This window comes from Gouania willdenowi, chromosome 24 (assembly GCF_900634775.1).
Source record: "Gouania willdenowi chromosome 24, fGouWil2.1, whole genome shotgun sequence".
NCBI lineage: Eukaryota > Metazoa > Chordata > Actinopteri > Blenniiformes > Gobiesocidae > Gouania > Gouania willdenowi.
The window spans coordinates 23,760,342-23,904,520 of NC_041066.1; the positions used below are offsets into that span (position 1 = coordinate 23,760,342).

The window sequence follows — 144,179 nt, forward strand, 5'->3', positions numbered from 1 at the left end:
AAAAATATGCCTTGCTATAGCCTTACTTTTTATTTTGTTGATTTTAGTTTTTTGTTGTTTTTTGTGCCTTACTGCTTTCTTAGCCCTGTTTAAGTATGTGCATTGTATTTGCAGTAGTTTTTAGGGTCTAATGATGGTCCTAACTCAATTTTTATTTTTTTGAAATTTTTGAGAAAATATGCCTTTTATAGCCTTACTTTTGATTTTGGGTGATTTTAGTTTTTTGTCATTTTTTGTGCCTTACTGCTTTCTTAGCCCTGTTTAAGTATGTGCATTGTATTTGCAGTAGTTTTTAGGGTCTAATGATGGTCCTAACTCAATTTTTATTTTTTTGAAATTTTTGAGAAAATATGCCTTGCTATAGCCTTACTTTTGATTTTGGGTGATTTTAGTTTTTTGTCATTTTTTATGCCTTACTGCTTTCTTAGCCCTGTTTAAGTATGTGCATTATATTTGCAGTAGTTTTTAGGGTCTAATGATGGTCCTAACTCAATTTTTATTTATTTATTTTTTTTAAAAAATATGCCTTGCTATAGCCTTACTTTTGATTTTGGTGATTTTAGTTTTTTGTTGTTTTTTGTGCCTTACTGCTTTCTTAGCCCTGTTTAAGTATGTGCATTGTATTTGCAGTAGTTTTTAGGGTCTAATGATGGTCCTAACTCAATTTTTATTTTTTTGAAATTTTTGAAAAAATATGCCTTGCATATTACTTTTGATTTTGGGTGATTTTGATTTTTTTTGTCATTTTTTGTGCCTTACTGCTTTCTTAGCCCTGTTTAAGTATGTGCATTATATTTGCAGTAGTTTTTAGGGTCTAATGATGGTCCTAACTCAATTTTTATTTTTTTGAAATTTTTGAGAAAATATGCCTTTCTATAGCCTTACTTTTGATTTTGGGTGATTTAAATTTTTTTGTCATTTTTTGTGCCTTATTGCTTTCTTAGCCCTGTTTAAGTATGTGCATTATATTTGCAGTAGTTTTTAGGGTCTAATGATGGTCCTAACTCAATTTTTATTTTTTTGAAATTTTTGAAAAATATGCCTTGCAATAGCCTTACTTTTGATTTTGGGTGATTTTAGTTTTTTGTTGTTTTTTGTGCCTTACCCCTTTCTTAGCCCTGTTTAAGTATGTGCATTATATTTGCAGTAGTTTTTAGGGTCTAATGATGGTCCTAACTCAATTTTTTTTTTTTTGAAATTTTTGAAAAAATATGCCTTGCATATTACTTTTGATTTTGGGTGATTTTAATTTTTTTGTCATTTTTTGTGCCTTACTGCTTTCTTAGCCCTGTTTAAGTATGTGCATTATATTTGCAGTAGTTTTTAGGGTCTAATGATGGTCCTAACTCAATTTTTATTTTTTTGAAATTTTTGAAAAAATATGCCTTGTTATAGCCTTACTTTTGATTTTGGGTGATTTTAGTTTTTTGTCATTTTTTGTGCCTTATTGCTTTCTTAGCCCTGTTTAAGTATGTGCATTGTATTTGCAGTAGTTTTTAGGGTCTAATGATGGTCCTAACTCAATTTTAATTTTTTTGAAATTTTTGAGAAAATATGCCTTGTTATAGCCTTACTTTTTATTTTGTTGATTTTAGTTTTTTGTTGTTTTTTGTGCCTTACTGCTTTCTTAGCCCTGTTTAAGTATGTGCATTGTATTTGCAGTAGTTTTTATGGTCTAATATTGGTCCTAACTCAATTCTTTTTTCTTTTTTTTTAATTTTTGTAAAATATGCCTTGTTATATCCTTATTTCTGGATTTGGGTGACTTTTTATTTTTGTCATTTTTTGTCCCTTACTGCATTTTTAGCCCATTTTAAATATATGCATTATATTTGCAGTAGTTCTTAGAGTCTAATAATGATCGTAACTCAATTTTTTTTTTTTTTTTTAATTTTTTGCAAAATATGCCTTATTTCTGATTTTGGTTGATTTTAAATTCTTCTCATTTTTTGTCCCTTACTGCATTCTAAGCCCATTTTAAGTATTTGGATCAAATTTGCAGTAGTTTTTAGGGTCTAATGATGGTCTTAACTCAATTTTTTTGAAATTTTTGAAAATATGCCTTACGAAAGCCTTATTTCTGATTTTGAGTGATTTTTTTATTTTTGTCATTTTTTGTCCCTTACTGCATTCTTAGCCTTTTTAAAGTATTGCATTATATTTTCAGTAGTTTTTATGGTCTAATAATGGTCCTAACTCAATTTTTAATTTTTTTTAAATTTTTGAAAAATATGCCTGACTAAAGCCTTATTTCCGATTTTGAGTGATTTTTTATATTTGTCATTTTTTTGTACCTTACTGCCCTCTGAGTCCATTTTAAGTATGTGGATCATATTTGCAGTAGTTTTTATGGTCTAATGATGGTCCTAACTTTGTTTGAAAATATGCCTTACTAAAACCTCTCCTATGATTTTGTGTGATTTTTTATTCTCGTCTTGTTTTGTTTCTTACTGCTTTTCTAGCCCATTTCCGAGCTCTTTTAAAAACTTTTGGGAGCAGCTCCGGAGCAGTATGGAAGCAAAGGCAGTCCTTCTGTTTCCACACAGGTGACCCCTGGTGGATGAAAATACCGACTACTTGTGTCTCCAACGCAATATTCTGCGGCTGCAGACGCAGAATTTCGCCTCCGGCAAGTTTACACCCCTTTTGTGGGTTTTTTTTACACTGTAACTTTGCAGCTGCACTTTTGTGAGCCGAATTATTTATTTATTTTTTGTCAGGGCAAAATCCAAACAAAACGCTATGATCCAAATGCTCAGGTTTCTAAAGTTTCACAAAATAGGCAATAAATAAATCAAATGCTTTTTTAAATGTTCTATTTAATGGCGTTTTTTTGACAAAACAGCCTTAAATAGGCTACAATGAAAATGATGAAATGAAACGGTTATTATTATTATTATTATTATTATTATTATTATTATTATTATTATTATTATTATTATTATTATTATTATTATTATTGTTATCATCATATTTAAACCCATTAACGTATGGTGCTTTTTAATGACCCCCCCCCCCCCCCCTTTTTTAAAAGAAAATTAAAGAAAATGTAAAACAATACATACTGTATACAATACATATTAACACGTTTTTTTAAAAACCATGTTAAATGTTGGTCTTAACTGCGTCAAAAAGCAGATAAGCTAGCTTCTATTGTGAGGAATACAGATGTTTTTTGTTTTTTTTTTAAAAACCGAAATAGAGAACAGATATAAAAGAAAGGGGCATTTCTGTTCAGGGTGTCGGAATATGAAACATTCTGAATGATGACATCAATTATTAAGCTCCCTTAAATACACAGACAACTTGACTCAAATAAATTCTCAAAAAACTCATAAAAATAGCAACAAAACACTGAAAATAACTCCAAAAACACGTAAAAACCACATAAACAGACAAATTGACTGAAAATTTAAAGCAATACATACTGTATATAATACATATTAACACATTTTTAACCAAATTATTGCTTAACTACGTCAAAAAGCATGTAAGTTAGCTGTTTACACTAATCATTAATACGTTGGGGAAAAAACTATTTATGGAACTACATAAACATATATTGTATATACACATACATATGACGGTGTACTGTATAAATATTGTCAATCAATGCAGGTATTATTGACAAATGATCTAAATCCCAGTCATGTAACTCGGAATCAATGGATTCGAATGTCCCGACACTGACTTCCGGGAACAAATTCAGTCTTACATGAATCACGTGACGGTCAAGCATTTTTGGACTTCCGCTGTCACAACTCTCTCTCTCTATACGGCTCTGCCACCAGGGGTCGCCTGTATTGAAACAGGAGGACTATCCTTGCTTCGATACTGCTGCTGAGCTGCTCCCATCGGTTTTTAAAAGTAACATTAGTGGAAAACCTGGTCACCTCCTCGAGTCTGAATATGTGTAATATTAATAATATAAACACTCGCATGCGCACTTCTAAAGTGTGAAGAGGCTTATTTTTAAAACTGACATTTCACGAATTTAATGCACGTTTTACTGGTATTAAAAATTGTGTTTTCACTTACGTGTTTTTATTATTCATTAGTAACGGAATGTCACAATGATTTATCAAAAGATTTAAATGTAAGAAATATAAAAAAATTTCCTCCTTCGAGCCGGATTCGAACCAGCGACCTAAGGATGTCAGTGTTTCCGCTACAGTCCTCCGCTCTACCAACTGAGCTATCGAAGGGGACGAATGATCTCAGAACATTTTCATTCTTAAACATGATCGAGTACATTTAATTGGACCAAACGCAGTCACATGATTCCGTGACTGCGTTTGGTCTCGTCTGTACGGCAACTGGCGGCCCGGGGGCCACATTCGGCCCTCGGTGTAATTTTAAGCGCCCCCCAAAGTAAATGTACAAAATGACAGAAAAGTTCACAAAACAAGAATAAGAATACATAAAAAAAAAAAAAAAAAAACACACACACACACAAAGAATTAAAAAAATGCAGGAAAATACACTAAAACAGTAAAACAAGAAATTACACATAAAATGATTCTGTAACTGTACTAACAAGCAAAACGACAACAGAAATACACAAAAATCAATCCAAAAAACATCGCACAAATACACAACTGACTCCAAAAAAACATATTTTACAGGATAAATACACAAAAGAAAAACAGAAATGCATAAGAGAAAAACACAATTACTATAAAAACTCTGTTCTTTCCTGTATCAATGCTCAGATCTATGTTTATTTTAAATGCCAACATGAATGTTGATCATGTGACTCTCTGAACAAACATTTCTGTGGCACCGCTGTGATAAAAGTTGCCTACCTCACGCTGTACGGACTGACGGCCATTAATTGTTAAATCTAGCCGTAACATTTTAAATCTAGAGATTAAATACTAAATATTTCGCTAATATGCAAATTCACTGAAAGTACCAAAATAAAAGCTCATCGATGCCAACGAACGCCATCTGCGGTCTGGACTGTTTGACGCCTCCTCACTGTGCACTCATGTTTTCTGTCAGTGTGTCCTGTTTTCTGTTTGTACAATTAATTACATGTTAACGAATAATATTAACAAATCCATTAATATGTTCTACTGATGAATTCATTTCTCTGGGATTATGGGTGGAAAAAAACCAAAAACAATGCAACATTTCCAACTCTTCACAGGTTCACGTGTGACTGACATACAACACATGGGTATAAGGTTTTTATTTTAATTTATTATAGACCTTTTTTTTTTTACATTTCAAAAAACACATTTGTTTGCTGACATTTCCATCCAAACATGACGAGGAGGAGCAGGATGGTGAAGGTTTGGTGGTGATGATCATAACTTCCTAGATTAGAGGAAAGTCATCAATTATGATCACCTTTTATTATAAGATGCTTGTTGATGCACACAGAAAAACACAAACACACACACAAAGACACAATCATCTCATCAACCTTCAAGTACGATCAGACGAACATCTGTCCAACATCTGTCGTGACTTCACATGAAATGAGAGAACTTTCACTGGCTGGAAAAAAGGTTTTTGGTCGTTTTTTTTGCTTTTTTTTTTTCTCTCCCACCAATGTTTTCATAACACTTTTAGTTTCACATCATTTTTTTTGTTTTTTTTAAATAAAAACTATTTAGAAATCATCTACAAACCTACACTTTTTTTTTCTTCTATAAATTACAGATTCCCAGGCATTAAATCCACAGCTGGGATTTTATGTCATTATAGAAAACTCAACATCTGGATCCAACAGTGACAAAAACATTAGTAGAAAAAGAAAAATCAACATGTGTATTTGAGCACAGAGTGAACCAGGCTCACACTGCACGTGTGTGTGTGTGTGTGTGTGTGTGCGTGTGTGTGTGCGCTATCCAGCTGGAGTCAGCAGCTCCTGAGCCCACGTTTTAATGGCCAAGGTAGTGTGCTGGAGCATCTGCCATGTGGAGTTGGTGAAGGCGAGGGCGTGGCCCCGCAGGCACGACACGGACACCTCACCACTGCAACAAACAAACAACCAATCACAGTGTGAGTTTTCTTTTAATTTGTGGATTTTCGTTGTCATTTTGTGTGTGTTTGTTGTAAATTTGTCAGTTTAATTGGTTGTTTTGTTCATCTCCTGTAAATGATTTGTGTTTTTGGAGACATTTTGTGCATTCTTTCCATTTTGGGTATTATTCTGTAACTTTCTGAATTAATGTTGTCAATGTGTGTGGTTCTAGAGTCATTTTCTGTATGTTTGTTGTTGTTTTGTAAATTTTTTGTAATTTGTTACGCATTTAGGGTGTTTTTGTTATCATTTTGTGTATTTTCCTGTCATTTCCTGAACTTTAGATGTCAATTTGTGCATTTTCTGAGTAACATCCTTTATTTTTATTGTTTCAGGTATTTTTCTGTCATCTTGTGTGTTTTTCGAATCATGAAAAACATTTTTGTTATTATTTTGTGCATTCTCGTTGTCATTTTGTATATTTTGCTGTGATTTCCTGAATTTTTGTTGTCCATTTGTGCATTTTTGGAGTAACTTTCTGTATGTCTTTTGTTGTTTTCTGTATTTTCCTGTCATTTTGTGTATTGTTCTGTCATTTTGTGTATTGTTCTGTCATTCTGGTAGGAATTGTGTCTGTTTAATTGGTTGTTTTGTTTGTTTTTGGAGTCATTTTGTGTCTTTGTTGTAACTTTGTGTAATTTTGTTGACATTTTGTGCCTTTTAAAAAAATATTTTGCATTTTGCTGTATTACGTTGGGCTTCATATTCCTTCTAACTTCTTGAATTATAATTTTTGTGGGATTTGTTTTGGGGGCCACCTACAGACTCGTGTGACACTCACTTGCAGGACTCTTGTAGGCTGGTCCAGGCTCGCTGCAAGAGCTCCAACACGTAAGCCAGCGCTGGCAGGACGTAGTTGTGATGGAGGAAGATGAGGAACTCCTTTAAATAAGCCAAGGCGTCAAACACGCTGTCGGGTGTGTTGGTGTAGACCTAACCAGAGACACGGACAGTCAAACTTTTGCTGCCATTTATACTCATGTCAGAGGCACAATTGTCTGCTCACCCAGTCGATAACCAGCGGTGTGGTTTCTTTCACCCAAACAATGAACTGTGTGGTTTTCTCTGACATGAACACGGCCGCCGCTTTCATCTTCTCTAAAACTTGTTCTAATATTGGTCCCAGAACACGCACACACTCAGAGTAATAATAAGGCGTGTTCAACTCCAACCAGCTGCAAAAGGAACAAACAGGAGCAGAGAATAAAATGACGTCCATTCGCTCACAGTTTGAGGCGAGATCAAATCGTACCTGAAGCCCTGCTTAGAGTACATGGTTATTTTGCTCCAGGCCTGCTGGGAAACGCTCGTGAGGCCTGAGGTTTGCAGATACTTGACTGTGGTCGACTCTGAAACACCACAAATAACACAAGCAACAATAAAAATCTATTTTCATTCCAAAGACACACAAAATGGCAGACAATTTGACAAAACCACAGCATAAATACTCAAAATACACCAAATTTCTGGCAAAAACACACAAGAAACTAAAAACACACAAAGAGAAAAATATACAACGTTACTACAAAAAAACACACTAAATAAGATAAAAATATACAAGGTAACACTAAAAATGGTAAAATTATTTGTAAAACACAAAATGGCAGAAAAATATCAAAACAACAGCATAAATACACAAAATGACAGGAAAATATCCAAGACGACAACAAAAATACTATAGAAGTGACTCCAAAAACGCAAACAACAAAAATGCACCAAATTTCTGACAAAACACACAACAAGACAACCAAAAATAAGCACAAAATGAGAAAAATATATGTTACTACAAAAAACACACAAAATAAAATAAAAATATACAAAGCAACAATAAAAATCAGTAAAATTACCTTAAAAAAATGGCAGAAAAATTACAAAACAACAGCATAAATACACAAAATCACAGGAAAACACCCAAAATGACCCACAAAATAACAGAAAAATATACAAAGAAAAAATTTAAATCCGTAAAACAATTTAAAAATGACAAAACTGCATAAACACACGAAATGACTGGAAAATATACAAGACAACAAAAATACAAAAGAAATGACTACAAAGACAACAAAAGTGCACACATTTTTCACAAAACACACAACCAGTCAACTAAAATCACACATAAAATGAGAAAAATATACAAAGGAACAATAAAAATCTGTAAAATGACTCCAAAAAGACAATAAAAAATTAGAAAAATATGCAAAATGAATCCAAAAACAACCACAAACGCAAATAAAATGAGAACAAACTATGAAAAATGAAAACAAAAATGATATTTTTTCCATCATTTAACTCCACTAAACAACAAATTAGAGACTGAACACGCCCGACCTGCAACGGAGCCGTGAGATCTGAGGTCGTGAGCGACGAAGCCTGCGATGAACACGAGGAGGACCAGGAGGAGTTTGGACCAGGGAAAACCACGACCGCGCATCTTTACCTGCAGGTTCTACAGGTACAATAAAGCACTGTTACATTTCCATGCTTGAAATTCACATCTATAACTAAATGAATATGTATGAATATATAATGAGGGTGTGACCTGGCACAGGGCGGCACACTCCTGGAGGTCCTGAGATCCCACAGCGTCGCCCATCTCCTCATTGGTCACTCGAAAAGACTGAATTGTTTCCTTTAGATTTTTCCTCAGCTGGAATATTAAAACAAGGATTTAAATTAAAAACAGAAAAGAAATGAAAACCACAGGTGGCAAAAGTACTGAAATAAAAAATGACTCTGGTAAAAGTAAAAGTATTGAAGTTTCTCCCTTACTTGACTAAAAGGAAAAAAGTACACACTACGAAATGTACTTAAGTAAAAAAGCAAAAAGTAAAACAAATGTCCCTTGGATAATAAAACAGGTATAAACATATCTTTTATTTTTATAAGAACTTGTAGAAAACTAGTACATGGAAATAAATTAAATCTGTTACCTTTGAACACATGGAGAATTTAGCACTAATTATAGAAAACATTTGTAAATAAAATGTTTTAAGAAAAATAAATGCAAACTCTCAATTAAACCCAGAGTTTAACATGTTTAAAAAACAAGCTAATTTTTAAAATATAAGGAGTAGAAAGTACACACACATATATATATATATATATATATATATATATACACATATACATATACATATACACATATACACACATATATATATATATTTTAAAAGTAAGGAGTAAAAGTAAAAAGTCTCCAATAAAAATAAATACTCCAGTAAAGTACAGATACCAGGAAAAAACTACCTAAGTACAGTAAAAGTATTTGTAGTTTGTTATTGTGCTGAAAATAAACAAATATAAGATTTAATACAGGGGTCCTCAACAACTGGGTCAGGGACCAGTACCGGTCCGGGGACCATTTGGTACCAACTGCTTAAAAAAAATGTATATTCTTTTATTTTTATGTATGTATTTTATTTTTGAAAGAACGTCAGTTCTGCTCACATCTAATTCACTGATTAGACTCAGTGGTTCTCAAACTTCTTTGGGATATTTTTTTCCAAGCCCCACCTGCGCCCAAACACATTTTAAAATGTATTGAATTAACAGGGAACAAGAAACATCCTTTTTCATAATAAATCAAAACTCCAAAACTAAATAGTCATTCTTGTCATTTTGGTTTTATTCTCTAGTTTTCAGAATTTTTGTAGTCAATTTGTGGAATCGCACTCATTATTTTTGTTGCTTTGTGTATTTTTATGTCATTTTGTGTGTTTTTCAAGTCATTTTATATAATGTAATGATTCACTCAACTCCCGATACGATTCGATTCACGATACGATTCTCTCACGATTTATTTTACAAAATGAGACTGTAGACAAATGACTGAAAAATATTCCTTTATTTTTTGGGGGTAAAAAACTAGAAAATACTGCACTATTTTCCTTTTATTTTTCATTGTCAAAAGAATCCCTTGATAAACTATTCAAAACAATGCAATTGAACTAAAAATAAATCTTGAATAATAAATAAAGAAATAATACAAATGAAGAAGAAGCCTATTAATTTAAATTCTGGTTCTATAGTAAACAATGCAAAACTGCATAATAGTTCTTTTTCTTTTTAAAAGTGCAACTGAAAATGTATTTTGTGCCTTAACAATTGGACTTTAAAAAAAAACAAAACAAAAAAAAAAAACAGTCATTGCCCTGTATTTACGTCAGATATTTGTTTGGACCAGCAGAGGGCGCTGGTAACCCAGTGGTCGGTGGCATGCAGATATTCTGTGCAGTGAAGAAGAGATGCTATGCTAGCAGACAGAGCTAATAGAAAAACATGACTTTTACAGATATTCATGTAATATTACAGATATTCTTTATTTTGTGCAAAAGGGGTAAGGAATAATTTATGAACATGTTTAAGGGTAGAAGGCAGCCAGAAAGAGTGTAGTAGCAGATTCCACCCGCCGCCTCAGTATTTGTACAAGAGGATAAATATATAGTGCCCTCTGCTGTTTTAAAAAAGGACTGCGATTAAATTTTCAGAAAATCGATATCAACCATGATACCTATGAATCGATTTTTAACTGCCTTACGATTAATCATTACGTCCCTATTTAATGCTCTTTTAATTTCTGCTACATTTTTAGGGACTCATGATTGCTTTCTTTGTGTGTAGGCGTTTTATTTGTCAGAGAAGAATCAGTCGTACCTTTGGAGGGAGGACGCTCCATGACTTCAGTAAGTGGTCTAACAGCAGGCTGAGGAGGAAAACCAGGAGAAGCATCAATAATCCACTCAAGACATTGTGTGTATGATTCTTTCTAGAATAAATCTGTGGATTGAATTTTAAAAAACTCACCCAGACTGGACTAAGTGTTTGGTGTAAAGCTGCCTCCACACGCCCAGACTTTGAGCATCCACACACAAGCACTCGGTCATACTGTTGAGTAGCTTCAAAAGAAGACAGAAAAACAACATTCTAGGTTTTTCAGCCCAGGAGTGTTTTTATTAACCAACAAAGAATCATAAACACTGCTGTTAAACCAAATTGAAAGTTGAGTTTGGCTTCGATTTAAAGATATCTGTTTTTCTTTGATTTTTTTTTATTACAGCTCGGGGTAAATTTTAACATTTTACACAATATGAACAAGACATGGGGAAGTCCAATTTAAGTTAATGCAAAAAATTATTCCAAAAACACAAAATGAAAGAAAAAAATGACAAAACAACAGCACGAATACACAAAATAGCAGGATAATACATAAATAACAAAAATTTAAAAAAATTACTCCAAAAACACAAAGGCAACAAAAATGCACCAAGTTTCTCACAAAACACACAAGACAACTAAAAACACACAAAATCAGAAAAAAAACACAATGACTACCAAAAAAATGTAAAAATGTACAAAGTAACAATAGAAATCAGTAAGACTGCAAAAACACACAAAATGATGAGAAAAATACAGAAAACGGATTAAAAAAAAAAAATTGAAAAATCACAACAAAAAACATATAAACTGAACAATACGTCGTTGGTAATGTGGAGTAATGATCAATCATATAACTTCACTAAACAATAAAAATAGTCAGTCAGGAGCCATCCTGTGCCTGTGTGTCTCACCTCTCTCTTCATATCATCGGGACAGTTGGGCGTGGCTCTGGACAGAAAAGACGGCAGGTACGTGTGTAACGTGTTCTCTGGCTTTGCTCCGAACGCCAGAACCTTGAGTCGAGGATAGAGACGCCTCAGCTGCTCCTGCAAACTGTGACCACGACGAAACAAGTGTAAGAATTAAAATGCTTAACGTAATATTAGATTTAGTATTTCATCATGGTTACCTTGGTGACAGCGCGTTCTTTGGCATGAAGGCAAAGTCTAGCAGCGGGAAAAACTCTTTGGGACCCATGATGCCAAATCCTTTAGTCAAGTTTGCATGAAGTCTGAGAAAAAAATTAAAACAACTTCAGATTGACGGTTTAATAAAATCACATCATAGCAAACGCTGTATTTTTTAGGGATGCACTAATCAATCGATGCCAATTTCCCTGATTTTGGGGGATCGGCAATCGGCTGATCGTTGCATATGAAACATCTTTTCCACCTCCGTAAAGGTCTTAAAGTCAGCCACTGTCTCCTTCTGCTGTGAGATGACTGACAGGCCCCGTCCACCAGCTCATGTGCACGTGCGCATGTGTCTGCTACACGGGTTAACAACAACAACAGTGGAGCACGGTCAACCTAGCATGTTGCTAGTTCAGCAGTATTACACAAAGAAAAGAGCAAAGGATCGCAATTTGTAATTTGTGTAAAGCGGAAATAAGTCTTCGTGGGGTTGCAAACAAAACGCTACTTCATTCACCATTTAGGAAACCACCACACCGCTGAGTATGCAGCATTTGAAGCTAGCAATCAAGCTAAAGCTAAAGCTAGTGGAAGCAAAGAGCCAGTGGTCCGCTGCCACTAATGTACAAGTGACTGAAATAAGTCTTGTCCTGTAAATGTGAAAAATGAAAGACTAAAAGAAGTGATATAATTTAGTATTTTGGACAGCAATGCTCTAAACCTTTCGTTTATATTTAAGACAACTACCTCATGTACAGTTAAAACAAGTTTGTATTTATTCATGGGTACTGTTTAATGTTTTACAATACAATAAGATTGAAACATTCAAGGTTTAGCTGTCAGTTATATAAATATATTAAAAAAATTGGGAACACCCAAAATCGGAATCGGCAGTTCAGGCTTGTAAAGATCAGTGATCGGCCAGAAAATTGCGTACACCTCGGTACACCTCTAGTATTGTGTCTTGATTGCATTACTCAGGAGGAGGAACACTGTGCAGATTTAATTTGACCCATTTCTCGCTCAAACTTACAGCAGCAGCCGCTCCAGGTAGGCAATGGCATACGACGACAGAGACTTCACTCCAAGCACAGGAAGCATGATGCCCAGCCACACTGGAACACAAACAAATGTTTATGCGTTGTTTAAATTAATCCAGTGCACAAGTTTTACTGTTTTATGTACAATTATCTCAGTAGAAAGCTGTACGTTGAAAACGGAAGTTCTCAGAATAAGAAGAATCTGGTGCAAACAACAGCATAAATACACAAAAGGACAGGAAAATATCCAAAAAGATGACAATACAAAAAATTATTTCAAAAACACAATGAAAACCAAACTGTGCAAAATTTCTCACGAAAGACAACTAAAAACACAGAAAATTAAAGAAAACTATACAAGATGCAAAAAATTGAATTAGTAAAATGACTTCAAAAACATTAAATGGCAGAATTTTGTTTTACAAAACAGCATAAATACACAAAATGAAACGAAAAAAACCCAAAATGACAAAAATATTTTAAAAATGACTAAAAAAGACAATGACAACAAAAATGCGCCAAACACACAGGAGCTAAAAACACAAAATGAGAGAAAAATGTACAAAATAACACCAAGAAACACACGAAATAACAGAAAAATATACAAAAAATAAAAATTGGTAAAATAACTCCAAAAACACACAAAATGGCAAAAAAAATTATAAAACAACAGCATACTTACACAAAATGACAGGAATATATCCAAAAGAACAACAAAAATACAAATAAATGACTAAACTCACAATGACAACCAAACTTCTGGTGCTTTTCTAGCTACATTTTCAACACAAGCACATGAACTAAGAACACTGGGGGGAAAAAAAGATAACTTAGAATGTAATGAATATTTAGGTTATGGGAAAACAATGCAGCTTTGTTGGAGGAGCTCAACAAACACTGAATAACTTTATTTTTGCAGCAGGAGGCTGTTATGTAACATTCCAGGAACACGTGTCCTCCTTTGCCCACGTACTGTGATGCCGACAGAGAAAGACCTGAAGCAGCAGCAGCAGCAGCTGACTGCTCTGCTTTCACTGAACCCCCCCACGCACACGCACACGCACAGATAATCTGTGTAGTCATAGTGTTGTGCGAGAAAGGGACGTGTTTAAGGTTTACCTTTGAGGCCCTGACTGAGGTCATAGAACCCAGCTTGTCCCAGAGCCCACATGATGGTCAAACACTTCACAGGTCGGTTCTGAACTGATCGCAGTAGCTCCAGATACTGCGGAAGAAGAAAGAAGAACAAAGTTTTGTTAAAATGTGTTTCTGTGGATTTCCAAAAGTTACTTCACTGGATTTGTTTTATATGTGATTCAGAAACATACACATGCTGTAAGTTTAGAAACAGAACAAATTTGGAATGTTGAAAGCCCTAGAAAGTATGCTTTACACCATCAGGATTTTTATTTACCTGTGAATGAAGGCCCGAGTCGCTCGACCACTGTGTGGAGTGAGGGAGCGTGTGTGAACGGAGCAGGTGGATTATAAACTGTATGCGTTTTTATTATATTGGATATTGACGCCGTTGTCTTGTGTTTAGTTGTTCAGCGTTCACATTCACTGAATAATATTTGCTGACTTTGCTCATTCCTCACTTGCTGTTGGAGCGCAGGGAACAAATATGATGGTGCTTCAGGTCTGCGCTCCACGCACGGACCGCCCGGTCTGGTCTGCATACTGTAACGGACTGGGTTCTATGTTCTGGTTATGCTACACTTGTGTGTATTCAGTGGTTAACTGATGCTGAGATTTCCCATAGCCTTGAAGGCATCATTGTTACTGCAGCTTTCTCTGCCAATGTGTGTCTTTGTTTACATGTGTTCTGAGTGTTGATTGGCTGGGAGGCTGGGGAAAGGGCGGGCATAAGCGGCTAAAAGACTAGTGAACAATTCTGTTCCCACGGTAGTGTGAGTGTATGACGGTGTGAGATGGTTCTTTGTGTGTTTGATTGTTTATTTTTAGCGTGTTACTACGACCTCCATTAAATCCTGTAAAACTGTGATAACGGCTCGAGTCACGTCATTAAAATACCTTTTGTGCAGAGCTGCTGTGTGTGTGCGCACACACAACAGACTATGTAGTAACCTAGTATATATTTTTTTTTCTGTCAATGTTACTTACTAAATTACTTCTGTCATTTATTCAAAGTGTCAACACATCATTTAGTGTGACTTTCTGGTTATGACTGCTATTTTGAAAAAATATTTAAAATGACTAAATCTATTCAAATTTACTTTTTGTCCTATTTTAGTTCTATTATAGTCCTGTATAAAATTTCAATGTATTTCTATTTCCATCATAATATTTATGCAAACCTTGAACAATAATACCCATTTTATGAAATATCATGCGGCGAAATCCATATGTCATTGAAGGTGTGTTTGTATGAAAAAAAATGTTTTGGTATAATATTGGTTTTCTTGATTTTTTCGGATTATTTGAAAATGTGGAACTGAAGAATGCATCAGTTCCCAATAAAAATTGAAATTACAAAACAAAGACATGTCACTGCAGCAGAAAATACACACACAGATTATTCCATCCCTCACCTCAGGCAGATTCTGGGTTGCTATTCTGGATTTGTCCTGTAGAATTGCCTGAATGCAAACTCTGTATCCATGTAGAGGTTCTCCTGTGAAGGTAAAAAACACAGCAGGAGGTTTTAAGGTTTATTATCATCAAACAACAAATCAGGACAAGGAATAAGAATCCGTGTATCATTAGCTCATTGGTTTTTCATTGTGTAACAAAAACATGAAAACAAAAAAACACTCATTATTTGATATTTGTTTCCAAAACCAAAATGAAAAAACGGAAAACGCCTTGTTTTTCAAATTCAAGCTCTTTTGCTTTGGTACAGAAAATGAAAAACGAACACCTTTATTCATTTTCTCCGTTACCGATTTGCAAAAGTATGTGCTTTAAGAATAAATAAAAGAAGAAAAGAAAAATTGCTGAACATGTTTCATAGAAATAAATCAATAAAATTAATAAAATAAGTCATGACTACAGTACAGGCAAATCAACGTAACTCTGGGCTTTTTGACACAATGGTGCATTTAAAAAAAAAAAAATAGAAAAAAGACCAAAATATTGGTATAGTTGGTAATAGAGACAAATGAAGGCCAAAGTGTGGTATCTTCACCTGACTGTCTGTCCAGCTCCCTGAGCATGGTGTAAATGCAGTAGTCAAAAAAATCAGGCAGAACGTTGCTGCAGCGTCCAATCAGGCCTTTGATGACACCCTTCAGCTCTTTTCCTGTAAGGCAGTATGGGTAATCTGGGAACATCAGGAACAAAAAAACACCAGTTAATGATTGAGGTCCAGGAGTATGATCGATCATGTGTCATCGAGTCAAACGAACCGTGAGCGTAGCTGCTGAGCGTGGGCTCCGTCTCTGGTGCGGTCAGATGGAGGTTGAGGTACCCGGCCAAGTCTTTGACCCACACCGACGGGTTTTCTGGGAACAGAGATTGACTGCGAGCCAGTTGCTGCTTCAGGTCACTAATGTCCAGCTGAAATCAGAGAAAAGAGAAGCCACGTCAGGGTTTTGTTCTCATTAACTACTGCTTTGATTTTTAATGACCTCGGAAAGCAGACGGAAAATACGAAATTCTATTGCTCCAATGAAAATGGCAATAATATTTTAGTTTTTTTTTTAATTACTCTTTTAAAACATTAAGCAAAAATTGCAATATGAACCTGAATGTAGCCTCAAAATGCATGTTTTGGGAGAATATCGCGAATTGCACAAAATTTGTGTTGTTAAACGGGTGGTCATGAGAGACGGAAATGTTCATTCTTGCACAAAATCTTAGATAATATGAGGCAATAAGACAGACTTGAAATGGAAATATAGTTTAGTCTGCTACATGACACAAACTAAACTCTTACTGACACACTCTGGGACATTATCATCATATTTTTCACTTTAAAACTGGTAGTGTGACGCTTTAGTAAAAAAAGGTGCCAAAAAAAAAAAATCGCGATTCTTATTAATTAAGATTCTGAATCAAGTCAAAAAATGAGAATCAGTTTGAATCTATAATAGGTTTGAATCGATAATAGGTTTGAATTGATAATAGGTTTGAATTGATAATACTGTAGGTTTGAATCGAGAATCGGTTCTGAATCAAATCGTGAGTTGTTTGAAGATTCACATTAGTAAGTGTAGCAAACCATTAGACGTCAAATCTCACGTCAAACCCTGCGTGATCTCATCACGTTCTCATTTTCTCGCATTTCTGCTGCGTATAAATATTAAACTAATAACATTAACTGCATTAAATATGTTTGGCTGGTTTTGGGGAGGGTTAATAGGCTGTAATTAATGGACTGTGGTGACGCAGACATGACACAGAAACAGGGGAAAATGAGGCTCTACGTCAGTCAGGAATAAGATCTGCTGCAGCATGTGACGCTGCCTGTGGTGTAGCCGTTACAAGGTCACTTTTGTTTGTGTGACTGAAATCAAGACTTTTCAAACAGAGACGCTGAGGACGATAAATGTAAAGCAGAAAAGCTGAGGCACTCACAGATTTAAAGGCTTCCTCCAGCGTCTTGCGAGGAGGAGGAGGGCTGGGCGTGTTGTTGCTGGAATGGGATTTCTTGGAAGGTTTACTGCTCGAGGCTTTCTTGTTGGAGGACTCGGCCGCTGGCGGCACCTGCTCTTTGTTCTGCTTCTTCGTCATCTTCTCGAAGCCTTCAAACAGCGTCTCTGACATCTTCAGCGGAGCTGCAGGGAAACAAAGGAGGACATCTCAGCTGTTAGAAACTTTCTCCTGATCGTATGTAGAAACGGAACATTTCTGTGCTCACACTGAGGGTCTTACTGCTGCTACCCCCTCCCTCACTGCTTACATAACACAGCCTGGTATTATATTCATGGTTCATGCAATGCTCACAACAAAACACAGACAAGATGAATTGTGAGCACCTATTCATTCTTTTTGGTATTATTCTGTTTTACAATATATTGGACTGTTTTTATTAAGTGTCCTTGGATGGCCTGAAAAACACTTTTAAATCAAATTAATTATTATTACTCACACATAAAGAGAGGATTACCATCAATAAAGCAACTAAAACAACCAATGTTTACATGTGAAGCAGTGAATTAATGCTCTCTTTTGTTTCTCTTTCTAAAACTTATCAAACTGTGGAATTTTGTGGAATTTGAAAAATCCAAACATGGCTTTTTAAATTATTATAAAATACAACAAAAATATATTTCATTTCAGAAATAGATTTTGTATCTTTAATTAATGTTTATTATAGTTTTTATATTTTTGTCAATGACTACGTTTGAGTTTTAAAGTGACGCGGGGTTGACAGTTTTGTATGTTATTTGACTTTTATAGTTTGTTTTTATGTCTTCTCTTCACACACACGCACACACACACACACGAGCAGCTGCTGACAGAGGTCACCAGTTGTCCACTGATCATTGAAGTGTACGTGCTGCTGAGACGCCGAAATCTATATGTGGTCAGAGAGTACGGACACACACATGGACACACACACATGGACACTTCTATGTCATCACAGAATGTCGTGAGATCAGAATACTTGATTAGTCAGAACAAGTGACATCATTTTAAGGCTTTTTTTCTCAACTTCAGTGCTTGTGTTGTTATTTAAAAAAAAGAAAGAGCTCACGTCAAACTGCTTAGTCAGCATTAATGTTTCCTTTATCTTCTCTCCTTCCTGTTTTGTATTTCTGTATTTTTATCCATCTATTGCAGCAGTTCTCAACCTTTTCAGCCCGTGACCCCCAAAATAAAGGTTCCAGAGAGTGGGGACCCCCACTGTACCCAAACATGAACATTGAAGAACAGTCATGTAGAGACAGGACCATCTATAAGGGGGAATAAAGGGGAGAGATTTTTGGGGTCCATCCATAAAGTCAGTAAAATGATGGTCCATTGTTCTATGAATCTGTGATAACCACATTTATATATTCATCTGAATAATATCCACTGGTATCCATGAAGTTTACTATTATTATAGTCATCTTAAAGATGGAAATCCTGGTTTTAATCAGAAATAAAATGGGTTAAAACTAAAGTGACCAAAAATGGTGGAAAATAGGATTTTAAAACTACAGAAATTGATTAAAAGACAAATACAGACAGAAAAAGTGGTAAAAAAAAAGTTCAAGTGTCAATATTGGCTTAAAAGTGGCAGAAATAGGGGTAATGTAATTGAAAAAGTAGGAACAATTAGCTTAAACTGGCAAATAATTGGAATTACAAATGGTGAATGTGGTTAAATTGGCAAAAATAAGCATGAAATGTGGTGAAACAACGTTAAAAGTGACATTAATGAGTCAAAATATGTGACAGTAGGTGGAAAAGGCATTGAAATGTGATGGAGAAGTGGCAGAAATGGGAGTAATGTAGCAAAAATGCATTAAAAGGAATAAAAATATGGCAATAATAATAGGTTAAAATATGGTGAGTTTGGTGGAGTTGCAGAAAAGGGTAAAAAATGTGCTCAAATTGTTCAAAAAAATATTCTTAGTTTCTTGAATGCATCTGGGTAATGAGTCTAATCCTTTACAGTTACAGCTTTGTTAAATATTAAAAGTGATCAAAGGCTAATAAAAATGTGTGACTGTCATACTTGACCCTAGGCAAAACAAGTAGAAACGCATCATGTTGGTCTCATAACTTTATCATACAAGCAGCATGAAATATTTTAATCAGTGTTTCACTGCATTTTCACTTTGTCAGATACAGAAAGCAGAGGTTGATTTTAAATTTACCAGAACCACAAACTGCACCGTGACAGTCTTATGATCGAGTTCTGAGAGAAAAATCATCAGTGCAGCAACGCCTATTGTCTAGACCCTAAGTTACATGATCGAAAGTGGAATTCTGAATGTGGGATTATTGTGGTCAGTTTAGAGTTTAAATCTACCAACATTGTGGAATGATGGGTTATATATTTTTATTAGTATATGGGGCTGTTGTGTTTTTCTTTCAGATAATTGATCGGCTGTGCCTTCGCTGCTGAGACGACGCGTCAGTCACTGTGATTAGGCAGACTTTGAACCACCTGACCATCCACTGATAAAACAGCACAAGCAGAGGGAAATCTTTCTTTAAGATGTGTTTATGATCTTTAGAACCAGTAAAGGAAACTACAGGCAGAGATTTGTCAAAAAAATATTCACAAATAACAGTAGATCTACAATTTTCACGTGTTTTTCAGTTTTTCATGTGTTTTTTAGATTTCCACGTGTTTTTACATGTATTTTTCAGATTTTCACTAGTGTTTTTTAGATTTTCACGTGTTTTTCAGATTTTCACTAGTGTTTTTTTTTTTTTTTTGATTTTCACAAGTGTTTTTTTTTAAATCATAAACCATTGGAAAAGCCTGTTCTTTTTTTAATTTTTTTTTAAGGAATGTGAATTTGTGGGAAAAAATGTGTGTTCCCGCCCATGAAACGTTTGCCAAATCCTCTATTTTTTGGCTTATCCTAAATAACTTTTTTGCGATTCATTCCGATTTTCTAACTGGAAAAATTAGGTTAGCCATCAGTTGCAGACAGATATCTAGATTAAATACGATAACGATAAGTTTATAATCAAAAACACAAGAATAATCAACATTAGCAGTGTATGTCTGCTTAAAAAAACAAACAAAATTAACAATAAAGCTATTTCTAATTCATTTATTTGGTTGGTCACACATTTCCTCCTTAGACAGTTCCTCCCTTTGTGCATGAAAAAGGAAAGAAACTGCTCTTAAAGTTCAAATTTGTTGAAATAACCAAAGTATCTTGTAAAAAGTTTACAATGTAGAGTGTTTACAAGGAAATGGTTGTTTTTCCAAAGCAAACAACTGCCTTCAAACGTCAAAGCTTATGTTAATTAATGGACTTGACTGATGTTTAATCACAGTTTTGTTGGAATTTACACTGTGACAAAGCTTTTTAAATGTATTTGTGTTTTGAAAAATCCTTCACTATGTCTACAGCAGAGATGGGAAACTTATCACAGCGGGGGCCACAAATATGTGACTGTATCTGATTCGAGCTCCACATTATCAAAATTCATGTCTGCATTTAGAATAATGACCAATCTGCATTAACACAGTAAAGAATAAAGGTTTCGTGTATTTTTCTGGTAATTTGGTCATTTAATTTATTTAGCATTCATTTTGTGCGTTCCTGTTGTTGTTTTCAGCATTTTAGTCTTTTTGTGTATTGTTGTCATTTTGTGTGCGTTAGGAGTCATTCTGTATATTTTTCCTCTGGTTTCATTTATTTTTCTCTTGTTTCATGTGTTTTTGTTGTTGTTTTCAGCATTTCAGAGTCCCTTTGTGTGTTGTTATTATCATTTTGTGTGTGCTCGGAGTCATTTTGTATGTTTTTAGCATTTCAGTCTATTTGTGTATTGTCGTCATTTTATGTGCGTTTGGAGTAATTTTGTATATTTTTTTATCTGATTTTATTTATTTTTCTCTTAATTTATGTGTTTTTGGTGTTGTTTTCAGCATTGCAGAGTCTATTTGTGTATTGTTGTTGTCATTTTGGTGTAGTTTTGTACATTTTCTTGTAATATTTGTGTATTTTTGAAGTAGTCTTGTGCATTTTTGTTGCACGGTTGTGTATTTCAGTGTAATTTTGGGTATTTTTGGAGTCCATTTATGCAGTTGTGTTGGGGGACCACAGAAAATTAGACCTCAGTTACCCATGCCTGGTCTAAAGCAACAATAACTGGTTAAAAAAAAAAATCAAAAAAAAAATCATCATAATCATTTATTCTCTACATATTAAAAGGGCGTTTTGAATGACTCGAAAGCGCATGTCATCAACTACAAAGGGATGAGTAATGTTTCTATATGCCTCGACATGTCTTGGAGTCAAATAAGGACTTGTGAAAGTATTTAAAGGGCGGCTGAGAATAAACTTTCAAACTCACAAAAACTATAAAACCCGCTCCACTGCATTTAATTGAGTTTTAGCATAAAAACCTACAGTGAAGTTAGATTAAAAGTATGATCTGTACACACATCAGAGATGACGTAGCCTTTGTTGACACTGCTTGAAACGATGCTAATTAGCTAATGCTCGCTAAGAGCTTTCAGTAGTGTGAGAGGGATAGAAAAGGGGTTTAATCTAACAGGAAATGCACTAATGTGACAAAAATATAAAACGGAGTCTTGCTGTGAAATGTTACAACAAAGTTACTGTTACTTTAAACAGTAAAGGCTGCGTTAGCTACGGGAGGGAGCTAGCTAGTGTAGTAAAAACACTGGTATACCTGGTAAGTAGTGATCGAAATCCGACTGCAAAACTGAAGGGCAGATGTAGAAAAAACCCCACACATGTTTAGATTTACCCACAAACACGGTTTTAAATGTGTTAATCATAAAGTAGATTCGTATTTGTTTGTAAATAATGTGAAACAAAATAAGTCACAAAAACGTAACAATAATCTGAATTTAAAAAAAAAAAAAAAAAGAACATTTCATTGCGTTCAAATATAGCAGCATGAAGTTAATTTTACTATATATTTCAACATTTTTAAATTAAAAAAAACCAAACATAATACATGCATTTTGGTTCCTTGAAAGCCCAAAAGTCATCAGGTGAAACGGTCACCAGGTGAACCACAACACGAGTAAGTCCCGATGACAGCTGTGAGGTGCTACAGTGTAAAATGCTAATTGATGCTATTCTCATTATAGTAATAAATCAGAGGCCTTCGGTCAGACCGGGGCCTGTCGGTGCCCACCGGGGCCGGGACTCACTTACGTCTGGACGGTTGATTGGATTCGCCCAAAGCCTTGCGAGCTCCGCCGCCGTTTTTCTTCTCCGCCGCGTTACTTTTCTTCCCTTTCTTCACCACCTCCCATTTACCGACCGAGCCGTTGTTTGACGCCATGTTTCCCGGTGCCAGGTGAGTTTTCTCTTCAAAAAAAAAAAAGAAAAAAGAAACCTCGTTTGGTCTCGTTCCTTCTTCCGCCCGTCTGAATGGTGAGCCCACGCGCATGCGCTGTCAAGGGCTACGTAGGGTCGCCGCGTGCCACGTCTCGCTGTCAGCCTGACGTAATAACTGTTAAAAATTAAAATATGATCTAAACTCTTAAATTAAACGTTTTTAACTATAAAACATGTTATTTCTGATGTTTATATTATAAAACAAACCTGACTGTTCATAAAATACACAATTTAACAATTATTTATTGTAGTAATAATTTATAGACCCTGACAAAGTTGTTTTAATTATAAAGTGAAATCATTTTTCTGTTTCAAAAACCTAATTGTAAATGTGCAGAAGCTTATTGCATTCACTGATGAAATAAAACTTTAGGATTTTCTGAATTTACGAGATAAAAATAAGTAACTGAAGAATTTTGCTGTTTCTTTTTTATATGAATATTTTCCAGTTTTTCAGAATTTCCAATAAAATCCTATCTCATCAATTCAGAAAAACAGAACCTATAAAAACAGGGACCAAATTTTTTTATTTTATCTTTTATCTCATCAATTCAGAAAAACTGAAAGCTAGAAAAAACAGAAGAAAAAAAAATTGGTGAAAAAACAGGAAAAAAATAGCCCAAAAAACAAACCAAAAAAATTAATTATTCAGAAAAAACTGATTAAGAAGACAGAGTTTACAGTAAAATTGTATTATTATAAGACAAACTGAGTTGTGGAAGTGTTTATTTTTGTTGCTTTAACTTCAGTTTTACTTGCTTCAAACTGACATGAACCATGTGTAATAGCAGCCATGTTTAAATCCAATAAAATCTTAAATACAACACATGCTGATTTGTGCAAAAAAAATAAGCATCAGCGAAAAGAAAGACAAGACAAAGAAAATGTTATTTTCTTAAACCTCAGAGCTTTATTTCATTGCAGCAAAAACTCTAAATGATGCAAGTTGATCAGATGGTTGCCATAGCAACATGATAAGAGTCCCAATACTTTTAATGGTCCATTAAAGTCAAGCACACGCCATCGATAAACAGTGAGCAAGCTGCTGGTTACCGTCATGACCTTTTTGATGCTACGCAACATTAAAAAAAACATAAACAAATTAAATACAGTAAATAAAGAACAATGATAGCAGCTAAAATGTTTCACTCAATTAAAGAGGGTCAAACATTAGTACTTGGTAGTGCTTGTCTGTCTGTCTGTCTGTAGTTTTAGCTTTTTCTGATGAATAAGTGCACACACGCTCCTCTATTTGGCCACAGAGGAATATTAAATCAATCAATCAATTAAAACCATCTTAAACAAATCTACAAAAGATAAAAATTGCATCTTCTCGTATCTTCCACATCACTGCATGTTGTCAGTTTGGACCGTCTCGTTTGCTACATATTAGTGCAAGACTTTCAGTTTTCTCCAAATCCACAACTGTCTGAGTGTTTTTTTTTTCTTTTCTTTTTTCCAAAAACTGTAAAAAGCATGTGAAAAATATCAATAAATAAAAACATAATAAACGCGCCATGCTGAAGAGCTCGATGAGCAAAACCCTGTGCTGATGGATGGTGGACGGTGGCTTTACATAGATGCGTGTGATGATCCGTTCTGCGATACATAATCGAAGGGATAAATGTTGAATGCTAGCGTACGCTAGTTAAAAATACATCTGTGCGGCGCTTCTATAATCTCATCTTGTAAAATTTCCTGCCAAAACGTCTCGTTACTTATCAGAAAGGTGCCGGTTTCACACTTGAGCGCTGCAGCTTATTGGGTGGCCTCCAATCAGAGTGCATGATGGGAGAAAGGCTCCTTTAGTGCAGCAGTGTCTCCAGTCCATACAGGTCTGTGTTAAGAGTCCTTTTTAATAGTTTGACTTTGGGAAGCAAGTGTGACAAAAGTGGACAGATGGGGAAAAAATAAAGGAGAGTTTTGTAGAAAGACGAATAAGGACAGAAAAAGAGTTAAAAATGACACATTTGTTCAGATTCAGGAATGAAAGGTGAAAGGAGGAGGAATTCAAAACTCCTCTGCGTCTCTGCGCGCTGCTTCGTCGGCCTCGTCCTCTTCTGGAGGAGCGAATCCCTCCTGTGAGAACAGCAGAAGTTAAAGTTTTTAACAGTGAATAATATCAACTGTTATCCAGGAAGTTTACTATTATTTTCGCCATAGTATATAGTTATTTTAAAAATGTAAATCCTTGTTTTAATTGGAAATAAAATGGGTTAAAAGTGACCAAAAATAGTGGAAAAGGTGGTGAAATAGGATTGAAAGTGTCAATATTGGCTGTAAAGTGGTAGAAATAGGGGAAGAGGGGGTTAGGGTATTGTCATTTAAAAGCAGGAGCAAATTGTTTAAACTGGGCATGACAAAATTATGAATGTGGTTAAATTAGCAAAAATAAGCATTAAGTATGGTGAAAAGAGGTTAAAAGTGACAATAATTGTGAAAAAAGGTGGTGAAATAAGATTTTAAACCTGAGAAATTGGTTAAAGGTTCAAATTGTGGGTAAAAATGAAGGGAAAATAAGTTTAAACTGACAAATAATGGGCATGACCAAAGGTGAATGTGGTTATATTGGCAAAAATAAGCATGAAATATGGTGAAAAGAGGTTAAAAGTGACAATAATGGGTCAACACATGTGACATTAGGTGGAAAAATAGTGGAAAATATTTATTAGTTAGTTAGTGCTGAAAGTGTCTTCAAGTGGAAAAAATGTGCAGAAAAGACATTGAAATGTGATGGAGAAGTGTCAGAAATGGGAGAAATGTAGCAAAAATACATTAAAAGAAGCAAAAATATGTCAAGAAAAAGTGATGAAAATAGGTTAAAATATGGTGAGTTTGGTGGAGTTGCAGAAAAAGGGTAAAAATTGGCTCCAATTGTTCAAGAAATATTCTTAGTTTCTTTAGCATCTGGCGACCCCCTCCCAGTGTCTCGCGACCCCAAGGTTGAGAATACATACTCTAATGCAGGGCTTCAAAAGCCTATTTCCAGCGGAATTTAATACGGCAACATACACTGCTTTTATTAAAAAGGGAATTATTTTTCTTTCTTTTCACAATAATTTCAAAAACGTTCTCTCTTTTTAGGAAAACACTTTAAATTGTGAAACATTAAATCCTGGCGTTTTCAAGTGTGTGTGTGTGTGTGTGTGTGTGTGTGTGTGTGTGTGTGTGTGTGTGTGTGTGTGTGTGTGTGTGTGTGTGTGTGTGTGTGTGTGTGTGTGTGTGTGTGTGTGTGTGTGTGTGTGTGTGCGTGCGCGTGTGTGTGTGTGCATGTGTGTGTGCATGTGTGTGTGTGTGTGCACTGTATTCACCTCCGTGGCATAGAGCACGTCTATGATCTTGCTGAGGACGGGGCCACTTTCATTTTCGTTCTCCTGGCAGATGAGCTCGATGTCCCTCAGCTTTCCAAAGTAAAAGTCTCTCTCCTTCTCCAGTCCGTCCACGGTCAGCCTCAGATCCTGCAGCTACGGAAAGAAGGGAAGAAAGTGATCGGTCTGACGTTTAATGGAGTAAAGAAGAAAGAAATCAGTTGAATCAGACAGCAGTTGAACTAGATGTATATATATATATATATATTACAAAGGGAAAGTATAGAAATACAGTTGATTAAGATTGTGTGCTGTTTTAAGTATTATTTTTGAAATAATAATCATTAAAATATTTTAAAAATCTATTAAATTTCAGGAGTCGTAATTTTTCAAAATATTTCAAGCGACCCCACATGGGGTACTGACCCCAAGGTTTAAAAACACTGATTTAGTGGCTCCTGAATAGATATATTTTTTATAGTTTTTATGATTTCTACTAATCACACGCCTGGGGTGGAAGCAAGACTGACACTTTATATGTTCATTTTCTACTCTAGTACCCCCTGTAGTGCCATTGCGTACCCCCAATGGAGAAGAACTGTGTTACGTGATGCTAATCTTTATTCACTGTGTGAGCCTGATCACGTTTGGGTAGTACTGTAGATGTTACCTGCTGGTGGAGCTCCAGCATCTCCAGGTCTCCTCCGTTACGTGTCACTGGGTTGGTTCTGCGGGTGGCGATCTGCCTCTGAGGGGTCGGGACGCTCTTCGGCGCTGTGGGAGATGTCCTCATTGGACCTGATGACAGAGTCACACAGTCATCAAAGCTTAACCCATTACGTTTTATCACGAAGATTACTAGAAAACACCCTGGCGGAGGTCCCTCATTAATATCTAAGCAGTAGTGTGATGTAGTGACCAACTGTACCCTGAAGGTGGCAGCAGCACACCTTTGGACAGGGGTGCCCAATCCTGGTCCTCAAGAGCCCCAGCATGTTTTAGATGTTTCCCTCTTCCAACACACCTGATAGAAATTACCAGGATTGTTATCAGGCTTCTGCAGAGCTTGATGATGAGTTAATCATTTGAATCAGGTGTGTTGGAAGAGGGAAACATCTAAAACATGCTGGATAGGGGCCCTTGAGGACCAGGATTGGGGACCCTTGCCTTTGCATGAGAGATTAGCCACTGATGCTACCATTAGCTAAGGAGGAAGAAGCAAGGACGAGGGAGAGTATGGCGCTATGAAGTGATATTGTGAAGTGCAGCAGCTCACAGCTCACAGCACCACATACTAACAAACAACATGTGTGGACCTGAGTGGTTTATTCATAATGTCGCAATCGTGAGATAAAACTATCAACTAACCAGGCCAAACGGGTTATCTCTGTGTCGGGAGGAAGAGGAAGTTACGTCTGTGTGATTGACGGGGGGGGGGGGCAGATACAAAATACAGTAAGCAAAATATTCAACTGTGAGTCAGATAGTTAAATAATAATAATAATTTTGCCATCAAAAGCCTTGTCTCAGTGTTGTTGTTTTTTTTAGAAGGAAACCAATGTTCAGATGTTATAGTTTTCAATAAAAGCAAAAAAATTTGCTGTCACTGACAGATTTTTTTTTTTTTTTAGAAAAAGCCTGTTTTCTTAGCTTATTGCTCTGAAACGAGTGACTCGTGAAACTAACCTCTTATCTCCATTTCAATCTGGCTTTAGAAAACACTTCTCTACGACATCTGCTTTATTAAAATTTACCAATGATATTTTTTCTGGCTTTGACAATAATCTGCTTACTGATGCTTTATTTATAGATCTCACCAAAGCGTTTGATATGGTCGATCACTATTTGCTTTTAGACAAGCTTCATTCTATAGGCCTGGATAGGTCTTCGCTCCTCTGGTTCAATTCTTACCTTCATCATCGGCAACAGTGTGTGTTTTACAATGGCAGCTACTCTGAATTTTTATTTATTGAGAAAGGTGTTCCGCAGGGTTCTTCTCTTGGCCCACTTTTATTTTCAATATTTATTAATGATCTCCCTCTTGCATGCAATGACTCTAACATCCAACTTTATGCTGATGACACCGTGATTTATTCTGCAAAATCTAATATCTCAGATATTAATCACTCTATTCAGCATGACTTCAATGCAGTTCAATCCTGGCTACAATATAATAAACTATCACTCAATAACTCTAAATCAAATTTTATGTTGTTCCAGAAGCGGATTCGCCCAGTCTCAGCCAATGAGATTAAACTTACTTTTTCTGATTTGTCACCAGTCCCAATTGTTGATCAGTTTAAATATCTTGGTTTATGGCTAGACTCCACACTGTCATTTAAAACTCATATACAAACTATTACAAACAAAATTTCTTATCGCTTAAAATTGCTTTATCAATCAGTTAATTGTTTTAGTTACTCAGTTAGAAAAAGGATAATTTTACCAATTGATTCTTCCCATTATTGATTACAGTGATATTATTTATCAAAACACCACTGCCACGATTCTCCAACCACTTAATGTCACTTACAATAGTCTGTGTAGATTTATCCTCCACTGTCCCTTTAGAACTCACCACTGCCAAATGTATGAACATTTGTCATGGCTCTCTCTGGCATCTAGATGACAGCTTCACTGGCTTTTATTTATATTTAAATGTATTAATTTAAGTTTTCCTGATTATTTAAAACAATATATAATTCCTTTCAGATCGTCATACAGTTTGCGTCATGCTGATCAACCATATCTAGTAGTCCCTAGAGTCAAAAAAGTAGTCGGTAAATTTTCATTCAAATATAAAGCTCCATTTGACTGGAACATTCTCCCATTACCGATCCGCTCTCTAACCTCTGTGTCTCTGTTTAAAAATGCTCTTGTCCTCCATCTCCAGAATATCTGTCAGTGTTTTTGATTATAGGCTATGTAACCTAAACCTTTTTTATTCATTTAATCTAATGAAAGTTTTTACTATCATTAGATAGCTACTATTAATGATATCACTATTATTACTTATTTATTTTTGTATAAAATATTTACTGTTTTGATCAACTGTTAAATGTATACTGTGTGTGTGTGTGTGTATGTCTATCTATATTTTGTATATTTATTATTTTTGAAATATTGAATTCTTGTATTGTCTGCTCTGCTGTATCTGTCATTTTATGTAAGTTGAGGACCCCCTCGAAAACGAGATGTTCCATCTCAAGGGGCATATCCTCCAATAAATAAATAAATTAGTGAGAGTGGTGATCTAAACTAAAACTAAAGTGTCGATGAGCAAAGTGAGGAATAATCAGTAAATCTTTTTAGATTTAAAAGTGAATAAAAACGATTAAATTTGCAAGCGGCAGAGCTAAGATGATGGATGTGTTAACGGAGCACACAAGTGACCCCTGGTGGTGAGATGGCGTGTGCGTTACCTGGTGCAGGTGGCGGCGGCGTTCCTTCCTGTCCTTGTCTCATCAGAACGGGGTCGTACTCTTTACCATCGTAGTTGGCATCGAAGAACTTCTTAAACCACTGAAGGAACTCAAAGTTGTCCTGGAACTTTCCCTTCACCAGCCGCTCCACCGGGATGATCTGAGACACACAGAGAGAGAGGACGGGTGATGCAAACAGCAACGAGAAAAAAAGATGATAAAACAAAAAGCAGCTGAGCACGTTTTATTCTAATGGACATTAAGAGCATTAATGATTAATAAATAACCCTGCACACAGGTCATCAGTGTGTGAGAAAACCTTGTGACGTCTTCCAGCCAATCAGCAGAGACCAAAGTTCCATAAAACCAACTCAGAGGAAATGCGATTTAATAAGACTTTTAATCATCTCACAAATGCCTGCTTGGTTTAATTTGAAGCGTCTTTGTATGACAATGGATGAAAAACTGCATTAACTGGCTTTATTACATCGTCTGAATCAGGAATGTCAAACTCATTTAAGTCCAGGTGCCAAATATGGACCAGTTTGAGCTTAAGAGGGCCACAGGTATTAGGTGCAAATTCAACAATAATGTGCCGTATAAATGATAAAGTATGCAAGTATATCTGTCCCTGCAGGATCTTCACTTAAAATTCCCTAATTTTGGGAATTTGTGGAAATTTTGTGGAGTAACTTGAAGAAAATTTGCCAGATTTTGAAAAAATTGAGAGTTCTTTCAAAAAATGACTGCCATCATGTGATATAAAACTGGAAATTTTGTGAATTTTAATTGAGGTTCTGTATTTGGAGGGGCTGAGATATCTACAACTTTGTGTTTTTTCTCTCACTTTTACTTTCTCCTTGAGTATTTGCTTTCCTGAAACCACGTGTAAAAACCAAGGCCTGGGGTCCCAAATCCAACCCTTTAGAGAATCCAATTCAGTTTACAAGAGAAAATAAAAGTTACATCCACATCCAAATACACAAATTCAACAAAACTCCTCAATATTTACAGACCTCACAGTTTTTCTATGATTATATCACATGACTAATGACTAATCACAATTTGTTCAAAGAACTCTTAGTTTTTTTCAAAATCCTGCAATTTTCCTCAACTTATCCCACAAAAAATCCCTAAATTTAATAAAAATTGGTTTTAAAATGAAGGAAATTTAAAATGAATATGCTAAAGATATTGCTTGAATACAGTTGGTGTTTTATATGCTTTACATGTCATTTATAAGTGGAAGAGCAAACTAGGGCACAATAATATTGAAATGTACTGTATTTTCTGCCTAAAATCTTCATCACACCTGAGATCAAACTGATCCATCCCCTGAACTAAAATAAGTCTGAAAGCCGTTGCTTTAAACCGTGCGTCGTTCCCACCTTGTCCACGTTCATCCTCTTGAACGCCGCCTGGAGGACTTTGAAGTTGTGGATGTACTCGTGCTCCAGTTTGGCGTTGAACTTGACTTTCTTCAGCAGAATGCAGCCTGGAAACAGCATGTCCATGAACTGGCAGAGGGCCGCGCCTGCAGAGAGACGCATCATCACTCAAAATGTACAATGAGCTCTTTAAGATGTCACACACGCACACACACACATTGTAATTGAGATCAGATAATTGACTTTGTAATTGCAATTGCCAAGAAAATTCTATAAAAATTGTCAATTATAATTTAACGCAAAACTGGGGAACCATGTTACAGTTCTACACATAGGCGAGGCAAATTTATTTGTATAGTGCATTTCATGCACAAGGCAACTCAATATGCTTTACATGATTAAAAAGTGCAACAGAAAACATTTAACAGCTTAAAAATCAATAAGAACATTAAAATCAGCAGTAAAAACATTTCAAATCATCAACAAACACATTATATCAATAACAACATGACCAAAAATCTCCCTCTCAATCATACACAGTAGAGAAGAAAAATGCCTTTAACTTTAAAAATGTTCACATTGGATACATATGAAGTTAATAAGTATTACAATATGTTTTATATCAAGCTTTCACACATTTTACCATTTGAAAAAATTCAAAATTTTAATCTCAGAGTATACTGACACAAAAAAGGCTCAGACGCCCACACCAAAAATATTAAAACCCAAAATGTTCATTAATTATGAAGCGTAACAAGGAAACAAATAGATTGGAAATAAATTAGATGACAGATATTTGTTATTAGTGTATTTTACAGCTGATTTAGGACCCGTTAGCATTAGAGATGCTAACAGAAAGCTAACACAAGAGGAAGGTTCCCTTTTATTAGGTTATTTATTTCAAGCTCAGTAATTGTGATTAATTTTAATTGACCGTTAGTAATTGAGAATGTAATTGTAATTGACTTTCTGAGGATAAAAAAACTATTGTAATTGAAAAAAAATGCTGCTAACTGTAACTGCAACTGAATTGTAATTGAACATGGATAATTGAAGGCATAATTGTAACTTCAAAATGTAATTGTACGCAGCCCTGGGTGTGGATTACCTGTGCACAGCTGCTCTATCTTAGTGTAGGAGAGCTGCAGCGAGTCGTTGACCCACGCAAGCATGTCGTGGCGACTCAGGTTGTCTACGGACGTAGAGGTGGAGTAGACATTCACCGCCATCCTCCTGCTACACACACACACACAGTAGATGTCAGTTACAACATTATGTCGGGCCCTATAATTTCTACGTTAATGGAATCACAAAAAGAGCTCATCCCAGATTTACAAAATACTGACTTCCTCAGATCTAACAACAACAATCAGGGCTGGGGTCAATTATAATCGCGTAAATTATCATTACAATTATGATATAATTATAATTATAATTGTAACTGGAAAAATGTGTTGCTGTTGTAAATCATAATTTAATTGTAATTGAGTACAGATAATTTACTCAGATCCAGTAAACCATTGCTCCCTGAGGGGCAATTAGATAACATTAATGCTGCTCTCATACATCTTTATATGACATATTATGAATAATTAAAAAGGAGCAGTCAGAATAACACGTGTCAGTGCAACTTAGATCTACTTTTGAATTGTAGCTTACACAGGGTTTTGAATTACATTTTTATTTTGTTCAATTATGTTTTTTAAATTTTTTTTTTTCTCACAGGAGTTGTAAACCAATATTTTCTGAAAAAATGATAAAATATCTCTATTAAAAAAATGTATATGTTAAACACAAAATTCAGAAAAAACTAAATGGAATTTATAGGGCCCTAATTATGACTTTGTAAAAACAAAAGGCAAAAGTTTATTTCCATTTCTTTTTTCTTTTTTAAAGTTTTGTTTGTCCTAACCTGTGAGGATTTTGTACAGAAACAGGAAATAATCAAAATATTTAAAGATGATTCAGATTTTAAAAAGTCAAAAAACTTTCCATATGGAAAATGTTGAAGAAATCAATCCTTACAGTTTTCTTTTCTTTAAAGCAGCACGGTTGCATCATTAGCTAAATGAATATGTCTCCACATGTTAAATACACACAAACATGAAAGACGTGATTGCACAATGGAGCCACACTCACCTGTTCTGGGTGTGTGTAGGTGTGTACTGCTGATTGCTGGGCTGTGGTTGACCACACTATAGAAAAGACCTGAAAACAAAACAAACACATGGTGTATGTGTATCATTGGTAGTTACACTGAAAAGAGTTCAAAGTGTTATATGATCACATCGCTTTGCAACTGTTGCTTTCCCACAGTTATTCCCTCTCTTTAAAGATGCTTAGTTCAAGGAAAAAAAAAAAAAAAAGGAAAAACAGCTGCTTTTATTTTGAAAGATGCTATTTAATCACACTTTGAACACTGGGAAACAAAAATTTGAACTCCAAGCAGTGTTTTTAGGAGAAAAGTCATTTATGTACATTTTCTATTTCTTAAAAGTTTCACTTTAGGTTTGATTCGTAATGAGTTTTGTGCATTTCTACAGATCACTGTTAGCTAACAAACTATTAGCTGACTAACTATTAGCTAACAAACTATTAGCTGACTAACTATTAGCTGACTAACTATTAGCTGACTAACTATTAGCTAACAAACTATTAGCTAACAAACTATTAGCTAACAAACTATTAGCTAACAAACTAGTAGCTGACAAACTATTAGCTAACAAACTATTAGCTAACAAACTATTAGCTAACAAACTAGTAGCTGACAAACTATTAGCTAACAAACTATTAGCTAACAAACTATTAGCTAACAAACTATTAGCTAACAAACTAGTAGCTAACAAACTAGTAGCTCACAAACTGTTAGCTGACAAACTATTAACTAACAAACTATTAGCTGACAAAATATTAGCTAACAAACTAGTAGCTAACAAACTAGTAGCTAACAAACTAGTAGCTAACAAACTAGTAGCTAACAAACTGTTAGCTGACTAACTATTAGCTGACAAACTATTAGCTAACAAACTGTTAGCTAACAAACTATTAGCTAACAAACTGTTAGCTAGTAAACCCCATCACTTGAGCCTTTGAAAGTACTTTATTAGTAGAAGAAAAAGTCAAGCTTCATATTCATGTGTAAAGACACTGTAAAGTGTGAATGTTTACATTGGCGTATTAGGGCCACATTAATATAAAATAAAAAATCTGGTCACTACCAGATTAAAGTCGTAATATTTTAGGATTAAAGTTGTAATATTTCATGATTGAAGTCATAATATTTTGAGAATAAAGTTGTAATTAAATGAGAATAAAATCATATCTTATTAAATCGTAATTTAATGAGATTAAAGTCACAATATTTCAAGAATAAAGTTGTATCTTAATAAAGCCGGCTATCGGTGTTAGATGCGTTCACTTCAACAGAGAATTCTGAGCGTTTTATCATTACGAGATTTTTAAGACACAACTTTATTCTCATAAAATTATGACTTTATTCTCAAAATATTATGAGTTTAATGTAATAAAATCACAATTTTATTAAGATGTCCCTTTATTCAAATAAAATTACAATTTTATTCTCAAAATATTACGACTTTGATCTAATAAAATTATGATTTTATTCAGATACGACTTCATTCACATAAAATTACTACTTTATTATCAAAATATTACGACTTTAACCTAAAAATATTACAACTTTAACCAACAAATATTATGACTTTAATCTAATAAAATTAATAAAAAAAACTTTTTTTTAAATAATTATAACTTTATTCAGGAAATATTGTGACTTTCATCTCGTAGTGCTCAGATTTCTTTATTTTTGTTTTAATGTGGCCCTAATACACCGTGTGTGTGTTTTTTTTAGGATATTAGACCCACCCTCTGCAAAGCTGCATTTAAGACAATTTTATAAAATCATTTATGAACAGAATCATTGCAGTCCAAACAAATCCAATGTTGCACACCCTTGAACCAAGCAGCGGCCATGTTGGAAGTCTCAGGTCAATCTGGGCCTGATTCGCAGAGATATTTGAGGAAAACACACACACACACACACACACACACACACACACACACACACACACACACACACACACACACACACACACACACACAGAGGGATCCTTGCTTTTATAGAATATTATATTAAATGCACAAAAATGTTACATTTTCAATTTGGGTCATAGCAACGTATAAATCAAAGAAAAATATTTTTTTAAATCCGACCTTATTTTGAATGTGTGGTATTGATAAAATAAAATGATATCTATGCATTAACAGTCAACAAACAAACACAACTGTACTTAAACACATCATTGTACTTTAAACCAGCTACTAGGACTAATTCACCTCCGCGGTGTCACTAATTTGGGCCTTAGTTAATCTTGTTAGTTCTGGTTAAAGATGCTACAGATCACTGTAAAACACACACACTTGCGCACACCCCTCAGGGCTTTTCTGTGATGATCAGATGATATGTAAAACACACTCACAGTACATGCTAACGGCAACGTTAGCATCACTTACACTCATTTATACTGCAGCAATTCTCAGTTTAACAAAAGGGAATTTGTAATAAATGTCATAGTAAACCACAATAAAAAGGAATGGGCAAAGATTGTATTACTGTGTTAATTTAAAAAAAAAAGATGAAGACAAAATAAAGATTGTTGGAGGCTATAAAGAATATGCGTGGTTAAAAAGTCGTTTTTAGTGTGTGTTTTGTCATAACTGCGCCAGGAATTGGTGTCAATGGTGTTATTTCTCTGAGTAACCATTAAATTGAACGTTTGTGGCTCCTAATTATAACAAATTATGACCCCTCCTGATTTAAAATATATAGTAAAAAAAATGTGTCGTTTGGCTAAAGAACAAAAACCTATGCTTTACTTTGACGTGTCGTGTATTAACAATAGAAGTGAAAAAGTATGTAAATTTAGGGTGTTTTTGGTAACTTTTAGAACAATTAATCAATGTTTTAAGAAAAACCCCAAGACATAAACTTAAAGCATTAACCAAACAAATAAAATTAATAAAACCAGTTTTGTTTCAACTGTTTGCTGGACTGACGTAATGTTTAGAGGTTAAATTCATGCTCTTATCAGCTCCAGAACAATTTATTCATCACTGCAATGCATTTTTCTTTTCAGACTTTGTCAATCTTCTATTTCTTAACTTTAACTTGTTACACAAAATTCACTATCTTTCAGAGATTTTTCCCCATCTACGTTTACTCGGCCAGCTTCTTTGAGATATCCAGAAGTTTTGGTGCAAATATTGAACTGTTCATTCTTAAAAATAAATAAATTACATTCTTACTTTTTAAATCAACAATTTAAAAAAAAACTTTTTATTTTGAAAAGCACCACACAGTTAATGGCATCTCGCTGAATTTCCTGTCATTTGATTGATTTATATGTTTTTAGGATTATTCTGATTAACACTGTATTACTGTTTTTGTAAATTAGTATTTTTAATATCATGCATAATAAAGAACCCTTTAGCACAATATTGAGAATAAAAACAATATGGAAAACATTAATATGATCACAAATCTAGCTATGTGAGTGTAACTTAGTTAATAACAACGTTATATCGCTTAGTTACATTAAAAATTTCAAAAATATTTAGTCATATATAAGAACAAATAGAATAATTATGAACATTTAACAATGAAATCTCTCACCAATATATATATATATATATATATATTATTTACAGATCGTCTCTAACTGACATACAATTATGTAAGAATTGTATTGGTATGTATTATTATATTGTCAGTGGTGACCGTGAGGTGCCACAGCTCAGCCCGGCCCCCGGTTCCCGTTTCCCGGGGTGCCCGTAAACGGTGCACCGCTGCCGCCGTGACTGTGCAGCTAGCAGTCGGCTAACTACTTTTGTGGCTCTCTTGTGTTCGCCTGCCTCAAATTATGAATTAAAAGTGTATTTATTGAATTAAATGTGTAGTACAGTGATTTACCAGCCCGAACCAAACACCGGGGTGAGGAATGAAAACGTCCGTAGTTTAAAGACCCTCTGCGGGCCTTACAGATAACACACAACGGTCTGTCACCGACGGGACGGGGTTAACCAGAGGCCACATTTTAGGATAAATATTTAAACTCGAGCTCCCTCCAAATTAGGTGTTTAGTTGGGTTTAAATGATTAATACTCACAGAGACCGAGCTCGTCCGGTTCACCGGTTCCGACAGACCTCTCGTCAGTTATTTTGAGACGAACCGTCTGCGTCTGGTGCTGCGCCCACCTAAGCCGCTCTAGCAATGCGCATGCGCCATGCAGCTGCGGACATGGAAACTGCGACCCATGAGGCGCCATGATGGGGATCGTTAAAAAATAAATTAATTAAAAAACACCAACAAAGATCTTGCTCTATATGCTCTTATAAATATATAAAAATAATTTCATTAAAACATTTTTTTATTTCACTTCCTCTACATATCTAACACATTTTACTTAATTTCTTAGATATGTATTTTTATTTATTTTTTTGTATTGTTCTGATTAATTTTTTTTTATGGAATCTTAGTTGTTCTTTAGCTGGCGGAAATGGGTTTCCATAATTTTTGATAAGATATTGCTCTCATGAATAAATATAAATAATTTAATTAGAAATTATTCTTTATTTCACTACCTCTACATACACTAAAGTTCTTATAATTTATATATTTATTTATTGTATTGTTTTGATTATTTTTTTTATGGAAGCATAGTTTTTCTTTAACTGGCGGAAATGGGATTTTCTGTCATTTTTGCACAAGGTAATCAGTTGCTCTGTATACATTTTTCACATACACAAAAAAGTGTAATTAAGCTAATATCAGTACAGCTCCTACATGAACAGCTACAATTTTACAAAGTAAATAGTACAATTTACAAAGAAAAATTACTTTTAAAAACGTCTAAAGTGGGTATAATATCCTAAATTTTAAAAAAAAATCACCCCTTACATATTGACCAGCAGGTGTCCTCAGTGAACGACGTTTGTAACTAAGGTAATAATAATGATAATAAATAATAAAATAAAAATAGGCTGTCACTTTATATATGTAGCCTATATTACAGTGCTCGATATTATGCTCTGCACAGTTAATTTAGTTGACTAGCTACACGCACGCACACATACTTCCTACGTGCACTGCACTAGTAATATAAAAAATAAATATTCAGATATATATTGAGATGATAATATTGCAAAGGTATTCTGTAATAACATCCATTTTTATTATCATCACCTAGTGTTGTGGTGGTCAAGACCGGTCTTGGTCTCGAGACCAAATTTTAAAGGTCTTGGTCTTGTCTCGGACTCTGAAGCATTTGGTCTCGGTCTTGTCCCGGACTCGGGATTTTCCGTCAAGACCGTTCGAGACCAGCACTAATTCCTGCTATTTTTAAACTTTTTTATAATTTGATAATAACACGGAGAAGAACGGGATAAAACAATCCTTTATTCATTATTTAATCCACCGCATATAATGACCACAACCTTCCTTAATGTGACTGAGTGACGTGTGTGGCTACGTGTCAGTTTGGACCGCGGAGCGCAAGGGAGAAATGAACTAATCACCGGTAAAAATCCCAGTAAAACTCCAGAAAACAATCACCAGTAATAAATATTATCTCCCTGGTAAAGACAGTAGCTCTAACAACTGGTAAAATGATAAACTGATGATATTACAGCCTGTGAAGGATGGATAGGGGACGCACTTACTCTGCTTCTGGGTCCTAGTGCCAGCCGGCCGGTGAAGCCTGTTCCGTTTACCGTGTTTCCTGAGGTCCGTGTGTGTTTAATAAGTCTGTGTGTGTTTAATAAGTCTGTGTGTGTTTAATAAGTCTGTGTGTGTTTAGTAAGTCTGTGTGTGTTTAGTAAGTCTGTGTGTTTAATAAGTCTGTGTGTGTTTAATAAGTCTGTGTGTGTTTAATAAGTCTGTGTGTTTAATAAGTCCGTGTGTGTCCGTGTGAAAGTCTGCATGTTTATAACCCTGTCCATCCACTCTTTTCATTATATCCATGTCTTTTAAGGCTTTTATTACATAGTGTCAGCTGTAGTCCGGGCCGCCGCCATCTTGGTTTATGTCGTCACCAGCGCGTCATCGCCGCAGAGTTGCACGAGCATAGAATGAGTCAAATAACTGTAAAGAGGTCTTATATTAGTCTAGTCTAAGTGGTGTTTTTTGTGTCTTTAGACTCCAATTACATTTATGTATATAATATGTTCCCCACAATATAAACAGGTTCACAATATAATTATTTTTTATAGTCTCTGTTTCCACTGTATCCAGAATAATAATAATAATTCTCAACAAGAACTATTGATTGATTTGTCACATGACTGTTCCAGTGTTTGTTTTATTTAGTTTCACATCTACCTGTAGCTCTTTGTTTTTTACACTGATGACAACTTGTAGTTTTATTTCAGAAAGTTTCACTTTTACAGTTACAGTTGGAAACCTTTGTTAATTGAATATCCTAGTTACATTACAGCAACCAAATTAAACTATATAAACTAAGTGAATTAATAAAAATAACCTGTGTAAAGGCTTTTTCAAACTAAAAAAATATCTTGTGAACTCTGTGACCTGTTGACCTGCACAACTCAAAGAATCAGAATCGAGAATCATTATTTCTTGGCAGAAATGCTTTTAAACACTTGCTGTACATTCAGCTGACATAAAAATCTTGTTTTCAAATATGTAGAATAATTGTGAATTTATCAGTAGCAGTAGTAGTTTTAATATTTTAGTTAATTTTTTGCAGGCACCTTTTTTGTCTGTCAAATGTATTTATAATAAACTAAAATTAAAGAGAGATGTTATTTAACTGTTAAACCTTGCCATAATTTTATTTATTTATATATTTTTTTAAATTGAAAAAAAATGTTTATGGTCTTGGTCTCGGCTTGTCTCGGTCTTGGTCTTGACTCGGTCTCGGCTCCCGAAAGTCTTGGTCTTGTCTTGGTCTCGGTGCATTCTGGTCTCGGGCAAGTCTTGGTCTCGGATAGTGTGGTCTTGAACACAACACTATCATCACCATCCATCCATCCATTTTCCTGACCCGCTTGTATTATAATCACTTTTTATTTATTCATTTACATGCTTTTTCCATCTTGCTGCAGTTATAATAACCCAGATTTCTCTCATTTTTTATATATGTATGGTATTACAATAAACACATACAATAAAGTAGTAAAGTTAATGTCATGTAATCAGTCATTGAGGGCTACAGTCCTGCATAATTTACTTTCCCAATCCAGACATATCGACACACTGTTTACCTGTAAAATATGTGAGGAGAAACCACCAAAAACTGGTACTTTAACCCAATATTTCTCAGTTAATGATTCCCAAATCAATCCCACATTGTAGAATCCATGTTTACTGAGTAAACCCATTTCCAGAAATGTCATGGTTCCACTTTAAAAAAAAACAACACTCAGAAACAAAGCAGGTACATTTTGTCTTCTCTTGCTTTATTCGCTCATAGTAAGAAACAAGCAGACACAGATTCAGCTTCACTTTGTAACACAACATGAACGTACAAACACACACACACACACACATAGACGGACACGAGCCAGTCACTGTGCCTTCAAAACAACGATAATAATAAAAGAACACAGTGTCGTCTTAGAAAAGCAGCACCAGACTGTGAGGACCTGTGGCGTTAGTTTGGCACAGGTTGTGTACGTTGGCACTTTTTTTCTTTCACCAATAATATAAAACAAACAAATGTACTAAATATATCAAGTGCAGGGACGAGTGAGAGGTAACAGAATATGTGTGGGGTTTTTTTCCAGCCTGTGCAGCTCAATCTTCCTACTTTGTGGAGACAACATGCTTCTTCTTCTTCTGTGGTTAAATGGATCCTCCACTGTTTTTACAAATTTGTCCAAACATCTTTAAAATGTACTTTTTAGAAGATTTATGTCTAACAAAATGCATTATTATGCACCATATTAGTTTTATTAACTTTTAAAATTGGGACTACTTTGTTCCTCCACCTTGAAATCACATGATTGATGATGTCACACGGCCCCACTGCCTGTAAACATTACATTTAGTAGCTTTTTAGATAAGGATAAAGATGTCGATGTAAACCTCTTTTGTTTACCAAAAAAGGATCAAAACAGTTGTGACTCGAAAAACAATCTATAACCACAGGAGGCGAGAGTTCCAACTCTGTGATTTGGTAGTAGACGATGAAGGAGAGAAGAAGAGCCCTCCTAAGGGACCTTTACTCTCCCTTAAACAGTGTGCTGACAAGCTCTGGTGGCTGATGTTAGCGAGTAAATGTGGGATTGTTGAAACCCTCAGGATAGAAGGACTTTGGGGTGCGAGTCCTTCAACAGTTTTTGATTTACTCACTAACTTTAGCCACCAGAGCGTGTCAGCGCACTGTTTAAGGCAGAGTAAAGGCCCCTTACGAGAGCTCTTCTTCTCTGCTTCATTGTCTACTACAAAACTAAGGAGTTGGAACTGTCGCCCCCAGTGGTAGCAGTTGTTTTTATCCTCTTTCCGTAAACAAGAGACTTTTACATCAACATCTTTAACTTTCTTGATTATTTAGAGCAACCAAAGGTAGAAAATAGAAATCAATGGGATGTTTACAGGCAGTGGGGCCGTGTGACATCATCAATCACGTGATCTTTAAAAGTTAATAAAACAAATATTGTGCATAATAATGTATTTTATTAGACATAGATCTAATAATAAGGACATTTTAAAGATTTTAGGCCAAACTTGTAAAAACAGTGGAGGATCCCTTTAATAAAGGTTGGTTACAAACAGATTCATGGGTTTATGATGCATTCTTTAAGGATGCTGCAGTGTCAGAGGCAGTGACAGTTTGTAGGTTGATGATATCATGTCTCACAAATTGCACATGTTTTTTGAAGCAGTTTGACTTCATCACCACACGGCTCGGATTGTCCAGGAGAAACAAAGAAACGGTCACACATACATATTACTCTAAAGCTATGGTGTCTACAGTGCACTGCATGTTTGTGTTTGTGTGATGGGTGGTAATTATAGATACTTCACTTAATAAACTGGCTCTACTGATATTTCTTATATATCACTTGGTCAACATCACTTCAGTTAAAACCATTCAAACTGTACTGGTTTTAAATTTCCAGATGAGTTTCCTCAAAAACTGACGAGCTTTAATTTTGGAACAATTCAACATCGCAGGTCAGATTTGTAACTTTTGTCCTCAGTTAATACGTCGTTTAATAATCAGTGCAGTTTTTCCTGGTTAATTGGAAACATGTGGAACAACAAACGCCGTGAGGAATGGAATGGAAGCCCCAGCAGCTGATTTACCAAATCCCACTGGAGCGGCCACCAGGGGGCGCCAGGATCCGAGCGGAGGACCTCTTCGGGATGTGGTCGTCGACCTGAGAGCCTGTGAGAGAGGACACGCAGTGTACAACACTCACATGTGTCTGATGTGCGGTCACAGAACAACAATCCAATGCGCTGCTGACGCTGGGCTGAATTTCTCTGCTACCTGAGAGGCTAAACGAGGACTCGTGCAGGTCTCGGACTCCCAGTTGGACGCGGTTTACACATTTATTGGCCGGGTCTCCATCGATGGGGCTCAGACCCAGTTCTTTCTTCATGGTATTTGCAACCTTGGCCACGTCACCGGAGTAGGGGTCTCTGTCCACGCGTTTGTAGGCCTGAGTCTGACACACGTGGAGAACAGAGTTACACTCACACACACAACATTTTCATGCGTTTCATCAGGACTTTGGTTCAGATCTTTCCTACAGGATGTAAGTTCAGGACTCACCAACAACACAAGCTGGGACTAAAATCAAGGAAAGTTTTTAATAGCAACAAAGAGGCACAAACAGGACTATTATATCACTGTTTGTCACATACTGTACGTAGCCTTTGAAATGATATTTAAAACCTCAAAACCACCTTTTTTCTACTAAAAACCAAAGTATTTGGGTATTAAGTCGTGTTTTATTTTGATTCTTGTCCAAAATACTTGAATTTGTCAGAGTGACTGCCCTCTATGGGTTGAAACCCGGCTATTACAATTTAATTTTGCGATCGGCTGAGAATGGTGGTTTGTGACGTTTTGGTAGCTTCGTACATCACTGTTGGCTCCGCCCCCTCCTATAAAAACTATCACCTGTGGACTCTACACTCTGTGCGAGTATGTTGGATTGAGATAATTGAGACCAGAGAGCTATCGTGAGTATTGAGTAGCTAGTTAACTTAGCCAATCATCACTACATTGTTCATTTTAAGGACTTCAAAAACACTTTGCAGACGTTTGCATTTGTTTCGATCAAAGAACCAGATTTGGAGCAAATAGCCTCTTTAGTGGAGGAGGAAGTGGACGACTTCAGGGCTATCGGGAATTCTGAGCACTCTACCTTAATGAGTTTTTAAAAAGGAGCTATATTCTCATAAAATGATGACACTATTCTCCAAATATTAAAACATTCCATTGATAAAATTACCACTTAATTCTGAAAATATTACAACTTTAATCACGTAGTGCTCAGATCTGATTTTATTTTCATGCGTCCCTAATCTGCTGTCCTACAAAAAAAATGACACATCAAAGAGAAACGTTTATGTATGAAATTAGCACTTAAGTTAGAACTGAAAAGCTTTGAAGAACTCTAAGGTACCAGAACACTGCCTCCTGTTTGAAGCAGGAATCGATGCACTGGTTTAAACATACATACAGTACATAAATAAATAAATAAATACCACATTAAATCAGAAGACTCAGTGAATCTGGAGCTCTGAGGTTAATCAAAGTGTCTGATGTAAAGAATGAAATCATAATAAAGGGGAAAGTAATCAGGGAAATGGTGTTAAAATATTGTGAAATGTAAACTGAAATATTAAAATACAAAATACAAACTCAGGACAAAAGCGTTGTTTGATTTGTTTGAATCCAAAGAGAGAAATGAACTGGTACGCGTACCTTCTCCCTCTGGACCATCTTCTTGTAGAGGAAGTCGGGGAACGTGCGCTGTGGGTAGAACTTTCCAGAACCCTCGGCACACATGAACACGCCGTTCTCACACACCAACCGCCCCCGGCTAATGGTTACTAGGGGAACGCCGTGGCAACGCAGTCCCTCGTACAGGTTGAAGTCTCCGCCCTGCACCTGAGTGCTCACAGAGATGGTCCTACACGCACACGCATGCACGCACACACACACACACACACACACACACACACACACACACACACACACACACACACACACACACACACTCTAAAGATAAGTCCTGTGACATCCCCGATGGTTAGAAACAAGGTTGGGGTCAATTGTAACTATAATCGTGTAATTGATAATTAATTACAATTATGGCGTAATTGTAATTTTAAAAACCTGTTTTTAATTGAGTTTAGATAATTGACTTTGTAATTGTAATTGCCATTAAAATTCCATAAAAAATATTAATTATAATTCAACACTAAACTGTGGAACCATGTTACAGTTCTATGTACAGTTCAACACATATGTAGTTAAAAATTATTAAAAGATGTTTCATATCAAGCTTTCCCACATTTTATCATTTAAAAAAAATTAAATCGAAGGGTATACTGACACAAAAAAACTCAGACGCCCACACCAAAAATATTAAAACCCAATATTTTAATTGATTATGAAGCCTAACAAGGTAATCAATAGATAGGACAAAAATAAGATGATAGATATGAGTTTTTAGTGTATTTTACAGCTGATTAAGAGCTGTTAACTTTTATTAGGTTATTTATTTCAGGCTCAGTAATTGATGACTTTAGTAATTGAGAATGTAATTGAAATTGATTTTGTGAGGACACAAATTAATTGTAATTTAATTGTAATTGGACAAAACGCTGGTCACTGTATTCATAATTGAGTTATAATTGAACAAGTGTGATAAAAAACATAATTGTAGCTGAAAAATGTAATTGACCCCCAACCCTGGTTAGAACACCTACTGACCTGGTTGCGTCGGGATCCCAGACGACCAGGTCGGCGTCGGCTCCGGGGATGATGCGACCTTTGCGAGGATACAGGTTGTAGATCTTGGCCGCGTTGGAGCTGGTCACCGCCACAAAACGGTTCTCATCCATTTTTCCTGAAACCTGCAAACACAGTGAGTAAAAAAACAGCTTTAAAGTCACAAAGGTGAGGACAATCGTAACCGGGCGTGTTTGAAAAAGTGTTTACAGGGTTCCCACACTTCATTCACAATGATTTATCAAAACTTTTCCAGAACTTTTACAAAATATTTTACCAAATTTCCATGACTTAGAAAGAACTTTGTGAGAGAATCTGGGAAGAAGCCGTGGGAAATATACACTCTTCTTCCATTTGTTTAAGACACGCCATGATCAAATTCAAGGTTATGCATCGCCTCTACTGGTCCATAATCAAACTATCTAAAATGTTTCCTGGTATTGATCCCTTGTATGAGCTTTTCAGGCAAGCACCAGGCACACGTTTAAGGTCCTGCTCAAAACTAGACGGGTTTTGGAAACTGATATACTCAACATTTACAGATGTCTTAAAAATGTCATAAAAACCCATTCCTATAACAGCAACTTTTGGGGTCTGAACACCTGAGTTACATCTCAGTCGTTGGGCAAAAACTATGGTTGGAAGGATAAAGATCCCCCAACTTTTAAATCATGGCTAAATGATATTGTTCAAAATACGATACAGCACAAGAGGCAATGCCTAGAAATGTAACACCATCTGGCAACCTTTTATAACTTTAAATATGAAGGAATGGAAGCTGTAAATCATGTGTATGCATGCATATATATGAGCAAATATCTATGTATGTGTTTTTGTTTGTGTACGTATGCATATATCTATTTTGCATATCTCATAAACCTACTATAATTTGCCCTTTCACAGCATGTTTGAACTTTGTTATTGATGATGAAAAAAGAGCTATGGGGTGGGGGAGGGGGAGATTTCACTGTTAATTAAAACATCATTGATGTTTTTGTTTGTATGTATAATTGAAAAAGAAACAATAAAAAGACAACCTCTAGTGTAACAGAGGTCTGACAGCGTTTCACGGTCAGTAGCAACAATGTGGCACAGGGAATGCAAGTTGTGTCCACAACTTATCTATTATATAGTATCGTATAATGGCAGAATTATCTTTGACACCCATTTTGCAATATTTTGTAAATAATAATGCATCAGCTATTGAAAGTAACAACTAAGTGCTACCATGTTTAATTATAAGATTATGAGATTACAATTTTAATTAGCAGACACATTTATTATTATCAGGGTTAAAGGACTCGCTTAACGTCCCATAGTAACAGCGAAAGTTGGATTTTAAACATTAAAATAAAATAGGCTATATTTCCAAAACTTTTCCAAAACAGTTAAATTATTCCATGACTTTTTAACATTGGAAACATCGTTTTTTCAAATTCCAGGAATTTTTCCAGGAATTTCATGACCGTGGGGACCCTGGCGTTTATAGAATGAGTTTATTTCATTGAGTTTCTCTGTGTACCCACCACTCCCCTCTCCCAGATCACACTCATGCGGTCCTGGACTCCGGGGACTCCGTGTGGGATTTTGGTGAAATCCTCCTTGCCCAGCGCTCTCTGCTTGGTGCTGAACGGGCGGTGCTCAGACGCCACCACACTCAGAGTGTCACTGGGAGAAAAAAGAAAAAGAGTTTCACAGGTGCACCACTTTAGTGTTTGACTAACATCGTATTTCTACTGTATGTTTGCTCTACTCTCCAACCTGTTTCTATAGATTGTCCAACCTTGTTATAAATACATAACACACCAGTGTTTGATTACCTTTTCGTTTGTTAGCAGGATTATGTTAAAATTACTCAACAGATTTTTTGAAATTTTAACTAAAGATAGACCATATGCCACATGTATCAAACTCATGGCCTCGGGGCCAAATCCGGCCCTTCTGAGCATCTAATTCGGACCGCAGTAGAAAGCAAAAATGACAGAGAAAACATGAATCATTGTGTAAATGAAACTCAACATTATTTACAGGGGCTCACAGTTTTTACAGTGTTTATATATAATGATTGCTGTCATTTTTCATGTTGAAAAAACTGAAAATTCTTACATCCTTTAATTTTCCTAAAGATATGATGTAATATTTCCCTTAATTAAATAGAAATTGGTCATCTAGGAAATTTAAAGTGAAATAATGGAATTGAATAATTATAATTGAATGAATTACATTTGAACACTTCAATCTATTTTTTGATTGAATAATAAAGACACAAATGAACTAATCATAATATGGCCCAAATACAAAAAAGATGACCACTCAAAGAAAAAAAGTGTTCAAATGCAATTATTTGGGTCTCAAATATTTTTTTGAATTTTTGAACACTTTTTTTCTTTAATTGAAAATGTTATCTACCTCTATACACTACTGACTTCATACTGTGAAATTTCATATTTCTGTTGTAATTTTAGTTCATACTGTGCAATAATTATATTTCATATTACTGCAATAGTTTTTACATTTTATACTGTGCAATGTTTATATTTTTATTTTTCTGCAATATCTATACACAATTTACTATGCTGCTACCTGTAAAGAACTCCTACCACATCATACCTTACCTTACCATCATAGAGTTACTATTTATATTATTCTTCTGTTGTTTTTTTTCTACTTCTTTTTAGCTGTGTGCACTTTAAGGTGAAGCCAATAAATCTCGTTGTACAATTGTATAATGACAATAAAGGCACTGAACTGAACTACATGAATATGTTTTAAGTTTTGATTTGAAGAGGCCCAGGTCACAAATATGAATAAATTAAATTGGGTCTGTTGGCTCTGAAAGTGTTTCTGTGACATCATCAGTGACATGTTTTAATGGTTCTCATGTTTCTCTTACTTTCCCAGCAGACCCATCAGGGCACCGGGAGTGTTGGAGTCGAGCCGGAGGGGCGGGACCAGGACGTGGGCGGCGGCGTGAACCCAATCCTGGTGGTAATAATTCATCCCGTTCAGCACTGCGTGGGCTACGGTGGTCTCTGCGTGGACCACCTTACCTGGAGAGATGAGACGTGATGTTCACATGCACATTTCACACTTTCTCACTCCTTTAGCTTTAGCTTGAGTTGCTCACCCTGCATCTTAGCAGCAGCGATCATGTCCCCAGCAGATATACTAGACACGTTCACCAGGTAGATGGGGCAGCGAGCCTGAAACCACAAACGCACTCTTTTAAGTCGTAACTCAGAAATAAATCTGATCAGAAATTATCGCTGATGAGAATCCAGTGTTTGTTACCCTGTTAGCGATGGTGACGGCTCGGTGAGTGGCCTCAGACTCCAGCTGCAGCAGAACAACAGGAGTCAGAACATGATCAAATATTTAAAAAAAAACAAAAAAACACACAAATCACACTCTGTTTCCTAATCAGAAAATACTTGTGGTACATTCAAAAAACCCTATTTAGATCAATTAATCAATTGGATTTTATATATACATGAGTTTTTATACTTTCGCATTATAGCACAAAGTGGTTAACAATTTTTTCTATAGAATAGAGCGATCTACCTTGTGTTTTGTATTATTTTTTGTATTTTTGTTTCTGTCCGGACCACAAAATATTAGGTGTTGTTTTTTTCTTAGTCCAAAGTTTAAAAAATAAAAAAAATTAAATACAATAAAAATAAAAATTCAAATTAAATGAAAAAAAAAAAAAAAACAATTATATAAAATACCAAAAACCAAAATAGGTACAGAAATGTAATTGTTTTTATTTAAATGACAAAAATTCAAATATAAATTGATCAATACATTGAATAAATGTCAAAAATACATTTAAAGAAATGTTTAACTTAACACAAAATAAATACAAATATTACACTTTGAATTAATAAATAATGTAATACAAAGCCTAAATAAATCAATGATTCATAATATAATTTGTGTGATGGATGCAGTAACAGCCTGCAGTTGTGTTTCTCATCAGTCACTTACCTCCTCTGGTCGGCTGATCTCTATCCCTTCAGGTCCAGTGATGCCCAAATCCAAAGCCTCTTTGGCGCCCTAACCACACAAACACATCATTAGTTTAATCTCCAATTTGCAAATATTTTAAAACACACACAGAACTTTATTTTGCGGTTGCATCACTGTCACCTCAGCGACCAGCTCTCCGTTCTCCGCATGCACGCGTGCAATGGCTCCGATATCTTTACACGTCTGCAGCGTCTGATAGAGCTCGGAGTCGCGCAGCATCATCATGTCTTTGTAGGCCATGAACATCTGGAAGGAGTTCACCCCGTGTTCCCTCACCAGGGTCTCCATCTCACTGTGCACCTGAGGGGGTGGGGGGGTTGATAAACATTCAGCGGGGCAACTCTGGTCATGTGTGTGTTTGTTTTATGAGCCATGAAATGTGCTTGGAAAGCATCCAGAATGTTGGAACCTTTTAAACACTTACGTACATTGTGGGAAAATATGTATAAATTATCCAGTTTAAATTCTATTATATTGTCTCCTTACAGCTCATAACTGTCACATTGTACCTTTATTTGTTGAATTTTTTTCTTTCTTAAACTGTATAAAAACTGTTGCTGTCAATCTTCTTAAGCGCTTTCAACTTAAATATTCTGAAAACAGTAAAATAAAACATTTAACTACATATTTACACCCAGAATGTTATAATAATTGAAGGCTTTATTGCAGCTAATAATATTTTGAAATAAAAAATGAAAATGTTTACCTCTTCTTTGTATATAGTTATAATATGTCTAATTACATTACACTATGTGTCAAAAATAATTTGCTTTGGTGTTTTAAGCAGAAAACAGTGACATAAATAAGTATTTAAATTGGTAAATTACACTGACATCAGCCTGTTTTATGATGATAATAACTGTGGAATGAAGTCATGTGATGATGAAAGCCTGAGGCTGGATGAAGCAGGTTGACTCACTAACGTGCTCACTAAGCATGTGTGCGTTAACCCACTTCACGATGGATGCTTCCATCTAGGTCACCTCACAATAATTCACCCCCTCGTATAAAAAGCAAACAGCTGCTTTCTGTTTCATTCAGAAAGGATTGTCTGGGTGTTTCATTTTCAGGTCCAGTTTCTCACCTTGGGCCCCCACCAGGTCACCCCCACATGCAGAGCGTAGTCACAGCACGTCTTGGCGTCGGCCAGCGCTCTGCACTGCTCGTAGGCGTCCAACAGAGAGCAGTGCTGTTCAGGCAGCACCAGGGCCATCACCATGGTGGTGCCACCCATCAGGGCCGCCTGGGGAGCACACAGGGAGGGGTGGCGGGTTAGACATAGACGGGAGGTGGAGACAGTGCGTCCACTGTTTAGACACAAAGACATTCTTCATGAAACCTTGTTTGTTGCAGCAGAAGTCGGATAGATTTGGAGCTGTTCTCGATCCGTCTATTTTATATTTAGGATGTTTCATACACTGTAAATACATTCATTTACTACCAATTGTCCATTTTATTCCTGAAGACTCCCAGCAGTGACTGGTTCCTTCCCAGTCCAAAACATTTCAGATTTTGTGTCTGTATGTTAGTCCTGTACGTGAAACAGACTAGAGACTTGCCATAAGACAGCAGTGATTGACTAAAGGGAAAAATAAAAAAATGGATACGTGAACATTTGATGTTCTAATCTAAAACTGTAGAAACAACAGTCTATACTCCTCCTGTACTACGGAGCTGGATAAGTATATCCGAGATATCTCTCCGTTAGCGGGGTTCACCTAACCAAACATTCTCCATCAGAGAGCAGCTGTACTACGAAGCAGGATATAAACACGTTCACTTAAGACAGGTGATTTCAGCCCGGCTACGTGCACGCTCCTGTGACAGGGGTAGATTGCAGTGTCAGACCAATCACAATCACAGATAAACTGTGTAGAACAACTTACAACACAAATGAGGAATAATTCTTTAAAAATATGAAGAGGATGAAAGGAAATGAATGAAAAGATTAATTTATTAATTAATAATCTTTCTTTCCTAAACTCAGCTGTCCGATCTGCACAAGAGAACTGATTGGTCAGGAGGCAGGGCTTTTGTACTCACTCAGATCTGATCCAGAACAAAACCTACTCCGGACCAGGTTAGGTGTTCAGCCTAAGGTACCATGGTGATTTAGCCCGGTAAGACATTAGCCAGCGTCGTACTACAGCACACACCAATTAAATCTTCTAAGTTAGTGCGATAAGAGGAAATCCAGCTTCGTAGTACACGCCCTCCATGTTCTAACAGTCTGTACTCCTTGTGTTTGCTGAGAAATCTCCAGGTTAATAAAAAGGAAAAGCAGATGGATGAAAGTTTGGCAGCATTAAAACTCCTCTCAGTCCATTGGCTGAAGCAAGCTCCATTATAATCAAGTAGACCAGATTAGAACATTTATATTCATTATTTTAGAACTTTACTACATACAGGTAATGAGTTTATGAGGTTTTTTTCTATAGAATAGAATAGAGTTTATTGCCATATGTACAAGTTAAAAAGAACAGGTACAATGGAATTATTCTTCTGGAATTCTAGAATTCCAAAAAGTGAAACTTGTTATTAACAAAATATCTGTAATTCAATGTTAGGTGAGTAAGGTGGAGTAAGAGTAAGAGTTAGGTGAATGTAAGGTGGAGGATCCTGTGATAGATGACCAATCTAAATTCACATCATAGCGTAACCATGACAACAGATACTTCTGTCGTACATCCCCGCCCTTCTCCTCTGCCCGAGTGTGCATCCACTGCTGCACCTGAATCTAATAGATTGAGCACGAAAAAAAGAGGAAAAATGCACGAAAAACATGAAAAAACATCACCAACCACTGAGCTCTTAAGACTACCGTAACCATAGAAACCAGTCCAGATACTTTGCAGCATCACAGTCCCTGTGTGAATGTGTATTTGTAAAAAAAAAATGGAGAGCAGCGGGGCCATCGATCACTGTCAGTGTGTGTGTGTGTGTGTGTGTGTTAAATCAGGGATCGTGGACACACAGCGGGGGATTGGGGATTTGGGTTGACAGTCAGTGTGACATGAATTACAGTTCACTGGCTTCTTAATAAATAGGAAAGGATGAGGAACAGGAAGGATAAAGGAATCCATCAACATGCTGCTCTGATAGAATCATTTGAATATTCAAATAAGATGCTCTTGGTGCTACAGAGATCTAAAAAATAGCAAATAAGCTCTGATGAGTTATGTTCAACTTTTTATCACAGCAGAAAAATGTGATTATATATGATCTGAGAGCGACATTTTAAACATTCATGTCAGCATTTAGAATAATGATCAATCTGTGCATTAATACAAAAGAAATTAAAAGTTGTTTTATTATTTATTATTATTGTTATTTTGTATGGTTTTCAGTTTAATTTTGTGTGTTTCTGTTGTCATTCTGTTTGTTTTTGCAGTTTTTTACATGTGTTACGAGTCATTTTGTGTATTTTGTTGTTCTTTTGCACATTTTATTGTAACGTCGTATGAAGTTGGAGTCATTTTTTGTTTTTATTTCTCTGTTTGTGTAGTCGTTTCGAGTGTTCTTCAGTCTATATTTGTGAGTTTTTGTTGTCTTTTTTTGTGTGTTTCCGAGTCATTTGGTGTGCTTTTTGTGTGTCATTTTGTGGATTTTTCAATTTTGTGTGTTTTTCTATTTTTCCCAAGTGTTTCGGATGTCATTTTAGGATTTATATTGTGTATTTTTGCTGTTTTGTGTGTGTAATGAGTCACATCATTTTGTATATATATATTTTTGTTGTTCTTTTGTGTATTTTATTGTAATTTTATACATTTTTGAGTCATTTTGTGCGAACAAATTTGTTCCGAGAACCGCATGTGGCCCCCGGCCCAAATAGTTGCCCATGTGAGACATATATGGTCGTCCATATTGGATCTGTTTGCCATCAGGACTAATCTGGGGCACAAAATGTGTTCAGTCGGATTGGATACACAAAAACCATCATATAAGCATTAATCTAAAAGCTGTGCATGCTGTGCACTGATCCACAGCAGGTATAACTGACCGCAAGGAGCAAAGCTTAAATCAGGAGTGTCACATAAAACACAAACAATCCCTCCCACTCCATCCCTGCTGTGAGGATAATCTGGAGAGAAAGTAAAACAGCTAAAGCAGGGAGACGGAGAGTGGGGGAGGAGGGAAGAGAAGGGCTATGTTGTGTGTTAGCACGGCAGCTATGCTAACCTAAGGACAGGATGAAAACAAATGTATTTGTTATGGAGTATTGTTATTGATTTATTTTTCAAAGTATTTCAATTTGACATATTTTGATATAAAAATGTCAGTGACTGCCTCGGCATTCAGCGATTGGCTGAGAATGGTGGTTTGACACATTTTAAATTGGATTGACACAATTTTTAACTTTATGAGACACATTTTAAAATGCAGACAGAGACAAGTTAAAAAATTGTGACACAGGTTTTCAGACTACATCAAAACATGAAGTTCAAAATCTAAAATGTCCAAAACATCAGAGATAGATGAATAAAGAGTTTAAATCTGAGGTCCAGGAAAAAGAAAAAATGCACAAAATTCACATTCATTAAGAGATACACATGATGATAGCTCTAAAGTTCTAAACTTGTTATGGGTGAATAGTAAATACCGTACTGTATATGAATATATATATATATATACAGATGTTATATTTATTTACTTATGTCTTTTTATACTGTATATACAGTTTTGTCGATGTAACGTCTTTTTTTGGACAAGTTAACTTTCACTCCTTTATCTCCTCTGTTCCATCATCAGAGCATTTTGGTCTCCTTTTTTTTTTTTACCAGTTTTTGTTGTTGTTACTTGTGAAATAATAAACAAATTAAAAAATAAATAATGAAATAAAAATAAGAGACACTTGTGGTGTGACAAAAAGAATAAATGCTACATGTTACAAAAAAGGTTGGGAAACAATGAAATGTTCTTTGAACTCTTTAATGAAGTAAAAAAAAGGGTAATAATGACTGATACTGGATACAAATTGCTTACGTATTTGTGTCAAACTGACTACATTATTATTATTCCAAAGTTGTTGTTTTCTGAGTACGTCCTTATCCTTTCTTGTCAAATCATAAACATCCCCAAGTTATTTAAAGAAAGTCAAATTCATACCATAGTAAAAAAACAACAACCAGGGGGATTAGTAAGAATGTTATCTTAAAATCTTAAAATAGAATGATAAATGGATATCAGTGAATGAGTAGGATGGATGGATGCCATAGCAAAAGTTAACAAAAATCTGATCAAACGTAAATATGAGGAATAAACTATGTTCCTGAGTTGAGAATAAATATCTGATAAGAAGAATATTTTCTTAAACACATTATATGTTATTATTGTTTTGTTTTTGTTCTTTTTTTCTGGAGGGAAGCATCTGCATCAAACCTTTTGTTCATTGTCATATTGTTTCTTGAATTATTGCATTTGTTCAAAAATAAAAACAGTATATACTGTATTTATAACTGCTGCAGTTTAACAGAGGCAATCACCATCACTCATTTAAAAAGTCAGCATAATTCATTCATTCAGTTCAATTAAGACGTTGTGTATATAAATATATATAAATAAATATAAATATTAAAGTCTAAATACTAGGTTTTTAAAGAATCCATACGTCAAGAGGAGAGAAGGAGAACCACAGGTTGAGAGAAATAGTTTTTGGGGGTTTTGTGAATGTGAGGCGTTGCCATGGTAACACACAATACTAGCACGGCTGTGCGTTCCTACACGCTCATACGTTTCCACAATAGAGGTGGGGGTTAGTTGCTATGGCAACGAGGCCAGTGGGGGGGTGCAGCACAGATGATTAGATCGTCCCTAAATTCCTCTCCACATTTTTACAGAGCTACAGCAGAGGCCAAATACGTAGCAGTTCAATCTTAAGTTTGCACTTCTACGTATAAATAAAATACAAAATATGTAAGAAACCGACAATATTAAAGATTAAGATTAAAGATTAAATCGGGGCTTTCGCCTTTAATTGGCCATGTAATGTTATTACATTAATGGAATTCGTCCTCTGCATTTAACCCATCCCTGAGGAGCAGTGGGCAGCCATTTTGCGGCGCCTGGGGAGCAGTTCGGGGTTGAGGGACTTGCTCAATATTCAAGCAATAAGTGACAGATATCAGTCCAAATACGGTCTTCACTTTAAATTTCCTATATTTGGGACCAGATTCTATCTAATTAAGGGAATGTTATGTAATAATTTGAGGAAAAGTTCAAAGAATTGTAAGAAGTTTGAGTTTTTTCAACAGTTTACCATAAAAAATTACTGCAATCATAGGGTTAGGGTTATTGGGATATAAACAGGGCGCACGGTGGCTTAGTGGTTAGCACGTCTGCCCCACAGCAAGAAGGTCCTGGGTTCAAGCCCTGGGGTGGACTTGTGTCCTTTCTGTGTGGAGTTTGCATGTTCTCCCCGTGCTGCGTGGGTTTCCTCCGGGTACTCCGGCTTCCTCCCACAATCCAAAAACATGACTGTAAGGTTGATTGGAGTCTCTAAATTTCCCATAGGAGTGAATGAGAGTGAATGGTTGTCTGTGTCTGTGTTTCCCTGCGATGGACTGGCGCCCTGTCCAGGGTGTACCCCCGCCAAGCGCCCTATGAGAGCCGGATATTGGCACCGGCAGACCCCCGCGACCCTGTTAAACGGGAATAAGCGGGTTTGAAAATGGATGGATGGATGGATGGGATATAAACACCAGGAAAACTGTGAGCCCCTGCAAATATTGTTGAGTTACACAATAATTCATGTTTCCTCTGTTATTTTTACTTTCTCGAATGCTCCAAAGGGCCGGATTTAGCCCCCGGGCCTAAAGGGTTAACACGCACACACCCATCTTGCACCAATGAACACAGCTTCCAGTGGTGGAGGAAACTGACATAAACACACGACTTCAGGCAAAGATCACGCCACGCTTCTCTTAATTATAAGCTCCGCCCCCCAGCTCAGAGTCTCTGTTGAAAAGAGGCGGAGCATCTGTCGGATATGAACCAACGACTCTGGTACTGATGAGTGCAAAAGTGAAGTTCTTGCTTTGGTCAGGAGGCCCTGACAGCTGCGTGTGTCTAGTGGGAGGAGCTTAAAAACACATGTGGTCATTAGGCTCTGATGAACGAGTGAATGTGTGACTGAGTGTGACGCAGCGTTAAACTATGTGTGAGTGTGTGTGACAGCTGCCTCCGTGTGTGTGTGTGTACCTTGGTGCCGCTGTAGAAGTCGTCCTGGATGCTGGCGTTCATGAAGCTCTGCTGCAGATGAACGCTGGTGTCTATTCCGCCCGGTAACACCAGTTTACCAGAGGCGTCGATCACTTTGGCTCCACCTGGAATCATCAGCTCCTTCCCAACCTGCAAACATACAAACAATGACACATTGGTTTTTGTCTATAGATTCATTGTGTAGCGTTACACTGAGAGTAAAACATTACATTCCTTTTCTTTGACTGATATGAAACATAACCTTCAGATAATTTACTGATCAATCTTATTAATCAATTAAATATCTATATTAGCCATTTCCTACAGGCATATTAAAAATTGTTGTCTGACTCTAAAGATACAAATATGATCCATAAAGAGTTTAACCTGATGTGACATAAAGGCTCATTTGATTTCTCTGATTTTCCTCTTTATTTAGTTTTTTTTAAAATGCTTTTCTCCACGTTTTTCATTCATTACTACGGCAACACATGGATGTGTGTTGGAACTCCTTCTGACGTGAATGAAGCTGGTATTGTGAGCTTGAGGACAAGTCTGGGAGGACATGAAATCCATTTAAAGAGCCACCGGCAGCGCAAATGCAACGTCACTACAAGCATCTAGCATAATAGGAGCGACCATGGCTGTGTTGTAAAAGAACATGTCAATGTAGTGCATTAACATTAGATAGTATGAAAAGATTGAGTACGTAAGAAATAATTATGGATTAGTGGTTAGCAGGTCCGCCTCACAGCAAAAAGGTTCTGGGTTCGAGCCCTGGAGTGGACACTTGAGTCCTTTCTGTGTGGAGTTTGCATGTTCTCCCTGTGCTGCGTGGGTACTCCGGTTTCCTCCCACGATCCAAAAACATGACTCTAAGGTTGACTGGAGTCTGTAAATTGCCCATAGGAGTGAATGCGAGTGTGAGTGGTTGTCTGTCTGTGTGTTGCCCTACAATGGACTGGCGCCATGTCCAGGGTGTACCCCCGCCTAGCGCCCAGTGTGAGCCGGAGATAGGCACCGGCAGTCAGTGAGTTTCTCAGTCAGACTACATCCACTGAATCCAGCGATGCTTATCGCCATGGTGACGCAGGAAGTTAATTATAGCCTCACGAACACTGTGAACAGCTCTGGAGTTCAGTGAGTTTCCCTCCTTCTCACATCTGGACTGTGTGCACGTACGCGTGTGTGTGTTCCTACCTGCTGTATGATGCCGTTCTCAATGTAAACATCTGCCTCCTGGGTGAAGTCATCGTTGACCACCTTCCCTCCTTTGATGAGGATACGCATGGAGCCCATGTTAGCAGCCATAGTCCTGCAACACACAAAACAAGTCTTCATCCACACAAATACAATAAAGGTATTGCTATTTTGTAGAGCTGCAACTAACAATTATTTTCATAACCCATTAATCGGTCAATAAATTAATCGATTAATCAATTAATCTGATTTTCTTTAAAGCACATTTAAACCCCACTTAAGGTGATTAAACTGAAATAAAAGTGTCTCTCACGCACAAACAAACGCTTGTACAAGCAAATCACACATCAACACTTGTGGTGTGCACACACACACATAAACAGTCTGCACACACACACACACACACACACACACACAGAGCTCTGCTGGTGACTCAAACTGTCGCACAAAGCAACAAATCGATAACAAAATTCGTTGCCAACGGTTTTTATAGTCGATTTTTATCGATTTCATTTATTCGTTGCAGTCTTTCTATTTTGGCTTTTATTTAAAAAAAATAGACAAAAAAATTACAATTCTTTGTGACTCCCAAAGTGTAGCTCCACCCGAAAACTTTTTTCTGCTGAATACATACTGTATATGATTACAGGGTTGTTACCAGGAATTTTTCACAGCATAGGGGGCATGGTGTGAGAGCGCAGAACATTTTTAAATTTATAAATCTTGGAGGGCCAAAATGAGTAAAGTAAAGCTTTAAGTTGTTTTTTTTTTTTTATCTTTGTTACTAAGGGACTCAATTCGATTTCGATTCAGGGTGCTACGTTTCGATTGATCAACAATTATTACAACATTAACAATTACCACAATTTTTTATACATCTTTTTTTACTCACTTTGTGGCTATTTCATACTTTTAAAAAGATATATGTGTCGGTATCCATTCTTTAAAGTATCCAAACTAATGTATACTATTACTTTATTTATATCAAATCACAAAATCCCACAGTAATCATATTACAAAAGAAATAAATATATATAAAAATAACTTGTCCATCTAATTTAATCTGATCTCACACAAAAGCGTATTCAGTAAAAATAAAGACTTGGAACAAAACTTTTCATAATCAAAGCAGCTTTAAAAACAAATAAAACCTACAATATCAGCTTTCATAACACTTGTGGAATTTGGGTTTTTAATTAAAAGATGGATGGATAAAAGAACACCTTGAGTATTTAATAGTACATCTGATATTTAGGATGAAAACCAGCATAAATGATGTAATAATTACAGTTTAGGTTATTAGGGATGGATTTAAAGTGTTGTGGTTAAAGTAGGTGAACTACATTAACAATATATGAGGTCATACACATATTTACCAAAATAAAACCACCTTTGTCCCATTTCACAGCCTGACCACTTGCTTCTACCCAGCAGTGTTCCAACTATTATTCCTAGTTGTATCTTTGTTATTCTTCATCCCAAACATCAGGGACATGTTTATCCTGGTATGCAGACTAATTAACCTCATTTCAGACATTTTCACAATACATTATGTGTGCACAATGATTCCCTCTGGCTAACACTGTCTGAACCTGTTTGCATGAAAGTTTGTGTTTTTGTGTGTTACATGAACTCCTGCTTTTAATTATTAACATTTCCATGTTTCATTAGCTTATTACTATTTAAAAGATACATGAAGTCATTAGATTGAAGCTAGGGTTTTCTTTGGAATATATGAATATATATAACAACATCCAATGTTATATATATATGCAGTAGGAATGTAAGGATAAATCTTGAATTGGCTAAAAATCGATGTATCGAACATTTTGCCTATTTCTGTGATTGTTTTGTATATGTTTGCGTCATTCTGTATATTTTTGTTGTTTTGTGTTTTTTGGAGTCCGCTTGTGCTGTTTGTTTTTTGGGGAATTTGAGTTTTTATGTTTATTCCTCTGTCATTTTGTGAATTTTTTTGCTGTTTTTTGTGTATTTTTGCATTTAAAGTTCGTTTTTCTGTAATTTTGTAAATTTTTTGGAGTAAATTTGTGACTCTTTTTTTCAGTTTTTTGTGTATTTTTGCTTTTATGTTCATTTTTTAATTGGAGTCATCAATTTGAGTGTTTTTCTTTTTTTTCTGTTAGTTAATTTTTCTGTTTTTTAATTAATATATAATTGTTTAATTTGCATGGTGATAAATAAAGAAATGTGCAGTTTATTTTGGTTTAACAGTACAAACGTTTTATAAGAAGGTTATAAGAAGTTCTTGACAATTTAAATAAAACTATTTTGACTAATCTGTTTTTTTCTGTTGTTGATGCTGATGTTTTCAAATTGAAAGGAGTTAAAGTGCACCATTACATCCCAATCTTTGATTTGAGTTTTTTGTTTTGTTTTGTTTACATTTTTGACATTTTTTTTTTCTTTTTCTTTTCTTTTTTCCCTTTTTCCTCTTTTTTTCTTTTTGAATCGGGCGTATCCTTACACCCTTAATATCTAACGATTAAAAGTAGGTCTAATAGGGGCTAATAAGCAAACATCTGTGTGTGTGTGTGTGTGTGTGTGTGTGTGTGTGTGTGTGTGTGTGTGTGTGTGTGTGTGTGTGTGTGTGTGTGTGTGTGTGTGTGTATTCTGCATGGATGGGTGTATGCAATGTGTTTGATGATGTCGTACAATAGCCTCCCAGTCACATTGAATCTACTCAGAATGTTGGAACAGAATAAAGAAAGGTAGAAGAGGTCAAAAAGAGAAAAATAGAACACAAAATGACAACGATTAAACAGGAAATACTGACCTACATTTCATTTCTTTACACCTGCAGCTAACCAATGATGCACTAGCCGTGGAGTTTGAGGAGAAAGAAATGATTAAAATTGGGATAAAAATGGAATGGAGATGAGAGAGCAGAGAGGGGTTCAGTACGGATGGCTGAGGAGGACAAGTGGAGGATTGTGTGAAGTGAAAGAGGAACTGATGGCTGTAAACATGGTGTGTGAAGCTGCAGCACTATGCAGAGCAGAGTCCTGAAGGCCTGGCAGCCTCAAGAAAAGATTGGTTTCCCTGGAGACCAGAAGTGGGGAGCTTTCAGAGGGAAAATAGGCTACACACACACACACACACACACACATGCACGCGCACACGTGTACACACACGTGTACACACACACAAACACACTAGTTGTAATAAGATCAGACAACGCCACATTCTGTTTGTGTGATTTTGCCTCATACCTCTAACCTTCACCTATGGAGTCCATTAGCTTTGCTGCAGTTTTTTAATCCATTTAATAAAAAAAAAGACAAAAAAGACTACAAAAAAAGACAAAAGGGAAAAAAAAGAAGAAATAAAGAAAAAGAGAAAAAATGAAAAAAAATGAAAAAAGAGAGAAAAAAAAGATCAAAAAAAGAAAATAAAAAAGTGGAAAAAATTAAAAACAAAAAAAGAAAGAAAAAGAACAAAAGAAATGAAAAAAGTAAAAATTAATAATTATAATCAGCTTAATATAAGTATATATCATTTAAATGCAAATTTGCATAATTATTTGTCTACAAATTGGGTCAGTGGAATGTTTACATCAGTCAAAGCTTTCAATGATGATAAATGGATGTTTGTTATTGATTCATGTGTAAAAGTCTAACTATAAAATGCTTTTTGTATGAAGAAAATAAATAAGTCATTAGTGAATTTCCTTGCTGTCTTTTCAGTATTTTTGCATATTTTTGCAAGTTTATTTTTCTGTCATTTTGTGAATTATCTTTGCTTTTTTTGGGTGAATTTTTACATTTAATTTAATTTTTGTGCTTAACACATAAAATACAGAACAATACACTCACTTTTTCAGTTCAGTATGTTGAAGCACAGTACAGGTACATATCACTCCATGAGGCGCCTGACTACGGTAGCCCTAAAGTGCCAAAAATCCATCAAGCAGTGCAGCTTCATAGTTTACTAAAGTTGTACTAAAACATTTTGACATATTAATTTTATACATAAGGTGCACCTGATTACAAGGCGCACTTTCAATTTTTGAGAAAATTAAAGGATTTTAAGTGCACCTAATAGTCTGAAAAATACGGTAGGTTAAAAGTGACAATAATGGGTCAACATATGTGACATTAGGTGGAAAAGTGATGGAAAGGGTTTCTATATAAGTGCTAAACATGTCTTGAAAGTGGTCAAAAATGTGCACAAAAGACATTGAAATTTGATGAAAAAGTGTCAGAAATGGAAGTAATGTAGTAAAAATCATTAAAAAGAGCAAAAAGTGATGAAAATAGGTTAAAATATGGTGAGTTGGTGTAGTTGCAGAAAAAGTAAAAATAAGCAAAAATGGACTCAAATTGTTTAAAAAATAAATATATATTCTGTTTCTTGAAGGCATCTGGTGGCCCCCTCACAGTGTCTTGAGATCCCAAATGGGGTCCTGACCCCAAGGTTGAGAACCTGCCCTATAATTTACATTAAAGATGGATTAAAACCTTGTGGATCCTGGATGGGGGAAAAGACGGATGAAGGATCTGTTACTAAATCATCATGTCATGATAATAATAGCATCTTAGCGATGATGGAGATGCACAGTTGCATCATCTAATCATGACGTTTCAAATTCATTCAGTGCAATTAAATTAAACCATAATTATGTGAATTATAATCTACATACACAGCTCTAACTGCTAAACCTAATCTTATCTTATCTAACAACTATAGAGACAAAACCAGGGTGTGGATGTGGGTGGAATCACAAGCTTCTAAAATAAATCAATAAATAAATAAACAGTCAAATAGATAAAGCCCTGCCCTAAATTCATTACAATAACTGAATTAATCTGGCAAATTAAATGAAAAATAATCCATAAAGGGCAAGAAATACAAGATACATAATTATGACACACACACACGCACACACACACACACACACACACACACACACACACACACACACACACACACACACACACACACACACACACACACACCATATTTCATTTCCAAAAGGCGAAGATTAATACATTTCCAAATATTGGCAGCACATCAGTATCAAATTGATCAATATTTACACCAATAATGTAACAGAATTGTTGATTGTCATTCATCTGTGGTTAGAAAATGCACCGTCATCTGGCTAATCAATTAAAAAACGGTTAAAATAATTAATATCGACTATTTTTGATTGATAATGAACGACTAATAATTAAATGACACTCGATCTCTCGGTTTAATCACGATAAATTATCCATAAAACACGTATTTGACAACCTGAATATGAACTGTTGTTAAATGGAACGTATATTCTTATCAGCAGATCGACGTAATGTGATATTTATTGAGTATTTGGTGAGTTTTTTACCGTGTTTTTCCGCCGGTTGTCGGAGCTCCGCCGCAGAAGCTTCTCCGTTTTTTTAGCCCACAGCGCGAGGACAGCTGGGTCCGCTCGAGCCCGCAGATGCTTCTGCAGCAGCCAATCAGGAGCCACCTGAACCCCGACACACGAGGGAAGCCGACCAATGAGAGGAGAGAGTGCTCATCGGTAAAGGGGGTCTCTGAGCCAGGGATGCAGGGGCGTGTCCACTGCATCCGAAGCCGTGATGCGTTCAAGGACCTTCACCATATTTATGGCTCAATATTTAAAGGAAAATAACAATACAATATATACGTTTTATTCAGTAATGTCACTCATTATCTCTGTTGGCAGAAATTCGGCCGTTAAAGAAACTCAACAGGGAACGAAAGAGAGAAAGATTGAAAATAAAAAGACAAAGATATAACAAACACGTCTTTGTTAGTATATAAATACATTTCCATTATAGACAAACAAAATTAAATACTATTACATTATTCAGTTCAATATACTCGCAGTTAAATTGCTTTGTAATGTGTAATTTTTATTGCACACTACTAGCTCATATTTTTTGTCATTTTATGTTGTTAATGTTTTGCAAAAATATATTTTCAATTCAATTCAACTCAACTATATTTATATAGCGCAAATTACAACAAAGTCATCTCAAAGCGCTGAACAAAATATGAAGTTCATAGTGAGAAAGAAAGAACCCAACAAGATCCTATAAACAAGCATTTAGCGACAGTGGGAAGAAAAAACTCAGGGGAGGAGAGACTCAAGGTAGGAAATAGAAAGGGTGGGGAAGAATAGATTATTTTACAGTGAGAGTGAGATGTGAGTGACACTTTAACATTTCTCCCACTTCCTGACATGCGGACATTGCTGCTTGCAGCTTTAGTTTTTTTTTTTTGTTATTCTGTATATTTATGTTACTTTTTATGTTGAAGTCCTTTTGTTTGTATTTTTGTGTTAATTTGTACTTGTCATGTTATGTTTTTCTTTGGCTCTGTAAATAATAATGAGACTACTCTGATGCCACTGCAGTGTTATTCCTAAAATACAACGATAATGGTGGGGGAGAACATGCAAACTGCACACTGACAGGTTCCAGGAAAGTTTCCGTTACGTGTTACAAAGATATTAACAAATAAATGTACTAAATATGGTAAAGAAAACAGTGACATATAAAATGTTTTGAGAGATGATTTTTTGAGGGGAAAATGATGAAGTATTAAACTAACGAGGAGCACTTGAAAGCAGCACGGTGAGACTGTATGATATGGAAACAGGGCGCCCTCTCTGGTAGTTTCAGGTAATGCACAACTTGGATCGATGTGATTTATCAGCATTAAATTGATCATGAAGTGGGAAACTGAGGAATAACTAAAAAAATAAATAAATAAAATAGCAGTTATCCTTTATTTTGGGCTGGGTTACTGAAGAATACACTAGATTTATATATAAATAGATATAATAAATAAATATAGTCTAGTCACATTTATAGCTTTTAACCTGCAGAATTCGGAGTCGGCGGCCATTCATGAATAACAGGTATTTCTGTTACACCAACCAGAAGTCACAATTAAAAGTAAAAACACTTTTCTAAGGTTTTGGACCGCAGGGATCTTAAATATGAAGCCTATTTGACACTAACCTTCACTGGTATTGTGGCCACCTGTGAATATTTAACATAAAAATATCTTGATTTTACAACATAGAAGCCTGATATCCCGGCTCAAGGTAAAATAAAGACATTTTTGGTCACAATTTTTCCCTAACAGACCAGACTTAAAGTGAAAATCCTCATTTTATTGATCTCATGTAATATTCTAATTACCTGAGACACTGCATTTTGTGTTTTCATTGTCTGTAAGCATTAACTATCAAAGAATCATAAGACTAAAGGTTTCACTTTCTTAAAAAAAATATTAAACTTTTTCACGATATTATTATTTAAAATTTTTTTTTTTTGTACCTGTGTTCCAAAAGAATGAGGGTAAAATGCAAGGTACACCCTGGACAGAACTCCAGTCCATCACAGGTGAAGTCATCATTACAGTGGTATTATGGTCTGTATAACATGCATGCAGAAGAACATTAGAGATGAACATTCAAGCAGAATCACAAGGAAACAGTTGCTGTTTTATTCACGGTTTCATTTCTTACATTGTTCAAGTACAAAGTTAAAATGCCTTTTTAATTAGTTCATATTCATACAAGAGTAAAATAATAATAGTGCCTCTTCGTTACTACGACAAACATAAATACAGTCATCGTAAAGACAGACTTGATTTGTACTCCTTACAACACATTTTTTTTTTTTTCAGATAAAATTTTAGCACCTTTTTGAAACACCTTCAGGTCCTCCCGTTAGAGCTCGTCTTTCTGTAAGTCCATGAGATGAGTGTCTGCTTGTGTTGTGTGTGTGTGTGTGTAAAATGGTGTGTGTGTGTGTGTGTGTGTGCGCGTGCGTGTGTAAAAATCAGTGCATCATCATCACCTCCTCAGCGTCTGCTCTGTCGTTTCTCCTCAGTGTGAGTTTGAACCTCACGACGCTCTCAGGGGGACGAGTGGAGGGAAAAAAGTTCATAAAGATGCTTTTAAACTTTAAAACTACAAATTTATACAAAGTTTGGCCGAATTTGGATTTGTAGATCAAAAATTCTTTAGTTTTACGTTCCTAAATACAACAACTTTGCTTCTCCACATTAACCTTGTGCTGCTAAAGATGAGTTAAGACCTTTTTTATTGGTTTAAAAACAGTTAGTGTGCTCAGAAACCAATAAGTTATTATTTTATAGTCTAATACAAACATGGGCAACTGGTGGCCCGGGGGCCACATATGGCCGTTGGTCAGGGTTACCCCAAAATACACAACACCACAACAAAAATACACAAAACCACGGCAAAAATAAACAAAATGACTCTGAAAACATACAAAATGACTATAAATATACACAAAAATATACAAATTGACTACAAAAACACACACAAAAAAGACATCAACAGAAATACACAAAATGAGAGAAAATTTCCAAAAACACACAAACGACAACGAAACCATACAAAACAACAACAAATACACACAAAATGACTCCAAAAACACACAAAATGTCTACAAAAACACAGAAAAAGATTTGTAACACACAAAACATCAACAAAAATACACAAAACTAGAGAAAAAAGATTCAAAACACACAAAACAACAAGAAAACCACACAAAATGACTTCAAAAACATACAAAATGAGAACAAAAAACACAAAAAGACTCATAACACACAAAACATCAACAAAAACACAGAGAATGAAAAAAAAAAAATTACAAAATGACAGCAAAAGTAGAAAAAATATATCCAAAATAACTCCAAAAACACACAAAACAACAACAAAAAAATACACAAAAATAACCAGAAACACATTTAAAACAACTAAAATACCCAGAATGACACACTCCTTTGTACTTTCCTCTATTAATGATCAAATTGGTACATTTTCTAAATTTGTGGCCCTCATTGTGATAGAAGTGATCAGATCTAATACATAACCCTATAATACATTAAATGCACAGTTTACAGCTGAAATATTAAAAATATTATCATCGTCATAATGATATAACTGATCAGTGTATTAAATACAATCATCTTAATGTTGATAGTTTTTTATGTAGAAAATAATTTTATCATTTAATAAACTAATTTGTAATAGTTCCAGCGAGATTTATTTTGTCTTCTTTTTTTTAACAGTATGTTAAGTTTTTCAGGAATTTTTTTATCTCCCGACATGTTTCGACTGTCGACTGCCAGTCTTTGTCAGAGGAGTTCTTGTATTACAGAAGTCAAGTGAAACTTCAAAGGAACCATCAACCTCCTCTGAGGAAGACTGGCAGTCGACAGTCGACGGGAGAATGAAAAAACTTTGTCTGAACAAACAAAACCTCGACTTAACATGATTTGTAATTGTTTCAATTTAAAATGTATTTAATTTTTTTTAAAAAACATCAATGATAAATAATAATACAAAAATGAATAGAAATATTATTACTTTATTGAAATGCTAGAACATTTCAATCAATTGATTTGCTTCCCTTCTAATTTATATATTAAAAAAAAAGCAACTTCAGGGACTTTTGTGTTTTATGGTCGTCATCTGTCCTTCAGAACATCAAAGGCCAAATCAAAGGGGGCGTGGCTTGTGTTGGTGAGAGAGCGTCGTGCGGCTCAGCTTCTTCTTCTTCTCCTCCTTTCTTTCAGGCAATACAATAGAAACGATTTAGAAACTAAACTAACTGCAATAGAAGCTTCTCCGTCTGGACTGAACCGAGCACATACACACACCATATAACAGGTTATTACTGTAGTCATTATTACAATAGTAGTTTCATTACTCCCTACTCTAATGATTGCAGATTATTACACTGACTGACTGACATGCAGCTCATAGAGGGGTCGGGGGGCGGGGCTTAGTGAGGAAGGGTTGTCTGTTTATCAGTTTGTTTGTTTGGGGAGAAAATAGGCGGGGTTAGGGAGCACCAAACGACGCAGGGCGATGATGTCACACCCAGATGCGTCACGTAAAGCCTGAGGGTGGCTGGCAGGAACACAGTAGTTTGTTAATGTGTGTGTGTGTGTGTGTGTGTGTGTGCGTGTGTTGTAAGAGCGTAGTTGAAAAAGCACCTGAAGGTTGGTTGTAGAAACACAGTAAAATGTTAAAAAGATAAAAAACCTTTGAACCTGCAGGTTCACTGGTAACGTGTTTGAATGTGAGGGTTGGGGTCAATTATAATTCAAACGCATAATTGGTAATTCATTACAATTATAATGTAATTGAAAAATAGCCTTTTGGCTAATTCTGGTATATTTTCAGAATTTATTTTTAATGTACAATGTTACTGTTAAATAATAAACCAATAAAGGAAATGAAATGGCTTTTAAAAAATACAAAAATATTACGGTAAAACCAATATTTTTATTGATTAGGAAGCCGAACACTGTAACGGAAAAATAGGAAAGAAATTAGATGATAGATATTAGTTTTTAGTGTATTTTACAGCTGAATTAGGACCCGTTAGCATTAGAGATGCTAACAGAAAGCTAACACAAGAGGAAGGTTACGTTTTATGGGCTTTTTTTTTTTTAAAGCTCAGTAATTGTGATTAATTGAATTTGAACTTAAATAATTGAGAACATAATTCTAATTGACTTACAGAGGAAACAATAATTTTAATTTTAATTGGAATTGGAAAAAATGTCAGTCACCGTAAACATAATTGAGCTTTAATTGAACATGGATAATTGAAGACATAAATAAAATTGAAAAATGTAATTGACCCCAACCCTGGTGGTGATCCATGTGTGCGTGTGTGTGTGTGTGTCCGGTGGTTTGCTGGTATCAGTGGAAGGTTTGCAGCTCAGAGGAAGGCCTCCAGGAGAAGGTCTGAGGACCAAAAAAGCACCAGAGTGCAGCGTCACCATCACTGACTGAACGACACTGCACTGTTATTGATAAATAAGACGTTATTGGAAGTTTGAAGGTAGGAAAACAACCAGCAGCAGCACAGGGAATGAGTCCTGGCTGTGGTTTCACTGGTTTCTGTGGAGAGGAAGTGGAAGCTGATTTCAGACTGGTGGAGGAAGACTTAAGTACAATTCTTCTTACTTTTTATTTTAAAATCACATCAAAAAAAACATAAATTCAGTTTATAGTAGTGATGCACAAATATAGATTGTTGTCTGATTATTTTTCATATTAGTCTAGTAGGGCAATTTTAATTAATAAGTAACCAGAGCCGCTACATGCTAAGCTAACCAAACATGTCGGACTGGGGCTGTGTTGTAAATGTCACACTAACGTACTACTACTTATACTAAGTCTGACGTCTAAACGAGTATGTAGTGCGTTCACATTAGATAGTATGAAATACCAGGATGTATAATATATGCTAACATTTTTTTAAGTATTCAAGTACTCAACCGTCCCATGATGCATTGCGAGCGGAATGTAAAATGATCCTGGGACCAACTTCAAGCTAAAAATCAAACATCCCCTTTTCAAAATAAAAGCATCTCTTCTTGTCTTCCATTCGTTTTTTTTAACGCTTCTGTAAATAGGGCTCTTGTTTTGAAGTTAACAGGAAGTTCAGTCAGTAGACCAATGGAGGGTCTCTGGAAATGTATGAAATGTGTGAATGAAATGTGTTAACGTGAGTTTTATGGATCAAATGATCACATGTTGATATTCTACTTGGTCACTTTTTCACTTCAAATGTTTTCAGAACTTTCAAAGTAAAGGTGGAGAATCAACAGATATTTAGCCTCAGTGTGAACAAGGTTTTTAACTCTGTAGGTTCCAGATGCATCTTGGGAAACTTGGAAGTATACTTCAGTGGGAACGCTGATCATCCTAATCATATTATATAGTATATAGTCATTATGGTGTTTGTAATGTGTAATACGGAGTGTGACATTTAAAAACACACTTTAATAGAGAAAAATATTTCTCCGAGGAGGGAAAACGTCAATTTTTCTTATCCATCACCTGAAAATCTAAGAATATGAAACAGCTGCAGCACAGATGATCAAAACAGCTGTTTTTAGAAAACGTCATCATTGCTGTTCTCATCATAATTGATTGATTTGCTTGAGTCGATCATTTGGTTATAGCTTGTGAATTTAATTTAGTCATAGAACAGATTTATTGTGGTTATTTAAAGGAGGCACTTTTTAACTAATGCACTTTGTTTTTGATTGACCATTGATCATTTTATGGAGACATTTTAATAACCTTTTTGAATGCCACAGTGTTGTGGAAAATGAAAAAAAATACATAAGAACAATTAAAAAAAGTATAAACATTATTAAGTTTTTTTTTTATATAGATTATTTAATTCATTGTGGGTTTTAAATGTCAAAAATAGATAGAATCGTCCAGTCTGAAAATCTCTGTTAACGAATAGATTTGAATAAATCCATATCAGTGCATCACTCGTTTATGTCCAAAATGAATCATTTCTTTTCTTAAATTAGTTTTTTTTTTTTTTTTTTTTTAATCAAATATTCGTCCCCACCGGCCTGAATCTGCAGCGACTCCACCCAGAGGAGAGCCTTTGGTCTCCAGCAGCACCAAAAACTGTGAACGCACCATTTGGACTTGATCACTGTCCAATCAGCACCATGAGCATCACATACTGTGTGTGTGTGTGTGTGTGTGTGTGTGTGTGTGTGTGTGTGTGATATAAGAGAACAGAAAATCAGAAGTTAGCTGCAGGCCCCCTGCAGGTAGACATTGGAACTGCAGAAAAAAGTCAGAAGACATCAGAGAGAAGTGTGTGTGTGTTTGTGTGTGTGTGTGTGTGTGTGTGTGTGTGTGTGTGTGTGTGTGTGTGTGTGAACAGTAGCACCGAGGGCCTGGGGTCAGTTAGGATTGAAGCAAGTAGTCCTTTAAATGTGTGTATGTGTGTGTGTGTCATCCTGTATCAGCCAACCTTCATGTACTCGCTGTAAACAGTGTGTGTGTTCATGTGTGTGTCTGCTGCTGCTACGCACTTTTGTGTGTGTGTGTGTGTGTGTGTGTGTGTGTGTGTGCGCGTGCGTGCCTGTGTGTGTGTGTGACTAGCTGCAGGCAAAGTACTCCTTGAGCGGTGCGAAGAGGTGTCTGATGACGGGGACGCTCCATGAACGTCCCAGCAGCCTCTGACGGGCCAAACGACTCATGTTGGACACATCTGTGTAGTGGACGGGGAAGCCAAACACCCTAAAAAAACACACACACACACAACAGTCACTGTCACATCCTCACATCAACAGTGTGTGTGCGTTTAATTTTGTATGATAACCGCATTTATTTATTCATCTGAATAATATCCACTGTTATCCAGGAACGTTTATTATTATTATTATAGTCATCTTAAAGATGGAAATCCTGGTTTTAAACAGAAATGAAATGGGTTCAAAGTGACCAAAAATGGTGGAAAAGGAGGTAAAATGGGATTTTAAAAACCACAAAAATTAGTTTAAAGGAGCAAAAATTAGAGTGGACAAAAACAAACAGAAAAAAATGGTAAAAATGGTTCAAAGTGTCAATATTGGAACAATTAGTTTAAACTGGAAAATAATGGGCGTGACTAATGGGCATGGTTAAAATGGCCAAAATAATCATAAAGTATGGTGAAAAGAGGTTAAAAGTGACAATATTGGATCAAAATATGGTGGAAAAGTGGTGGAAAGGGTTTTTAAGTGCTGAAAAGGTCTTGAAAGTGAAAAAAATTTGCAGAAGAAGCATTGAAATTTCATAGAGAAATGTGTCAGAAATGGAAGTAATGTAACAAAAATGCATCAAAAGAAACAAAATATGATGAGAAAAAGTGATGAAAATAGGTTAAAATATGGCAAGTTTGGTGTAGTTGCAGAAAAAGGTTAAAAATAAGCAAATATCTCAAATTATTATTAAAAAAAAATTCAAAGTGTCTTGAAGGCATTTGGCAACCCCCTCCCAGTGTCTGGTGACCCCAAATGGGGTCCTGAGCCCAAGGATGAGAACGCCTGATTATTACACACTGTATGAATAATGGATAAATCTTCTTATTAAATATTTAAATAATGTACTGGTTATGAATAATTAACGATAGAACAATAAATTGTCACTTCTTTTAGATATGTTAACTTTTTACTTGTTTATTTTAGAATAATATATTAAGGTTTAATTTACTCTGACAATTGTTTTTCAGGAATTTACGGACGCATTAAAGCGATTATCAGACACCTCTGAAGAAGACTGGCAGTTGACAGTCGAAACATGTTAGGAGATCAAAGTGAAAAACGTTAGTCTGAATAAATGAAACCTTAACATTTTATTCAAAAAGAAGACAAAAAGAACTTGCTGGAATAATGTCAATGTTTGCTTTTTGAATAAAGTTGAATAAATGTTCGTATTTTTATAAGTAATTGAAGCCCTACAGATTTTTAACTGTGGCTAAATCTTTAAAAAAATGTTCAAAAAATTCCTTAATTTTTTTTTTTCCCCTTAAAATTTAAACAACCTGTTTTTAATTCAAATAATAATAATAAAAATATTTAAAAAATCTTAATATTAAGAGGTACAGTACGTACTTCTCCATCTCGGTGCACCACAGGATGTCCTCCTTGTTGTCCATGTAGACGGGGAAATGCTCATCTTTCCCCTGCTTCACAGAGTTGGAGCGTGTCGTTATCGTTCGCAACTTCTCAAACTGGAATTAACATCCAGAGCCACACACGCGCCACACAAAAACACACACAACACAAACACACACACAGACAGACACACAGACACACAAACACCCCTGTAAGAAATGCTACAGCTACTCCTCTGCCTGCTAGAAATGCTTCACAATTATCAAATCAAGACATTTGATCAGTGATTTCAATCTTACAGTCATGACAAACACACACACACGCGCACACACACACACACACACACACACACACACACACACAGAGGTGATACCTTTGCTGTGCGGCCGTGTTCGAGGCAGTCTTGAAGGTCCAGCTTGTCGTTGACCATCGGCGTCAGAGGCCTGAGGCGTTTGAGGAAATCACAATTTTTTAAAAGGAATGAAATATATAAATATTCTCAAGTCAGATATGTGTATTTGTATTACTCACCTGGACATGCCCGGCAGGTTCCCCCAGAAATAGCGAGCGCGGTGAGCAGCGGAGACCTCTTTGGCGTCAATCATCACCGGGTTAGACTGAAGGAGGAGCATCAGAGGGATTTAATTCAAAGATTTAGGGGCACGTTATTTAAATACAACTAATAATAAAAGGGGATCCATTTACATATATGTATAAAATAATAAACAGACTTAATTAAGGACACTTGAGGACTTTCGTTTATTTTTTTAGACTTTTTTTAAAGACAAAATTTAGTTTATTGTGACAGAATGCTTCATTATAATGGTGTATTAGGGCCACATTAAAATCAAAAATAAAAAATCAGAGTACTACGAGATTAAAGTTGTAATATTTTGAGATTAAAGTCGTAATTTTGTTAGATTAAAGTTATAATATTTTGAGAATAAAGTTGTATCTTTCGTGATAGTAATGCTAAGAATTCCCAGTTGAAGTGAACACAACTAACACCGATAGCCCTGAAGTCAATATACATAATGTTATATTATGACTTTATTCTCAATATATTATGACTTTAACCTTGAAATATTATGATTTAAATATCATAAAATTAAGATTTAATGTACATACAAGTTTTTTCTCATAAAATGACAACTTTATTCTCAAAACATTATGACTTTATTCTTGAAATATTACTTTAATCTTGAAAAATTACGACTTTAATCTCATGAAAATATGATTTTATTAAAATATGACTTTATTTTCATACATTTACAACTTTACTCTCGAAATATTACGACTTTAATGTCATAAAATTAAGATTGTATTAACATACGACTTAATTCTCCTAAAATGACAACTTTCATTCTCAGAATATTATGACTTTAATCTCGTAGTACCCAGATTTTTATTTTATTTTAACGTGGCCACCGTTATTACTCCTTTCAAATATCAATATTGATAATAACGAATGTTTTATTTGACATTAACCAGGTTTGTTAAATGTAGCTTCTTTTGCCTTAATGTGCAATGAAAAATTATAAAAATCCTTTTGGAAACAGTTTTTCAAGAGGCAAAAATATATATTTCTGACTTTAAAAGGAAGAATTAATCCTATTTGTTTCTTTTCTCTAAAGAGAAACTTCCAGATCAATCATAAGCTGATGTTGTCAGAGTGTCGTTGTGAGTTTCTACCTCTAAAAAGCGGGAGATGTCCCTCTTGTCGCTGACTCCCATGGCCACTACGTTTTCAAACAGCCAGAAGAACGGCCGCTCGTCGCCAGGCTTGGGTCGAGCCTCGTGCAGCAGGCGGTAAAACTCAAAGAACAGGCGTCCGGTTCCTTCTGCAGGATTAAAAGAGAGAGAGAGAGAGAGAGAGAGAGAGAGAGAGAGAGAGAGAGAGAGAGAGAGAGAGAGAGAGAGAGAGAGAGAGAGACCTCAGCCTTTAGGAACGTCATCAGATGGGTTCTTCACTGTGTTCCTCAGATCTTACCAAAGAGGCCTTTCCTGGCAGGGTTGACAATGGACAAGTCATTACAGGGGCTTCCTCCAATCACCAGGTCAAACGGACCCCACTCTTCAATCTGAGGCGCACACACACACACACACGCGCACACACACACACACACACACACGCACACACGCACACACACAGCAAATAAAACAATCTGTGTGTATTGGGTTGGGGTCAATTATAACGTAATTATAATAAGCTTTTTCACACTCTCGCTCTGGTTCAGTTCTCGTGCATGAGGTCAAAGGTCAAGAGGGATAAACTCGCCATAGCTGACGGTGTAAACAGTGAGTCTGACAGAGATTTAGATAATTTTTCCCCCGTTGGAGCGTTGATTCTTTGAAAAAAATATTGTGGAGATGTGGTATCTGTCTCCAAGGCAGAAATGCTGAGTTAGCTGCTAAAGCTAATGCTGCTAAAGCTAATGCTGCACACGAGTGACCAATCAGCTGATCAGTGATGTTTCACTTGTCGACCTGTTTAGTGTCCATCTAGTGCACTTTCTTCAAATTTGCAAATTGAATTAAAATAATAGCTAAATAAAAATAATCATGGTTAGTGAATGGTGTTCCTCGTTTCAAAGGTAAATAAGCTACTCTGCATGCACAGTTCCAGAGTGTGAAAAGGCTTATTCTTATTGTGATTGGAGAAAATATGTCATAATCAAATGAAAATTCAATAAAAAATATCAATTAGAATTGAATTAAACACAAAACTGGGGAACCATGTTACAGTTTTAAGTCGTACACATACGTAGTTAACATTCAATAAAATATGTTTCATGTCAGGTTTCTCCTCCAGCGGTCAGTTCTTTTGAGGATCATTTTACTATTAAAAAAAAATAAAAAAATTAAATATACTGACATAAAAAAGGCTCAGACGCCCACAGTAAAAATATTAATACCAATATTAATATTGGTATTAACAAGGTAAGAAGGTAACCAAGAGATAAGAAACAAACTAGATGATAGATGATAGCTTTTAGTGTATTTTGCAGCTGATTTAAGACATGGATTAAACCGAGCCGTTATAATTATTGATGCTAACAGATCAGAAAGGTTACATTTTATAAGGGTTGTTTATCAAAAGCTCGGTAATTGTAATTAATTGAATTTGACCTTTAATAATTGAGAACATAATTGGAATTGAGTTACAGCAGAAAAATAATACTTGTATTTTTAATTGTAATTTAAAAAAATGCAGGTCACCATAATGATAATTGAGTTGTAATTGAACACAGATAATTGAAGACGTAATTGTAATTGACCCCACCCCTGCTGTGAGATCCTTTTTGTAGAATACACACACAGTGATTTATTTCTGACTCACGTGTCTGTGCGTGACGTTGCGTACGTCTCCCACGTACACGATGCGTCCCTGATGTCGCACCATTCCGACAGTGATGGAGTCCTCACACACCTCAGACGCCACGTATTTACCCACCAGGATTCCCAAGTCCTTCAGCACCAGCAGACCTGATCAAAACGTTGGTGTTTTAGTGAAATTCAAAAAGATTTTGTCTCAAGTCTTTCAGCTCGTCTGATTGGTTCAGCTCCAGGAAGTAATGCTTTCCTATGACGCAGCGTTTTGTTCAATGCACAGCACATTTTAATGTGTATCTCACTGCAGATTAAATCTCATAAAATGTAAACTGTGATCAACTCTGACTGCTGCACTTAATATATCACCATAAGGAAAAGTAGCGTGAGAACTGAGAGCAGCTAATATGTTAGCGTCTGACAAAAAACACTCATATGATGGTTGTGGGAGTGGATTGGCGAAGAAATTGATTAGAAAATACATTAATTCTTTAATTAATTAATTAATACTTTTCTGCAAGTTAAAATAATGTTATTCTGGGGTTTTATTATTTTACATGAATTATTTCTCGGTTTCTTTAATTGTTGACCTACTGCTGTAGTCTTTCACCTTTTTATAATCAATAACCTTAAGCCTTTTTCTACAGATCTTAAGTTGTCAGTAACAAAAAAATAAAATTAAAATAAAGTCAGCAAAATGATGGTTCATTGTTCTATGAATCTGTGACAACCACATTTATTTATTCATCTGAATAATATCCACTGTTAAAATTGGTTAAAAGTTGCAAATTAGAGTGGACAAAAACAGACAAAAAAAGAGGTAAAAAGGGTTCAAAATGTCAATATTGGAACAATTAGTTTAAACTGGCAAATAATGGGCATGATAAATCGTGAATGTGGTTAAATTGGCAAAAATAAGCATGAAATATGGTGAAAAGAGGTTAAAAGTGACAATAATGGGTCAACATATGTGACATTAGGTGGAAAAGTGGTGGAAAGTAGACAAAATGTGCAGAAAAGGCATTGAAATTTGATGGAGAAGTGGCAGAAATGGGAGTAATGTAGCAAAAATGCATTGAAAAGAGCAAAAATATGTAAGAATATAAGAAAAAGTGATGAAAATACGTTAAATAATGGCAAGTTTGGTGTCGTTGCAGAAAAATTGTCAAAATAAGAAAAAATTGGCTCAAATTGTTCAGAAAATATTCTCACCCCTGCTGTAATCATCCTCAAGCACGTCACATATAACAAAAAATTAATTTCACCTTTTTTCCTTAAAAAAAATGCCAATATTTTCTGGCTCAACCCAAGTGATATAAACTAAAAATGGGTTTCATCTCCAGAGATTAAATAAATGTATTTTTATCCTGAATTCAAGCGTTTACCTGTGGCGATGCCGTCAAACAGTGACAAGACTCTGATTGGTTGACGCTTTTCTGCTGCTACGGGGGGATAAAGCTTGGCTGGCTCCTGTGAGACAATAAAGGGAATTAAAACAATCTTAGTTTACAGGCTGTTATGTGCATGTTATATGTGTTTTTTTTATTTAATAAACTCAGACATAAAGAAACCCTTCCAGTAAAACTTCAAAGTCCAGTTTCCTGAACTAAAGACACCAGAACTAACATGGTCTCCCTCATGCAGGACTAGTTTTCTGATGGAAAACCAATGATCACGTACAAACTCCATTTCGTGGTTGTTGGCGAAGAAATGCTGCAGCCTGCTGGGCCAGTCGTCTCGTCGCCGTAGCAACCCGTAAGTGTTCCGGGGGCCACACATGAAGCAGTTCCAGGGATCCTCTTTGATGGCCGCCTCCGCAGAACCAGCGCCCACCAGCAGGTCAACACACTCCACGCAGAAACACCTGCAACACACACACACACAATTTATTTCCTGTTTAAGAATCAGAAGTACTTTATTTTTTAGAAAATATATAAAATAAAATAAAATAAAAAATAATAATAATAATGAATTAATTAAATAAATAAAAAAAAAGTACTTAATGATCCCAGGGGGAAATTACTTTGTAACTGAGGCTCGAGAAATATTACAAATGAAAAGAAGAAAAAACTACATAATTAAGTCAAATACTGTTCATTAAATAAGGATTAAATACAAGTGCACACATTACAGTAGTAAAAAATAATAAAAGAAAAAGAAATAATAATAATAAAATACAAAATTGTGTTTTTGGCCCCGACCAATACTCGCACTTGCACCCTAGTGCCCCTCATTTGCGCATTCCCGATGAGATTGCGAATGCGTAGGGTGTCTCCAGAGTGGTCTTTTGCCCCGCCCCCTATGCGCCCCTGATCCACACTTCACCGAAGCCTACATCCAAGCGGACTTCGGTGAAGCATATTACCCATAATTCTTTACGGTTTAGAGGTTTTGCACCGACGTCACTGATATCCCGTGGGTTTTGTTTATCCGTCTGCGGGTCCTGTGCCAGAAAAATGTGCTTTTAAGTGTAAGTATTAAAATATTGTAACTTTTCTTATGCTGTATATGTGTAAATACAATCAAGGTTTGCTATGTTACTTGTAAAGAAGCATCAATATCTGATGAAGCTTTACGGTGATGCACCGGTGTTTACGGACATTCTATGCATACAATTTCATAACTTTTTTTGTGCAATCATTCATATAACATCCAATTTAAACCAAACACTTGTACAATAAACTTAGGATGTATAAAAACTAAACTATAAAAACTTAGCAGATACCCACTCTACATTTACCTCAAATAAATTACTAATAACCAATATATATTTCTTTTAACGTGTGTGGATCAACTCATATTATATACTGATGCCTGATGAAATGACCTTCAGTTTTATTTGGTTTTAAATATTTCTGACCCTGTAATAAAGGCTTTTTCTATTTTTGTAAATGATGAGTGCATGGTCTGTATCTTTTTATGATGTTTAAGTTGCAGTTTTTGGCTGAAATTGTACACTTTTTTTTTTGCTCCAAAGTTTCCTGTTGTGAATATTTTTTTTTGAATATTGAAATTTTCCTTATTTAACATTACAGGAATACTTTGCAATGAATCAATAAATGCAAAATAATGTTTTTCCTCACATGTGGCATCCACTGTTGAGTTGGAACAAGTTGATGAAAAAAGAAACGTTTGACAAATTTATTCAGTGAGAAAAACCACCAAGGATGAACCAAATGTGTCATTAATGAGCAGTTCTTACACATTAATTTGAGCTCCTTAGCAGAAAAATGACTCATTGCTGCGCCACACATACACACACACACACACACACACACACACACACACTGCCAACACAGAATCATGCACCAAACTTTGGCATTAAAACCAAAGCCTGAAAAGAAGCAACAGCAAAAAAACAATAAACTAAATACAGCCTGTAGAAATGAGGCTCAGGGTTGGGGTCAATTACATTTTTCAGTTACAATTAAACTAAACTAAAAAAGTATCCTCAGAAAGTCAATTACAATTACGTTCTCAACTACTAAAGTTTAACGTGCCCTCGCTATCACACGCATGTCGGGACGTGTTGCACGTTGAGGTGTGTTGCATGTCGGGGTGTGGCAGAAATGTTAGTGTTGAGACATATATGACCATTTTCAAAGATTTTATACATAAAAAACCAATTTACTCATCTGGGTAACAACACCACACTGTAATACTTTGATACTGACCTGCAGCAGTTGTTGTTTCCACACATGAGCACCTCCCGTCCTCCACAGCAGATGGTGCAGTAGGACTGGTAGCCGTCGTCGTCGTACTGGTAGGCACACTCCAGGAACGAGTTCTGGCACACAAACAGGAGCAGAGAGAGAAGCACTTTCCTGAGTTAGAAAACACTCATTTAAACGCAATTTTCACCAAACTATTTGACAACAAAACAAATATTGGATTCTTTCGTGTGCCGTTTCTTACTTTGCAGCCCTGACACATTGCACCCATGAAGAGAGGATGCTCCAGGGAGACGTTAAGGCTTCCACAGGAGATACAGATATCTGAAGACAATGAAAAACACCAGTCAAATTTTAGCTGCATGCAGATTATATAGTCCTATTTTTTTCTGCTATAAAATCAAACATGTAACACTTAAATATCAAAATCATCGTCTCCGTACATAAGGGCTTCCTTTTGTTGATTTGGGATTGTAGAAATACAGCAAAAAGGTCTTTTTTCCTGTTCAGAATATTGTATTAATCTTGAGAACCCACCAGCTCATATTTTTCTCCAAAATGGCGACTTCCGCATTTAAAGAGATTTTATGTGAGTTTGAAGCTAAAAGTTCAAACATCAATGACTGGCAAAGACATTTCTAACACAAATTAGAAACAAAGTTTTATTATTCAGCTTTAGAACAATCCTCTAGAATGCGTTTAACTTATGGTTAATAAAACAAGGGGCTAAATCGGGACTGGATGAGTGAATTGATTGGGCGATGGTTAACATAAGCTGAGAGTGGAGACGTTTCAGACCCCTGATTGTTATATTTCTTTATATCTCATTTCCAGTTTATTAAAATACTTTATTTGTTGTACATTTAGAACCCCTTCTCTTCATACCTTCTATGTTCTTGGTCTTCTTTTTGATTTCATAGATGAGTCTCTCTGCAAAACACAGCACAACAACATCAGAAAAACATTCAGGAGTGCGTTAAAAAAAAGAGTTCCAGTTTATCAAACTATTCACATAGTCCCACATTGCAGATTTGTTCTGCTTTCACACTGGTTTAGTCCTGGACTCGGTCCGAATGGTCGGAGAACAGCTGATAATTTGATCTCCTTAGTTTGCCTTGGTTTGCGTTCAGAGAACTACTTCTAATCCGCTCCAACAGCCTCTGGTGCAGTTCCACGAGCTAACCACTGGAGGGGGCCGTTACAGGAGTAGAGACAGAAACCTGAAGAAGAGGCTCTCATCTACGGGTCAAACTTCTTCCTTCTGCATTTGTTTCAACAAGTTGTTGTGGTTTTAAAGCCACGTTTTGCAGTTCTTCCTGATCACCCACAAGTGCGAGCTACATCATCTTCCTGTGTTTGATACGGTCCAAGAGAGGTTGTGTTTACGGCGCTTCTATTCACTCTAGACATGGTGATGCTGCTTTTAGTTGTTATGCTGCAAAGAAGTGGAACAAACTACAGCAGAGCGGAAGTCAGCATCTCATTGATGATTTTTAAATCCAGGTTTATATATATAAACTGTGTATGACTGAGAGGGAGATTTTTGTTATTGTTGATATAAAGTTATTACTGCAGATTTTAAATGTTTTTACTGCTGATTTTAAATGTTTTTACTGCTGATAACATATATAAATGACCTATAGAATCATGTATAAAGATACAAGGGTAAACAAAAACTCTAAGTATCAATGACAAATAATAAAAACAGAAGAAACAAAAGGTAGGCAATGATTTGAAGAATTTTTTACTTAGAAATGCTGATGTATATTGAACGCAGACCGTCCAATCAGACGGTTCCTCACACAGCCCAACCAATGATCTGTCAGTGTTTGAAATACACGTTGGTAACACTCACCTCTCGTTCCTTCGTCAATCACCTCTCGGATTTTTGCTTTCTCCGCTGCGTTCTTGCGAGGCTTCTTCGCTGGTGGAGGTGTGTAGGCCGCCTCAGGCTCCGCCCACATCTCGGGGTACACTTCCTTATATGGATTTTGTTCCTCTGTGCAGAAAAAACGCAAGAAACTATCAGATATTTGTAACATTACGATATCGTTTTGGTCTAAAAAAATCTTTCAAATCAGCTCATTGTTTACATCAAACCTGTCTAATATTTTTAATCTGAATAATAAACACATGGTTGTTCACCTTCTGGAGGGTCAAGTGACTGCGGCCCGCTGGGCAGGAACCCCGTCATGGCCCACTTAATCATCTGTGTGGTCTGGAGCTCCACGCCATCGGCTTCATCGCTGGCATCGCAGGAAGGAACGGGTCGACCAGCTCTAACACTGGCCACCTGACCACACACAGAACATTCACAGTTAAATGAAACCAATCAACACTGCATTTGTGGATTTCAGAGTAAATAATCATTAATAGGATCATACTGCATGTGTGTGAATGAATAGCTTTACACATTATTCTGTTCTATTCTTTATTCTATTTTTAATGCTTTCATTTGTTAATTTTCCTCTCTCTCTCTCTCTCTCTCCTAGTGAAATAATTAAAATAACGTTAAAAAATATATAAAAACTGACCGAAAAAAAAAGTAACAGAAAAAATAACAACAAACTAATCTACAAAACTACCAGAAAACAGAAACAGAAAAAAGAAAAAAAAAGGCCAAAAACATATAAAATGACCCAAAAAAACAGAAAACACCTACAAAAATACACAAAATGGAAGAAAAATAAACACCTTTATATATATATATATATATATATATATATATATATATATACATATACAGTATATATATAAAGGTAATAAAACCCAAAATGTTGCAACTGGTCAATAATGTAACAAGATGCTAAGCTCAGCATCTTGTTTATTACATTATTGGCCAGTTGTAACATTTCAGGTTTATTACTTTTATTTTTTTATAACAATTCGGGTAATCGCTACATATCGGGCTCTAACAAGGCCAGAAAGTTTGAGAACCACTGATCGAATGGGAGTAAAACTATAATTTTCCCTAAAAAAGCATAAAGAATTGATAATATAAATTGAAAACATGATTAAAACTAACTTTTGTTGTGTCTCTTTCTGGCTCCACATACTGTTTACCATTCCTTTATATTTTAGTTAACATAAACGTGTATTCATCTTTTTTTTTCCTTTTTTTAAATTGATGTATTTATTATTTATTAATTATTTAAATTAATTTTTAAATGTATTTAAATAAATTTTTAAATGTATTTAAATTAATTTTTATTTTTTATTTTACATCTTTTATACTATATGTATTTTATTAAACATAAAAGTGTGTTAATTTGATTTATTTATTTATTTGTATACATTTTATTTTGTTTATCTATTTATTTATGATATTTTTTTAGATTACTATAATTATAATTTTTTTGTCTCGTGTGCTGATCTGACCTGCAGAGCCTCAAAGATGGCTTTGCGGTACATGGGCTGCTTGTTGTAGGTTGGCTGGTGGAAGGCGGAGGAGAAGGAGCTGAAAGGCATCAGTTTCTCCACACAAACCTGTCAAAGCACAAACACACTCTGAATAATCCAACAAACATTCTGTATAAACTTGTATTTGAGGTCATCCCTTAAACTCACCACAGAGAATTTTCCGTCTCCGAACCACATGACCCATCGGGTGCTGTCGGCGGCTCGACTCCGACCGCTCATCAACCAGGAGACGATCCTGCCGGGCCACCAGGAGAAACCTCGCAGCTTCCCGAACACCAGCGAGCCGATGCCGAAGCCTCGGCCATCCTATTGGTGGACACGCGGGAAAATTATAAATGATAGGAAAACGAGCAATTTCAACATTAATGATCCCAAGTGTGCACTTTGATGTATAAATGATACATTAAGTAGAAAAGGTGCCGCAATATCCAAGCAATAAGTAAAAATAATCAGTCTCTGAAATTTTATTGATTTTGTGACCAATTTTTTTTTGGGGGGTAATTATGTGAAATAATTTGAGGAAAATTCATGTAGTCATGGATGGGAAAATTTCCATCCTCCAAATAATGTAGAGTTTCATTGAATTTGAGTATTTAGAAGCACTGAGATATCTACAACTGAATTATTTAGGGCTTTATTCTCCCGTCTGGACTTAAGCGCTTTTTTACACGCCTGCAGTTACGCACTTCTCTCCTACGCGTATTCTCCGGTCCAGGCTGCTGACATTCCTGAGGAATTGGATGGTCTAAAGGGCCTGATTTTGAAATATAATATGTAAATTCTTTATGTCTATTTTGGATCATTTATATATTTGTAGTGTAGTGTAAAAAAAAAGCAAAAATGGGCTCAAATTGTCCAAAAAATATTCTTGACCCCAAGGTTGAGAACCCATCATCTAAAGTGCATTCATGGGATTTGGCTCTTTTTAGTGTCATTTTTATGAATAGAAATATCAGAAATATCTGTGTTGTCGTACCTGGTACTCTATCTCACTGGCTGAGGGCCGGTCCACTCTGGCTACAGGCTCCGGGGTCACTGCTGCCGTCGGAGAGGCGGGGTCTGTGTGCTGCTGTGATGAGGGCGGGGCCGGGCTGGCTGGCTCCTCCTCCTCCTTCTGGAAGTCCATTTCTGACAAGTCATCCATCATGTTTATCTCCGCCTCTCTGTATGCCCGACGCTCGGCCTAAACAGATTAAAATAGTGTTTAAAAGCAATTTAAAGCAACAAATTAGTTCTTAGCATTCTTAAAAAATAAACATGTTTTTGAAGTGAATGTTATTGTTAGAAGTCAGTCCGCCTTTACTTTTTTGTAATTATTTTTGCTTATTTTATAGTTTTTCTGCAACTACACCAAATTTGCCACATTTTAACCTATTTTCATCACTTCATCTTGACATATTTCTGCTCCTTTGAATGCCTTTTTTGCGACATTACTCCCATTTCTGCCACTTTTAAGACATTTTCTGCACTTAGAAATCCTTTCCACCACTTTTCCAATATCATGTTGCATATGTTGACCCATTATTGTCACTTTTAACCTCTTTTCACTGTATTTCATGCTTATTTTTGCCAATTCACAATTTTTCATGCCCATTATTTGCCAGTTTAAACTAATTGTTCCAGTATTGACACTTTAAACAATTTTCACCACTTTTTCTGTCCATTTTTGGCCATTCTAATTTGAAACTTTTAACCAATTTCTTTACTTTTCTGTGCATTTAACCAAAACATAGCCAATGTGATATAATAAAGTGTCTGAAACCCTGGTTATGTTGTTCAATAATCGGCTTTAAAGAGAATTCCTTGATGGTCTGAGCATCCTTGACCAGGATGCAATAAAATATATTTATAAACACTACTGTTTTCAGATAAAATCAATTTAATGTGTGAAAAACATCAGTTTGCCCATTTTTTCTTTCGTGTTTAATGTGGTTTTGATAGTGTGAGTTCTGCTCATTTCGCTCCTTCTTCATCAAAGCTCAACATAAAGGTCTCAGCGCTGCAGGGCAGAGGGAGCGTCCTCATAATTGTTCCTCAAAACAGGAAGCGATTGTGGAGAAAGGAAGCAGCGCTGAGGGAGTTCAACAGGTTTGAGCAGCGCAGGGCTGCAAATGAGATTACATCATAAAAGTGGCGAGTAAAAAACCCAAATCCTACCTTTTTTTTTTTTTTTTTTTTTTAGATGGAAATGTCCAGAGTACTTTCACACACAGAGAAAGTAAATGTATAGTCTTTAATCTTATTTTATTAAACCCGTATTTACCCAGAAAGTTCACCGTAAAATCAGATGATCCCTTTAAAGAGCGACACATTCCAGCACATGCAGGAAAAAGCCAGTGATGTAATAAAGTGAGAAAAAAGACGAAAAAAGAAAATGGCCATAAAACACGTAATGAATCATTCAGCTCCACAAACTACAGAGAAATAACTTCTGTGAACTTCACAATGTATGGGAAAAATAAAAACAAAAACAGTCTCAAACACACAATCTACATTCATACGTATCATGAATAACAGTTCATTAATCCATTAAATTTAAAGATCCTCAAGAGCAGGGGTTTTCAACCTAGGGGTCGCCAGAAGCCTTCAAGAAACTAGGAATATTTCTTGAATAATTTGAGCCCATTTTTGCTCATTTTTACATTTTTTCTGCAACTACACCAACTCACCATATTTTAACCTATTTTCATCACTTTTTCTTGCCATATTTTTGCTACATTTCTCCCATTTCTAACACTTCTACATCACATTTCAATGTCTTCTCTGCAAATTTTTTCCGCTTTCCAGACATTTTCAGCACTTATAAACCCTTTTACACCTAATGTCACATATATTGACCCATTATTGTCGTTTTTAACCTCTTGTCATGCCTATTTCTGCCAATTTAAACTAGAAAATTTTTAAACAATTTGAACCCATTTTTGCTAATTTTTACCCTTTTTCCACCTAATGTTGCATAAGTTGCATCTTTTCAACATATTTCATGATTATATTTGCCAATTTAACCACATTCACACAACTTGTCATGCCCATTATTTGCCAGTTTAAACTAATTATTCCAGTATTGATACTTTGAACCATTTTTACCACTTTTTCCATCTGTTTTTATCCACTCTAATTTGCAACTTTTAACCAATTTCTGTGGTTTTTAAAATCTCATTTCACCACCTTTTCCACCATTTTTGGTCATTTTTAACCCATTTAAAATCTGATTAAAACAATGATTTCCATCTTTAAGATGACTATAATAATAATAAACGTTCCTGGATAACAGTGGATATTATTCAGATGAATAAATAAATGTGGTTATCACAGATTCATAGAACAATAGACCATCATTTTGCTGACTTTATGGATGGACCCCAAAAATCTCTCCCCTTTATCATTTTTTCTGCAGAAATACAGACTCAGACTGGGCACGCTCGGGAGTTTTCTGACAATGCAGAGAATAAATACAGAAAATAAACTCAAATACAAAACAGAGGACGAACGTGTAAAGTTGAGCAGGAGGAGACAGTAAAAGTGGGATTGACGGTTCGTGACCGAGTTCTACTGGAGGTCAGGGGTCACTCCTCTGAGCTCCTGTTGACCTCTGACCTCATAAAACCCAAATCAGCCTCTTACACAGATCACAGATTGACCTCAAACACAATCACATCCTCTGCAGGGAACTCCATGTGGTCACTCAGTTAGAATGTACGTTTAGGTTTTTGATTTTCACGTCTTTTACAGCCTCGATTAAGAAAAGGTTTCTTTGGATTCTTTGTGGATTTAAATCGTCTCATGGTCGGTGTGTGGGCTCTGTGGGAAACAAACCCTGGCTGTGTCATGTGACTGCAGACAAGCACTTTTTACGACTGAAATGAGAGTCAATCAGACCATTTTCCAATTAACAAATAAATTACAGCAATTAAATAATTCAATTCAAACAATTCATTTTCAAATAAATTTAATCATTAATATACATTTTTTTAAAGTAATTTTTCTCTAAAATCTGCAGAAATTTTGTGTATGAAGCCTTCAGATTTTTTTTAATGTAAATATTAGCTGTGCAATTTAAGATGATTTAAGTCAAGTGATTTGCTTTTTTGGAAAATGTCCCTGATTAATTAATTCTGACTTTTTCTGGGTTAGGGTTAGTTCTGTTTTAGAAAAAGGAACCTTGACGTACGGATTCACTGCATGACATTTCATTACAAAAAGCATCATCGGGCAAGGTTTGCATGATTAAAAATAGAAATACTTTGAAATCTTATTCAGGACTGAAATAGAACTAAAATAGAGCAAAAAATAAATGTGAATAGATTTAGAGTAATTTTATTTATTTCTTCTTCAAAACAGAAGTCATGACCACACAGTTGCACCACATGATATTTTGACATTTTGAATAACGGGATACATTACAGAAGTCATAAGTAACATTTAAAAGAAAAAAAATTAAAGTGAGCACACGCACTAAGTTTTACAATGGAGCCTAAAACCTTATTAATACATCTATGTCTAACAAAACGCATTATTTTTGCACCATATTCATTTTATTAACTTTTTAAATTGGGACTAGTTTATCATTTGAGAGTGTACGCCGTCATGTTGAAATGACGTGAATGATCCCTTTTAGTCCATTGAGTTCTACAGGAGGTGAAGCGTTCAGGATCATTTAGCAGCTTTTTCAGTCAAAATAACAACTTGTGCTGCTTTGTGTTGCTCTAAAAATCAGTAAAAGTTAAAAAAGTTGATGTAAACCTCTTTTTTGTTTACTGAAATTTGATAAACACCTGTTCTTTGCAGCAGACAGATTCTACCTGGGTCGGCATTAATGAGCAGCAGTGGATCCTGGTTGTCTGCATTTACATGTAGAAGCTCTTCTTCTCTTCTTAATGGCGTCTATGAAACAGAAGAGTTGGAACTGTCGCCCCCTGCTGTCACAGATCTTTTCTGGTCACAAATTTCGGTAAATAAAAGACAAAAACATCGACTTTTTAAACTGTTACTGATTTTTAGATCAACACAAAGCAGCACAAGTTGTTATTGTGACTGAAAAAGCTGCGAAATGATCCTGAATGCTTCACTTCCTATAGAACTCAATGGACTAAAAGGGACGACTGGCGTCAACATGGCGGCGCACAGGCTCTAAACGGTAAAGTAGTTTTAACATTTTAAAAAGTTAATAAAATGAATATGGTGCAAAATAATGTGTTTGTTAGGCATAGATCTATTAATGACATTTAAAGGTTTTAGGACACATTTGTAAAAACAGTGGAGGATCCCTTTAAGAACAATCATTTAAAGGTCAAAAACTGAAAAACACCAAAATGCAAAATGTCTCATGCAAATTGAATTTTGTGGAATGAGTTTCTCATCAAACAGAGACGACTGCAGAGAAATACAGAGAAACTCAATCAAATCTGCATTTTCAGTCTCACTTTCTGATTATTCATCATAAGATACGAAGGACATTTGGTTCATTATAAAAGAAGCATAAAGAAATGATTCTACAGAGGTTTGTTGATACATAATTAGCACAAGGTACTCGCTTGTTTTTTGGAGTAAAAAATTGTGGGATAAAGTAGATTATTTCTAAAGGAGGTATGGTTAATGTAAAAAACAATAGTTTCAGGGTTTCTGTGTGAGCATTATATTACTTGATTGTTTATTCACATTATAGTTTTCAAAATTGTCAGTAAATGGAGATTTTGTTAAAGTTTACGCTAGGAAATTTAGAAAAAATGAGGGCTATTGGTATTAAATAAATTTCTTTTCGTTCATATAAACTGAGATGGGTAAGAATTCAAAGATGCAAGATACTGTTTTGTTGTTATTTCTTGATGTTTATTTTCTTTTATTTTAAAATGTTTTTAAGTTGTCATTTAAATGACTGAAATAAAGAAATCAAATCAAAGGAAGCACCCGTTTGAAACCAGTGTTGATTAGAAATTATTGTTTTTTTTGGGGAGGTTCATTTGATGTATGAATGTAGGTTTATTATGATTTTTTCATCATCTGTGATGTTGCTTTTATTCACTAAAAAGCTAATTATAATCACTTGGAGGGATTTCATGCTTTAGAAAATCAGAGTGGGCTTCAATAAAGACCTTTAAACTAACTGTTTTTTTTAGATGATTTCTTCCTCCTGATGACATCAAAGCGTGTAGAAGCTCATTGGTTTGTGTGTTTGGATGTGAGGGAACAAATAAAAAGAGGTCGTAACGCTGTAAGTTACGGGTTTGAACTTTTGCTGGACCCCTGTGTCCTGGTCAGTGCTTTCAGAGCGAGCTCCGCCCACTTTGACCTCCGACCCCAGTCACCCTGTGGCAGACCAATGAGCCACGCCCACTTTACGAGCCGTGACCGACCCTGACCTGCTGGTGAACCCGACATTGCTCAACATGACACACAAACACAAGTGAGTGAGAACATCAGACGAATCTCTCCTGAATTCTTGAGTTTATTTAACTTAAGTTGCTTAAACTTTCTTAAATTTGACAGATACATTATCCATGTTCACATTATTGACATAAAACACAGTCTTAACCTTTAATATACGCAGAAATAATAGTCAGAAATGACTTTTGATGTTAAAAATAATGGTTTTTTATTGTATTTTGTAGCACATGGTTAAATGAAGGCAGCTAATAAATGCATCAAGTTCTCACGTTTTTATTTGTTTCAGATTAAAACTGATGCCATAATCATCTTAAACAGTGATTGGACACCGTATTTGATTAAATTTAAACTATATTTTCCTCTTTTTTAATGCACTGCTACAGCTTTTCAAAGAAACAAAATGAGTGTTTCATTACATGCTAGAATCCACTGTGTACATGACAATAAGCAACATGAATCATGTCAGAAACAACACGGAAACTCACAAAGTTTTTTACTATTTACTATTTGTTCTTATTCGGATGTATTAAAAAAAACTGAAATTAAAAAGCTTTAATTTTGAAAAACCTCTGCACCTTTTTTTAAATGTATTTTGTTATTAATAATACATTTAATTTACAAGTGCTTTTCCAGACACTCAAAAATGCATTGAAGATATAAAAATAGAATAAAATAAAATGACAATATAAGAATAAAATAGAATAAAAATCTAAAAATAGAATGAAAATAGAATAGAATTGAATAACAATATAAGAATAAAATAAATATAAAAATTTAAAATAAAAATAAAAATAGAATAAAACAGTAGTGCAAAGAAAAAAGCTTATGACGAATATACCTTTGCCTATATATATATATATATATATATGTTGTTACTTTTTATGATTAAAACAGATTTAAGAAGGTGAAACAAAAAAAAAACATGAGTTAGAATGACAGATTCCAATGTTAACCTAATGATTCAGAGCTTAGAAGTGTTGTGTTCAGGGTTTGTTGGAATTTCTGGTAACATTTCTGATAAAAGTGATAAAAGGTGGGTTTTTTATACAGATCTGATCCATCACACACTTATTAAAGCACAGAGCACATGGTGATGTGTAAAAGTAAATAAAATACATCAGAGAGCTAAATATGAAACGTGGAAGAACCATTAAAGGGATTCCCCTGCAGCGTGGAAGTAACTCGCCTTTTAAAAAGCTCAGCAAACAAAAGCAGCTCGTGCACTTCCTGTTTTAAAAGCCGTTTGACACACACTTCTTCTTCTTCTTTTTCACACACACCGACACAAACACACACACACACTCACACTCACAGGTCGGCCTTGGCAGCTGTGCAGCAGCAGGCCTTCCTCCCGCGCTCTCTTCCTCTCCGTCATTTTCACTCCTCCTCGTCCTCCTGCTCCTGCCTTTCTGAGGGTCTCCCCAAACACGCTTTCACCCTAACCCTTCCTCATGCTCAGTGCTGATTGGTCCACTGTGTGTGTGTGTGTGTGTGTGTGTGTGTGTGTGTGTGTGTGTGTGATTTACTGCTGGCTCCATTGCTAAACAGAGATTTAGGCGCAGAACACACACACACACGCACGCACGCACGCACGCACGCACACAGAGTCGTGTGGGAGCCTTAGGCCTTCACCAGTGATGACAGCAATGGTGCACATGCACACATGCACATATTTAAGCTAGTACATGGGCTGGGGTCAAAGGTTAGGTAAGCCCCAGACGTGCAGAGACAGGAGGAGGTGTTAAGGTCATGACCTGACGTATATACCTATCACATTGACACAGATCCACAGTTTCATCTGATTAAAGCTGTAGTGCCCCCACATTTGGCCGCTAGGGGGCAGAAAAAAAAAGAAAAGAAAAAAAAAAGCTGCACATTTGACCAGGATTGGAGTCAATTACAACTGTAATTACGTGATTGATAATTAATTACAATTATGGTGTAAATATAATAATAATTGGAATTTTAAAAATATGTTGCTGTCGTAATTGTAATTAAATTGCAATTGAGTTTGGATAATTCACTTTGTAATTGTAATGAAAATTCTATAAATATTATTGATTGATTATGATTTAACACAAAACTGTGGAACCATGTTACAGTTCTATATACAGTTATACACATACAGTATGAAGTTAACAATTATTAAAATATGGTTCATATCAAGCTTTCCCATATTTTACCATTTCAAAAAATACAAACACCAAAAATATAAAACCTATATTTTTATTGATCATGAAGCCAAACAAGGTAATCAATAGATAGGAAAGAAATTAGATGATAGATATTTGTTTTTAGTGTATTTTACAGCTGATTAAGGACCCATTATCATAAGAGATTCTGGTCACTGTAATTGTAATTGAACATGGATAATTGTAACTGATAAATGTAGTTGACCCCAACTCTGCATTTGACTATTAATAATTAATAAATAATTCTAAGGTCTATTTATGAAGCATTTTGAAACGTGAAAGGAGAAAAATCTGTGTAAATTTGTCCATTTTTACGACAAAATTAAGTTTCCATTTTATAGTTCAGTTAATTTTAGTCCACAACAAGAAAAAAAAATGCATATTAATACAAAGTTAGAAATGTGAACATATAGGAACAAACAAAAAACGATAGTCTACATAAAATGTGTCAAACATGAGGCCCGCAGGCAAAACTCGGTCCATCAGAGGCTCCACTTCGGCCTGCGGGAATATTTTCCTCATAATTTCGTATATTACGTTTTTAAAAAATTACAACAAAACATGCTTATGTAACATCCTTATGTAAACAAACATTACGTTTAGTTCCACACATCTCAGTCCCTCCAAAATAAAAATGAATAATGACACTCCTTGATATAAACGTGAACTTTCATTACCATTAACTCTCTTAAAAACATTTTTTTTAAATAAATCTGTAATTTCCCCAGATCTTTCCTCAAATGACATTAAAAATTCTGAAGTACAGGATCCTGCAGTTATTAATATCTGTGACTTCATGTTTTACAACTGGAACATTCTAAGTGAAATTTATAAAAACATTTAAACACAAAATTTGAGTATTTTTTTTTAATTACTCTTTATTCCCAAAAAAGTCTGTATTTTTTTGCTCCAACCCACTTAAACGTGTGTGTGTGTGTGTGTGTGTGTGTGTCCCAAGTAAAATGAGTTTGATAAATAAAAATACAGTGAAAGTAAAGTCAAATGGAGACATTTGTCATGAATTAATGCTTTTTGTTTCATTTGATATTGATCGTTGTCAAGTTTTAGGAGGAACTTTTGCTGATTTGCCAAAGCATTTTTTGTGTAACTCAGGATTTCGGTCATTTACCGTATTTATGTATTACTGATGTCATTTCTCCATTTTTATGTGAGTGAACAAAGAAAATGCTCAATATGATCCTAGAATTGACCTTAAAAGGTTGGTTGTAATGAAATGAAGATAAACAGAAATGTGTGTAGAGTATGTAAAAGAGATGTAAACTAATGCTCCTCCTATCGTGGATGTGTTATTCCATTTGAGGAACAAACTACACTTGTACTTATTCAGGCTGTGACTGGTTAAACGTGTGAAAATGTAGCACATTTTTCCACATTTTTAGCTCTTAAAGTAAAAGATCGTCCTTGTTTTGACTTTGCAGTCAGAATGAAGCGATAGCGAGGAGGCTGCTAACAGCTGGCTGCAATTCAGGAGACATACACACACACACACGCCTGGAAATAGTTAACCCCACCAGCTACACGGATTTCACCCTCTCGCTCTCATTCAAACACACACTCGTGCGCAGTAACACACACATGCACACTTTCCCGCCCTCTCACTTTGTCAACATCTGTCTTTTTGATTTACATCTCACTGTAACTCCTTTTTTTGCTGTTGCCAGACTCTCTTTACACTTCAATCCTCTTTTCCTTTTCTTTTTTTATTTCTCCTTAACCACATGATCTCCTTGCGCTGACTGTATCTTCCATTCTTTCACACATTTACTCATTAGGTTGGTTGATTAACAGTGATTTACCATTTTATATATAACATACTGTGTCTGCATCAACTGAAGAAAATCACTTTAATCTTTACTTTAAGATATGAAAGTTTATTAATACATGGCTGAACTCCCTGCACAGGTTGAAATAATGAAGAATTTAAAGCTAGGTTTACACAAATGTATTAATTAATGAAAACAGTGGTTCTCAACTCGTGGGGGAAGTGCTTTTTGGGGCCCAACCATAAAATCAACAAAATGATCATCCATTGTTCTATAAATCTGTGATAACCACATTTATTAATTTATCTATCTGAATAATATCAACTGTTATCCAGAAAGTTTATTATTATTTAGGCCATAGCATATAGTCATCTTAAAGATGTAAATCCATATTTTAATTGGAAATAAAATGGGTTAAATGTGACAACAATTGGTGGAAAAGATGGTGAAATGGGATTTTAAAAACCACAGAAATTGATTAAAAGTTGCAAATTTGAGTGAACAAAAACTGAAAAAAAAAAAGAAAATAACTAAGACATATGGTGAAAAGAAGTTAAAAGTGACAACAATGGGTCAACATATTAGGTGGAAAAGTGGTGGAAAGGGTTTAAAGTGCCAAAAATGTCTTGAAAGTGGAAAAAATTTGCAGAAAAGGTAATTAAATTTGATGTAGAAGTGTCAAAAATGGGAGTAATGTTGCAAAAATGCATTAAAAGGAGCAAAATTATGGCAAGAAAAGGTGATGAAAATAGGTTAAAATATGGCAAGTTTGGTGTAGTTGCAGAAAAAGGGTAAAAATAAACAAAATGAGCTCAAATTGTAAAATATTCTTAGTTTCTTGAAGGCAATTGGTGACCCCCTTCCAATATGTCTTCTGAACCCAAATCCTAACCACAAGGTTGAGAATCCCTGTATTAGGTACTGCTCAAGCTTTTCTTTTAAAGGGATCCTCCACTAATTTTACAAATGTATAAATTTTAGTCCATTGAGTTCTATAGGAGGTGAAGCATTCAGGATCATTTAGCAGCTTTTTTAGTCAAAATAACAACTTGTGCTGCTTCGGGTTGCTCTAAAAATCAGTAAAAGTAAAAAAAAAAGTCGATATAAACCTCTTTTGTTTACCAAAATTTGATAAACAAAATCCATAAGCCAAAAAGATCTGTGACAGCAGGGGGCGACAGTTCCAACTCTGCTGTTTCGTAGATGGCATGAAGAAGAGAAGAAGAGCTCCGTGCATATACATACAGGCAACCAGGATCCACTGCTGCTCATTAATGCTGACCCAAGTAGAATCTGTCTGTTGCAAAGAACCGGTGTTCTTGTAACAAATGGTTGAACATTTTATTTAATGATTTAAGTCTTCATGCCGTCTACGAAACAGCAGAGTTGGAAATGTCGCCCCTCTGCGGTCACAGATTTTTTCCAGAAATCAGCATTTTTCCGTTTTAAAATCTTGTTCTGTTTTTGTGATATTTGGATATTTACGGGAAACTAGGACGAGTGCTTCATGTTTTAATCTCACCACACAGAAGGGACACACAGGGGGGCGGACTTTTACTCCCTGACAAAAAAGAAGCAACGCATAAGTCACATTACTGATGAAATGGTGAATAGAAACATTATTAATGCATAAATAAATAAAAACAAAAAATGGTATTACGAAAAGAACACATGATATGTGATTAAAGGAACCAGCAGTGGTGAAATGAATCTACTGGTGATCCTTGTTTCTTGTGATCAACTTCTGTGTGTATTGATGACTGCCGTTAGTGGCTAGCGATATTATAACGTGCAAAATAAAGATTCTTTCCGTCCTCAAAAAAGCTAAAGAGCTAAAAAGTTTTTGCAAAAGTGTCAAATGGTAGCAGTTCCAACATCTATTGTTCCTCACAGTCGATCGTCAGTCACCAGTTTATCTGGATACTATTTGGACCGTAACACCATAAAATAAAACATAAACGTGAGCAGCTTTTTATTCATCCACAGACTGAATGAAAACATGAGCAGGACCAGAAAATTGCTGTAATAAATCCTAAACAGTCCTATTGTGTGAGGAGACCTGGTCCAGGACCTGGGGAGGGAAACCAGGTGTAGTGGACTTCAGTTTCCCGCTCTATTTTCCCCATAAATATCCAAATATCTCACAAACAGAACAAGATTTTTTTTCAAAACAGAAAAACGCTGCTTATCTGGTTTTTGATTTTTCTGTATTTCTGTTTTTTTTAAATCAGTAAAACAAAATAACCACACTGTTTATTTGTTATTTTGATTTTGATTTTAAAAAAATAACAAAAGAACAAAGGGTACAATGATTATAGCACAATTTTAGAAATATGGCTTTTTATTTTGCGAAAGATGAAAACAAAAGGAAAATATGTCACATCTCTAAGTCTGTCAGTCCTAGTATCAAATTATGTGTGTGAATGTTTTTGGCCTTTTCACCAAAACTCAAACAAGCAATCATTTAAGAGCACACTTTCATTTAGCTGCTTCCTTTCATGTGATTTATGTGAAGATGTTTTACACCCATTCATCATTGACGATGTCCCTGGGAACAATTTTTGTATTTTTAAGTTGGTCTTATGCTCCTCTATGGCCTCCCCGTCACATTTTTGGGACTTTTCTCTGACAGACTGGCTGCAGCAGAACAAGTTCACACAGGAGGAAGAGGAAGCTGCACTCACTGAGTGTGGTTTCACTCAGGAACTAACTTGGGTTCTCTCTCATACTCTCATGCTTTTGATTTCCCACGCACGAGTCAATTCACTGCAGTTCATTCATGACCACAGAAACACATCCTGTTCCTCCGTTCAGCCTCACAAACTGATGTAAAGTTACCGCCTGAGTTTTTTACATTTATTGGTAATTGATTAGTTAGGATGATACAGTGTTCAATTAAAAAACACTACTATATGGCAAGAGTTCGTAACTGTTTTTTCAGTACACCAAAGTAGGTCATGGAACAATATTTGGTAGTTCGTAAGCTGGATGGCATTATTTCTTTTATATTCTATATACAATTATAGTATTTTTATATTTATTCTATTCATATAATAGTTGTTTTACACCATTTCCTAAAAACTGTATTTAATAACTTACTTTTAAAGTTGCAATTTAAAGTATATATTTACAATAACTCTACTTTGTGGCTCTCATTTAAAAAGGCAGATGATTCAAAGTCAAACATCTGTGATCTCAGGTTACAATTGTACCACATTTCATCACTTTATTTTTGGGCCTTTGCTTGTTCTTAAAAATGGGACTTCAGCATTAGCTGCTCATTGTTTAAGGGAGAGTAAAGGTCCCTTAAGAGAGCTCTTCTTCTCTGCTTCACTGTCAGCAACCAAACTACAGAGTTGGAACTTTCGCCCCCTGCGCTCACAGATTTTGAACTGTTTTTATCCTCTTTTGGTAAAAAAAGAGGTTTACATCAGCATCTTTAGCTTTTGCTGTTTATTTAGAGCAACCAAAATCAGCAAAAGTTGTCATATTGACTGAAAAAGCTGCTAAATTATCTAAAAAGCTGCTAAAAGATCTAAAAAAAAGCAGCTAAATGTAATGTAAAACTGTTAATTATCTCCTTCTAAATCTCTATTTTTTGTCTTATATTGTTTGTTTTTAACCCTGCTTTGTAATTCTTTGTTTTATATTGCTATCTTTTTAACTCTGCTTATAAGGTGTCCTAAGGTGTAAATGTATTTATATTATTATTATTATTATCATTATTAAAAAAGTAGCTAAATAATCTAAAAAGCAGCTAAATAATCTAAAAAGCTACTAAATGATGTAAAAATCAGTATGAATGTTTCACTCCAATAGAAAACAATGGGATGTTTACAGGCAGTGGGGCCCTGTGATGTCATCAATCACGTGATTTCAAGATGGAGGAACACAGGCTCTAAAACTGTAAAATAGTTCCATTTATAAAAGGAACATAAACTAATATTGTGCAAAATAATGTGTTCTTTAGGCATTTATCTACTAATAAGTAAATTTCAAAGATTTTAGGCCAAACTTGTAAAAACAATGGACGGTTCCTTTAAGCAGTGATGGTGAGTCCCAAAGCCAAGGTGTGTAATTCACCTCATTAAAGAGTGATTTCCTCAGTTGTTGGGGTTGCTCTAATGGGACACAGATCTAATTTCAATGCAAACTGCTCAGAAAAAATGGGGCATACTGGGGCTTGATCCCAGTGAACATATGGTTGATATAAAACAGCTTTGTTTAAAAAGAAGATTTCCATGGAAAGCATGGAGCTAATGTAAAGGAATCCTATAGAACAATGTTTAAAAACGTTGCACAAAACATCTAACCATCCATCTATTAATCCATGCAAAGAACTCAATTCAACATTTAAGATCCAGCTGGAGCGCTCAGGTCGTCAGAAATGGGTCAACTTTCCATCCCCAGAGTCAGAACTAAAGACGACAAGGCTGCTCCACATATCTGGAATAAATGACTTAAAAACTGTAAATCACGTGTGTCAAACTCAAGGCCCGGGGGCCAAATCCGGCCCTTTAGAGCATCAAATTCAGCCCGCAAGGATAAAGTCGAAATTACATAAAACATGAATCATTGTGTAAAAATACCAAGTAATTCAGCCCTTCCAAATACATAAATCCAATATACTGTATATCCACAATATTTCAACATGGGGGTTGAATCATGAAGGTATTTCCACTCCGTTACCACAAAAATGGACAACATAAAAGTAAGATCAACTTCTTTTGGAAACACGGCCACACAAAAATAGCAGAAAAGGGGTACTGTGGTCTGTTTTTGCTATTTTTTAGCTAAAAAAGAGTGATGTGGGAGAGTAGTAGCAGCGCTACTAAAACTGAATAAACATTGGTCACAAACTCAAGGTTTGTACCTTCCATTATTTTACATATATTTATAGGGAAGAACAATGATGAAATTGCTCGTTTTCCCGCCTAAAATTTGAGGCCCACTTGAGAGCAACTGGTACGTATTTAGTCCTTGAACTAAAATACGTTTGACACCAACAGTCTCTCCATTTTTAAATAGAGATTGAGGATTTTGTTGTTTACTTTATATTTTAGGCTTGAAATTTTACTGGATTTTAAACACTTTTGTCAACCATTTTAATCCCCCCAACGAAGCAGTGTCACTACCAGTAGTACCTGTGAGCTGTAACTGACAGGATATTCTAACGGTCACGCAGAAGCAAATAGGCAGTGACAAAAGGTTTGTTCAAAACGGACGCTTTGGTTTCACCGCTGAAGTCTGAACAAAGCAAACCAGCCCTGCTTTGCTTTTGAATGGTTCTCTTACGCTTACTGAAGCAAAGTGTCCACAAACAAAACCCCGTCCAAAGACAGGCTATGTTTACCTGATAGCTTTAACTTCCCATTAATTCAGAATAAAAATAAATCCTCTTCAAACTGACCTTGTAAACACCTTATTCCGAAAGAAAATGGTCATTCTAAAATAAACTTAAATCCAAAATAAGCTGATGGGTTTTCTGATTTGATTCCACCATCTTGTATATGTTTAATTCTGCTTAAAAAGGAATTCCGGTCGTTCTGCACATACACGTCCTGTCACCATGACGTGCTGGTGACGACATAATCCAAGATGGCCATCCGAAGCAAGCTTTGAACTCAAGCCGAGACTATATACTTAATGAAAAGACAGGATGAACGGAAGCATAAACATGGACATTCACACAGACGTTGGCAAATGAAACAGGCTTCATCTGGGACATGAAGCCCCGCACAAGACCACACAGCTTCACCAATGACGCGCGGGTCATCCGAAAGTTTTCATTCCACTCAAAACCCTGTAGATGAAGGTAGAGCAGTAACCGTTGGCTTTGATTAGCTAAAGTACGTCTTCTATCTCCTTCTCCTGCTCAGCTGACCAAAGTGAAACAGTATGTTTTTGTCAAGCTGCTGCTTCAAAACTACAATCAAAATAAAAGTGAAAATAGTTATTATGTGGTCTTCTATAGCTGTGTTTCCATTACCTTTGGAAATGCACAAAATCTAAATAGCGTAATAAAAACAATTAAAAAAACACTCAAATATCACTCAAAAGCTTTTACGCTTTCATGAGGAGTACCAGGTCACATGACCACTGCTCTCTGAGAAAACATAATGCGGTACATGTGGACAGAAGAGGAGACCCAGACATTTCTTAGTATTATTCTTTAAAATTATTAGTGCCACATTAGACGTGAAACAACAAAATAATCAGGAGTTTTGAAGCGTCCATCTTTCTACAGCGAAGTCTCACGGGATGAGATTTCACAAGGAGTTGCGAGGCTCCCCCCCAAAACAACGTTCAATGGAAACACATTCAAAGCGCAATTATACTTTGTCGGCATTTAGAAATATCGTTTTTATTTTGCAAAAATCTGTTATGAAAACACAGCTTATGTTGTAGCCGAAAAGAAAAGGTTCGTAGTGGTTTTTTTCCAATAGACGTGAATACGTCACGTTCGCCCCCTGTCCAATCAGAACCCTTCCCAACCCCCAGACCTAAAGCGGAATTCAAAAAAGCCAAATAAACGTGTTTTCCATGTAAACCTCAATTCGGAATAACTATTTCTATGTAAACACGAAGCAGAATACTTTAATTCCAAATAATTTAATTCGGAATAATACATTCCGAATGAAAAAACATGATGTAACCGTGGTCACAGACGCTGTTTGGTCTCCCACCTCGATCTTCCAGCGGCTCATCCATTCATCTCTCTGCCTACGGCTGATGTAGAACGGATCTCCAGCCTGGAAAGTCACTCTGGGGACGGGTCTCCTTCGCAACCTCCCAGCCTCACCCTGTACACACACACACACATTACGGGGTTTTTTTTTTTTTTTTTTTTTTTTTTAATGGAGTTCTACACGCACTTTAGGTTTTTCCGAAGTGAAATGAGACACTTTCTCACCTCTCTAGGAGAGTCGCAGTTCCTATCATCTGGCTCGTCTGCATTAGAAGAGAGATCGTGAGGGTTCATTTGTACAGATTTACTTAAAGAGTAACTAAACCCCAAAACCACTTTTTTGAAAACAAATGTATTTGTGTATGAAGTAGTGCTCTTAATTGATCCTGGTCCAAATCTCAACGTTTTAGTCAAATTATTTAAATTTAGTTGCAAAATGTCAGAGAGACTGCCCTCTATGGATTGAAACCAGGATTTTTTGCTATTGGCTGAAAACAAGATCATTTGACGTTTGGGACCATCTTGCGTCACAAACAAGCACTGTTAGCCCCGCCCCTTTTATAAAAACTATCACCTGTGGGCTCTACAATCTGTGATGAGTAGGTTGGATTGAGAGGAGAGTGAATAGAAAGGTATATGGAGTAATGAGTAGCTAGTTAGCGGAGCATAGATTGATCATTGGCGATTTTATAGTATAGACCAGTGTTTCTCAAATGGGGGTACATTTACCCCGAGGGGTACGTGATGAAACTACAGGGGGTACTTGAGAGAGAGAGAGAGAGAGAGAAAGAGAGAGGAAAATTAACACATAAATTGTCAGTCTTGGTCCCAGTGCAGGCGTGAGATGACCAGAAATGATAAAAACTATTCAGGAGGCACTAAATCAGTGTTTTTCAACCTTGGGGTCAGGCCCCATGTGGGGTTGCCTGAAATTTCTGAAAAATTTAAATAGATTTCTGAAATGTTTTAATTATTATTCTTTTCTTTTTTAAATTAAAACAACACACAATCTTATACAACTGTATTTCTATACTTTCAAAACACTTAAAACAGAAATACTTGATATTAAAACGGGGTCACAATCCAAAACTAAACCACTGCACTAAATACTGTTTCTTTCCACTTTTTTATAAAATGAGATTCTTTAAGGTGTGTGTTATCACTCGTTTATTATGATCTATAGTTGTTTTTAAATAGTTTTCAAAGCTAAATGTTGTCGTCGGACAAAGGGGGGGGGGCTTGGATTCAGAAATAATAGAAAGGGGGAACTAAAGCCAAAAAAGTTTGAGAACCACTGGTATAGACTGGCCGTGTCTTAACTGCTCCTGAAGCCCCGCCCATAATCAAGGCATTTTTTGAATTTCCCTCCCAGTGGCAGGTCAGGAGAAAGCAGGGCCTTAGTTACTCTTTAAAGCTTTTGACGTTGAAAACTCGGACAAAAACTCTGGATGTAATTTGGGAGTCGAGAACATTCAAAACGAATCCCTGCATTATCTGTGATACCTGTGCTCCTCTCAGTCTGCTCTAGCTTCCGGCGACCTCGCTTCTTGCGAGGAGAGGGCGACGCCTCTGGCTCGTCGGGCGGAGTGGGGGGTGCGTTTGCACAGGGGTCAGAGGTCGCCATCTCCTGGGAAACACACAGGCCACAGAGTCTGGGTCTGAGGAAAAACCGCTACTCGACCTCGTCTAGACGCATCAAAGAGCGGCATGGTTGCAATAATCATACACACACACACACACACACACACACACACACACACACACACACGCACCCGCTCGCAATCAAAGAGCGCGCAGCCAACTCTAATTAGTGCAACACAAAGCAGATATATGCTCAGCAGAGTGCGTCTGCATCGGATCAACATAATAAGAACCCACAACCTCATTAACACATAAAACTAAACTGTGCTGTGGCTCTTTACAGCTACACACAGTTTACCATCAATAACGACCAGCACTTGTTTTAGAAAAAACTGGTTATTGATTAAGTATCTGGAACATATGAAACATTTTGTATATACAGTACGAACACAAACAAAACCCATAACAGGGCAAGACTGACTGACTCACTCCCATATCATAATAAAATGTAAATTCTGTGGCCAATGATCAATAAAAACAGAAAATTATTCAAAGTGAAATTTGTACTTTTTTATTCATTGATGGTAACATTATGACGACGTTGTCAAATCAAAGAGTTTTAGATCATGACAAGTAAAGAAAATAAATGTATATACTAGTGATGCACCAAAAATGTTCATCAGAAAATGGTCCAAAAGTACATTTTAATTCACCGAACCAACAAACTGAAACAGGATGTTTCAAACTCCGCAGTCAACACGTGCGTGTCTGGAAACGTGCTGAGCATTAAAGCATTTTCTAGAGTTTTCAGAAATCCTCTGCACTTAATGACTGTTCTCGGCCTGCGTTATAAAGATCACTACTTGGATGGGATTAACGCAGCGTGCAAAAGAAATGATGCACGCCACAAAGAATGCAGAGACACTGCTCGGAGACGCTCACAGAGTCAGGAACAGACTTCACTGTAATAAAGCAGAGAAGCTGATTTTCATCAATAACTTATAGGTCTGTACAATAATATTTAAAGAATAGTTAAACATTCTATTTATGTTTTTATTTTATTATTGTGAATTAATGGAATGTCAGAGTTAAATAAATGTACATTCATATAGATATTTTTTATTGATTTATTCTTTGAAGCCTTACTATAAATTTATACAATTGTAATACTGTGATTTTAGTGAGGTTAGTACATAATTATACCCAGAAATGCAATGGTACTACCGCTAATAATTGGCATAACTAGTTATTTCGGTATTTCAGTTTTCGGCCTTGGTTTTCTCATTTTCGGTTTCGACCAAGAATTTTTATGTCATTGCATATCTAGTATATACTTTATTCATAGTCAAGGTCTAAAGTTAAACAAAAATGCGGCAATGAATGATGTTTCTGTCAAAAATGTTGTTTTATATTCACTTATTTAATGGCGGCTTTTTGGAGGGTGACAGGTGGAAACTCGAGGACGTCACATCTGACTTACAGCATCGCCTTTAGAAAAGTACATTATTATACTCATTGTAGTCAGTAAATGATCTCCCAGTAAGTGCATTCCTAGTTCATTGAAGGAATCTTACATTATAAGTTACCTACTGTACATATTAGGGGTGTAAATCACCCTCACGATACGATACGATGTCGATATGTTTGGATGGCGATACAATGTTTGCCGTATCACAAAGTCTGTCACGTTACGATTTTGATTCGATTCGATTCAATTCACAAGCCTGTGATCGATATGATGTGATATCATACGCCTATCTCACACAATCATTTACATGTATATCAACTCCCAAAAAACAACTGAAATATGATTTGACCATTTTATTTTTCAGGTATCAGGCAGTAAATAAACAGTATAAACACCATTCTGTAACATTTAACAAAGTGTTAGACTTTGAATTGTGTGAGTGATAAAAAATACTAGTAATAGTTGTTAAATTATTATTTTTGTAGTTACGTTTTTAATAATACAAAACAATGGCTTTAAAAACAGTTGATTTCACTGTAACCAGAAGGAGAAAAAAGTGTCACTGGCATGTCATTATTAATAATATACTATTATTGTTTTACATTGACATGGTAATGGTGCCACGCTGTTATATAACTACGTATAAAAACGTATTTTAAGGGCCATATGATGAATTTGTGTAAAACAAAAATAACCACATGGTTTATTTGTTTTGATTTGGTTTTAAAACGGAATAACCAAAGAACGAAGCTTACACGGATAATAATGCTAAATATATGGTTTTGATAGAATTATTTCTTCTCTAATATTAAATAAACATCTCAAGTGGACTTCCAGACACTTGTTATTCAGTAGTCCTGTTTATTTACATGAACGGACGCTGTTTGTTGTGGGAAGTTATTATAAATCAACCCATTTACGAGCAGTGACCAAATACTGAAAGTATCAGATCTCAGTTTGTGTGTCTGTGCACTCACGTATGTGCTAAACCCCTACCAAAACAACCTTCTTCAACCCAATTCTTATCATCTTCAAATCAGCATCACTACTATAGCGCTTCGCTTTTATTATTATTTCATTTGTTGATATATAGTCAATCATTTGATCTCTTTCTTCACGTGGATTTTTCTCCTTGACTTCTCGCTTTGCCGAGCAACAATGTAAACAACGCAGGTGCTGTGCCGCTCTCGGGATACTTCTTAGTTGGTGTTTTATAGCGGTTGGCTCCACATTCAGGTTACCATTACTGGTCGGCGGCTACATAGTACCGTGTACTGTGGCAGCAGGAGTTGCAAGGCTTTGTTGTCGCGTGGCATTTGCTACATTATGTCACCATCTCCACGCAGGAAAGGGTGGCACAGATGATCAGACGTGCTATATGAATTTCAAAATAAAAGCGTATCTTAAAGATGACAATCTTTTATTTTCATTGTGCATCAATGTAATTGGATCGTTAATTGATTAATCGATGTATCGATGTGGAACGATGCATTGTTACACCACCAGTACATATGTACAATATGTCTGAATATGGGGGCAATAAAATAAACAGCTTAAGAAGTAAAAGTTCTTTGCACACAAAGTAAAATAAAATATACACATAGGTTGTGAATAAATAACGCAGCAGTCCAATTCTTTGCATTAACAGACCGTCCTTAATGATGCCAAACCCTCTGCATCTGTAAATGTGTACCCGCTGTGTTTTGTGTCCATACATGTGCTAACCTCATAAACGTGGCAGTTAAAAAAGTGAAGACAGGAGGGAATGTGGAACTCAAAGGCTACACCAAGGCCAGCTTCCTTTAAAAGGCATTAATGAGCAGCTGAGTGGGCCAGTAAAAGTTAAGAGAACAAGACAGGTGACCAAAGGGGCCTGAAGACTTTCTCAAATGAACTAGAACATTTTTACATGCACTCTGGGTGAATTAGACCTACAAACACTTCTGGTAGTTACAGTAAAAGGCCTTTCAGAGCCTATAACAACCCTAAACACGCTCATTTTTGTCATTTCAAATGTGTAATTTCAGGCTTATTAAAGGAAATTGTGAAGGTTAAGCTGTTTTGTTTGTAAATGTCACCAAGGAAAAGCAATGTTTTAAAGTCTCAGCTCAGCAGATATATATATTTTTGTTTGTTGTTTATCTAAATGGTTAAAAACAACTAAAAAAGAAATATGAAACTGTTTAAAGAGTCATTTAAATAAAACAATACAGGGTCAATCATTGCAAACCAGGACAGAGGAGCAAAGTGGTTGATGTGTCTATATTTTTCCATAATAGGTTTTCAGTTGTTTATATGGTCCAACAGTTAGGTCTCCGCCTTCAGTTTGGTATCTTATTTTTTCAGTTTTGACTAAATCACCGTCTTCAGGGAGTGAGTTATCTTCCTCCGCCCTCCTGTTTCCACCAAGGTGTTCTTTATCTCCTAATTGCCTTTCATCACTACTTAAGGAGTGTTTGAATCATTGCTGGTCTATTGTATCGTCAACCTCCAGTTATCTGAAGTGTGGATTCAGTGAGTATTAATGTGTGTTTATTTGATCACTATTGTTTGTATACTTTCATTTTTTAATGCAACTTGTTCTGGAAATCCTTACAGTTAACAAAATCTTTCAGATTTTTGCTCTTTGTGGCTTCTTTGCCACTTTCTAGAAACTAAGAGTGACTTTTAAATGTGAAAGTGTGAGCAATTATCATCCATTATGAGTGTTGGTAGGTCCTAATAGCCAGGAAATAGTTCAAATCCTTAATGATAGGTTCAAAAAATGTCCAAAACCTGCGACAGGAGCAAATAAATGAATTCAACATTTGATTTTTGACTAAAAAAAAATATTATAAAATGCTGACTTATTTCATTAGTGTACATTTAAAAATAAATATGATAAAAGCAAGGTATGAAAACAAAGACTTTCTCACTACAGAAATGCACTTGATGCCTATTTTATTGGATGTATTATTTGATAAACTTGTTACCAAAACACGACTGGAATATAAAAACAGATGCTTAAAAAGCCACTTTCTTAAATGACAAACTCAAAACACTAGCTTAACTTTAATTCACCAAACCTTTCAAAGCATTGACTAACCAACCAGAGAATAAATACAATAACCAAAACGTTTGGAAAGGAAGAAAAAATAAAAGTCAGCATTGTTTATCAAACGTCAATCCATGTACCCTTCGTTCTTTGGTTATTCCTTTTAAAATCAAATCAAAATAAAAAACAAATGTAGCGATTATTTTGTTTTACTGACTTAAACCCAAAACAGAAATACAGAAAAATTAAAAAACAGAAATACCAGCGTTTTTCTGTTTTAAATTTAAATCTTGTTCTGTTTGTGTGATATTTGGATATTTACGGGAAACTAGGACAAGAGTTTCATGTTTTCACCTCACCACACAGAGGGGACACACAGGGGGGTGGACTTTTACTCCCAGACAAAAAAAAGCTTAAGTCATATTACTGATGAACTGGTGAATTGAAAGATTATTAATACATAAATTAATAGCAAAAAAAATGGATGTTATGTAAAACATGCACATGATATGTGACCAACTTCTGTGTGTGTTGACGGCTGGCGTTAGTGGCTCACGGTATTAAAACATGCAAAATAAATATTTTTACTGCCCTAAAAAAAGCTGTGTAATTGTTTTTGCAAAAATGGTAGAAGTTCTAACATCTATTGTTCCTCACACCAGCCCCACAGTCACCTGTTTATTTGGATACTATATGGACCATAACACAGCACAACAAAACATAAATGTGAGCAGCTTTTTATGAGCTAGAACATCCACACCGTTTATTTGTTATTTTGATTTGGTTTTAAAACAGAATAACAAAAGAACAAAGGGTACACGAATTAACGTTGCAAAAGAAACTACTGTACTTACACTTGCTGTCATCTTTTTGGCAACACTGTGTAATTTCCCATCACTTGTCACTGAGCAGGAAGCGTGTATGTATATTAGTCGGCCTCTGTGAACACACTTCCTGCTGTGAAATGCAGGCAACAAAGTGAGTTTTATTTCACCTCCTGCTGAAGCAAGACAACATTTCTGTGACTTTATGTCCTTTGTACGACTCTGATGCTGTGTTGCTTAAAGGTTACCTGTAATAGTCCTAAAGCTTATAACAACAACCAAAGACGAGCACATTTATTCAGAAAACCTAGAGCACAAAAATACTTTCCTGAGCCATTTCATTCTTTGAAATAAAACCAAGAAGATGGAGAAGATATTATAGTGATTCTCAATAGGGAAATACAATACTGATTAAAAAATCTAATAATTGGACTAAATGCTACATTGGAAAATGTGTTAAATGAGCTCATTTGTTCACTTTGTGTCCTGTGTTCCTTCATGATATCAAAGTGCATTACAACAACACATGCTCACACTCTTTTCTGAAGTAAAAAAGAAAGAAAAAAAGAAGTCCGGTGTGATATTTATCACATTTTATAGTCCAAACAAGAGAAAGACCATAAGTTAACTTAAGTGTAGTTTGCAGGGATGTTGTGGTCCATGTTTCTCAATAGTTCACAACTCAAAAAAAATGCTCTTCAAGCTGTGTTTTCTGGACATCAGCCACACATTTTAAGTCAGTTTCTTACTGATTTATGAACACAATGTGATAATTTACCAAAAATCAACTTAAAGCATATGAAGCAGTGCCAGAATTAGAAATAAAACCATCACAGAAAACCAACAAAACCAGTGAATGTCTTCCAGCTGGGAGTAATTTTAGATGAATGACAAAGAAAGTGCTTTAAAGGAGCTGTGGATCTTTTCACTGGCAGTAAAGACACATAAGCAGATACAAACACACACGCTTGTTTTAGGACTAAAGCAAGAATTTCAAGAAAAAAGTTTCAAATATTCTGAGATAAAAGCGACAGTACATACATGTAAAGGAGTCAATGAGTAATGCAATGTAATGATGACACAAGCAGTACGTAGAAAGGAAATTACAACAGAGCCTTCACATACACTGAATTATTGAGTGCTAATAACGAGGGAGGCTCAGCACTTTCTCCTCTCTCTACTTCATTGGCTCCATCACAAGTAACCACACAAACACTTTTTTTTGTATTAATTGTGCAGTCAACCTAATTTCTAGCAACTTTAGTTCCATCTTCGACATTTACAGCAACGATTCCTGTAACTAATTATATTTAAACCCATCTTCTGCTTTTCCGATCATCCTCTGCCTGCTCGTACCACAACAAGTGTGTTTCTGTTTCTACTGCAGTTATCACAACTATCAGTTGTTGTGTTTAGGATTATCATGAGTCATTCCACTTATTTCAAAATCAAAAAACACCTCTTTTCATGGTATGCTGTAAAAATAGGGATATCAAACTTAGTTTAGTTCAGGTTCACTTTGATTAAAAGCAAGCTAGAGCTGAAAATTCCTACCATTTTCAAATGGAAAAAGTTCAAGTTCAACAATATTGTTCCCTAATTCAACATTTAACATGTCTTGGGGTATATGACGTTTAATTAAAGAAACCTGGGAGAACAACAACAATCATGTTGTTCATTTCCAGATACTCGGGAATGAAACATGTACACGTTCACTGAGTCTATGTCATCTTTAAAAAGTAATTTCCTCATAAACTGTTAAAAATTTGTTACCAGAGTGAGAAAATTAACAGCGCAGGAACACATTTTTCAGGGACTTCTGTTCAATTGGACCACTAGAACCCATAGATTATTATATTGTAAAATATTGTATTCATCTGTATTATTATTATTAATATTTTTTTCTTCTGTAATGTGTACATTTTTCTTTCTCTTTCTTTGTTTAGTGTTGAAATGCAAGTAATTTCCCTCTGGGATAAATAAAGAACTTCTGATTCTGATAAACTGAAGATCATTTGCTAGAAAAAAAGATGTAAAAGGTTCTAAAGTTTGTTTTGATTTCATATTGCACAATGCATTGTGGGATGTGGGGTCCCAGTGTTTTTACTTCTTCAAGGCACACACACGTATCGCATGCGTACACACACCTACAGATAACACAGCGAGCACTCCGAGTACCCCATTTGTACCTAACTGGGTGTGTGTGTGTGTGTGTGTATGTGTAGCTGTTTAGAGAAACATTACATCACAGTGTGAGGGGATTAGCCGACGAGTGGTGAAAGAAATATGGAGGACGGCACCTGCCAAACACATGAAGTCAGTGAAAGTAACGAGTGAGCGTTAACGCGGCTCTGTGAAGGTGAAGAAGCCACAGAGGAAACGTGTTCAATCAGCTCGCCTCGTAGCGACCAAAGTAAGAGCTGAAATGCTACGCAGGCTGGCAGTACAATCTACTCCAGCTTATACTACACACAAGTCTGAGTTAGTGTGAGGCACTGAAAAGGGAGCAGAAATGGTGCATAAACGTCTGCACCACCAGCCAAAACCAAAAGCCCCTCTTCTACAGGGGAAACAGAGAGCTGTAGGCCAGCTGGAAGAAATGTAAGAAAATGAAGGAAAGGACATTATGTTTATATTCAGTTCCTGAATCATTTTCCAATGATCCAATGACCAACGGGCAGGTCATTAAATTTAATATACCTATAAAGTCAAGTGTGTCACTCCAGTGTAATAGCAAAGGCAACAAAATAAAAGGCTTATAATTAAGGATTTGTTATCAGTGATGTACGTTTTGCTTCTATTTAGTTGTTTATTTATTTAGCTGGAAAGTAAACAGTAGTTGTCTCTTAGGAGGGTATTGTATATTGCAGTGTTCTCAAATGGGGGTACGTGTATCCCGAGGGGTACGAGATGGCACTAAAGGTACTTGAGAGAGAGAGAGAGAGAGAGAGAGAGAGAGAGAGAGGAAATTCAAAAATAAAGTGTCAGTCTTGGTTCCACCCCAGGCATGAGATGACTGGAAATGATAAAAAAAAACTATAGAAATAAAGCTATTCAGGAGCCACTAAATCAGCGTTTTTCAACTTTGGAGTCGGGACCCCATGTGGGGTCGCCTGGAGTTTAAATGGGGTCGCTTTAATGTTTACTTTTATTTACAATGTAAACTAGGCAAGACTTGTATTCACAAGAGGAATACGTATTTGGCAATTAAAAATTGACAAAAATGAAAACCTGCATCTGGATTTGTTGACAAGTTTGTTCTTTCTACTAATTAAATTGAAAGTAATAATGCAGGAGAAACAGAAGACTGACCTTGACCTTAAATATTACCTGGCAAAGGTCAAGGTCACACATTGAAAGGAAATGTTGTTCAATGGTACCAGTCTGAGCACTGGATCTCAATTTGTGGCCAAGTTATAGAGAAAAAAGTTTTTTTTTGTGAAGTCATGAACTTTGACCCCTACCAATTTTTTTACTGGTAGGCCATACAGCTTCAGTCCAGTTAAATAAATACTCCACTTGAGATGAGCTTTTCATAAGTGTAAGCATCAAACTTGTACGATAATTATTCGTAGAGATACGGAAAATTTTGGTTTTTGACACTTGACGCAACCTTGACCTTGACAATTTGGCCCCAAAAAAGGTCGACTGCACATCGTTGACATTGTCCCTATCAGATGACATAGGGGCAACGTAGTGCTGCATAAATAGCCGAGGAGGAGTTGTGGAAGAAAAATAAAAAGAACTCCTACGAGAACAAGGTATTTGGGAAAATACAATGAACAGTGTTTTGTAGAAAAATAAGTGAAAACGTATTATTTTATTATTTTATTGTGATTATGTTGCTGTGATCCATTAAAGGGAGCAACGATAGCATTGTTTCATCTTGATAAAGTAGCCTAGCTGTGATTTATTCTCCACACGCCTGTGTCAGTTTCCGGTACATGTGAAAAAGTCACGAGCACATGTGGGATATTTCTTCAGCGACGGTTCTGCTTTAATGCAGAAGTACAACAACATCTGATATTTGTTAAAATGGATGGAAAAAAAACATATTCATATCATTTTAAATCTATGACATGCATGTTGTGGGACGACATCATGCATTTACACACTTATTTTACCAGAAAACGGGTGATTAAATGTTTAAAAAATGTGACAGAGAAATATGCCCAATCTCTCCCATAATCCCATTCATAATGTGTTATCCTGTGACTAAAAATGTCTGAGGGTCTTAGCAAAGTGGCTGAAGTCAACATAAACTTAAGTAAGATCAACGTAACCACCCATTTACATACATATAACCCTGAAGAAAATAAAATGTTAAATTACTAACAGTAGTTGACTATTTATTAACCCTATTTAGCATGTTTGGTACGATTTAGGGAAACAGGGAAAGATGATGAAACAGAAACGAAACGGAAAGGTGTAATGTGACATGGAAACATTACACCCTGAAGTGGGTGATATACATTCCTTTAGCCTCATTCAGAGGGTCAAAGTTGAAAAGATTCTGTTTCCTCCCTCCCTTGTCATTAAACATTTTGTAAAAAGTCAGCTCCAAACGGGACAGTTGGATTTTTCTCACAACGCGGAAACTCCTCCTCTTGGTAATCCTGGCTCCTCCTACTCTATAAGAATTTGAGCTCCTCCCACTCAAATGACCTCACAGGTAAAACAAACACTGCGGTTTAATATAGAATATATATTGTACTTTATTGTCATATATGTAAAGCTACATACACAAAATGTGTTCTCTACATCTAACCCCTGCCTGAGGAGCAGTGGGCAACCACGGTGTAGCGCCCAAGGAGCAGTTCCATTTTTAGTAGCCGATACACCGCCTCATATCGCCTTTGACATGATCTGAAGTGCGACGCAGCGGTTGGACCAAACAAATTATTATCATCTTAAATGGACTATTCCTGTAGTTAGAAGAGGTAACGATGACAAGAAAGTGATTTAGCAGCTTAACACTCCAGTGAGTGTTTGAAATAGATGACTGACTCTACACACGTACACACACACACACGCACACTGAAGCAGCATTTGTCTGACTCACAATCACAATAACTGCTTAAATGTCCATGTGTTTTATTGTAATGTGTAGTTTTTTGGCTGAAAAGAGTAACAAGAGTGTGTGTATAGCACATAGCAAAAGAAAATCGCTATGGTAATAAAGCTGTAGTGTGGAGTCAGCGTCTACAGACACGCCCACTCATGCATAAGCACGACGGACCCAAAACAGCCTGTTTTTAGAAGCGTCATGAAAGTGACTTCAGAGGGATAAAACTCGAGAAAACAGACGTGTTTGGGAAAATAAACCTCAAATATTATGTTGATGGGGGTTCTTAGAACAAATGGAGATGTGTGAAAAGCAGCATACTTGTCGTCCTGTAATTATGGACCTTTAACAAAGACAGAACTAAAAACCAAGAGAACAAATGACCAACCAAATACTAAATAGCTGCTAAAACAAAGACATACAGAAATGAAAAAATCCAATGAGACTTTAAGCTTCAACCAAGAAATGACAAGATTGAAAATAACTTAATGAGCCACAGTTACAATGGAGAGTCAACAAAACAAATCCTAAGTAAACAAACGTGAAATATATTAATTTGACCTCATTGTTCGGTTCATTTTTGGCCATGTTTAGAATGTCTGTTTCATTATCTTTAAATCTTTTTTCATTAAATGTAGTCTATTCCTTCTTCTAAGTCAAACCCCTGCACTGTGAGATCTCAAACACCAGAAACACAGACACAGCAGCACCATCAGACGCCCACAGTGTGGCTTCAGCACTCACAGGAAGCAGCTGCTTGCGTTTCCTGCCCGGTCGTCCTGCCTTGCGCTGGGGCTTGTTGCTGGGGCTCGCTGGCGTCGCCTCCTCAGGACTGTCCTGGTCTGGTCCGTCTTCACTCTGGACCATTAAAGAGAAAGAGCCCACATCAAACAAGGAGCCAATGGCTGCATGAGGCTGTGATGGATGTCAACGGGGGGAAACCACATTAAAGCGATCCAAGGAATGACCACGAAGAAACACTCCAGGGAACCGTCAGGAAATGCAGGATGAAACGCTTTAAGGCCAGCAAATGGTTAACTACAGTAATATTAACCAGACATGTGAGTCTGTGCAATATTTTCTTGTCACAGAACACACAATAATACATTATACAACTTTAAACAACTGTAATAATATAGTATATACAATGTAATATTATAATTACACACAGACACACGTCAAAAAAAAAAACATCAGAAAAAGTCTTATAAATAATCAAAATCTGATATAAATCGAGGTCCGTGTGTAATAATAATTGTGTCTCTATAGTAAAAAGAGCCCAAAACATTAGGAATGCTTAAAGGGGACATATCATGGTTTTAAATCCTTCCTTTTTAGATATAAATCATACAGTTGTGGTCTATATAAAGCGGAACTGCACTGCTTGGGTCTGAATTCCTCATTATTATAGCTCCCCAGACCCCTTTTCTCCCCCTTTTCTGATGTGCTTCTGAGAGCAACTCGTTTTGGTGCGGTCTCTTTAAATGCAAATGAGACACTTCATACCCCGCCCCCTCTCCAGGTTCAACTCCGCCCTGCTCGGCCATTTTTGTAGTTTGATAGAAGAGATATGGCTATGTAGCGGCGCAGAAAAAGTTTATTCACATGTTATTTACACAATGTCAACAACGTTGCTTTACATGTTTGAGCCAGAGTCTGACCCGGCGGAGCGAGATGAAAATGAAGATGATGAACCTGCAGAACCCTAACAAGTGAGCTAACACAAGCACCGAGCTAACGCTAGCGCCGAGCTAACGCTAGCGCCGAGCTAACGCTAGCGCCAAGCTAACGTCACAAAATGCATTTTAATACAGTCTTTTTGGAGCCAAAAACGGCAAAATGAAATGACTAATGAAAACTTTAAACTTAAACTAAACCACGTAGGCCATATCATCAAGGATCTAAAACGAACACACAGCGCTAACATATTAAGACGGTGCAACTGCTAATGCTAACAAAACAATGACAGGGACGTCTTATCACACTTTTTAGCGTTATTTACAGCTTACCGAAGTGCTCTGTTCGTCGTCTCCAAAGATAGAAGGAATTGAACCCTCAATCAGACAAAGTCTTTCTGTAAATCCTTCTTTATACTGGTGAAGGTTGCAGAAACAGTCATCCTTGAAGTGCTGTGCGTACACAAAAATGACCTTACCCACAGATGTGGGTACATTTCCGTGAAAAATAAAACTCAACCAGGCACTTTGAAAAGGTTCTGATGCTGGGAGACGTTGTAATGAAGCGTGTGGGTTACTACATCCAACAATCAAACATTTTGATTTCTCCTCTCGTAACTTCTGCATCCTGGAGCTTGGACTACAAAATAAAAGCGAGAAATAAAAATGGCGGATTGCTCAAAGTGTTGGGCCTGGAGTCGATGTACTAATTTGGCAGTTCCGCTGACGTTATTGTTCAAAAAACGTAATAGAGAATCGAAAAATCGAAACAGATTGAAAAATATGACCAAAACAGAATATAAAGATATCAACGGAGCACCTGAAGAGATTAATTTGAACTTTTCTGTGCTTCTAAACAATCTAAATATACATCAAAATGCATTTAAGGGCTAAAAAAGTGAATTTAGCAGTCTCCAAGCTCTCTTCTTCTTTTTCTTTACCGTCAAGAACGTGTATCAGCGTCATTTGACATCACGTCCGCAGAACTGTGTGGGAAATTCGGGCCCAAAATTGCAATAGAAAATGCATCACAGTCTCATTCTAGGGATTATTCTTTTTGCTTCTGAGCACTCATTTTAGCACTTGTAATAAATAATATGTATAAGTATGTGTCAAGAAAAAAAAAACCTCAATAAAACACAAGCAGAGCAGCTTTGAGTTTAACATTTTTAAAAACTTGTAAAAAACTGGTCCATGGCAATACATTTAATCTGTTGCTCTTTATGAACACCTGGAAAATTTAGCAGTAATTATAGATACAATTTGTAAATAAAATGTTTCAAGAAAAAATAATGCAATTGCTCAATTAAACCCAGAGCAGCTTTGGGTTTAAAAATTTTGTTGGTTTTGTCTTTTTACGTCATGCGTCATCTTGGAAGATCTTAAAAGAAACGAGCTCATTTTTAAAATGTAAGGAGTAGAAAGTATAAATATTTGTTGAAAAAAAGTAAGGAGTAAAAGTAAAAAGTTGCCAAAAATAAATAAATACTCAAGTAAAGTACAGATACCAGAAAACTACTTAAGTACAGTAACAAAGTACTAGTGCTTCATTACTTGTCACCTCTGTTAATGAGTATGAGGGGGCGGAGCTTGTCCTGTGACAGATACACGGTGCATCTAATCATCTGTCCACAGCTCAGAGTCAGTTGTGTTTCCTCGACTGCTGCACTCGCTCGTGAAGGCCACATCAAAGTGGTTGCTAAGGTGCCCAAACTGCTTAGCAACAAGCTCGTCAGGTCGAGTAACGACACCGGTGTCACTTCCCTGACGACAAGCATAGCAACCACTGATGGGAGGGTAAGGGTTTCACACTTTAAACATAGACTTCCTATAGGCACGTTTAGGTAAAAAAACAAGTTTACCTTGATCTCAGTAGAAAATATAAAAAAACACATCTCTATTCCTCTCTTACAGTGACACACAAACTGCCTTTATGTTTCTCATCTATTTCTGTCTCCCAGCAGGTTATTTTAGGCCACTGCAGTTGCTTAGCAACCCGATTAAAAAGCAGGCAGAGGAAGGTCCCATCAGCAGCAGACAGCCGGTCCTGTTTCCTCATGGCTTTAACAGCCTGTTTCTCTCCACTCCTTGACTCATCAATCCTCTGCAGCTATTACTATTTTTCCTCTTTTGCATTTAAACTCCATTCTTACCTTATTACGGGTTAACAAAGCCATTAACAGGAATGATGAAGGCCTCATTTTATACACACTAGGCCAGGTATGCCAAACTCAAGGCCTAAACTGGCCTCTTTGAGAGTCCATTTTAAACCGTAGGAGGATTTTACTCAAAGTAAAAATTAAAGAAAACATGGAAAATTGGGTAAATCTCTTTTTTTGGTTCTAAATGTTTGAGGTCCTCCAAATTCACAAATTCAATTAAACTCATATGTTTTCTGTGTTTGTTAAATGATTGGGGTAGTTTCTAATCGCAAACATTTCATGCATTGGCTGTGTTGGAAATGTCCCACTAACGTGCTTTGCACTACAAACTCAATGAGTATATACTGTCTACTATATACTAAGTATGATTAGGATGTTGAGCGTTCCCACTGAAGTATACTTCCAAGTTTCCAAAGATGCATTTGGAACCTTCAAGGACAAAAACTTTAAGCGCACTGAGGCTAAATATCTCTGTTGATTCTCCACCTTTGAAAGTTCTGAAAACATGTGAGAAAGTGACCCAGTAGAATCTCAACATGTGCTCATTTGATTCAGAAAACTCACAAAAAACACATGTCGTCCTGACATTTTCAGAGACCCTCCATTGTGCTACTGACCAAACTTCCTGTTAACTTCAAAACAAGACCCCAAATACAACAGTCAGTGCTGTATATATTATATAATTTATTTAATTGAGGGAAGTGCAAACTAGAGCACAATAATGATTCAATTACTCATTTTCTTGCCTAAAATCTGTGGTCCACTTTAGATAAACTGCTCCGTATATGGCCCCTTAACTAAAATTAGTTTGACACCCCTGCCATACAATATACATCAGGGTATTTCTTGCGTACTCAATCTTTTAATACTATATAATGTGAACGCACTACATATTTTATTTGACTTCAGACTCAGCATGAGTGTTACATTAGTACGACTTTTACAACACAACCATAGTATATCCTAGACAGTATATACTCATTAAGTTTTGTAATGCATAGTACGTTAGTGAGACATTTTTAACAGCCCATGTCTTCATCTGAGATTGTGAAGGAACGCCACATGTTTTAGTTAGGTTAGCATGTAGCAACACTAGCAGACCAGGCCGAAAGGGCTATGTTAGTAGTTCAAACATTCAAAAGAATTGTGCTCAATGACCGATTATTATATTGAAGCCCGAATTCTGACATACATGATGTAAATTAACCCTTTCATGTCATTCTAGGTGGAGCTTTTTTAATGCTAATAGCTAACAGCCCCCTCAGACATACAGAGAGCCTCTCACCAGTTCGTTGGATGTGTCACGCTCGGGTGTCTGGGGCGGGTCGGTCGCAGCAGGACTGTTGGACGGCATGTCTGTGAGCAGCTCAGGTAATTTTTAAAAAAAAAAAAAAAAAAAAAAAAAAAAAAAAAAAAAACTGAAATCAAAACATGGGAAGAAGAGGCTTGAGAAGCACCAGGTGTGGCTTCATTCAGCCTGTGGCTCAGTCCTCCTTCCTCACCTGAAAGAAAACACACAGATACACACCTGACATGAGGAGGAGCATGAACAGACGGTCACAAACACACTGGGGGATATTTTGGCTTTCAAAGTCAGAGGTGTTTTAAGCTTGTTGGAGTGAAAACTCACGCCGAGTGTTAGAGACAATGGCTGTGTTGTAAATATTATAATGTTGTAATTGTAAAGATGACGATGTAAACCTCTTTTGTTTACAGAAAGAGAATAAAAACAGTTGTGACCCAAAAGAAATCTGGGACCGCAGGGGTAGACAATTCCAACTCTGTGGTTTCTTAGTAGACAATGAAGTAGAGAAGAAGAGCTCTCCTAAGGGACCTTAACTCTCCCTTAAACAGTGCGCGGCTGATGCTCTTGTGGCTGAAGTTAGCAAGTAAATCACGAATTGTTAAAGGTTACAGACCCTCCCTCTGCCCCTCCCGCAGTAGGAGTCATTCCTCTTATGATGTCATAAACGGCTGTGTTGGAAATGTCATAGTAACATACTACTCATACTAAGTCTGAGGTCAAAATGAGTATGATTGAGTGCACAAGAAATACCCAGATGTATAATACTGTATATGAAGACTAGGCAATATATCGAGTTTTCTATTTTGGTGATATGGAAAATTACAAAATCGCCTATACCGTCATTTTTTATTGTATAGCTTATTTTGTATTAAAATGAGTTAGGGTTATGGATTTCTGAGAGCGTCCTAACCCAGACCTCACTCACATGTGCTGTCTCTCATAGGAAAAAAAGCCAGAAGTGACACATATTGTGCAGCTATTTTTTAATAAATGTGCCTGTGTGGCATTTTTCACCAGCAAATTTAACCTAGAATTGTTTTTCGAGTAAAACTTTATTGTATTAAAAATATCGAGATTTATATCATATATATCGCCATTTTGAGAAAAAAATCAAGATATAAGTTTTGGTTCATATCAGCCCCAGCCCAGGGATATTTTTTAAGTATTCACACTAGTCATACTCAACCGCCGGAATGTAAAATGGTCCAGGGACCGGTGTCACAATCTGAGTTTACCTTCATACTGAGACTGTCTTACAATGTCAGTACGTGACTGCTATGTACTGAGATGTACCCGTGCTGGATTAACCTTGCAGAGATTGCTGTACTGATTTTAAAAAAAGCTTAAAACATCACATTAGTCGACCATCAATAATAAAAAAAAAAAAATCGACCAATGATAAAAAAAAAACATGATTGTTATGATCAGATTTATATGAATACAACAGCTTAATATTGTAAAGTTAAATTAGGTTAACTGATATTTATTGCAATGTATAATATAATCATGTTTTTTGGAAAATAAATGACCTTTCACCATGAAGAAGATTAACCTGTCTATCCTTTCTTTGTGGCGTTGGAACCGCTCCTGCCTCGTATATAGCTTTGAACATTAGCTTTGAAATTTAATTTTCAATCTCATGACGAAAGTAGTAAAACTCACAGCGGAACTAGCAAAAATTCATTTTCCGGTAGTCCACATGCTCATAATCGATCTCAGTACGAGGTAAACTCAGACCGTGACATCGGCTTCAAACTAAAAATCAAATATCGTCTTTTCAAAGAAAAAACATATCTTCTTGTCTTCCATTTGTGTTTTTTTTTTTAAAGCTTTTGTAAATAGTGCTCTTATTTTGAAGTTAACCGGAAGTTTTGTCAGTAGCACAATGGAGGGTCTCTGAAAATCTCCGAAATGTCAGAATGAAATGACACATTTCATTCCATAGTGAGTTTTGTGTAGGGCTGAAACGATTCCTCGAATTACTCAATTACAAAAATTATTCGAAGCAAATTCTCTGCCTCGAAGAGTCGTTTAATTCACGTGACGTCACCAAAGTCCGTATCACGGCCCCTTTGTACGCGGTCTCTGGTTTCACTAGTAATTAATAGTGATGAGGCATGAGTAACAAGAGGGAAAATTTGGATAAATCTCACTCACATAACTTTCTGCGAACGGACACACACATATACACGAACACACACATATACACGAATACACACACACACACACACACACATCTCAAAACATGTCTTCAACACACATAAGGTATTTATAATAAAAATATACTAAATGAAAGTAAAGCAAAATAAAACAATACAGTGTATACAGTGTGTACCTGTTTGGCTTGATATTTTTTATTACTTTATATTCATTCTTTGTCCTAAGGTGGGTAATTTGCAGAAGGTACAATCCTTTTCTTCGTAATGTATTGTATTAAGACAGAACTAAGGCCAAATGGCCTTTACTATTTAAGTTAAAATTTGTATTCATAGTTTTACATGTTTTACAATAAGTTTACTTAACTGTATTGTTATTTAATTGTAAACTTGGCACTTATAAACAATAAATGGTTAAATTGCAAAAAAAATGGGCTTAGTTTTGGAGCCAAATGTTGGAGTTGGAATAAATTCTTTTTTAGAAATAAAAGCCAAATGCTTGATCATTTTACAGCCACATCATTAATGTTATGCGTTATCCGATTAATCGATCGATAAAGTGCTAGATTAATCGATTCCAAAAAGAAACGATAGCTGCACCCTACTTTTATGGATGAAATACATGTTGATATTCTACTTGGTCACTTTCTCATTTCAAATGCCTTCAAAAGGCTCAGTTGTCCACACCATAAATATTAAAGCCTATATTTTTATTGATTAGGAAGCCTAACAAGGTAACCAATAGATTGGAAAGAAATTAGAAGATAAATATTTGTTATTAGTGTATTTTACAGCTCATTTAAGACCCATTAACATTAGAGATGCTAACAGAAAGCTAACACAAGAGGATGGTTAACTTTTATTAGGTTATTTATTTCAGGCTCAGTAATTGTGATTAAATATGATTGACCTTTAATAATTGACAGCGTAATTGCAACTGAAATATGTGATTGACCCCAACCCTGGAAGACAGTATATACTCATTGAGTGTGTAGTATGTTAGTGTGCGATTTTGAACACAGCCATAATGTGACCAATGGATGTACTTCTGCTTCCTGGGGACCATCATCACTCAGGACCTCAAGTGGGAGCTGAACATCAGCTCCCTTATCAAAAAAGCTCAGCAGAGGATGTACTTTCTGCGGCAGCTGAAGAAGTTCAGTCTGCCAACAAAGATGATGGTGAACTTCTACAGCTCCATCATCCAGTCCATCCTCTGCTCCTCCATCACCATCTGGTACGCTGCAGCTACGGCCAAGGACAAGGCCAGACTGCAGCGTATCATCCACTCTGCAGAGAAGGTCATCGGCTGCAATCTGCCCTCCCTCCAGGACCTGTACGCCTCCAGGATTTTGAGGCGTGCAGGAAAGATTGTGGCCGACCCCTCCCACCCCGGTCATAAACTGTTTCAATCTCTCCCTTCTGGTAGGAGGTTTCGGTCCATCAGGACCAGAACCTCCAGACACAAAAACAGCTTCTTTCCCTCTGCCACCATCCACATGAACACACCCCAAGTCACCCACTGAACCCCCCCCCACCCGATCACCACCTCCGCCAGCTTGATACCTGCTGCACTGTATATATATATTTATATTTATCCTATTTATCATTTATTCTCTATCTATCCTTTATTTATCCCTCATCCTTTATATTTATCATTATTATTATTATTATTGTTGCTGGGTTGTTCTTTGTTGTGTTGTTTTTATTTCTTTTGTTTCTTTTTGTTGCTTGTTTTGTGCACCAACCACCAAGTCAAATTCCTTGTACTGTCCTCAAAACTGTACATGGCAAATAAAACATTTCTGATTCTGATTCTGATTCTGATTCTTTTTCTCCTCATTAGCACTTATTAGCTCATGCTATCACCATCGTCCCTTTACCATGTGTTTAGACAGAGAGACAAACACCTTGTTGGAACCTGAACACATTTTTCAAAACATATCTGACCCGGTCACGTTCACGACTGCTCTCGAACCCTGAAGCAGTTTCTGTGAAAGTCGACCTCAAAACTTTCCACCTTAGGAAATATGATGCTCACCTGTCACTGTGTAAAGATCACATCTTACTGTACAGGTTGTTATTTCCAGGGATTACTGTCTCACTAGTTTGTACGCTCACATTACAGTGTTTGAAGACCAACTTAACCAATGAACTCATCCGCTTTTGCCGTCCATAGACTAAGGCTTGTCATTATTGTATCTCCTGATGCTTTGAAGACAGGTATTTTAACTATGCAGTGCTGGATTAAGACTCTGCACCTGCAGGTGTACCAGATCCTCCAAAACTCCCCCTTTTAAGGCCTTTTCAGTTTTTCGTGATCGCGAAAAACAGACGGAAAAAAACAGAATTCACAAAAAAAAAAAAAACAATCTGACTTGTTTCTTTTCTGTCTATCTATTTATTAAAAATCAGGCCCCAACATGACACAGGACAAATATGTCCATTTATGCCCATAATCCATTTAAAAATATCTACTTCCGCTAGGTGTTACGGCTCGAGTAGTGATCATGTTATCCTGTGACTGAAAATTAATGCAGAGCTTCATCTAAAGTGTATTTTTAATGTGTTGTAAGGGTGCGAGGGAAAAAATGGATTTGGCAAAATATTGCGATATTTCACCATGCAATAAGCATATGGACAGCATTCTCACAATTCAGTACAATTTTAGGGAGCACAATATTATTACACACATTAGTTATTAGCAGGAAAGCAGTGGATTAAAGGCTTAAACATCTTGAAACTAACGTAAAACTATACGGTAATACATTTCAACAAATAACTAAAAGTTAACAAAATTATTATTATATATTAAAAAGACATTGAGAGAAATATGGTGCTTACAAAACATGATTTTTTTTAATATTTAATAATTTAATATGCTCATTATTTAATATGCTTATTATTACATTTCAGGTGACCCCATTTTATTTCCAGTTAACCCCATGGTTGAAAAACCTGGAATAGTTGTTTAAGATTGTGTGTGGTGTTTTCATTTGAAAACTATGAATTAAAAAAATTTAAAAAATTTAAAATATCATTTTGTTTTATTTCATTATTATTGGATATTTAAGCTGACCCCATTTTATTTTCAGGCGACCCCACATGGGGTCACGACCCCAAGGTTGAAAAACCCAGAATAGTTGTTTAAATTTGTGTGTGGTGTTTTAATTTGAAAAAGAGTAATTAAAAAAACAATGAATGTCATTTTATTTTATTATTACTAGATATTTATAGTGACCCCATTTAGTTTCCGGGCGACCCCACATGGGGTCATGACCGCAAGGTTGAAAAACCCTGGAATAGTTGTTTAAGATTGTGTGTGTGGTGTTTTAATTTGAAAAAGAATAATTTCAAAAATGTATATATACATCATTTTAATCAGTCATTTTATTTTATTTCATTACTACTAGATATTTAAGCTGACCTCATTTTATTTCCAGGCGACCCTACATGGGGTCACGACCCTAAGGTTGAAAAACGCTGATGTAACCTTTTCTTCCTGCTGTGCTGCACTGGTTATTATGGACAGGTTTCATGTTCCCAGCTGTTTGCACCGCGCTGGGTTTTACGTCACATGACGTCATACATACATACAGACGATGACCTCAGGCGGCCTTTAGCGGAGCGGACCGGACCGGACCGGACCGTGGCCCGGTGAGAGACACGTGTCCTGGCGACAACAGGGCGTCACTGGGTCAGGTAAAAAACACGATGAGAAGCACACACACACGGGAGCGCGTCTGAGACCGAATGCACTCGGTAACCCCGGGAGGCGCGCGCCTGTTACCTCGCACGGCCGCTCGCTCCCGGTGGACGCGTCCCGGTTACTCTGTGCTCGTTAACCGGTGGGACTCACCGGCTCACCTGCCGCCGTGTCTCGTGGAGTTAACGTCACCGTTCATTGCACTCCCATTACTCAAAAAAACAAACACACGCAAAAAAACTACCCCCAAGTTCACCCGCGCGCATCACCCCAACGCTGCGGCGCGCCCCCGCGGCCGAACTTAACGGTCACCGAGAACGAACGACGACGTGTTCACGAGGCGTCATGCACCAGCAGCACTCACCGTGTCCGTCTGTCTGTCCGTCCGTCCGTCCGTCCGCCTGCCTCCAGCCCCGGACACCGACGGTCGGTAGTGTCTCCTTCCCTCCTTCTCCACCGTCTCCTTCAGAGCCGCAGGAGCTGCCGCCGCACCGGGGCTTCCGCGCGGTCTTAAAGCGCGCCGCTGAGGAGACGGATGCGCGCTCACGTCAGGCATAGGCAAAGGTGTAAAGAGCAGTGTTGGGGTCAATTATAATTGTGATTGCATAATTAATAAGTAATTACATTTATGTCATAATTGTAATTGTTATTTTAAAATCTGTTGCTGTCACAATGGTAATTAAATTGTAATTGAGTTCCGATTAGTAATTGTAATTGCCATGAAAAATGTCAGTTATAATTTAACACAAAACCGGGGAACCGCGTTACAGTTCTATGTACAGTTCTACACATAGTTAATTATTAAAATATGTTTCATATCCCGCATTCCTCCGATTTTCCATTTAAAAACAATTGGTACCCTATAGGGTAATACTGACACAAAAAAGCTCAGTTGTCCACACCATTAATATTAAAACCTGTATTTTCATTGATTAGGAAGCCTAACAAGGTAACTAATAGATAGGAAAGAAATTAGACAGATATTTGTTTTTAGTGTATTTTACAGCTGATTTAGTACCCGTTATAATTAGAGATGCTAACAGAAAGCTAACACAAGGGAAAGGTTCACTTTTATTAGGTTATTTTTTGCAGGCTCAGTAATTGATCATTTGTAATTGCATTTCAGTAACTGAGGATGTAAGTGAAATTGATTTTGTGAGGATAAAATTATTTGTAATTGGAAAAATGCTTGGTCATTGTAATCATAATTGAGTCGTAATTGAACATATGTAATTGGCTTTGTTACTGTACTTAAGTAGTTTTTTGTGTTATCTGTACTTTGCTTGAGCATTCATTTTTTTGGCAACTTTTTGGCAACCTTTGTTTTATGGTTAACATTTTCAAGGTTTTAAAATGTTAAACTCAATGCTGCTCTGGGTTTAATTGAGCATTTGCTTTTTTTTTTTTTTTCTTAAAACATTTTATTTACAAATTGTATCTATATTGAGTGCTTATTTATCCAGGTGTACCGGTAATCACGCGATTACAATTGTCCTCAACCACGGTCGTAACCCCATGTGCGGTTGCCTGGAAATAAAATGGGGTCGTTTAACCTGCTGACCAATTAGATAATTTGGCACATGAAAAAGATCAGCAAAAAAATCCGCGCACGGCTCATATTATAGACACAAAAAATGCGATGGAACCGCACGACGGGGAGGTTTCTCCGATTAATTCGAAATTCGCCACATTCTTTACCCTAATATAAGCAAAAAGTTACATTATGTCCCTGCCCAAACCAAACAGGAAGTCAGCCATCTTGGGTCAAGGGTCAAATTCAATTTCTAATAATAAAATTTAAAAACATTAATTAAATTTTCTATATATATATATAATAATTTTTAAAAATCCTGTTTTGCAAGCACCATTTTTCATTCAATGTATTGTAATGTGTGCAATAATAATACTGTGCTCCCTAAAATTGGACTTATTTGTGAGAATGTTCTAAGTTGGGTGTCCTCAAACTTAAAAAATAATAATAATAATAATTATAGACCCCACAGTTGTGAATGTTAGGGTACAAGTGTTTTATTCAGAAACTAATCTGATGGCTTTTACATTGATTTGACGACTAACGCTAAACTATGGAAACAACTCTGTGGATAAGGAGCATTTTTTAATTAAAAAAAAAACAAAAAAAAAAACTTGTCTACATAATAAATTTTTCCACTATTCAGGATGTAGACTGTTTTGAGAAAAGTAAGTAATTACTGCCCTCTAGTGGCAAAAGTGACACTACAAGAAATGCAATATTTTTAAGACAGCAATGCATGTTTTGTTATTGCAATTAAATAAAATAATTTATTTTATTGCATAATACATAATTGTGACCACCACCAGCCCTCACTAAAGAAGGGTAAGAAACACTTTATTAAAGAGAGAGTATACAGGTAAAGTATAAAGATTGAGTACGAGAGAATATCCGGATGTATGAGAAAGCATGTTGCCGCTTTCATTCCGTTAGTACTGCATCTACAAACACATCTACAGACGGTGGAAACGTTGCTCCTCACCTGCAGTCAGAGGAAGACATTTTGCTACTAAACGGCAACAAAGAAATTACCAAACTATGGGAAGAGATTTGTGGCCTGTCATGGTTAGGTGTGGACCCAAATGCAGAGAGAGATGGAGGCAGAATGCAGGCATAAAGTTTGTGCAACCAGTCCATGTTTATTCCCAAACTTAACTCCAAAAAAGACACAAGGAGGTAGAGGAAGCAAGGAACAAAAATAGCAGTACATGAGGATTTTAGACATTGACAATACACAATGAAACAGAGTTTCGGTGGCCTCCCATGAGGCGACGCACGCAAGGCCAAGGAGCAGGACTCTGGCGGCCTCCCATGAATCGGCACAGGCGAGGCCGAGGAGCAGGACTCTGGTGGTCTCCCATGAGGCAGCACAGGCGAAACAGACGGCGACACCTTCGTCGGGCCGGACGAAGGGGGCTCTGGCGAGACAGACGGCAACACCTCCGGTGGGCCGGATGAAGAGGGAGCCGGAACTGGCGCCAGAATTGGTGGCCGGGTACGGGAAGCCGGAGCGATTTTTTATGTTTTAAGAGTAATTAAAAATTTATACATATAAAATATTATTGCCATTTTCATTGCAGCAAGACAATTCCGTTATTTCCGTCTGTTTTCCGAGGTCATTAAAAATCAAAGCAGTAGTTAATGAGAACAAAAGCCTGACGTGGCTTCTCTTTTCTCTGATTTCTGCTGGACGTTAGCGACCTGAAGCAGCAACTGGCTCGCAATCAATCTATGTTCCCAGAAAACCCCCCTCAACCTCCATCTGACTGCACCAGAAACTGAGCCCACACTCAGGAGTTACGCTCACGGTTCGTTTGACTCCAACAGTTGTTGGAAGAAGCAGCACAACTTCATACAATCCTGCTGCAAACTCAATAATTTCATTTTACTGATAACTTTGACCTCTTTTGGAAACATGCTGATCTATTCAAAAAAGATGGTGTTCACCCAAATTTGCATGGAGCACAAATAATAAAATTAAATCTACAGTCCGTGATTCACAGCTCCACACACGCATGACTAGCTGAGAATAAACCAGCAGCTACAACAAACACTTCCATAGATAAGCCCTTTACTCAAAGCACAGAGCACATATACCCCATAAACATTATGATGAGCAGTACAAAGCAACATACAATACAAACTAAAGCCCACAATAGAGGAGTTAACCAAAAAAATCTCATTAAAATTAAAACTACGAACAGAACACAAAACAATGAAAAAACTATTAAATGTGGACTATTAAATATCAGATCGCTTTCATCTAAATCTCTTTTAGTGAGTGATCACTAAATGAAGATTTTGTTGCTCTTAATGAAGCCAGCCCTCCCAATTATAGTAATCACCATATTCCTCGTGAGAGTGTTCGGAGAAGAGGAGTGGCAGCAGTTTTTCACTCAAGCTTATCAGTTACCCCAAAAACCAAACTTAACCAAAATTCATTTGAAAGCGTCTCCCTTGAAATTTGTAATCCCAAAAACAAGATAGAAATACGCATAGCATTGGTTATAGTTTACCGTCCTCCAGGTCCATATTCAGAGTTTTTCTCTGAATTCTCTGACTTTCTCACTGATCTGGTGATGAGCATTGATAAAGCTATCATAGTAGGTGAATTTAACATTCATGTTGAAGATGAAAACAACAGCTTAAATAAATTGTTTACCTCACTATTAGATTCAATCGGCTTTACACAAAATGTAAACAAAACAACTCATTAGCTTAATCATGCCCTGGACCTTGTTCTAACATATGGTCCAGACATTAATCACCTGACAATATAGTCTGGCTTTAGAGCCCATCACAGCACAGAGACTGCCTTACTAAAAGTAACCAATGATCTCCTCTTAGCCTCAGACAGAGGGTTGGTCTCAGTTCTATTTCTCTTGGATCTCATTGCAGCCTTCGATACAGTGGATCATCATCTACTGCTGCAGAGACTGGAAAGCGTTTTTGGTATTAAAGAAACAGCGCTGGGTTGGTTTAAATCCATCTATCGGACAGAACCCACTTTGTTCATGTTAATAATACTCTTTACATTATATATGCTTCCACAAGGTAACATTATCAGAGAACATAATATAAATTGCCATTGCTATGCAGATGATGCACAGCTTTATCTCTCAATTAAATCTGACAAAACTCATCAATTATTAAAACTCCAGGCTTGTCTTAAAGATGTCACATCCTGGATGAGCCGTAACTTTCTCTTTCTTAACCAGGATAAAACTGAAGTGATTTTATTTGGTTCAAAACACCTTAGAGACAAATTATCAGAGCAAATAGTGTCTCTGGATGGCATTAATCTTTCACCCAGCACCACAGTAAAAAACGTAAGCGTTATTTTTGATACTGATTTATCTTTTAACTCTCATATTAAACAAATCACAAGGACAGCTTTCTTCCACCTCCGTAATACCTAGGTGTTAGTGAACTGTGATGTTATAGTTGTGCATATTGTGCTTATTGTGTTGTGTCGTGAAATTGAAGGTGGTGACAGCACCCAGTTTAAGTATAATATTGGTGGCTGTGAACCGAGGGAAAGAATGAGTGGTTATACCTAAAACTGGTATTTGGGATCAACGTGTCTAAGGTTAAGCCCAGTACGAGTTTATCCCACAACTCAAGGCCAGTGCATCCATGACCAATGTTTGTGCAAGAACCACTTCTGCGAACCCATGCTCAGCCCGGGCTCTAAGGTGCTGTCAGGCCGGCAGAAACAACTGGAGCTAAGGAGCCCCAGGCCACCAATGACCAAGCAGCCCCCAGACGCCCCAGAGATCCCAGGCCAAGACCGCCCCCCACATACACACCCAAGAAAGCAACGAGGAGCCGAGCACCCCAACCCCCTGCCCCGAGGCAGCCAGCCATTGCCTCCACCCCAGCACCCAACCCCCTTAGGGGAGGGACCAGAAAGCCCCCCACCCAAGACTCCAGTGGTGGAGCAGGAGCCCACACCCAGGAGATGACAAAGACCACGCTGGACAGGCATCCAGCAGGCGCCCGAGGCAGGCGGGCCTAGAGTCAGCAGAGACTGGACCCCAGGCCAGAAGGAACCGAAAAAAAGCAGCACCAGCTGCAGCCCACCCAAAGACGACCCCCGCATCCCCGGCCACCCAGGGCACCAAGGGGACACCACAAGTTGTTCCACCGGCTCCCCAGAGCACCATCCAGCAGGGCCGCACAGCCCACAAATAAACCCCTTTATAACACTACAAAGTACAGAGTATGTACACCTCTTTGCACATCCAACCTTCAAACACGTACTCATTTGGCCATAATTGACAACTCTACTTAAGCTCCCACTATATGAATACAGACTGACGGGCACTGTACTAGAGGTGTTTATAATAAAAATATACTAAATGAGTAAAATAAAACTAAAAACTAAACAATATGTATAGAAAAAGCACACAAAACGACAACAAAAACACACAAAATTACTCCAAAAAACATCCATTACAGAAAAATACACTAAACAACAAAAATATGAAAATTAGCAAAAAACAAACACATTTATCATGCGCATGTCCCATAGAATTGTAACAGGGAAATCGCACACGCTATTTTACTTTGCACCCGCAAATATACCCCTTTATAATGCTACAGAGTATGTACACCTCTTTGTACATCCAAACACATACTCATTTGCCCATATTTGACAACTCTACTTAAGCTCCTCCCACTATATGAATACATACTTCCGATGGGCACTGTACTAGTGAGAGACAAAAAAATCCATAAAATCACATTGTAGGATTTTTAATGAATTTCAAACGTTTTCTGTAAGTCTTCACAAGGTTTTCACACACTGTTGCTGGTATTTTGGTCCATTCTTCCATGCAGATCTCTTCTAGAACAGTGATGTTTTGAGGCTGTCGCTACGCAACATGGACTTTCAACTCCCTCCAAAGATTTTCTATGGGGTTGAGATCTGGAGACTGGCTAGGCCACTCCAGGACCTTGAAATGCTTCTTATGAAGCCACTTCTTCGTTACCTGGGCTGTGTGTTTGGGATCATTGTCGTGCTGACAGACCCAGCCACGTTTCATCTTCAATGCCCTTGCTGATGGAAGGAGGTTTTCACTCAAAATATCATGATACATGGCCCCATCCATTCTTTCCTTTACACGGATCAGTCGTCCTGGTCCCTTTGCAGAGAAACAGCCCCAAAGAATGATTTTAGCATCCCCATGCTTTACAGTAGGTATGGTGTTCTTTGGATGCAATCATTCTTTCTCCTCCAAATACGACAAGTTGAGTTTTTACCAAAAACTTCTATTTTGGTTTTATCTGACCATATGACATTCACCCAATCCTCTTCTGGATCATCCAAATGCTCTCTAGCAAACTTCAGACGGGCCTGGACATGTAGTGGCTTAAGCAGGGGGACACGTCTGGTACTGCAGGATTTGAGTTCCTGGTGGCGTAGTGTGTTACTGATGGTAGCCTTTGTTACTTTGGTCCCAGCTCTCTGCAGGTCATTCACTAGGTCCCCCCGTGTGGTTCTGGGATTTTTGCTCACCGTTCTTGTGATAATTTTGACCCCACGGGATGAGATCTTGCGTGGAGCCCCAGATGGAGGGAGATTATCAGTGGTCTTGTATGTCTTCCATTTTCTAATAATTGAAAGTAAGTGAAAGTTGATTAGGATACTCTTATATTTTTCATATCAGGCTATCATATCATAATACCCGTCCGACTGTAATACCGGTCCGTCGGAAACACTTCCGTTGTGGCCGGTTTGCATTCGTGTTGTGACCTGTTTGCATTCGTGTTCGTTTCTGTAAATGCATTCACCTGACACTTCCCAGCCACCGTATTGACCTCTTCTTTTTTGCGATTTTTATTTCTTGCTGGAAGCTCATCGACTCCATGTTCTTTCCTTGTTGTTTTGTTCTCCGATGGTACATGTTGTCGTCTGTCTTTATCAGAACTGATAGCAGTGTGACTGGTGAAGTAAAACAAGTTGGATGTGAAAAGTTTTACTCCAGCCTTGTTTAGACACAGTCCATCTGCTCTAAAAAGATGACGACGTTCCCAAAAAATAGGAAAATTTTCTATAAAATTTAGTGAAAGGGCAGCACAAGCCGAAGACAAAAATTTATTCAGAGAGTAAATCCTTGAGAATTTCAGATCTCCTTTGTGGACTGGAGGTATCTGGCCACTGATGAACACTTTAGGCTGCAAACAGCTCACAGTTTTTAGCAGATGGGTGAAATCCTGCTTTAACACCTCAGACTCCTCCTTGGCTAAATCATTTAACCCAAAATGAATCACAACATTTTTCAAATGTGGGTAATCTGCAACGATATGCAAGATTTTGTCAGCCAGGTCTGATACTGTGTCATTAGGTAAGCAGATCACTTTCACGTTGCTGCTAAACATCTTCTGAGCATCTTTAACAGAAACGTCTCCCACTATCAGTGTGTGAGGTTGTTGCTTTGGCCTACCATATCGCTTTTGTTTTCCTGAAGCACTTTCAGTCTTCGCAGTTCCAGAAGGTTGTGTGTTGACCTCATTAGAGCCAGATCCTAGGTCATTCAGCAATGGGGCGAATCGATTACCCAGTTCTACATGAAACTGGGTTTGTAACTTGGTGATACTCCTGCCTTTAGCAGATGTCCACTTTTGTGCCTGGGCAGACAAGGGAGTTGATGTTGAGGCTGCAGTCTGCGAAGCCAGTGCAGACCAGTCCGTCTCATTATTGATATCAGGGCGCTTTGATCGGCCCGTTAGCCTTTGAAGTGGATATGACTTTTTATTAGGCTTAGCTCCCAGAGTATTCCAGGGAGGACTCGCACCTGTTGGCTTATCCTCCCTAGGCCTTATAGCTTTGTTAGCACGGGCTGGTAGCGAGTTAGCTTTATCCACTCCGCTGTTTTGAAACAGCGACACAGTCGTATCATTATCATATCCACAGTGTCCATTAACCTCAATGTTTACTTGTATTCCTCGCACTGTAGTCTCCAGTTCAGTAATCTTTTGGAGAAGACTGCTGTATTCTGTTTTGGAAAGAGCCATTCTTCTGCTAGTTAGCTTGCTACTTAGCTTTCCAGTTGAGCCAGCAAATAAAAAAGCAGTAGATGATTACCTCAGAGCCAGGGTCAGATGGTAAATGAACACGCAGTAACATTTCGACCGAAACCCAGGTCTTCTTCAGGCTATAATGCACACTAAAATAATAAAAAATCAAAGGTTTAAACTGTGTTTCTGTCTATTGCATGAGATGCTGTTTGCTCGATGGTCTCACCCAGAGTGAGCTCTGTGGGAACTCTGCAGTCACTAAACAGGTGCAACTGGCACTCCTCCAATCCAACATCCAATCAGGAGGGGGCAAAGGAGCTGCCCGGTCCTCTGTGGCAAGTTGAATTTACCCTCATTGAGCATAGTGTTAGTTCAGGCAGTCCGTGGACGTCTAGCCAGCCACACCTCCAATCAACCAACGGCCCAGATTGGCTCCTTATTGGTCAAAGCATACAGGAAGCACAATTTAAACCACGACAAGTGCCTCTTACCACCTCAGCAAGCATCTCGCAAGTATCTAAAATGATATCGCTCAGATCATCAGATGCTTCATTTGACTTACCTTGCTGCTCATCTAAAGATCCTTGACTATGACTAGCTCCAAAGCAGATCGAATTGAGGACTCTGAAACAGCGCGCGGCAGGCAAGTATTCGCTCAATCATCGCCAAATCTAACACAAATCTCCACAGGAAAGCCGTGGAGAAAAAGAAGCATCTTTCCACCATCCTTGCTGCAGCACGAGCCCCAACTGGAGGTGCTCCGGCCAAACGTGCACTGTGCTCGGCGTGCAGCAGCTGGCCGTCAACTCGGGTCCCAGCTGAGGCCATCCTCGGGACCCTGGGTAACATTCAGTCAGCTCTCGCATTCAAACCTTGGAACCACTTCAACTCCCTCCAACAGCTTCCCCCTCAGGTAAACGGCTTGTTTACTATCCCACGCACAAACGTGGAAGCCCCCACGGCGCAAAAAAAGAAAAATGATGATGGTGTCCATTACGGAGCACATCTGTCTCTCACTCTGAGCAACAGCTTTCAAATCTGCCATGTCTTAGCACAAGGACAGCTGAAATCACAGCTAATATAAAACTCCTCCCGTGTCCTTTTTGTTGGAGACCGGTGCTCCTGCATTGGCATCATCACTACAGGTGCTGCTACACGCTATGCTAACTGCTGCTACTTGCCATGCTAACTGCTGCCACTCGCCATGCTAAACTGCAGCCACTCGCCATGCTAACTGTGCCACTTGCTACATTTACTACTGCAACTCGTTACGCTAACTGCTGACACTCACTATGCTAACTACTGCTCTTTTCTGCAATTTCCACAGAAATAACCTCTGATTTATTTACCTCAGGCTTAGCTTCCCTATTGGCCTAAAGCTCTTATAAACCAACCGCTTTAGCCATTTCTATAGTTAGTGCTTCTCGACTTTTCCAAATCTGTAGCCGAACTAAAGGATACGATGAGTTAGACTCGGGGTACAGGTCCTAGCTTCGCTTCTGGTCTCTCCTACTGGAGAAGTGGAACGGCATCTCTTTTTCTACAATGATATCTTAGAAACCTCTGTATCCTTAAAACACTGGTCCAGGAAGTAAATCATGTGTTTTGCGACAACGACAATGGTCAGTATTAATAACAAGGATGTTCCTCAAATCCCATTTATTAGTAGACTTAAGAGATGGCTAACCTGGTCTTCTGTGCTGGGTAACTTCATTGTCCGAGCGGCCCGCTAACCAACTCACTGATTCTGTCTTGATTTCAGTTTTAGAAAGCCCGCCAGCTGCTTCTGGGAGCAGCTCCATCCATACTGGTTTGTCCCTCATTCGTTCAAACAGTGTTAGATTAAAGGTATTGTAGACGATGTTTAGCTTCCAGGTGGATCATCAAGACTATTGGTCCTCCTAGTTGTCAATCATGTTTACGAAAGGCCGTCGTACGTGCTCATGCTCGTGCCCGGTGCACACCGGGTCCTTTGAAAGTGGATTTTCACTTACCGGTGGCGAGTCTGACATGGTGGGAAAAGTGCAAATCTTCTTTTGTAAGGTAAGCTTGTATGACCAATGTCCACACCAACTTGTAAACAGAGCTGTGCACGAGGAAAACAGGGCTCTTGCACGCTCTCCCGCACACGTAGGCGTGTTGCGCATGCCCGTTTTTTTTCAAAATGTGGAGAGGGCGTTTCTTTTTTAAACATCGTCCACAACACCTTTAAGCAACACTTGGCAGGACTACATGCATTTCGTGGCATACTATATGCGCTCTGGCTTGGCTAAATCTACTAAAATATACGACTCCACATGGTCTTACTTTCGCTCTTTATTGCGATTTTGCCATCCCTGCCAAATGCCAAACTGTTGAACTGTCTGAGGCTTATTCTGGCAGCCAAGACAATGTGGCCGATTTTAAGTTTGAGGCTTTAAAGCTACAGTATATTGAACCATGAGACTTGTATGGAATCAACCATGCTACCCCCTCCCATCCCTATTTCGAATTCACCGGCATCCTCGTTGAACGCGTACAACTGTGGAACTTTTAGTGACAAATCTAGGAACTTTATCTTGTGTTATTGGAGAGTTGTCTGATGTTTTAGAGATTCTATAATAAAAACACGTCACTCTCTAGTTTTTGGTAGCAGGTGCTACTGTGAGGTAAGGAGTGATACATGCTTTTCAAAAGAAGGAGCAGAGGTCCAGTGTTCTCTCAGACAGCGTAAGCATCCAGCAGCCACCCAGATGCATTTGTGCTTTACGTGGTGGTCCAGCCATCTACAGAGGGATCGGGCCCCCACCCGACAGGCTTAAATGTGTGAACCCACCCAACACCCTGTTATGTTACCTCTCCACTTCCCTAGCCCCTGTGTGAATGTGTACTAAAATTGTACTGAATTGTGAGAATGCTTTAAGTCAGTGATTCTCAAACTATTCTTCTTCAGAAATCATTAAAAAATAAATAATAATAATGTTCATAACATATTTTAGAACAGCAATAATAAAGTTATTTAAGAAAACATATTTCACCATGTACTAACCCAGCTGAGGAAAATGCTGGCTTCTGATGTCATCGTCAATGACATCACAGGGTTCTTTTTTAGCAGCCTACTTAAAGTCAGTCCTGTCCTTTGGAGCAGTAACCAAGAAGGAAGGAACACAATCCTTTGCTCTCTGGTACAATTTTTTTTTTCATATAAGCTACGCGAGACAGTTAAGTCGGAGGATTCCACAATGAAGAAGTTGACTAAGCTGAAGGAGAAAATAACCGCCCCATTGGAGGAGACATTTAATGTTCCCTCAATGAAAGAGGCAATCAGTGATGTGAAGGAGAAAGCGTCAGATCTAAAGGAGAAAGTGTCTGAAGCTGTGACGCGCCAACCTAAGCCTCGGGAATATCCGATAATCGGACCAATTTGGAGGTGGACGAAGGCAGCTCTGGGTCGTATTTTCAGAGGGGTGAGGTATGCATTATCCTGGGTGATACCGATATAGGCTATAGCCTAAAAACTGCTGAACTGAATTGCATCACAACATATCTCTGCTGCCTGTTTTTTGCATTTAGTATATTCATATACTTTGAAAACACATGTGAAATGTATGTACATTAATGCTTTTTGTGTTTGGGTTTAAAAAAAATAATGATATAATTAAAATTGAGTTCTAAAAAAAAAAAAAAACTGTTGAACTGTCTGAGGCTTCCTCTGGCAGCCAAGACAATGTGGCCGATTTTAAGTTTGAGGCTTTAAAGCTACAGTATATTGAACCATGAGACTTGTATGGAATCAACCATGCTACCCGCTCCCATCCCTATTTTGAATTCACCGGCATCCTCGTTGAACGCGTACAACTGTGGAACTTTTAGTGACCTATCTAGGAACTTTATCTTGTGTTATTGGAGAGTTGTCTGATGTTTTAGAGACTCTGACATGAAAACACATGTCACTCTCTAGCTTATGTAGCGGGTGCTACTGTGAGGTAAGGAGTGATACGTGTTTTTCAAGAGAAGGAGCAGAGGTCCAGTGTTCTCTCAGAAGTTTGAGTTCACCCTCTCTGACACAGTAACTGCCAAACCATCTCCGGATTCCACTGAGACCCACCAATCATCACAGTGTGCTGACTTTATTCATAACATTGTAGTTTTTGTTTATTTATTTTTTATGGGTTTTATCCGGTTTGAATACGGTTTTCTCCTGCTAGTGTTCATTAGCCTGTGGGTTGTGAGTAATTAACAAAAAAAGTTATTTTAGACCAGTGGTTGTCAATTTTTTACAGTCCCGTAACCCTGAAGCCATGTTGTAGCCCCTACTCCTGAACACTTAAAAAACTTAATAATGTTGTTCTGCCAAACTGCCTGTGAGCTGCCTCCCTCCCTCCTGCTATATACAGGAGAAGGGCCAGGTGGAAGCCCCTCCCACTTGTGAATGTGTACACCTGATTCCTTTATTTATTTATTTTTTTTTTTTTTCTTTTCCTTGTCTGCACATGCTGTCGAAGGTTAACACTACAAGAAGTGCAATCTTTTGACAGCAATGCATATTTTATTATTGCAATTAAATAAATTTATTTATTTCATTGCATAATTAAAGGGAGGATGTAAAAAAGAGAGGGCAGTGTTATACCAAGGTGAGGGGTTGGAGGGGGGTGGGGAAGTTAACAGGGAAGAGGGATACAAGATAGGATATGGAATGGGTGGGGAATAGTTTTAAGTGATGCGATGTGAAATTGTGGTTGTGTATATTGTGTTTATTGTTGTGTTGTCAAGCCAGTTTGGTGACCAGTGTGTGGTTTAGGAATAATGGTGGTGGCTGTGAACAGAGGAAGAGGTGAGTGGAAATTCCATAAAACAGGTATTTGGGAACAACGTGTCTAAGGTTGAGCCCAGTATGAGTGTTATCCCACAGCCCAAGGCCAGTGCATCCATGACAAATGTATTTCCAAGTACCGCCACTGCAAAACCCAAGAGCCGCCCCCGGGCCCGAAGAAGCAGTCAGGCCAGCAGCAAGAGCAGGCAGCCTAAGGGCCCCCGGCGACCACCCCACGGCCAAGCAGTCCCCCGAACGCCCCCAAGATCCCAAGCCGAGAGGCAGCCATCGCCCCCCCATACACACCCGAGAAAGCCCCAAGGAGCCAAGGACCCAGCGCACCACGCCACCGATCCCACCCCCAACCCCCAGACCCCCCACCCCATCGACCCCCCCACCCCCCCACCCCACCCCCGCGCCCAACCCCCCGAGGGGAGGGCCCAGAGAACTCCCTGCCCGAGGCCCCAGCGGAGGAGCCGAAGCCCACGCCCAGCAGACGACCACAACCGCGCCGAACAGGCAGCCAGTGGGCACCCGCCGGCGAGCCCAGAGCCAGCAGGGGCCCGACCCCAGGCCAGAAGGACCCGGAACGGATGCAGCACCAGGAGCAGCCCGCCCAGGGAGGACGACCACACCCCAAGCCGCATAAGGCACCAGGGGGCCGCTGGGAGTCTCCCCGCCGGCCCCCAGGCACCCCAACCTAGCCCCCCACGGCGCCCCAGATCACCCTTCACTGATGCCGCCCGCGCCACGAGCTTCAGTTTTTTTTTTTTTTTAAAGCCAGGGCCCCCTCCAAGGGCCAAGCCAGACCGCCCCGCTGGGATGTGGCCCCCTATTCCGGCCCCCGACACCCTACCTCACGGGGCACTGCCCAAGCAGGGGCCGTACCAGTAGGTACGCAAGGGCGCGGCACGCGCCACCCGCCCCGAAAGACCCCCGCCAGGACCGGCCCGGCCAGCAGGCCAAGCACCCCGGGCCCCAGGAGCACCCCCGGGACCAGGACCCCCCAAGGGCAAGCCCCCGGGCCAAGCCCCCCGGGACGCATCCCCCACCCCCGCCCGGGACCCGGCCACGGCCCAGCAGGACCGCACAGCCCCGGACAGCCCACGGCCAGCAGCCCAGGGCCCGCCGCCCCCCGGACAGCGCCAGCCACGGAGCAGCGCCCCCCGCCGGCCCGCGAGGCTGATTCCTTTAACGACACTAACCTGTCACTGTATGCGTCCGAATATTCCCTCATATCTCCTTCCTTATCCACTGTTCCTTAATCCCTGGAAGTGTTTAAGGGGCGGCCATGATAAGGAGCGTTCCAGTTCTCTAAAAGCTAAGGAAAGGAGGCTCAATGCTTCTTTTATAACCTCCTTTAGCCTAGAAAACACTGATGCATCCTTTACCAAACGAGACCACATAATGCTGACCCACAATTACTTGCAGCGACAAGATTTAAAGGGACACGCTCATCAGAGAGTTCATGGACACTCATGAAAACTGAAAACAGACACTCTGTCATTCAAGAAAAAGAGATTAGACATTTTTAGCCACATTATGCTTTATTCAACATATTTCATTCACCTAGGAATGCTTTGTGTGGTTGTACATGTGTAGGCCTTCAATGTTATGTGGTGGAGGAGTTTAAAGTCGCTAAGTGCAGACGGTCAGTGACATATAGAGACTCTCAGGACCAACTCACCAGGGAAGCAGGAGTCAGAACAAGATCTGGCCATAGATGGGCCACCAGCACAGCAATTAGTCAGGAAGAATGTTCTCTCAAGACCAAAGACATCATTGGTAACCCCTGCACTGGAAGACAGGGTCTAGGAACAGCACACTTCCAGCAGTGGTCAAAGTCCACCCCTAGGGAGAGGAGAACCTTGATCCAGGATGAAGCCCGAAACTTTGAGGAAGGAGGGAGAAGAGCAAAATCCATTGAGCTTGCAAATGAAGGTGCCTGGACGAGGTGGAACTTCTCCAAGAGAACCATCACATAGACTGAAATGTGGCGGCTGGAGCCCATCCGGAAATTCTTTCTACTCCAAGCAGTGTATGACTCCTTAAACACATCATAAAATTACTATTAGGGCTTCATACACATGCCCAAAGTGATTTTTTCATTGATTCCCTCAAACGTTAGAGGGTGATTAGCTCCTTTCTTACTGCAGAGTGAGCACAAACACCTCGCTCCAATTTGATGACTCGCGGCACTGAGCTGGAGAAGCCGCGCCTCCAGGAAGCTCTCTGCCGTGATTGACATGTAAACAGACATGCCCACGAAGGTCAGCATTTGAGCATCCTTCGCGCAGTGCTATGTATGTATTTTCTACAGTCTATGTATGTACCGGTGAATCCCCCGCCCCCACGCTCTGTCTCATGTTTATAAAGCAGCATGAGCTTGGCTACGGAGTGGGAGGGAGGAGGGTGGGCCGTCCTCTGACTTTACGTCACCATGCGAGGAGGAGGAAGTCAGTGTCCCATCTAAATCGGCCGGTTTGTGTAGTGTTGCTCAGAAAGTGACTTTTCAGAAGCTAAAACTCTGGAAAACAGTTTGGGAAAATAAACCTCAAACACTATGTTTTTGGGGTTCTTAGAACAAATGGAGATTGGTGAAAAATAGCATAACATGGGACCTTTAAGTAGGGGATGGGTGAGGACCCACTGTGCAGGTTGTGTGGTGGTAAAGGAACAATGGCACACATGTCAGGGTGCAAGTCTGCATTGAAACAGGGGAGATGGGCGCCATGATAGGGTGCTGGCAGTGCTCACAGACATCCTGGAGCAAGAGAGGAGGAAGACGCAACCAGCCAAAGCAAGACCACTGTTGAGCACCATCACCTTTTTGAAAGGGCCATAAACCGATCTTCCACAGCCAAGCCAGGCAGAATCTCCTGCAGTCAGCCCAGGAGCAGTACTGTCCACCACTCAAAGACCTGACATCGTCATGTGGTCTCCAGAGGGGAAGAAGATCATCCTGGTGGAGCTGACAGTGTCGTTGGAGGAGGGCTGTGAGGAAGCTGCAGAGAGGAAAAAAGCCAAATACCAGCAACTTGCCCAAGACTGCTGGGATAAGGGGTGGACAACATGGCTGATGACGGTGGAAGACAAAAAAAGGTGCTGGAAAAACATTTACAATATTTACAGTAGTACTTACAGCCAGTACCAACATCCCAGCCAACTCTGCTCTTAAAAGAAAAATCATTGCTTATATATTCTCCTCCCCTGGGCAAGCTAAATACAGTAAAGCAGGGGTTCTTAAACAAAACAAAAGAAAATAATAACAATGCTTACATAAAATAACAGAAACAAAACCTCTTCATACTTCTTACAGTAAATGAAATTTAGATATCACAAAGTTGTTATTCATCTACAAATATCATAAATACAGATTCTAAACATGCTGTAATGTTTGTGCTGTTTTTGTGTTCCTGTTGACATGCAGACCAACAACAAACTTTCAAATTAGATTTTTTGCAAAACTGCTGACTGTGTGAAAAAGAGATTAGCAACTGTGACAGTTGTTGCGTCCTCCTGCCTGTGCAATGATTAGATAAGAAAAAAAAACATCTTAAAAGGCTAAGCAGGCTCTGGCATTGGTTGGAGGGTTTCCTATTGTACTCAATGAGCTTTGTGTCCACTCTTTGCAACATGCAGCGTTTACCCTCTCTCTGTATTTTGCTGAATGTGTTTGATCCTGTGGGACTGTGAGCGGTGGAGGTCACCTCCAGCCAAGCTGCTTCAAAACCAAGGATTCAGCAGTGGTCTGTGTGTGTGTGTGTGTGTGTGTGTGTGTGTGTGTGTGTGTGTGTGTGTGTGTGTGTGTGTGTGTGTGTGTGTTTAAATGGTAAAATGTGGAAAAACTTGATATGAAACATATTTTAATAATTGTTAATTACATACGTGTAGTACAACTGTACATAGAACTGTAAAATGGTGCAGTTTAGCATTAAAATATAATAAACTGTGCATCGTCTCTGCCGTACCAGGAAATAGCGATGTTTTGTCATTTAGGCTATGAAAAGCACAAAATGCTGACACCTTCAAATTTATAGGTACTGTAGGCTATCGGAAATGGAAAAATAAATAATTTATAATTATATTATACTTAAAACTAATAATCAAAATATATATTCACTCTTGGGTAGGCACTGCCTACCTTGACTGCACGTCACTGTCCACCTCATCATAGCCAACCAATCAGATTAAACGTAATCCACCACATCATAGCCAACCAATCAGATTAAACGTAATCCACCACATCATAGCCGACCAATCAGATTAAACGTAATCCATCACATCATAGCCGACCAATCAGATTAAATGTAATCCATCACATAGCCGATCAATCAGATTAAACATAATCCACCACATCATAGCCGACCAATCAGATTAAACGTAATATACGGCACCAAAACTGCATTGAATGTTAAAAAATATATATTGTACATTTTGATAAACTTTTTAATTTGTAAAGATGCCTTTGTGGAAAATAAATAAAGTTCTAATTGTGCAAGATTTGATCTCTTTCTTGTTACGTTTCTACATGAGATGTTTACTGTATGCAAGGGAACCGTACCAAGATTTATTCCCAAAAATAAAAGTGGGGAATGAAAGTAACAAATAATTTTTACTTTGAGTATTTTATAATTGAGCTACTATTTGCTTGTACTTGCTTTTGTTTTAAAAAGGGTTTTGAATTTTAGTTTGAAACCAGTCCAGGATCATTTTACATTTTGCTCACAATGCATTATGGGGTGGTACCAGATGTAGTTTACATATGGGTATTTCTCGTGTACTCAATCTTTTCATACTATAATGTGAACACACTACATACTCATTTTGATGTCAGACTTAGTAAGAATATGACATTCCTAACACAGCTTTTGAGTTTGCTCCGTTTATGACATCATAAAAGGAATAACTTCTACTGTGGCAGGTAAGGCAAATTTATTTGTATAGCGCATTTCATACACAAGGCAACTCAATGTAATTTACATGATCAAAAAGTGCAACAGAAAACATTCAACAGCTTACAACATTTCAAATCATCAACAAACACATTACATCAACAACATGACCAAAAATTTCCCTCTCAATCATACGCAGTAGAGAAAAAAAAGTGCCTTTATCTTTGATTTAAAAATGTTCACATTTTTGTTTGTTCCACTTTTTTGCAGCATAACAACTAAAAGCAGCATCACCATGTTTACTGTGAGCTCTGGTCTCCACTATCTGACCTGTGTCCATAGATCTGAGAGACCTGCTGGGTTCATACCTGACTAACATCTCACTGATGTATTCTGGACCAAACCCATTCACAGATTTATAACCAGCAGCAGAACTTTACAGTCTATTCTGAGGCTGACTGGGAGCCAGTGTAAAGACTTTAAAACTGGACTAATGTGCTCTGACCTCTTTGTTCTGGTTCAGACCTGAGCTGCAGCGTTCTGAACTTTAGGTGGTAGAAGATGTTTTTGTGATAGATTTGATCTGATGATGAATGTCAGATCTGAGTCAATCAGAACACCGTTTTTGACTTGGTCTTTATCTTCTAAAGATCAAGACTCTGATACTTGCTGACAGCAGTCCTCTTTTCCTTGTTACCAAAGACAATCACCAGAGGGAGGTTCTGCAGCCTTCAACAGTCTGTGATTAATTCGCTAACTAGAGCATCAGCTGCACACTATTTAAGGGAGAGTTAAGGTCCCTTAGGAGAGCTCTTCTTCTCTGTTTCATTGTTTACTACCAAACCACAGAGTTGGAATTTCCGTCACAGATTTTATTTTGGCATCACAACTGTTTTTATTCTCTTTCGGTCAACATAAGAGGTTTACATCGACTTCTTAACTTTTCGTGTTTTATTTAGAGCAACCAAAAGCAGCACAAGTTGTTATTTTGACTGAAAAAGCTACGAAATGATCTAATCAGGCTGAATGTTTCACTCCAATAGAAATGGGATGTTTACAGGCAGTTGGGCCGTGTGACATCATCAATCATGTGATTTCAAGATGGAGGAACACAGGCTGTTGAACTGTAAAGTAGTCCCATTTTTAAAAGTTAATGAAACAAATATGTGCAAAATAATGTGTTTTGTTAGGTATAGATCTACTAATAAGTACATTTGAAAGTTTTTAGGCCGAACTTGTAAAAACAGTGGAGGATCCATTTAATATCTAATTTTCCGCCTCTGCCTTTATTGAATAATGTCGTGGCCAGAGTTCTGTAGCTGTTTTTCAGCTCTTAAAGAGCTCTCTACAGACGATGATGATGATGATGATGATGATGATGAAAGGACTCTAATGGGATTAGAAAAGAGATGAGCTGTTTATCACCCCTCCCTCCTCCTGCGTTTCAAACACAGCCATTGATCCGTAGCAAACGATCTTTGAGGAGATGTTCTATTATGTGTGTGTGTGTGTGTGGTGTGTGTGCGGCTTTGGTGTGTCTTTAAATTGATTGTTTACATTGACTTTTTTTTCTTCAGTCACTAGATGTACAGTGAAATGTTTTTGTTTTTTCTCGTAAAGGTGTAAAATGATTCTAAAATTTAAATGAAATTAAAAAATATCAGCATGTTCACTATATTCTGAGTTAGTTCATCACTGACTTTATTTCTTCTTTGTTGTCAGTGTAAAGTTCTGTAGTTTCATAGGTAGTTTTATTCTGTTTTACTTATTACTTTGGATGTGATTGGTTCTGTATATGGAGCCCCAGCCATGACATGGTAACACTGTATATATGTATACATATTTTATCACCTGATCTATTTGGTACTTAACATGTGGTTGAGCACTGAGATGAGCTTTTATTTTGGTACTTCTGGTTGTTCGTTATTTGTTATTTGTTATGTCTTTAGTTAAGTTATTTGTTGTATAGTATTGCTAGTTGTTTTTTTTTTTTTTTGTGTGTTTGTTGTGTGTTAAGTGCTCTTTTTATGCACTGCAGGTTTGCACTGGGGGTTGGGGGGGATTGCTATTTCATCTGTGCTGTATGTTTAACATGGGGCATATTTGACAATAAAGAACCTTGAATCCTTGAATCCTTGAATTAATTTTCATATTAGCTAAATATTTAACCCATGACATTCAAATTTAACATTTAGATTTAGATTTATTATTTAACAATAAGATTTAACATTTTTTAAGATTAGCATTTAGATTTAACATTTAGATTTAATATTTAACATTTAGATTTAGATTTAACATTTAGATTTAGATTTAACATTTAGATTTAGATTTAACATTTAATATTTCTATTAAAATTTATATCTAACTTCAGCATTTAGATTTAGCATTTAACATTTAGATTTAACATTTTTTAAGTTTAGCATTTAGATTTAACATTTAACATTTAGATTTAACATCGAGCATTTATATTTAAACATTTCCATTTAACATTTAAATTTAATATTTAACATTTAGATTTAGATTTAACATTTAGATTTAACATTTAATATTTCTATTAAAATTTATATCTAACTTCAGCATTTAGATTTAGCATTTAAATTTGACATTAACATTTAGATTTAACATTTAATGTTTAGATTTAACATTTACCATTGACATTATATTTTACGAGAAAAATATTACTGGAAATATGGTCAAAAGTAACAAAAAAATGTACATACATTTTTTAAACGTGGTTTGTTGCTAAAGATTGGAAAAAGTTGCTGTTTATTTTAGCATGTGCAACTTTACAATAAAGCTTAAAGAAGAGAGCTCCCGATATCACAATTAAACTTTAACTAAAGAGAAAAAACCGGAAAGTTTGATGTTAAATCTAAATGTTAAATGTTAAATCTTAATACTAGATGTTAAATTTAAATGCTAAACGTAAATATCCATTTTAATGGAAATGTGAAATGTTTATTCTAAATTGAAATCTAAATCTAAATGTCACGGGTTAAATATTTAGCTAATATGCAAATTAATCAGAAGTACCAAAATAAAAGCTTAACTCAGTGCTCGGACACACGTTAAGTACTGGGGAAGGCAATCAGGTGATTGAAAAAAAAAAAATTATATATATATATATATATATATATGACAAATATTTTTTGCACACAGATTTTTTTGCACACACAAAATCTTTATCACCCTATATTGATCCTATGTTTACATGTTACACTTAGAAAACAGCATTTCTTTATTTATTTTAATTAACAAATGATGCCAAATGAAAAGGGAAAAATACATGCAGTACTGGTTATTGACTGCAGGGGGCAGTGTTTGCTGCACAGGAACACCTTCCTGTTTCTGTAGCAGTAGAAACTCAGGCGAGAGGATATTCTTGTTCAGTGCATACAGACCTTCAGACAGACATGCTTGCTTAGTGTATGCACTCACATCATCATCTTCATCATCTTCATCCCCAGAGGAGGAGGAGGAGCCTAGCTTTAGTGTGAAGGTCGCTAAAGTAACAGGAACTATAGTAACAGACTTTAACTTTGATGCTGCAGCCTGGTGTAAAGGAACTGGAGCTGTTAGAACAGAGAAGAAGTCACCATGGCTTCACCAAACCAGCTCCATGGACTGTCTGCACCATGGAACATCACCAACGTGATGCAGAAGCTTC

The 144,179-nt window shown here is 36.9% G+C and overlaps 5 protein-coding genes and 1 non-coding gene across 12 annotated transcripts in view; 1 reads left to right on the forward strand and 5 right to left on the reverse strand.

The window, feature by feature from the left end:
• Positions 1–4,119: 4,119 nt before the first annotated feature.
• On the reverse strand, positions 4,120–4,205 carry trnay-gua (transfer RNA tyrosine (anticodon GUA)). Its single transcript is given in 2 exon segments — positions 4,120–4,155; positions 4,169–4,205. It is a non-coding gene; the product is annotated as a tRNA-Tyr (tRNA).
• A 1,510-nt stretch (positions 4,206–5,715) lies between these two features.
• On the reverse strand, positions 5,716–22,840 carry tmem214 (transmembrane protein 214). The gene is made up of 17 exons (XM_028440366.1): positions 22,634–22,840; positions 17,403–17,602; positions 16,232–16,382; positions 16,012–16,146; positions 15,416–15,498; positions 13,983–14,088; positions 12,857–12,938; positions 11,820–11,921; positions 11,602–11,743; positions 10,838–10,929; positions 10,688–10,736; positions 8,574–8,681; positions 8,363–8,480; positions 7,287–7,383; positions 7,041–7,209; positions 6,816–6,967; positions 5,716–5,984 (listed from the first exon to the last, which is right to left on the reverse strand). The coding sequence occupies exons 1-17, from the start codon at positions 22,761–22,763 to the stop codon at positions 5,855–5,857; spliced, it is 2,046 nt and encodes a 681-aa protein (XP_028296167.1). The 5' UTR covers positions 22,764–22,840; the 3' UTR covers positions 5,716–5,854.
• An 866-nt stretch (positions 22,841–23,706) lies between these two features.
• Positions 23,707–37,257, reverse strand: LOC114457879 (microtubule-associated protein RP/EB family member 3-like). The gene is made up of 8 exons (XM_028440005.1): positions 37,123–37,257; positions 33,077–33,145; positions 32,046–32,173; positions 30,938–31,083; positions 29,550–29,709; positions 26,798–26,925; positions 26,131–26,283; positions 23,707–24,898 (listed from the first exon to the last, which is right to left on the reverse strand). The coding sequence occupies exons 3-8, from the start codon at positions 32,164–32,166 to the stop codon at positions 24,830–24,832; spliced, it is 777 nt and encodes a 258-aa protein (XP_028295806.1). The 5' UTR covers positions 32,167–32,173; positions 33,077–33,145; positions 37,123–37,257; the 3' UTR covers positions 23,707–24,829.
• Positions 37,258–41,855: 4,598 nt separating this feature from the next.
• LOC114457625 (dihydropyrimidinase-related protein 5-like) lies at positions 41,856–62,861 on the reverse strand. 2 transcript variants are annotated; one of them, XM_028439614.1, is made up of 14 exons: positions 62,724–62,861; positions 57,377–57,491; positions 56,177–56,326; positions 50,064–50,222; positions 49,100–49,279; positions 48,938–49,006; positions 48,242–48,286; positions 48,078–48,153; positions 47,844–48,000; positions 46,477–46,618; positions 44,933–45,075; positions 43,919–44,126; positions 42,473–42,650; positions 41,856–42,367 (listed from the first exon to the last, which is right to left on the reverse strand). In XM_028439614.1, exons 2-14 carry the CDS (start codon positions 57,485–57,487, stop codon positions 42,282–42,284), a joined length of 1,704 nt encoding a protein of 567 aa, XP_028295415.1. In that variant the 5' UTR covers positions 57,488–57,491; positions 62,724–62,861; the 3' UTR covers positions 41,856–42,281. The 2 variants fall into 2 exon arrangements, with proteins under 2 accessions (XP_028295415.1, XP_028295414.1); XM_028439613.1 differs by having other exon boundaries at positions 41,856–42,650.
• A 6,879-nt stretch (positions 62,862–69,740) lies between these two features.
• Positions 69,741–122,776, reverse strand: LOC114457540 (DNA (cytosine-5)-methyltransferase 3A-like). 6 transcript variants are annotated; one of them, XM_028439474.1, is made up of 23 exons: positions 122,636–122,776; positions 116,389–116,605; positions 112,010–112,123; positions 100,797–100,920; positions 99,519–99,556; positions 99,292–99,408; positions 83,222–83,428; positions 82,393–82,551; positions 82,204–82,311; positions 80,971–81,118; positions 80,681–80,824; positions 79,711–79,755; positions 79,070–79,149; positions 78,829–78,941; positions 76,835–77,018; positions 76,540–76,624; positions 75,165–75,310; positions 73,815–73,905; positions 73,517–73,665; positions 72,356–72,441; positions 72,198–72,267; positions 71,822–71,892; positions 69,741–70,466 (listed from the first exon to the last, which is right to left on the reverse strand). In XM_028439474.1, exons 2-23 carry the CDS (start codon positions 116,455–116,457, stop codon positions 70,325–70,327), a joined length of 2,490 nt encoding a protein of 829 aa, XP_028295275.1. In that variant the 5' UTR covers positions 116,458–116,605; positions 122,636–122,776; the 3' UTR covers positions 69,741–70,324. The 6 variants fall into 6 exon arrangements, with proteins under 6 accessions (XP_028295275.1, XP_028295274.1, XP_028295276.1 ...); XM_028439473.1 differs by having other exon boundaries at positions 71,822–71,940; XM_028439475.1 differs by lacking the exons at positions 99,519–99,556; positions 100,797–100,920 and having other exon boundaries at positions 71,822–71,940.
• Positions 122,777–143,920: 21,144 nt separating this feature from the next.
• The window catches only part of syne1a (spectrin repeat containing, nuclear envelope 1a), a 214,427-nt gene continuing 214,168 nt past the window's right edge, over positions 143,921–144,179 (forward strand). The window contains exon 1 of the mRNA XM_028439484.1: positions 143,921–144,179. This exon is cut by the window's right edge and continues 3 nt beyond it. Coding sequence (XP_028295285.1) covers positions 144,110–144,179 — 70 coding nt within the window. The 5' untranslated portion in view covers positions 143,921–144,109.

Coding starts and splice junctions, on each gene's coding strand:
- tmem214 (XM_028440366.1), bottom strand. CDS start 22,763: ATGGCGTCAAACAACGGCTCGGTCGGTAAATGGGAGGTGGTGAAGAAA. Junction 14,089..15,415: donor CAACCCAGAATCTGCCTGAG/GTGAGGGATGGA, acceptor CTTCTTCCGCAG/TATCTGGAGCTACTGCGATC. Junction 8,481..8,573: donor AGTGTGCCGCCCTGTGCCAG/GTCACACCCTCA, acceptor TTGTACCTGTAG/AACCTGCAGGTAAAGATGCG.
- LOC114457879 (XM_028440005.1), bottom strand. CDS start 32,166: ATGGCGGTGAATGTCTACTCCACCTCTACGTCCGTAGACAACCTGAGT. Junction 29,710..30,937: donor AGAGGATGAACGTGGACAAG/GTGGGAACGACG, acceptor TGTGTGTCTCAG/ATCATCCCGGTGGAGCGGCT. Junction 26,284..26,797: donor TGCTGGAGCTCCACCAGCAG/GTAACATCTACA, acceptor TTCTTTCCGTAG/CTGCAGGATCTGAGGCTGAC.
- LOC114457625 (XM_028439613.1), bottom strand. CDS start 57,487: ATGGCTGCTAACATGGGCTCCATGCGTATCCTCATCAAAGGAGGGAAG. Junction 48,287..48,937: donor AGATCAGCCGACCAGAGGAG/GTAAGTGACTGA, acceptor GTTCTGCTGCAG/CTGGAGTCTGAGGCCACTCA. Junction 42,651..43,918: donor AGATGGTCCAGAGGGAGAAG/GTACGCGTACCA, acceptor CACGTGTGTCAG/ACTCAGGCCTACAAACGCGT.
- LOC114457540 (XM_028439473.1), bottom strand. CDS start 116,457: ATGCCGTCCAACAGTCCTGCTGCGACCGACCCGCCCCAGACACCCGAG. Junction 75,311..76,539: donor GTTTGACGGCATCGCCACAG/GTAAACGCTTGA, acceptor CGTTTTGATCAG/GTCTGCTGGTGCTGAAGGAC. Junction 70,467..71,821: donor TGGTGCACCGAGATGGAGAA/GTACGTACTGTA, acceptor GTGTTTTTTTAG/GGTGTTTGGCTTCCCCGTCC.